The 117,752-nt window shown below is 42.1% G+C and overlaps 6 protein-coding genes across 6 annotated transcripts; 4 read left to right on the top strand and 2 right to left on the bottom strand.

Moving 5' to 3' along the window:
• The first annotated feature begins 12,548 nt into the window (after positions 1–12,548).
• On the top strand, positions 12,549–22,998 carry hltf (helicase-like transcription factor). Its single transcript, XM_079225034.1, has 25 exons — positions 12,549–12,598; positions 12,756–12,958; positions 13,048–13,214; positions 13,410–13,552; positions 13,777–13,853; positions 14,264–14,335; positions 14,758–14,949; positions 15,232–15,306; positions 15,416–15,476; positions 15,580–15,628; positions 16,048–16,106; positions 16,234–16,281; positions 16,480–16,581; positions 16,681–16,772; positions 18,167–18,310; positions 18,524–18,656; positions 18,887–19,022; positions 19,280–19,459; positions 19,672–19,787; positions 20,459–20,640; positions 20,741–20,863; positions 21,054–21,166; positions 21,552–21,732; positions 22,053–22,133; positions 22,432–22,998. The coding sequence occupies exons 2-25, from the start codon at positions 12,761–12,763 to the stop codon at positions 22,573–22,575; spliced, it is 2,868 nt and encodes a 955-aa protein (XP_079081160.1). The 5' UTR covers positions 12,549–12,598; positions 12,756–12,760; the 3' UTR covers positions 22,576–22,998.
• A 3,529-nt stretch (positions 22,999–26,527) lies between these two features.
• LOC306746981 (glycogenin-1-like) lies at positions 26,528–33,588 on the bottom strand (the record flags this gene model as incomplete). Its single annotated transcript, XM_079229971.1, has 7 exons — positions 26,528–26,695; positions 28,398–28,635; positions 29,365–29,491; positions 30,059–30,221; positions 30,413–30,587; positions 30,669–30,804; positions 33,447–33,588. The coding sequence occupies 7 exons, from the start codon at positions 33,586–33,588 to the stop codon at positions 26,528–26,530; spliced, it is 1,149 nt and encodes a 382-aa protein (XP_079086097.1).
• A 4,247-nt stretch (positions 33,589–37,835) lies between these two features.
• pls1 (plastin 1 (I isoform)) lies at positions 37,836–45,617 on the top strand (the record flags this gene model as incomplete). The annotated part of the gene is made up of 16 exons (XM_079222854.1): positions 37,836–37,961; positions 38,393–38,483; positions 40,239–40,399; positions 40,484–40,613; positions 40,901–41,033; positions 41,112–41,193; positions 41,893–42,058; positions 42,267–42,409; positions 42,500–42,595; positions 42,768–42,975; positions 43,334–43,412; positions 44,370–44,484; positions 44,569–44,702; positions 44,812–44,935; positions 45,250–45,383; positions 45,479–45,617. Exons 1-16 carry the CDS (start codon positions 37,956–37,958, stop codon positions 45,615–45,617), a joined length of 1,941 nt encoding a protein of 646 aa, XP_079078980.1. The 5' UTR covers positions 37,836–37,955.
• Positions 45,618–47,387: 1,770 nt separating this feature from the next.
• On the top strand, positions 47,388–72,210 carry atr (ATR checkpoint kinase; the record flags this gene model as incomplete). The annotated part of the gene is made up of 48 exons (XM_079218849.1): positions 47,388–47,440; positions 47,591–47,682; positions 48,757–48,909; positions 49,030–49,943; positions 50,059–50,201; positions 50,386–50,550; positions 50,746–50,909; positions 51,176–51,328; positions 51,519–51,717; positions 51,846–52,102; positions 52,263–52,459; positions 52,800–52,900; positions 53,794–53,965; positions 54,358–54,513; positions 54,653–54,847; positions 55,315–55,410; positions 55,598–55,687; positions 56,054–56,149; positions 56,314–56,444; positions 57,411–57,554; positions 58,119–58,212; positions 58,342–58,467; positions 58,691–58,897; positions 59,020–59,133; positions 59,321–59,436; positions 59,573–59,693; positions 59,865–60,002; positions 60,101–60,272; positions 63,114–63,280; positions 63,485–63,649; positions 64,100–64,191; positions 64,371–64,462; positions 64,568–64,745; positions 64,848–65,033; positions 65,144–65,303; positions 65,536–65,715; positions 66,125–66,267; positions 66,394–66,491; positions 68,097–68,326; positions 68,739–68,873; positions 69,326–69,526; positions 69,739–69,882; positions 70,408–70,558; positions 70,666–70,822; positions 71,166–71,319; positions 71,492–71,643; positions 71,784–71,889; positions 71,984–72,210. 48 exons carry the CDS (start codon positions 47,388–47,390, stop codon positions 72,155–72,157), a joined length of 7,824 nt encoding a protein of 2,607 aa, XP_079074975.1. The 3' UTR covers positions 72,158–72,210.
• A 1,892-nt stretch (positions 72,211–74,102) lies between these two features.
• LOC306740477 (endophilin-B2-like) lies at positions 74,103–86,405 on the top strand (the record flags this gene model as incomplete). Its single annotated transcript, XM_079222635.1, has 13 exons — positions 74,103–74,159; positions 74,335–74,476; positions 75,306–75,434; positions 75,525–75,658; positions 75,832–75,924; positions 76,060–76,143; positions 76,247–76,270; positions 76,523–76,612; positions 76,955–77,055; positions 79,115–79,378; positions 84,483–84,604; positions 85,405–85,982; positions 86,358–86,405. The coding sequence occupies 13 exons, from the start codon at positions 74,103–74,105 to the stop codon at positions 86,403–86,405; spliced, it is 1,866 nt and encodes a 621-aa protein (XP_079078761.1).
• A 1,895-nt stretch (positions 86,406–88,300) lies between these two features.
• Positions 88,301–89,656, bottom strand: slc35g2a (solute carrier family 35 member G2a; the record flags this gene model as incomplete). The annotated part of the gene is made up of 1 exon (XM_079223599.1): positions 88,301–89,656. One exon carries the CDS (start codon positions 89,654–89,656, stop codon positions 88,301–88,303), a length of 1,356 nt encoding a protein of 451 aa, XP_079079725.1.
• Positions 89,657–117,752: the final 28,096 nt, after the last annotated feature.

The raw sequence follows: 117,752 nt of genomic DNA, 5'->3' as shown, positions 1-117,752 counted from the left end.
GAAATACATCGTATACTGCTCAGCACCGATCACATACTGAAGATTCTAAATATTAAAATTGTAGTAATCCAGCCATTTTAGCCAGCAAAAGCTGATTAAAGATCCTAATAGAAAATCTATAACTAATACAATGTAACAGCCACTAGATATCATTGTGATGCAAAAATGTAACTGTTACATTAACAATTACAACAATTAACAACGTAAGTCCCTGCAAACATGTTTTAAAAATAACACATTTCTACTGTGAATATTCCTAACGATGATATACACCAGTTTACCAAAAAATAAATACCCCCCAAAACACCAAAATAAAAAGAGATTTAAGTGGGCCTTTTGATCACCAGTGACCTGAAAGCTCTACTTAATAAGAAGAAAGCAGCTTTCTGGTCTGGGGACAGGGATGAGCTCAGAAGAGTCCAGTGTGACCTGAAGGTGAAGCTCAGGGAGGGCAAGGACTACTACAGGAGGAAGCTGGAGGCCAAACTCCAGTAGAACAACATGAGGGAGGTGTGGACCGGGATGAAGCAAATAACTGCCTTCAAGGTTGGAGAGAGACAACCAGGGGGCTCCCTGGAGAGGGCCAACGAGCTAAACTGTTTCTTTAACAGGTTTAGTTTACAGCCCTCATCTGTCTCCTCCACACAACACACCTCCCCGTCTGCCCCCCTGGTGAGCTGCACAAACAAAGAGCCCTCAACATCAAAGGGTCCCCCCCTTCTCTCTCTCTCTCTCTCTCTCTCTCTCTCTCTCTCTCTCACTCTCTCTCTCTCTCTCTGTGACAACTGACCAGGTGAGAAGACAGCTGGAGAGACTCTACCAAGGCAAAGCTGAGGGACCTGATGACATGAGCCCCAGGATCCTAAAGACCTGCGCCATCCAGCTGTCTGATGTCCTGCAGCACCTCTACAACCTGAGCCTGAGGCAGGAGGAAGTCCCGGTGCTGTGGAAGACATCGTGCCTGGTCCCTGTCCCAAAGAAGTCGATTCCATCTGGCCTCAATGACTACTGACCGGTTGCCCTCACCTCCCATGTGATGAAGGTGCTGGAGAGGCTGGGCTTGGCCCACCTCCGACCGCAGGGGAAATCATCGCTGAACCCTCTGCTATTTGCTTACCAGTCCCATGTGGGCGTGGACGACGCCACCATCTGACGCCACCATCTACCTGCTGCAACGTGCTCAGTCGCACCTGGATGGAATCGGTGTCTCTGTGACAGTCACTTTCTTTGACTTCTCCAGTGCATTTGGCGTCATCCAGCCACTGCTGCTGGGTGGGGGGCTGCGGGTGGTACACAGGTAGACCACGGTTTGTCAGACTGGGCCGTGTGCTGTCTGAAACGGTGGTCAGTGATACTGGAGCCCCACAGGGAACTGTTCTGTCTCCCTTCCTGTTCACTCTGTACACCACTGACTTCTGTCATGGTAAAATATAGCATTGCTTATGTTACAAAGGTAAAGCAGAATTTGCATAGAGAATTGTTTGTGTCTAATGATAAGGTACCAAGCCGACGTAAGTAGAAGAGACTTGAGAGTCACAGTCCAGGCAGAGACAATGTGTCTCTGTCTGGAGACGGCCGGCGGAGCTAACATTGATAAGCACTGATTGCACTCGGTAAGAAATATGCTTACTCTGCATACGCAGGATCTGGTTTGGACTAACTGTAGTCCTACACTCTGATTCTGGTTTTCTACTTGTGTTATTCTAAGGAGGGGTGTAATTTTTGGTGTGTATAAATGTGCCTATGACTTTTTCTTAGGTGAAAGCTTTGCCACAGACTGATTTGAGCTGTTGCATACTTTTCATTCTTGCAAGAAATAAACGGACAAACACAACTTTGATTCAGAGACTTTATTACTTCTTTCCCGATTGAATGAGAACATCTTCCATCACACTTCCATGTAAATGGACCCGTAGAAGAGCTACCATGCAAGGTGCCACCTCAGGATTATCAACCGTTCATACACCGTAGGCGCAGCTACGGGATCAATTTGGGGTTTAGTGTCTTGCTCAAGGACACATCGACATGGCATCGACATGGGTCGGGTGTACAAGGGATGGATGGGAGGAGGAGTACAGAGCCACTTGTGGAGTGGGCTGGTAGAAATCACCTGCTTCTGAACGTGGCCAAGACCAGAGAGATGGTGGTGGGCTTCAGGAGGAAGGCGACGTCTCAACAACCGCTGTGTGTTCTGGGAGAGGATGTGGACATGGTGGAGGAGTACAAGTACCTGGGTGTCTCCATCGACAACCGACTGAACTGGAAGGCCAACATCAACGCTGTGTACGAGAAAGGGATGAGTCGACTATTTTTATAAATATATATTTTTTCTTAAATTTTGTAAAGAGATAGATAACTCTGGTCCACACGCCAATACAGTAGGTCGCGGTAATGCACCTTTTGTTGGATGCCATCCGCCAAGAAGAAACTCTATACCAGTTGGTGGCGGTAATGCACCAAACAGTTGTTTGCCAACCGCCAATAAACCTCGAAGAAAAAGAAAAAGGAAGAAGACCAAACATCAAACAACACACCCGCTCTCATAAATCGAGAGTGGCCGATGAGAAGAAAAATAGTACGAGATGTTATTTACAGAATAAATCACCCTTGCGTTAATAGACAAAATAAAGAAATAAAGAAATAACTCAAACCAGCAGTCGTCTCCAATTGTTAACACTACTTTCTCTTTCTTTTTGTATTGGACAAGAAACCCGTTCAAACAAAAATGCTGTGATGGAAAGCATGGCCCGCCGCGGATTCAAACTGAAGCAAATGGAGGTAATCTACTTAAATGTAGTCAATACTATAAACCGGTATATAATGACATTTTCTCAAACTTTTTTTAAGTAAACGTGTGTTTTTTTCTTCTTCTTTCCTCTCAGTTCTTGACAATATATTTTGATTCATTATCCTCTTTATCTTTTGTTTTGTTACATTAAAACTAAATGGATCTAAGTGTGTAACGTTGATGTTACACTTCAATCACTTTGGTCACTTTAATTACTTTCACTTACTTAAGCAGCCAAACATGTTCAGGAAGCTCATATGTTTTGGATAATTAATGTAAAGCAGGTAATCTGTGCTATACTGTATTTCAACATGAATAGAATAATCCTTATCTGATCACAACTTGTGGTTGAATCTAAACCTCTTAACGTATCATTATTGTTCAAATGTTGAATAATTTGAATGCTAAAGTTAGATACAATGACTATACATTTGCAGTTATTTCTAAACATTGTGAAAACAGACTTTAAGTCAGCAGTTGAAATGAATTGTTTCTTTCAGCTGAAGAATGCATTTGACAACCTTTGCATCCCTTGGGCCTGAATGTATCCCTTCTTCCTTTTTACCTTTTTCAAAAACCACAGCCGCCCTCAACACAACAGTACCCTTTGATGAGAGCAAACCAACAGGTTGAGTTTGTGTCATGGCGACATCGAAACATGAACACCCTGGCAGAAGAGTTGCCACCGCTGGAGGGAGGAGCCAGCCCATGGATCCGCCTCTTCGAAAAACTCACTGCAGAGGACAAGTTGGCACTCGGAGATGTATGAGCATTGATAATCCGAAGAGAAGGGGAGGCCAAGCTTACCACGTTGGAAGCTGAGACCAAAACAGCCAACAAAGCTGATGAAGCCCCTTTCAACCCCCACCGAGGAAACTTCTGGGCAGGAATGAAGGTCCAATGGCCCACCAAGCTCAACATGACAGTCCTCACTGGAATAAGAAAGAAGGCAGGTGAGGACATTTGTCAGTACTTGAGAAGGGCAGAAGATGATTGGCACTTTGCTACTGGAGAGAGACATGACAAAGACCCAGCCACGACCATGGTTTGGCGCCACATCGTGCAAAAAGGTCTGCCCTTGCCGGTCAAAGCCAAACTAGATGAGGTAGTGGGCCTAGACAGCATGGACAATCTATTATGGAGAGAACATCTGACTCACTACGACCAGAGACACACAGACGCCGAAGCAAGTGAGGAAGACGATCTGAATAAACTAACACGGAGATGGTTGGAAATTCAAGTAGCCAAGGCTGAAATCGAAGCTCACAAGATGAAACAACAAGCCCCAAAAACAAATGACAATGACTAAGGCCCCTCAACCACTCCAAACAGGAGGCAGAGGCCAAGGATATGGCATGGACAGGTACAACGAGGTGGACCGCTACGATCAGAGTGCAGAGACCTTCTCCCAGATGTCTGAGGAGCCGAACGCAGATAACAGCGTGCTGTTTGGCCGGCTGAAGGGCACCGTGGTCGGCCTCAGATACTACACAGGGGAGGTGAGGATGGTTGTGTTCAAAAATCTTTGGGTGAAAGCGAAGAAGAGTTCCGAGTTTGATGAGCTATAATAAAACAGATTTAATGAAAAATTCAAAGGTGATACAGTATAACATTTTCAGCTCATGGTGCCGAAGCCACAGCGTCCACAGACCGTATACAGATTAGACCGCAACAGTTAACTGTCTCCGCGTTTGACAAATGGACCCTGAACAACAAGTTACGTTTGGTTTTGTTGAGTCAGCACATTGGGCGTTTTCGGCTCTCAATGATTTAGTTTTACAGCGTGCGATTGGCTAGTAATTTCACTGAGGTGGCGTCAGCCTTCGGGTCGGTTTTAGAGATGGCACTCCGGTGCTTGACGTCCTCACTCCGTCCTCTTGTGTAGCTAACGAGGTAGTTTCCCTTAAATAAATTGTTATTCAGCTCTATAGGGTACGGCATCCATCTTGTTTACTACTGTAGCATCCATTTTGTTTAACACATTCATGCATACCTGAAATACTTCTAAGTGATCAAAAACTAACCGTGACTTTCTACTATGTTACTAATACACATGGTCATAAGGCTTTATTGATTATTATATCCTTAAGTATTGTAATTTACACATAGACATTCTTTATTTACAAGTGTAAGCCATAATAAACTGTTACAATTCTACAGGATCAAGCCCCCTTTGTATTCGTGTGGAGCACCGCAGGTACAGGTTGAGGAACCTTCACATCATCTCCGCGCTGTGATCTCTTTACAGGCGAATCAAGGCGAAAAGGTCAGTTTAGTGAGAGAGCCCCAGAATCCATACGACTTCGATGCAGTGATGGTCGACAACATTTATGGCGACCATGTGGGTCACATCAAGTGGGATCTGGCAGCAGCGATGGCCTATGTCATGGACAACGATCTGGCCGAAGTTGAGGGGTGAGTCTATTGTTATTGGCATGTCTAGATGGAGTCTCCCCTTAAATATCTGCATTCTTTATTATTCATATCATGTTTTTATTGGTCTGTGACTTTAGTAAGTACTATGATCTCTCTCTGTCTCTCTCTCTGTCTGTGTGTGTGTGTGTGTGTGTGTGTGTGTGTGTGTGTGTGTGTGTGTGTGTGTGTGTGTGTGTGTGTGTGTTGTCTTGCTGCGTCAGGGTGGTCCACTATGGGAAGAAAAACCCCTATAGCATGCCGCTGATGTTGTCCTTCTGGGGGAAGGAAGAAAACAAATTTGACGTGATCGAAAGCATGGCCGACTACGGATTCAAACTGAAGAAAATGGAGGTAATCTACTTAAATTTAGTCAATAATATAAACCGGTATATAATTACATTTTCTCAAACATGTAATTTGAAGTAAAACAAAATTACTTTGCATTTGTTTTGGGCTGCTTAGAAACATTTAGTTTCTTCATTCCTCTCAGTTTTTGACAGTAGATTTTGATTTATTATCCTCTTTATTTTTTTGTTTTGTTAAATTAAAACTAAATGGATCAAATTGTGTAACGTTGATGTTACACTGAAGCAGCCAAACATGTTCAGGAAGCTCATATGTTTTGGATAATTAATGTAAAGCAGGTAATCTGTGCTATACTGTATTTCAACACGGATAGAATAATCCTTATCTGATCACAACTTGTGGTTGAATCTAAACCTCTTAACGTATCATTATTATTTAAGTACGGCTTATGAAATTAATTATAGTTAGGACATTTTAGTGCTTAGAGAATTCATTGTTCAAATGTTGAATAATTTGAATGCTAAAGTTAAATACAATGACTATACATTTGCAGTTATTTCTAAACATTGTGAAAACAGACTTTAAGTCAGCAGTTGAAATGAATTGTTTCTTTCAGCTGAAGAATGCATTTGACAACCTTTGCATCCCTTGGGCCTGAATGTATCCCTTCTTCCTTTTTACCTTTTTCAAAAACCACAGCCGCCCTCAACACAACAGTACCCTTTGATGAGAGCAAACCAACAGGTTGAGTTTGTGTCATGGCGACATCGAAACATGAACACCCTGGCAGAAGAGTTGCCACCGCTGGAGGGAGGAGCCAGCCCATGGATCCGCCTCTTCGAAAAACTCACTGCAGAGGACAAGTTGGCACTCGGAGATGTACGAGCATTGATAATCCGAAGAGAAGGGGAGGCCAAGCTTACCACGTTGGAAGCTGAGACCAAAACAGCCAACAAAGCTGATGAAGCCCCTTTCAACCCCCACCGAGGAAACTTCTGGGCAGGAATGAAGGTCCAATGGCCCACCAAGCTCAACGTGTGTGTGTGTGTGTGTTTGTTGTTGTTTATTATTGCCTCACTGCTGTGTCAGGGTGGTCCACTATGGGAAGAAAAACCCCTATAGCATGCCGCTGATGTTGTCCTTCTGGGGGAAGGAAGAAAACAAGTATGATGTGATCAAAAGCATGGCCGACTACGGATTCAAACTGAAGGAAATGGAGGTAATCTACTTGAATTTAGTCAATAATATAAACCGGTATATAATGACATTTTCTCGAACGTGTAATTTGAAGTAAACATTTTTAACTTTGCATTTGTTTTGGGCTCCTTTTACAAACATTTTTTTCTTCATTCCTCTCAGTTTTTGACATATTTAGATTTATTATCCTCTTTATTTTTTGTTCTGTTACATTCAAACTAAATGGATCAAATTGTGTAACGTTGATGTTACACTGAAGCAGCCGAACATGTTCAGGAAGTTCATATGTTTTGGATAATTAATGTAAAGCAGGTAATCTGCGCTATACTGTATCTGATCTAAACCTCTTAACGTAGTATTGTTATTTAGGTACGGCTTTTAAAATGAATTATAGTTGGGACATTTTAGTACTTAGGGAATTCAGTTTTCAAATGTTGACTAATTTGAATGCTAAAGTTAAATGAAATGACGATACATTTGCAGTTATTTCTAAACATTGTGAAAACAGACTTTAAGGCTTAAGTCGGCAGTTGAAATGAATTGTTTCCTTCAGCTGAAGAATGCATTTGACAACCTTTGCATTCCTTGGGCCTGAATGTACCCCTTCCTCCTTTTGACCTTTTTCGAAAACCACAGCCACCCTCAACACAACAGTATGAACGAGGCAGAGGATACCAAGCGGGTGGATATGGACAACCTGGCAACCAAGAGGGAAGCAACGAATGTTACCTCTGTGGAGGGTGGGGACATTGGGCTCGAGATTGCCGAAGTCAGCATGGAGGAGGAATGCAGTTCAGAGGAGCTCCTCCACGTCACCGCTATTCCCCATCATACCCACAGAACCAATGGTGACCTGTAACGCAGACGGAGTAGACACAGAATTAATGGTCGACTCCGGAGCTGCGGCCTCATGCTTGAAAAACCTAAATGGGAAAACACCCTCACGCTTAATCGGGACAAATAGGTACAAAAATGTACCACATCATTGAAAACCACACATGGACTACAAAAACTGAAACATCAGTTTCTACCGCAAAAGATATTACATTACATTTCATTTAGCTGACTTTTTTATCCAAAGCGACATACATTTTTCCTATACACTGTAGACACAGCAACGGGGTTATTTGCTATATTATTATATATCATTTGTTATATTGCAGTCCCCAACCCATATGTGGCACTACTAAGTCCACAACACTACTATTTCACAGTACTGGATCTGGCAAACGCATTCTTCTGCCTGCCACGTGATCCCCGAGTCAAGAAATGTTTGCATTTACTTTCCAAGGCCAAAGATAAAGAGTAGTGGAATGTGGCTACAAAATCAAGAAACAAAAGACTCAAGTTGGAATAAGACCAGTGACATTCCTGGAAAGCGTGCTGTCCGTAAACAAGAAAAATATATCACCAGAGCAGATATCGGCGGCCCTGACCTATCCAAAATTGTCCAAGAAATACTTGGATTCTTGGGACTGAGTATTCTTGGGACTAAGTAGCTTCGGCTGTAGCTGAAGCTACTTAGACCACTTCGACCTCACCCAGCCACTCCGAGACATGTTGACCAAAGTTGGAAACCGAAATCTGAAAGCGGAACTGATCTGGTCAGTTGAAGGAGAAGAAGCATCCATAAAAACTAAGCAGTCTGGCCCATGCAGCCGCCTTAGCCTCCCCAGATTATGAATCAGATTATTTATATATATATATATATATATATATATATATATATATATATATATATATATATATATATATATATATATATATACATATTCAGTCATTCATTCTGCATTTCCTCCCCCTGCGCCCCACAGTTTGAGAACCACTGCCATAGAGGCAGGACAAGTAGGATGCACCAGACACTTAGCTTAGCCGCCATAGCTAGGGCAGGGAAAAAGACACCATATTTAGTCATGTGCCACCCATTAAAAATACACACAGAACATGGCGTAGTAGCTGATCTAGAAACCAAAGCCTTCTCTCTAACAGCTATGAGAGGAGCTAGACTATCAGACACTTTGACGAATAGCAGCCCCTTCTGGGCTGATGCACATGCTAATCAGTGAAGCACATGGTCCATCAGTTTGATTTCTGTGTCATAGTCTCCTGTTATGGGAACAACGCCTCCTACAATTGGATATGCTCAAAGCACTCCTTGCCTTTGCTATTATGTATTGCAATATGTGCCTTATGTTAAAGCTTAAACCAAATGAAAAACTACTGAATGTATTGTGTGATAACGGAATAAACTCAGAGCGCCTCATCATTGCCATATTAGGAACCAACGGTTTCTTAAGAAATGGGTGCAGCTGTCTAGAGGAGAGGAGCTCTATTCTCTATTGTATCCCATATAATTACATCTAACTTTGAATGTGAAACAATTTGTAACTGCTATTGCTTATGAATAAATTACTTTTATTATAACTTGAACCAACTATTCGTCTTCATTTTGTTGACAGACTGAGGCACCGAGGGGACTTTCCGAGGCAGAAGCAGTCAATATCCTGACGTTCTGATTTTGAATTTCAAAATAAAAGCTATATAAAATCACATTCCTGAGCCAATGTGTCCCCAATTTCAGATTAGATTTGAAATGGTCCATAGTTGCAAACTAATTACACTTCAGATTAATAGTATACCACCTCAAGATGTCCCTCAATGACAATCAAGATATTCTGATAAAATAAGAGCCCTTCAAAATCTCCTTCATGAGCAGGGGTCTCAAACTCAATTTGGCTTGGGGCCACCGCTGGTATTGTGATCTCATCGGAGGGCCACACAAAAAGCGCAATATTTTCTCTTTTACATTGATAACATATTTTTGTCATTAAAAAAGGCAACCAGCAGTTTCTATACATTTTTATAATAGTTTTTAACAGTGCAAATATATATATATATATATATATATATATATATATATATATATATATATATATATATATTAAATAACTTATTGAAACTGCACTGAACCAACAAATGCAATCCCTGAATACATTTGTACTTTATTCTATTGCTTGCCAGACACCTGGCAGCGCTTCTGCTCACACAGCTGAGCCACATTGACCCTGATCGAGGTCACAGTGGAAACCCTGAGTACAGCTTCACAATAGGCATCACTAAGCCTGGACCTGCACTTGTATTTATTAAAGTTCATAGTTGAGAAAGGTTTCTCACAGATATGTGCTTCCAAAAAGGTACATTACCCGACTGATCACTTTTGTCAGCTCAGGGAAGGATGTAGGCAATTCTCTCAGAAATGGCCCAGCCATGTCTGGTTTTCCTTGTGCCTCTGAATTTAGCTTTTCGATCACTGTTGCACTACAAGTCAATACGTTCCATTTGCAACATACTCGGGACTGAGAAATGACTTACTACAGATCAAGCTTCATGAGGTGTGTGCAGATGAAACATTAATATTACAACAGTTTTTCTTTTCAAACAAAATATTTACTATACGAGTCAAAATATGTTCTAAAGAAAAACGAACTGTTTACACAATGTGCATGTTTCAGTTTCGTTTTTTCAAGAACAGTTTTCAGAACAAGAACAAACAACATATGTACTCTGTATGTGTGTACTGTGTACTCTTTACCAGCGCATGGTCGTGTGTCGAGTAGCGCAGAGTAAAACTGAGCGGAGCAGAGCTGCCATCTCTCTGCGGTCAGTGTTGATTTTTTTTTAGTACACTGCAAGTTTTTTTTTCTCAGGTGGTAGTGTGTTGTCTGTCTGAATAAAAACAGTGGCCCAATCCCAATCTCCCCCCTAAACCCTCAAACCCTGAACCTTCAGGGACTTACTGACGTCAGCTGCTGAGTGTGAGAGGCGGTGAGGGCTTGAACTGGTGTGAGTATGAATGGGACAGCACTTTGCCAACATATCACGTGACTACATAAAAAAATATTCTGTACAATTGTCTATTTATTTTATACTTTTTATTCACTGATTTGAACGTCTTCCTCACAAGGTTTGTTTTTCCTTTACTCGTTTTTGTCAAACAAAATATTTGATGAATGTATAAAAAATATTATTATATATATTTTCTGCTTGCATTCCTCTGATTTCATGTGTTTTTTTTGTCCCATCTTTAATCCCTAGTGTTGTAGTGTATTTTATCGGGCTGAACGCCCACATGTCTCTTTGTTTACCTTTTCCTTTACCAGCCTCAGGCTGTGTGCTCCTATGAGAGGCACATAGGATCACACAGAGAAGTGGGCGGAACCTCCAGACTTTGGCCCATCTAGCAGCAATCTTTTTTCTACTCCGTTTTTTCACGGAGCTATTAATAGAAACGTCCAGTAAACGTTATCTTATGGGGCCTTGCGCGCGCGGATCTCAGAGGGTTAGGTGCGTGTGAGAAAAACGCGTGGGCTGCACTAACACTAAACTTTGATGTCAAGTAGGGGGCCACGTGAGTTTGAGACCCATGTTCATGAGCCAAATAATTTCATCAGTCAATTTATGTCTAATTTCAGATTAGATTTGAAAGGAAATGGCTCATGAAATGATTTGACGTTGGTTTATGAAGGAGATTGAAGAGCTTCTAATTTGTAAAATCAGAATGTCTTGATTGTCTCTAAGTGACACCTTGAGATGGTCTGAATCTGTTTGTGGAGCATGGACCATTTCCTTTCTAATCAAAAAAATAATAATCAGAATTTGGAGACGCATCTTCTCCTGAATGTGAATGTGCAGACCACTACGCCGTACCCTGACGTGCGCCTCCAAAAAATCCTAACTACGCGTCGCGTTGACGCGGACCGCAAGCGCTGTGATTGGTCCGCTCAGAACGTAATTTCCGGCTGTTGCTTTTTCCCAGCCTCGACCGGTTTAGTGGTCGTACAGACCACCTCCGCAAACGTCTTCTCTGTCGCCTGCGCTTCAACATTTGCAATTTAAACATTTGCTCTTCAATATTGATGAGCTCCAACTCCAAATGCAGCCGCTCCAACTTGGTCGCCATTGTTTACTGTGGCCGGAATTCGGCTATAACCCCTGAAACCACACAGCCACACAGGCACACCCCCCCTGGCGGCATGGCGGTTAATTGCAGAGCAACGCGGGCCCTCGACGCAGAACTTCGAATGCTCAACGACGGCGTCACGTCGACGGCGTACGGAGAACCATAAACTAGGCTTTAGGATTCACATAACAAAATGTCCTTGGAATACAGTTGGCATTCACCGGAAGTTTGCTCTTATTTTGAAGTCAGTTATTGTACCGTAATGCCTAAAATAATAATAATCCGGCTTGACTGTGTTTTTCGAAGTGGGGGCAGGCTTGACCGCAGTGGGGAACAGCAGCTTCTTTCGCCTGTGTGCCAAGTCGGACTGTGATAGTAGACGGACACAACACCGGAAACAAGAGGTCTTTGATTTCAGAATAAAATCAATCTACTCTAGCGCGCTAACATTAATTAATGATTGCCAAAGTGCATTTTATATCCATCAACTAATCAATAAAATAGACTAAAAGTTGACCGTAGCTCTATATAATTCATGTATACTGCAAACAGTCATAATTATGATATACAACAGACATATTTAGAAGGATATAGGCCACATAGATTGCATACAACATCACAGTTTATTTTGAAGATCACTAGCGGAAGTTACACGTTTAACGGTTGTTGACGTAACACATAATCAGAAAGTAGCGCAAACATCAGCAACAGAAACACCAAACAACACAATTTTATCTTTTGTAAATTTTAACATTTTTTAATAATACAAGTACTAGACATCCTGATTCACACTCCATGCCCGTTGGTGGCGGTAATGCACCTAACAGTTGTTTGCCGCCAATAAACCTCAAAGAAGAAGAAGAAAACGGAGAGGAAAACCAAACAACGAACCCACTCTCAAACGTCGAGAGTCATCGAGGAGAAGAGAAATAGTAGGAGATTTTATTTACAGAATAAATCACCCTCTGGCGTGAACAGACAAAATAGCGCGCGACCATCTCACGAAATAACTAAAACCAGCAGTCGTCTCCAACTGTTAACGCTACTTTTCTCTTTCTCTGTTTGTGGGTGTCTATGCGCGCGCTGCAGGTGTGATGTTTCCCGGCAGGTGGAGGTTCGGCATGGACCGGTTCAGCGAGGTGGACCTCTTCACGGACCGCTACGACCACAGCGCAGAGACCCTCTCCCAAGCCATCAGGGCTGCAGCATCCGAGGAGCCGGACGCAGATGGCAGCGTGCTGTTTGGTCATCTGCAGGGCACCGTGGTCGGTCTCAGATACTACACCGGGGTGGTGAGGATCAAGCCCCCTTTGTAGTCGTGTAGAGCACCGCAGGTACAGGTTGAGGAACCTCCAAATCATCTATCTTGCTCTCTTTACAGGTGAATCAAGGCGAAATGGTTGGTTTAGTGAGACAACCCCTGAATCCATACGACTGCAATGCAGTGATGGTCGCCAACATTTATGGCAACCAAGTGGGTCACATCAAGCGAGAGCTGGCCGCAGCAATGACCCATGTCATGGACAACAATCTGGCCAAGGTTGAGGGGTGAGTCTATTGTTATTGGCATGTCTAAATGTAGGCTTATATGGGTGCTACTGAAGGAGTATCCCTTAAATATCTGCATGTTGTATTATTCATATCATTTAAGTACTATGAACTCAGGTCGACAGTGGAATAAATACAGTGTGTGTGTGTGTGCGCGTGCGTGTTTTTGTTGTTGTTGTCTCGCTGCTGTGTCAGGGTGGTACACTCTGCGACGAAAAACTCATACACCATGCCACTGATGTTGTCCTTCTGGGGGAAGGAAGAAAACAAAAATGCTGTGTCGGAAAGCATGACCCGCCGTGGATTCAAGCTGAACACCGGAGGAGGAAAAACAACAGGTACAAACAAAACACACTCAGCATCTAGGCTCACTCGCCTCCTCATGGATGTCCTGCGTTGTTGCATCCCCAAAAATATTTTTCAGGTGTTGTATCCCACTTTATCGTGTGTGTGTGTGTGTGTGTGTGTGTGTGTGTGTGTGTGTGTGTGTGTGTGTGTGTATGTATGTGTGTGTGTGAGTGTATGTGTGTGTGTGTGTGTGTGTGTGTGTGTGAGATTTCAGGTGCAAATCAGAATAGTCAAGGTGCTCGTGCATTGTCATCTAAAAAAGGTGTGACCATCCCACTAACTGCAGAGGAGGTAATCTACTTAAATTTAGTCAATGTAATATAAACTGGTATAACAGAACATTTTCTCGAACATGCAATTGAAGTAAAAAAAAAAAAATCTGTTACAGTGAAACTAAATGGATCACATTGTGTAACGTTGATGTTACACTGAAGCAATTTAATTTTTTAAATAATGTAAAGCAGTTAATCTGTGTTATACTGTATTCCAATATAGAATAGAATAATCCTTATCTGATCACAACGTTTGGTCGAATCTAAACGTTTTACCGTAGCATTGTTATTTAAGTAATGCTTATAAAATGAATTACAGTTTTGACTTTTTAGTGCTTTCATTGTTCAAATGTTGCATAATTTCAATGCTAAAGTTACATAGAAGTTATTTGGCTTAAGTCAGCAGTTGAAATACATTTTTTCTTTCAGCTGAAAAATGCATTTGACAACCTTTTTGACGGCTTGATGGAGAGTGAAGACGGAGAGAAACGAGCAGCTGAGGTGCATGTTTGACCTTATTTATCTGTATTTATTTAATGTGCATACATGTATTTGTGATCAGCATTTTGTCTTGTATTGTGCATCTTATTACTCCCATAACAAAGATGTCTAACTAATGATTATTTTATCATTATTAAGAAACATATTCTAATATTGGACGCATTGTAAGTTACCTGCTAAATGTCTGATATTATGTCAGCAAGCCAGGCATCTCCTCTTTTTACCTTCTCCTTCCTGCAGTTTTTGGAGAAGCTGGTTAACTCTGAGTTGTCTCTCTCTTGCACCCTGAAGAGAGCGTGTGCGTGCGTGTGTGCATGTGTGCGTGTGTGTGTGTGTGTGTGTGTGTGTGTGTGCGTGTGCGTGTGTGTCTTCAATGTCTCAGTGCAGCTTTATCGTGAACATGCAGCTCTCTTCCCCTGCAGGCTGTTGGCACTCCTCTCCTGCCTCACCAGAAGCAGGCCCTGTCCTGGATGTGTGCGCGAGAAAACAAGAGTGCGCTGCCTCCCTTCTGGGAGAGGAGGGGCGAGCTCTACTACAACAACCTCACATGTTTCTCTGCCAAGGAAATACCAGAGAGAATTCGTGGGGGGATACTGGCAGACGACATGGGACTGGTGAGAAACATGCAGTTATTTTATTTAATTACTATCAAAAATAATTATGCTTATTGGTGAATTGCAAGTTAATTAGTACATTATATCATGAGGGGACGTTTGGTCAGTTGCCGGTTATATAGTAGAAACTTAACTTGATGTTTTCTCCAATAAAAGAAGGATAATTAAAACTTGACCCGTCAAAGCTGTTTTATTCTATATTTACCACAATAAAAGGCTTCACACTGCGGATATCTAAGCAGACGTGAATCCATACCAAACCCCTGTTTGTGTTTTTTCTAGGGAAAAACTCTGACAACCATCGCTCTGATTCTCACCAACTTTCACAAAGGAAAACCACTGCCGGTGGAGAAATGTGTACGTGTCGCCGTGTGTGTGTGTGTGTAAAACGAGTTCTTTCTGATCAGTGTGCAGTTTGACTGACTTGTGTTCAGCCATCATAAAGTGTTTGTTTACATGTGGGCAGGAGGAGCAGCCTTCACCTGTTAAGGCCAAAACAAAACCAGAGAAGTCCTCCCAACTGGAAGGTAATCTACATGTTCACTAAATTAGCTGATGTGTGTGGAAGTGTGCACATTCTTGAATGCAAAAAAGCAAACGGCGCACTAATGGTAGACGTGATTGTTTCAGGCGATGAAGCAGCAGTGAGTGATGCAGCTGTTGCTAAGCACACACACATGTAAGTGTGGTTTAACTGAATTCGGCATGCTCGGATCATATTGTATGTGTTTTTTTATTTTATTTTGTATGATCACTGCATAAGTGAATCATGTGTAAAGGTAGCTTACACACGATGTGTAAGCTACACCCGTTCTATCTGTTGAGTCCGTACTGCAGCGGCCCAGATTGGAATCCAAGCAGCAGCCCTTTGCTTTCCTGTGTAGAGCTGCACTATCTAATAAAGGCAAAAAAGCCCCCAAAAATCATTTAAAAATCTTTGTGTAAAGGTCAGAATGTAAATTACTCCATCTGGACATATTTTCGTGTATTCAGTCAGTCTATACGTCACAAGTGCACACCTAATTTGTAAAATGTCATCATATTTTGGGCTGTCATTGCTCTCTGCATATGTATCTGATGTGCTCCTGTCTGGATCAGTTCTCAGGTGGGGGTGAGCCGTGTTGATTCAGCAGATGTAGTGGACAAGTCGGATAAGAGTAAGAATTAACTCTCATCTCCACATGTACCACCTTTTAGGTTCTGTTCACGCTCCTTGCTTGTTTCTGTTGCCTTACTTTCCTCTTGTGGCTTCCATACATTTGCACCTGGCTTCTCCACTTACAGGCACCAGCAAAGGAAAGAAGAAGGCCACCAAGAGAAAGCCTGTTAAAGGTACAAGCTCAGTAGAGTCTTTGTATGTGTGCTCTATCATATGTTCATGTAACTGTGCATGATGGAGACACTAGAATCTTCTGGAAATGACCTGTGTTTGGATGTTTTTCATTTTGATTTTATTGTTATTTGGCTGGCATAACATCATAATCATTGTTCCGTATGAATTAACTCACCATGTGTATGTTTTATGTGCAGAGGCCCCCAAATGTTTTGAGGATCTGGGCTTCGCTGCAGCACTCGGGAGCTCAGCAGCCGATACAAGCTTAAAGAAGAAGAAAAGTTCCACTCTTACACCGAGTGAGTTTGAACAGTATACTTTTCTAAAGGGGTGGGGGGTAAAAAAAATGAAATTGTTGTAATATTGGAGATCTTTATATACCTTTTTTGTATGTGCAGGTGTGGACTCCTCCATCACTGAAAGTGCAGAGGACTTATCAGCAAGAACAACTCTCATCATCTGCCCCCTCTCTGTGATCAGCAACTGGCTGGTAGGAATACTCTGTTACACTTTGTGTGAAGTTGCCTGTTGGTTGAGGGGGTTCGGACAAGAGTCTGGTCCTGATCACCTCAAACGCCACATAAATAGTGAGGAGGGGGAGAGAGTCTTTATGACATAAAATTCCTCCGAATCTTGATAACAAAAGATCTAGCGTGGACCCGTCACACCTTCGAGAGGCTTAGCTTCCTGAGAAAAGATGAAATGGGTGAAAGTCCCTTCTAAATCTTGATCAACTTTTACACAGAAGCACCATAGAGAGTTCCCTCTGCGATGGCAAAATCACGGTCACTTTTACTTCTTAGCTTTGACTCTGGAACAGCCAGAAGGACCCGCATGAGGATCTAAGACTGGGAGCCGGCTCCCCAGGGGTCAACATTTCTTGTGAGTGTGTATGTATGTATGTATGTGTGTATATATAAAAAAATATGGGTAGATGAAATCAAGCATTCTGATTGTCAAAGGGTGTACTTTATTTAGCTATAATGTACTGTACGCCTGTTTACATTTGCGTTCCATATCAGTGCACACTCAAAATAACAGATTTTGCGCGACCGTCAGTTGTCATTTCAAACAAACATGTTTCGTGTAAACGTTGATATTTTGGGGGGAATGACTTTTGATGAGAATGGCAGCGGTGAATAATGGAGAGGAGAGCAGATAAAGCTCTGAGCAAAGCAACCGCCACACATACGGGACTATTTTCTCTATCGCTGAAATGCGATACACAATGTTTGTTGGCTACAACTATTTTGTGCTGAAAGGCAGCTTACTATTTACTTACTATTTACTTACTATTTATAATGTCGCAGGTAACCATATTATAAAAGCAATAAGGTACTCGAGGCAGTACTGTATCTACAATAATATACAGTTCAAGGGTTTCCCGGCCCTCTGCTCCTAACAACACCCTTGAACTGTACATTATTGACGATACAGTACTGCCTCTTGTACCAAGTCTAAAACAGCAGCTAGGCTTCTTGGGCCATCGGGTCTCTATAGGGAGGTATAAAGGTCCTTGATAGCCGTCTATTCAAGAAGGGTAGAAACGTCAGGAAGGACCCAACTCCACTGGGTCAGTCTGTTTGTCTTCTTACCATCAGGGACACACACACCAGCCCCCAGCATCCTGTAGCTTTTGAGGACGGAGGACCGTAAATATTATCAGCCACCTGTTGCTAATAAAGTTATCAAACGTAATGTATGCCAATGCCTCCATTTGCTTCGTTCAATGCTCCCATTCCGTTCCCAAAGTCAGCCATGTCATGTTGTCTTCCTCTGACCTTTTCTCTCTCTGTGTGTGTGTGTGTGTGTGTGTGTGTGTGTGTGTGTGTGTGTGTGTGTGTGTGTGTGTGTGTGTGTGTGTGTGTGTGTGTGTGCGCGCAGGACCAGTTTGAGCAGCATGTGTGCGCTGATGTGAAGCTAAACGTGTATCTGTACTACGGCGCAGAGCGCAACAGGAGCGAGGCCTTTCTGTCCTCTCAGGATGCGGTGATTACAACCTACAACGTCCTCTCTGCTGACTTTGGGGTGAGTGTAGACGGCTCACGTACACATCTGTGAGCGTTTGTGAGGGTTTTCCATGGTGCAGATACACTTAAAGTGGAGCTGTTGACTGCAAGAATGAATATTAATAAGAAAATGCTAATGTCTGACCTGGACTGTGTGTTTAATTCATGTCAATAGTCCCTTGAGAGATAATTTGCTTATCTTTTCAAATGTAATGTTTTGTTTACTTTTCAGAATAAGAGTCCCCTTCATGGGATCAATTGGCTGCGGGTTGTGCTGGACGAAGGACACGTCGTAAGAAACCCGAATGCACAGATGAGTAAGGCGGTGCTGGGCCTGAAAGCTCAGCGGCGCTGGATTCTATCAGGTACACACACACACACACACACACACACACACACACACACACACACACACACACACACACACACACACACACACACACACACATACAAACAACACACACACAGGGTGATCTTTTTTTAAAATTATTGTTCCTGTCATCTATAATAATATCACAATAGTACATTTATTCATCATTGCCACCACAAATACTAAGGCGTATGTGTGTGTGTATGTATTCTTATATCCCACCAGGTACTCCTATCCAGAACAGTGTGAAGGACCTATGGATGCTGCTGGCCTTCCTGCGTCTGAAGCCCTTTGATGCCAGAGAGTGGTGGAACCGAGTGATCCAGAGACCCGTCACTCAAGGAGACCGGGCCGGCCTGCAGTGCGTGCTCACAAGTGCTATATTACACCGCTGCAATGTAGTAATACGACTCCAGGGCGTGTGAGATCAGTGTATCAAAGCTTTAAGTCGTGACATACCAATGACAGTCAGAAGTCCCATAATAATTGATCATTATCGTATCAGTATTGCTATTTCATAAGGTAGCAAGATGTGTTTATAAGCTATGTTGGTTCTTCAGTGTAGAAACCTGATATTCGGATATTAATAAACACAGACATTTGATGCTGTGCACACAGGAACCTGCAGACCCTGGTTAAGTGCGTCACCCTGAGGCGAACCAAGGGCAGCGAGGTGAACGGGCACCCCCTAGTGGCGATGCCCGAGAAGACGGTTTGTGTGGAGCAGGTCGAGCTGAGCCAGTGGGAAAGAGAGGAGTACGAGCTGGCTCGCAACGAGGGAAGAAATACCATCGGCAGGTATGTGTCAGTGTGTGCATGCACATGTATGTGTCAGTGTATGTATGCACATGTATGTGTCAGTGTATGTGACAGAATATACAACTGTTGATTAATATCCGTTCGATGTTACAGCAACATTAAGTTTTCTTTCTGTAAACGGCTGCAAATTGGTGTGTGTGTGTGCGTGTGCGTGTGTGTGTGTGTGTGTGTGTGTGTGTGTGTGTGTGTAGATACGTAACTGAAGGGACAGTCTTGAGGAACTACGCTGATGTGTTGGCCATCCTGATGAGGCTTCGGCAGCACTGCTGCCACCCTGACCTGCTGGCAAAAACCTCCTTAGACCTGGGTAAGACCTGCAGTGTGATACGAGACCAATACAATACCTATATAATGTAGCTTCTGGAGCCCTTTAGTCACTTGCAGCTGTTCCAGACTTTACTATTGTGCAGGATTGCTTGGTTTAATGGGACACTTGACTGGAAAGGAGCCCTTGTTCGGGGTATTAATTGCACCTTCTCCAAAAGCCCTTCTCCCAATTCTTATCATAATATTTAAATGTGTCTTCTTTCTCAACCACCTCCTTTTATGTCTCGTTCTCTCTTCATTTCCTTTTTACATTTTTTTTTAAATTAAATTAAAATATTCACTGCCCCTGAAAATGTATACTAGTCATTACTTTTATTTTTTCTTTGCCTACGAGTTCACGTTTTCGCTCATGAGTTTCACTGCATGTCTGTGGCACTTCTTCACTATTTGCAGCTGGAAAAGTTTACATTGAGGCAACTTATTACCGACCCTGTTTCATGAACATATAGTTGGTGAGGTGAATAAGTCATCCCAACCCAACATGTATAAGACATGTGTAATCATAGAATATAAACTCGCCTTTTATAAAACCACACAATCACCAAAATAAAAGAGGTCATGACGTTTATGTCCTCAAAACATGTTTCAGAAAGATGTCTTCCCGCTGTGTTCATTTTCACATGTGAACGTATCAAATATTCATCTCTGCAGGCGCTGCAGCGACACCGGCAGAGATGCGAGAGCGTCTGATCGAGAAGCTGCGACTTGTGTTGGCCAGTGGCTCCGACGAGGAGTGCTCAGTCTGTCTGGATTCGGTGCACCTGCCTGTCATCACACACTGCGCCCACGTTTACTGCCGGCCCTGCATCGCCCAGGTCATCGGCACTGAGCAGGTAACGCGCTGCCTTCAGCAGACACTAATTTGTCAGTGAATTGTCATTTGACACCTGAGGAAAAAGGCGTGTGTAAGAGTTTTCGTGTGCGTATTTGTAGGAAACAGCGCGCTGTCCTCTCTGTCGAAGTGAGATAAAGACCAATGAACTGGTGGAGTTTCCACCGGAGGAAATGGAGGAAGAGAAAAATACAAATCCTGATAAGTGGAGGACAAGCTCAAAGGTAGCCGGAGCACATACTGAATTATCTGGGTGATTAAACATGTTTAAAAACCCTGTTTTCTGACTCCCTCATTATTTACTCAGAAGTCACTGTTATAGAGCAGTGATGACAATGTGCTGAAATGCTACATGAGAGTTGTGTTGTTCCTCCTCTGAAGTGATTTTTCTTTTGGGGGGGTTTCCCGCTGCAGGTGCAGGCGCTGATGGGAAACTTGCTCCGGCTGCGATGTGAAGACAGCAGCATTAAGTGTTTGGTCGTCTCTCAGTTTACACGCTTCCTCACCTTACTGGAGACTCCACTCAGGTAAAACACACATTCAGAGCAGCTTATTTTTAGAGGTCTGAGCTTGTATTTTTTTTATCATAGCTGTAAAAAGGTCTTGTATACTCAAAACTACTTTTTGTGTGTAGTTGAGCTATGGTGGAAGTTCTGTTGTTTTCCTTTTTTGTGAAAATGTAGATTTCTCCATTTACAGCATTTCACAATTATTTAAATTCGGATTTGCGGCTCTTAGGTTACCGAACTCTTGTGGTCCAGGTTTATATATGTATGCGTGTCAAGGAATGTCTGTTAGCGGTTCACCAGCAGGTCTCACGTAGATAATTTCTAGCTTTAAATAATTAAATCATCCATTGTGTTGTTTTATAACTCGTCTATTGGCGTTGTCGTCCTCATTTCTCTTCACCAGAGAGCATGGTTTCAGTTTTGTGCGCTTTGACGGCACCCTGAGCCAAAAGAAGAGGACTCAGGTCATCCAGGAGTTTCAGAGCCCTGCAGCCGACAGTCCCGTCATCATGCTCCTGTCACTCAAAGCTGGAGGGGTGGGCCTTAACCTGACTGCCGCCTCTCATGTTTACTTCATGGACCCTGTAAGTGCAGATTTGGGCCAGAAACCAACCAGACACACAGCGTATTAATAAATGTATCCGGCTTGCACGCTGAAGGGATTTTATTATATAATTACATTTTTATGTTTTTATGGCAACATGTGTTTGACACTTTTATGGAAACAAAACATACGATTGTAAATGAAGGGAAGCGGGAAACGAATGCCATTTATGTTCATCTACTACGACCTAAATTAATCACAAGAAACCCTGAAAGTGGCCAAATCGGAGAGATGGTAAAGTGTTTTCAGGAAGAAGGGAATTCTTAATTGCATGTCCGCTTACCCTTGACGGTGTTTTAGGCCTGGAATCCCGCGACGGAGGAGCAGTGCATCGACCGCTGCCACCGTCTGGGACAGACGAGGAACGTTTTCGTTACCAAGGTCGGGAATCTTTTACTAAACCGCACGTGTTGGTACTTTAGTGTTGGGGTTAAGGCATCAAGTGTTCCTTTGCTGGTTTACACTGGGGAGACTAAAACAAGACGGATGTTCAGGCCCCTGAGGATTTAAACGATTTCTTCAGATCAAAGATGTTTAATTATGCATACAATATTACATTCTCGGCCTGAAACCCATTTGCATTATCCATAGTTTAAAATACAAGAGAAATAGGTACTGGACTGGAACATTTTGCATGTATTGTTTTATATTTTGATTTTGTGTGCATCTGTTGCTGCAGTTCATTGTAAAAAATTCCGTGGAGGAGAACATGGTGAAGATCCAGAGGCAGAAGCAGGACCTGGTGGAGAAGGCCTTCGGTTCCAGAAACGCTGACAGGAAAACGTCTCGCATGGACGACATCAAAGCTCTGATGGAGCTGTAGACGTACAGTTCCCATGTTCATACATCACCTCAGGGCCCAACTGTCTGTGTTCTTGTTGGGTCCAACACTTCAAATCTTAAGGGCTGCAGATATTTTTTTTTTAACAAGTTTGTTCATATTTGGACATTTTTCATTTGTAGTTCATTGTGAATGTTAAAGTTTTGATACTGATCCATTAACAGGACAAACCATTTGTGATGCGTAGGAGCCGTTTGTATTGGTCATACATTTTTTAAAGCTGTGTTAAAACATGGAAGACTTAGTCTACAATGAATCCCCTGAGATGAAGAATAAAAGCCCACCTGTTCCAGAAGCTTGAGTTGTTAAATTGTATACATTAACAACTGTCACGATTCTGACAGCAGCTTTCAGAGCGTCAATGTCTGTGTCACCAAAAACATGAAATTAAAAAAGGGAGACATCTGTTTAATACACAATCTAATAAGTCATGCTTTTCCTTTTTTATTTTTGAGTCAGACAAACAAGATATTTAAAGATGCCATTTTTCACACCTCATTGCCCAAAATGATGAATTGAAGCCCTATAATCAATATTGCATAGAACAGTGATTTTCAACCACTGTGCCGCGGCACACCAGTGTGCCGTGAGAGATCGACAGGTGTGCCGTGGGAAAATGTCCAATTTCACTTAATTGGTCCAAAAAAATATTATTTAGTTGCCGCAAATGATCTTCCATTGTTGAGCGTCTGAGCTGCAATATAGTGGCTGGCAGAGTAATATAGAACAGGTCTACACCTTGTTCTGCTATTAAACAAACTAAACGTCCGTATGTTATTGATCTTATCTACAAGACAGCATGTCATTTCTGTCTCTACATGGTTGTGTTACAACTCTTCTCTGCTCTCTGTGTTGCGCACGGCGGAGTTCAGCCCCGATGCGCTGCACACAGGTGAGCACACATTGGCGAAAAATATGTCGCGTGCTTTTCACAATGGGATTTGCTGCTGAACCTATCACTATTTTAAGCTATGAGCTCTCTTTTAAAGCCCAACAGTTAATGTATTTGCAGGTCAAGTCAAACATCCAACAGGCTGCAGCCTGGAGCTCCATAAATGGCGTTTCTAACTTTGCATATAACGAGAGGCTCTGGAAATATTCTTTCAAAAGCCCGAAAAATACACTGCAGTGACAAAGCCTGCACACTTTGTGGTTGTCATTAAAATAAATGAACACCATGTTTCCTTTAAGTCAGTATTTATCAAACTGGGGCGGTATTTATTACAGGTGGGGCGCAAGAGGAAATGCTGATTTTAAATGTTCACCGTCTGCCGTTAATAGCTTACGCGACTCGCTGATTCTTGTCATTTCGCCGATCTTTATGAGATCTCCGTGAGGTCGTTTTTTCTGCTGTTGTGTCTCATCATTGAGCATGAATTGAGAGCCGTATCAAATCTACAACCCCGTTTTCAAAAGATGTGTAGAGGAATGCAGCTCACTGCAGCCACTAATACTGATACAATCTGATGCTCACTCATCTGCACTCATTCTGTTTTGCAAAAAAATTGCTTATTGTTTTCCACAATAAGCTATTTAGTAGTAACTCAATATTTATTTTTTGCATAACTTTATTTTCATTTTTCTAACAAAGTGATAACACTTTCTTCTTTTTTTTTGTCTGATGGAGCAACCTGGTTTACTTGAAACACTGAATACTCTTCCATGCAGTAGGTAGCACAATAATTACCTACCATATGCTGTATTATGTTCCAATGTGACATTTTGTAACCTTCTGGGTTGTTGGTGTGCCGCGGGATTTTTTTTATTGTAGAAAATGTGCCGCGGCTCAAAAGGTTGAAAAACACTGGCATAGAGAATAAAGAAAAATAAACTTGTGATGGATAAAAGGTAAGTCTTCACCAGTTCTTTATTAGCGCTTCTACAGGGATGAACAGTTAGTAGCTAGGTGACGGGACAGATCTGCAATAACTGATGTGACTACAGATACGCTCCACTTCCACACTCATGCATATTCAGGATTTAGCGGGCCGAAAAGATTGGAGAAAGTAAAAATCAGATATGGGCTTTTATTTTCTCAACCTTGCCAGCTCCTTGTCGGGAGAGTGTGTTTGATAGTGAGGAGAGGATTATTATTGTTAGGAGCTATAGATTATAGTTTAGTTTGAGGTCACACAGCTGGAGTGGTAACAGGAAATGAGGGCCGCAAACAAAGTTAGATTTGTTGTGCTACTAGCAGCAGTTTACAGGAAGGGAGGTTTTGTAAACAGTGAACGGCAATAAGGCAGCTGGTAACACGACAGAAAAGGAAGTGAAGAAACGGGTCATGGCACAAAGATGTACTGATGTAGATCTGGCTGGGGCCGTTACGCAACATGCAGGACACGCGCACAGAGGAAAGATGCCCGGGGGAGCGCACACAAACAAATACACACAGGACTATCAACATCACTTCAGGATACGGGTGGAAGGACTTCATTTCTGACCCACTTTTTTTACTCTGTGCCATGCAAATACAACATTACAGGCCTTTGTCCTAAGACAACACCAGATATCACAAAGCTGAAGTCACATAGAGCTGGTGAGTGTCAAGAGGCACAGATAGGGAGGTTTACCCAAGTACTCTGGTGAGGTGAACACTTATTTAAAGCGAGATTGTCATGACTGGCAGGGACTTTGGGAGGGAAATGAGCCAGTTGCTGCATATCTGCTTTAAAGTGGTTTAAATAGAGACTTATTGCAGGATAGGAGTGGTGGTAAAATCCAGAAACAACTTTTTAAACTTTCACTTTCTCAGTTTCTGTTGTCGCTAAAGTTTCCACAGGTTCGGAAGACTCTGGACTGTGACTCCATCAACATTTAAAAGGAATAGTCTGACATTTTGGGAAGTACACTTATTTGCCTTCCCCGAGAGTTGGATGAGAAGATTGAATCAGAAAAATCTGCTTAAGAGCCAAGGATGACATCCGAGAGCCGCTCAAGGCTGTTCAATGAAGGCTTAAAGTTAATGCTAAATTATTAGCAGTTCCTGATGTAAATAATAAAAAATGCATTGGTTTTATCTTCAATGGACGAGGCTACAACTGCATTTCGTTGTGCAACCCCGTGTTGCAGAATGACAATACAATTGTGAATTTTCACAAATGTTTACTGTTTGTGGGGAACTATAAAACAAACTTTTGACCAACATTAATGCAACCTGTTTAGCAGCCACTGCCTCAGGCTGCCATAGCGCAGCGGAGAGCATTCATTCATCAATTCATTATCTTTGACCGCTCATCCTGTTCAGGGAGGAAGAGTGGAAATATTCGATTTCAACGGGTTAAACTTCTTATCATTCAGGGCAGACAGTAACATCTGTAGGGTTGTGACATTTTCTTTGAAGATGTAAAAGGTATGCTTAAACAGAATGCTGTGTGACCAAATCAGGGAGTAGCAAACAGTGTTGCGGTCCCAAATGGGGTTAGCTGTCTTAATGCTAAGTTAGCCAGCTGCTGGCAGTAGCTTAATATTTAGTATCAATCTTATCTTATAACTCTCGGCAAAGAAAATTCAATATCAAACTTTTCCTTTGGCGGGGGAAATTTAATGGGAAGAGTGGACACGAACGGTGTCAAACTTCCACTCTTGTGCGCGCGCGTGCGCGCGCACGCACGCACGCACGCACGCACACACACAGACACACACACACACACTGACGGGATGCAGAGTGAGTTGTGCACACGCGCACACACACACACAGACGGGATGCAGAGTGAGTTGTGCGCACACACACACACACACACTGACGGGAGGCAGAGTGAGTTGTGCACACACACACAGACGGGATGCAGAGAGTGAGGCTGAATGCTGCACATTGGTGGAGGCATTGGTTCAGTCGCCTGCTAAATCGAGCCCCTGTGATTGGCTGGGCAGTGCTTAAAATCTCCGCCCACACACAGCTAACTGGTGCTCTCTCTGTTCGTCGACCTGCTTGCTACTTCAAGAAGGAGTCGAGCTTTCGTTCGATGTTGGCGAAGGAATCGTCGCCCATGTAGTCGATCTGGCCCGCCTCCCATCGCTGCTTCCTCTCCTCGGATGAAACCTTCTGGGGGGGCGGAGCAAAGGGCGCCTGGTCCTCCTTCCCCTCCTCATGAAGCGTACCCTGCGTGACAGACGGATGAATGGATCATGACACGGGACTGGAGCAGCACTTTATAAGGACTGGTTTCCCCACATTCAGTCATGCTCGGCTGGACCCTCTTTTTCTTCTTCTACAGTTTGAGACACAATCAGTTTGCAGGGGTTTCGTCAGGGTAGTCAAAGTACAAACATGTCATTTTGCAACTCGCAGCAGATAAGAGTCGAGTTTCTGGCTTCCCAGAGTAGAAGTACGCTCAATAAGTCAATACAAGTCAAGAGATGCTGACCTACGGAGCGGAGCGTGAACAGACGTAGAAGAAGAATGTTATGTAAGCGGTGTTTCTGGTAAATCTTTTCAAACAAAAAGTTATAATTTATGATTTTTGACACGAGATGTCTCACTATGTGCACTGAAGACTTTAAGCTTCCAAATCACACTTCTGTATGTTTCATACTTGTATGATTGGTTAGTACATACACATTTGCAGATAAATGTGAACATAATATTCTGGTGCAATGAAGATATTTCTTCTTCAATATTTAAAGTTGCCAGATCTCTTAAAAAAATAACAGCCAAGGCTGGTATTTAAAAATAAATAAAAATGGCCTTCCTTTGAGCTAGTTGAGTATCTGGAGCATCACATTTGTGGGTTCGATTATACGTTCAAAATGGCCAGAAAAAGAGAACTTTTATGTGAAACTCGCCAGTCTATTCTTGTTCTTAGAAATGAAGGCTATTCCATGCGAGAAATATAAATATATAAATATATATATATATATATATATTTTTTTTTCTATTTCTATTTCTCGCATGGAATAGCCTTCATGTAGTCCCACAGGGGTCAAACCACATCTTTGAGTGGGTGGGCGACTTTAAAGCTCAACTATGTACATTTTGAAAGAAGAACTAACAAAACCTTCCTCCTACACACAGGGCTGTTGGTGCTAAAGTCCAACCTGGCCAGTAACATATGGCGGCGAAGTGGTAAGTTCACTGATTTCACTCATGTTACAAAATGATGACGATGACCTTTAGAGCAGCTGCCTTTAGAGACTTTGTGGAAAATTGGGGAAATTTGAATGTGCCAATATCATGCAGCTCGCACTCTTGCCCGTCATTCAGCAAAAGTGGCATTGTGTCATTTAAAAAAGAACAAATCTTAAATTTCAAGATTCACTTGGTATACAAAGTAACTTACAAAAAAAAAAGGCTGAAAGACGGGCCAGTATAAACTTAAACTTATGACACAGCTTCAGGCAATTGGGCAAAGTAGCAGGTTGTGGGTTCGATTATACGCATACACATACACACACAGAGTATACTTTCCTTTTATGACTAAACTATTTCAACGCTGCGCTGTTACAACAGGCAGCGTGGCAACTTCCTGCTACTCTGTGAGAAGCTGATCAGTTGCTGGAGGCACGATACGCCGCAAGCTATTCAAACAGTCAACAAACACCACGTTTGCCAACAAACTTGTGTCGAGGAATGTGGAACAAATCAACCGTTTCTTGTTATTGTGGCAACTGAAACTGGTCAATGATCTTATCTGGAGCTAAAGAGGGAGCAAAGTTCATCTCGTAAAATTACAGGTTTTCGAAGCAGCCTGGACGTGACGATCATGCAATAGGCTAAACAAGACAATCGCAAATCCTCATTTACGTTTCAACACATGCAGTGGCACCACAACGGGACACAGACACCACAATAATAGCTGACATACGTCCACGCCTGCGTCAACCAAGCCGCTGTTGAACGGAGAGTCCCCGTACGTCTGCTGCAGCAGAGGCTGCACCGATGTGACGTACAGCTGCCACCACATGAGCAGGTAGTCGGGATGCAGGTGACACTGGTCAGGGGACACAGAGTGACCTTTGACCTCGCCCCTCTGAGCGTCGTAGGAGTAGTTCCACGGCTTCACCTTCCCCAGGAAATGCACCACCTTGGCGTCCTGGCCGTACCTGTGAAAAAACACCGGCGGGCAAATGTGAAAGGCAGGAAAGAATGTGAGAGAAACAGAAGAGTCTTGACACTATTCGTAATCTACATGCAAGCAGCGCTTGACAAATGCTGAAAAAAAATAACAAAGGAAAAAACTAGAATAGATTTCAGCTGGATGATCTAAACCACGACTTTTGGAGGTCAATTTGAAAATGTGCGCGCCAAAACATGTCTGTTACAGTCCCACGAGTACCGGAAGCATGGTCGACCTGAATCAGTGAGTTGATCCAGAAACAGTGATTGATGTTTATAACTGACAGCTTGGGCACTAATTTGACCAACAAAAAAACATTTGGCTAAACTGAAAATGTGTTTGAAACCATTGTGATACTTCTTCAGTTTCTTGCCCGATCGGACATATTATTTAGTGATACCAAAAATCCTCAACAGAACAGAAGAACACATGCACTGCAGATTTAGATAAAACAGCTACAAGCAGCCGCTCTGTTTTGAGGGGAGGTTGTGGTAGCAACGAGTGCTACGCCTGCAGCATCTTGTAATTCAACCCCCTCCAACAGACGCACGACCTTTGAACCGACCGTGGATAAGCTTTATGCCTCCCGACACATACACATTTCACAAGGACGGCTACAGAGTCGGGGCCAGAGGTCGACTGTACATGAACGTAGCACGAAACCCCGGAGACATCGATTGTGTGTGCGTGTGTGTGTGTGTGTGTGTGTACTGACTGTTTGAACGCTGGCAGGTAGGAGTAGATGGCGATACTGCTGAGGTTGTAGATGAAAGGGAGGTGTTTGGAAATATCTGCTGTTGCCCAGGTGTTGAAGTAACTGTTGAGGATCCCCTGATCTCCACCTGCAGACACGGATACACAAAAAGATGCTTGAGACACATCGGTCTACTAGTAGTCATGTGATGTGTTTTTAAATAAAGGGGGGAAGGGGGGACATAAAAAAAAGAATAAATGTTCTTTAATTTCAGTAATATTCACCATATCTGACTTGCAGAAATCCAACCAACACACTATTACATACCTGAACGGTCAACACACCACACACGTATTACATTCCCACAGACTGAGTCCTATCTGTCGTGTATAAATAGACACTGAAAAGACGTGTTGAGAACGTTGTGACGGTGAATGACATAATCTTTGAACAGACTTGTAGACAGATGGCAGGTGTACATGTGACACATTGGTAACTGCAGACAAACTGCGGGGCTGAGGTGGCAGTGTGAGGACAAGGTTAGATCAGAGTTGATCTTAGGACATTTTTATATATATATATATATATATATATATATATATATATATATATATATATATATATATATATATATATATATATATATATATATATATATATATATATATATATATATATATATATATATATATATATAGTAACATTGGGGTCTCACCGTCGAAGCTGCCGTTTTCACTGCAGAACGTGAGCAGCTTCTCGTGCGTCTCGTCGGACGGCCTGAAGACGAACACCCCGGAGTTGAAGCAGTCGGGCCAGCCAGGATCCGGCGCTGCAGATAGTTCCTCTCTCTCAAAGAGTTCATCTATATTTGACAGCACCTGAATGCATTGGTCAGCACAGATAGCAGTTATAACATGAAAAGACATGGATGAAGGAATAAAATATAAACGGTGTCATGTCGTGATCAAAGTACAAAGAGTTGACAGATCAAAAAAGAAATCTACTTTTTTAACTCTGAGGTGATTATCTGTGTCACTATGTTCTCTGCTACTCAGGCGCTTTGTCTCACCAGTGTGTCGGCGTCCATGAACACACACTTGCTGTACTGTGTGAGACTCCAGCAGTGCAGCTTGGTGAACGTTACTCCCAGGTCCGGACGCTTCATCAGAGAGAGATGAGCTGCATCGCCCGAGTCCATTACGTCCACCAGGAGCACCTCGTGGAAGATGGAGTTAAGGGCATCTCTACGACACAGACGATTAGTGTTAGTGTGTGTGTGTTGGTGTGTGTGTGTGTGTTGGATATTGACCCTTGACCTGTGTTACCTGCAAGGTTCAGCAACATGAGGTCCTACGAGTGCAACCAGCTTCTTGGTCGTGTTGTGTTTTAGTAACGACTGGCCGAGAACCATCGCTCCCTTGGCGTAGGCGTCGTTTGTGGCCAACGTCACAAAAGCTTGGTCTGCTTGGAGAAACACACACATACACATACACACACAGAGACACACACACTCATCAGCCATGTGACTGGCAGGTTATCTCATACATTACTTCACGTCTCTTTTGTCAGGCCGACTTCTATTCAGCCTTTTCAATTAAGTCTCTTATTGGTTAAATAATCAGTGTGTTGTGCATCATCTGGTAGGTTAACCAGAGAGGTTTGATGTGAATAGTTGCTTACAATACTTGACGGGAAAATAGTTTTTCTTCAAGAGCATTTACAATAAAACATTTATTTTATTATAATTCTGAAGGTTACAAAAATGGTGAATCGTAACCCAAATAATCAAGTGAATGTTTTGGGTGAAATTGACAGACACTTTAGTGCTTTTTTTTTTTTTTACCTCAAAAAGATACTGTCCATACTTACATCTGAGCATGTGTCTATCTAAACATGTTTACATGTTTACCTCCCCATAAATGAATGGGTAAGAAAGCTACAATTCGTGTTTCGTACAATTCGTACAATCCGACACAAACATCTGTGCCTCTGTCTCTTAATTTGACAGAAAACCACATTAAACCGATGCACCTTCATCTGCTTTTTCACGTCACACCAAACATGCTCCATCACATCCACCGTGTCGGCTCGTCAACAGCGTACGACCCGCCACACAAGTATGTCCAACTCATCTGGAGCCTCTTGTGTGAACTTCAGTGTTTGCAGAGTCCCCCCCCCCTCTGCATGCATTATTAAGAGCAGACGGGGGAGGGGACACTGTTTCTGCCTGAGTGAAAGTTGGCCCAGAGCCAGCAGATAGTATTCACCAAGATGAATGTGTGCGTTGTTTGGGGGACTTCTGTAAACCCTGATCAGAGAGGCAGTGTTGTACGGTTGCTAGGGCCGGTTTCTATAAACCGACTAACAAAAGAGGGTGAGACCAGTCTCGTCTGCGCGGCCATACGGGGAGCATGTGATGGGTTCCCACAGAGCTATCGAAGGCCTCAGGAGGACACATGACCTCCACACCTCTGGGTCCTACACATTTCTAAATCATGACTGATATCTATGAGTTATTTGAGATGTTAGCGACAATGTAATCTGTCATGAGTGCACCAATTTTCAAATATAATGGCATAAATTCATTAATAATATGTGAAAATATACATTTATATAGACAAGAGCATATATTCTATTGTCAAATGCATTGTTCTCTGCAAATAAAATGTGTAGAGATTGCATGTAAGCATTGTTTTCTGTATGTAGTTTCATGTTAATACATTACTAAAATGCAGTATTCACTAATTGTGCATCCTTTATTACTGTATGGAGTAATTTTCAAAGTTATTCTTATCCAGGAAAAACATGATTAGTAATACACTATAAAACGGTGTGACATTACAGGACTCTCTGGTATTAGAAACAAATAAAAAAACTTCGAGGCCACACATTGCATGTCCGCACGTCCGCACTGTGACAAGTTAATCAAAGACCCCACATTAATCCAGGAAGTGAATAGTAGAGTCTTTAAAAAAATAAAAGCATACATTATCTATGGAACAAAGTTGAATAAAATAACTGTTAAAAGGGTAAAATAATTATTTAATCGTGTGTTTAAGCAAATTGTTAAATTTTCCAAATTCAAACATTTTTTTTTCTCCAGCCAACAGTCTAAAAGCAGAATATTTTCACATCAAATAGAAAATGAAATAATTGTAATAATAACTTGAGGGCTCAAGATTATGTGGTAATACAGATGTCAATTTAAAAAGAAAAGCTCGACATTGTAGGAGGTATACGTTTATTTGCTTTCTTAGATGAGAAAATCATCTAACCCAGCAGCTGATTTTCAGTCTATATTCTAAAATAATATAACCAGCTACACATTGGACTAGTCAGACCTCAACTTTAGAGCTAGAGCAAAATTCACCAATACCATCTTATCAAATATATTTGCCGCAATAAAAATGTTGGCTGATAAGTTACAATAAATGATGGTCATTGACAAAAAGTGACAGCGTTGATACAACTATTTTTCAACTTTATATTGTCCCATTATCTTTGTCACATTTCTTTTAAACTTTCTTATACTGATAGGCCAATCTGTCTTGATTATGCTGCAACAACTTGTAAGGTGTCTTTGAGTAACTGTTAAAGTTAAATACAAAATAAATGCAACATTATTATTATTAACATTATTATTAAGAGTCAAACAAAGCAGTCTGAGACAAAAAGACAAATAAAAACAACAAAAATGTTATTTTCAGGACATTTTTCATTTTATTTTCTCAACACAATTTCCCTCTACATTTTAGCCTTTTGAAGCTCAACTCTAGTCGCATTCAACTTTGAAAATTGTAACCGGAAGTGCTCCTTTTGATTACAACAGCTTGACTTTGGTCCAAACCGCTGCAACGCATATAAAACCTTTAAATGACCGCAGCACACATGTAGAATCACTGCGCTCACGGTTAAAAGCTATCGCCTCATGAATGTCTGCATGCCAAAGGCGGTGAGCGCTGCAGCGGACGTTTTTCTGCTGCGTTTGAATAAAATTCGCGATATTTGACCCCCAACCCCTCCGGTTCCGGTGCTGAGTGGCCGTGTTCCGGTGTCGGTGTGGCGGCTGCAAAGTGTCAGCGGAGCCCCGCAGCGCTTCTTACCCGACATGGTGTGATGAGGAGAGTCCTGCCGGGGCGCGGGGGTCGTGATGGGGCAGACGGAGGGTTTGCACTGCGCAGCACAGAAGCTCAGCAGCTGGGAGCAGTCTAACACAGGAATTAAGTCCCACATTTTCCGGGTCATGTGACCAGTGACAGCTGACACGCCCCCTGCGTGGAGGCGATTCATGAGCATCATCAGTGACGGAATCCAAATATGTTTTTTACCTTAGTGACAGTGCAGACATATTTGCACTAAAATATACTATGATGCAAAAAGTAAAAGTACTCGTTATGCAGACAAATGCGTATTACTATATTATAATTACTGATGCACAATGTGTGCATCCCTTTAATGTTGCAGCTGGTAAAGACGGAGCTCATTTTAACTTTATATACTGCTGGTTTGCTTAATTGTATTTTAAAGTTCATCGTCATTTCAGCTGTCAACACCCTTAACTCTGCATCACAGTGACAGCCCCCATCCCATCACCACTACCAACCCCTATCCCACACTTACACCAGACACCTACCCATATGTATGTATGTGTGTGTGTGTGTGTGTGTGTGTGTGTGTGTGTGTGTGTGTGTGTGTGTGTGTGTGTGTGTGTGTATATATGTATATATATACATATATATATATATATATATATATATATATATATATATATATATATATATATATATATATATATGTATATGTTTATACTGTCTTCATTATATTATCCACCACATTGCACTGCACCTTAACTGCTTCTCTTTTGCACTCTGGACAGATGCAAACTCCATTTCGTTGTCATAGTACTTGTACTATGTGCAATGATAATAAAGTTGAATCTGAATCTAATTTATTTGTTGATTATATTTTGTATTAAAATTCTAAATCAGCCCAACTATGGCTGTGAGATGAATGTAGTGGAATAAAAAGAACATATTGTTCTTCTGAAATGTTGAGGAGGGGTATAGTAAATGTGGTATTATTACTTTTACAAGCGCAGGGTCTGAAGACTTGTTTTCCGACTGGATACAAGGTATGTGAATGTTTCCTGGTCGAAGGACAAATCACTTGTAACAGAAGATGAACTTGTTATGTTTGATTACAATCTGAATTTTGTTTTTTTTATAATGCATTAGGTTTAAGTTGTCAGCAGAAACTGTAGATACATCATGTGTGCTTAACCTTATAAGCCCCGTTAAGCCCCAAGGCATTTTTTAGGATTTAGCTCGAAATAGCAGACCCAATCTAAAAAGGGTGTATCTCTGCAACCACAAGGGCTATTTGAATAATTTTGGTGTTATAATAAAGGCAACCCCTGTGAGCCTTTGGTCAGATGTGTAAATATTAGTATATATGTTGCTGGCTAAGAGTAAATAAAGATTGAAACACAGAACAAATAAAAGTTCCAGGTCCGCCTATAAAAAAAAGCACTTTCAGGATGATTATCTCCTTGAAATGATGCTTCACTAAGCCCTGAAGCTCTCCCAAATCATAGCACAATATGTGAACAGTCTCTCTGCACTGTTTTCACTTGAAAAAGTGAAGCAGAACAAAGTCAGATTGGGTAAAGTACAGAGAGAATTCAGGCGAGAATGCAAAATTAGCATTTCGGCACATTTGCGCATATTTTCGCGCATCTGTGACATTTGAATTTTTTCATGTAGCAAACCTTATATTTCACTTGTATATGACTTATGATGTTCAATAAATTTGTATTAGTGGGGATTTACTGAGGGAAATGCATTTTTTCTTATATTTGCTATTTTCTCAATTTTTTTTCAAAATTTGCTGACTGATTTATGTTGCTGTGTTCTTTGGTTCATATCTCATTGATGCTTTGCAGCAGAGGGATTTGATGAATAGATTTGGAATCTGTGTGGAATTGTCTTCCTTTTTGCTATTTGTCTTTTTCTGATAGCACCAAGCTACGGGCTGCTAGTTCCGGAAACATGCAGAGTGGGCTGACTCGTGACAAAATTATAACTATTTTATTTTAATAATTATTTTAGTTGGTATTTTTGTTGAAATGTCTGACTAATTATTGTAGCCCAGGTTCTCTTGTTTAATTTGATGTGTAGCATCAATATATTTGTTCATGATAATTGTAGTGTTCTACACAGTTTAATTAAAATGTTAAAAAAAGGACCTATATAGGTCCATGCGGGGCTTAAAAGGTTTTAAGAAGTGGACTGTATGGCAACATGCTGCAGGATTACCTTCACTATAGGCGGCACTAACAGGGAGGTCTTCTGTACATCAGCTTGTGACAGCACTGCCTCTGAGTGGTCGCGACTTTAAATTACAGCTGAATGGAGAACCAAAGGCTCAACGAAACAAGGTAATGCAGGTGGGTTACACGCAGCTATTATTACATTCAATAGAAATATGCAAATGTGAATGACAAAGTGTGTAATTCAAAAATGTCTTTCTACTTAAAACTTAGGCTCAGTTTTTTTCCAGTCTGTCTGAATACAATACTCACATTCCCATGAGTCCTCTCCATATAGCTGTAAAGAGATCCCATTGGTGAACTAATTAAACAGAAAACATGGCAAAAGTGCCCCATTGGCCAAATGTTAAAATTAGATAAAGTATTGCTTACATTTAGACTTTGAACATCTGGATTAGCATTTTATTTTTGGAATTGTTAACGCTCAACTGAGAACTAACCTATGCAACAGAAGTATGATGATGATCCTCAAGGTAATCAAAGACCCCGCATTAATCCATGAATTAAATAGTGTCGTCTTTAAAAAATAAAAGCATACATTAGCTATGGAACAAAGTTGAATAAAATGGCTGTTAAAACAGTCAACAGTCTAAAAGCAGAACATTTTCACATTTAAATAAAATAGAAAATTAAATATGCAGATCGTAATAATATGCTTAGATACATCTCTAATTTTAGGGCTCTTTTAATGAAGGGGCCTCAAGATTATTAGACATTGTTAAGAATCAACTGAAAACCAACCTGTGCAACAGAAGTATGATGATATGATGATCCTTTCATTTAAAAGCTTTTATTCCAATAAGAATACTGATATATACATTTTATTTTTAATCGAAGCAATATATCTACGATAGCAATAACAACATTTATATGCCAGCAATATTTTAGACTATAAGCTCATAAAGACAATTCATATTTGGTATCACAACATGCCTAAGCTCAGAAGAAATGTGTGCAGCTTTATAATGTGCATGCATGCTAGTGCTGCAGGTTTGTGTGGCTTCCCCTCCATTCTCCTTCCTGCGCATGTGCACCAAGATGCCAGTGAATAACGCAGGAGGCTTATGAGAAAGTCTTTGGCCAGCAGTTACATTTTTACACCAATAACTGATCGTGGCTCAGGGTCCACAGCCCAAAACTGTGGCTGGCACATCAACAACTGGAGGTGGAGCTGCGAGAGGGTAACCGGAGAGCACCTCCGAGTCCCAGAGTGAAACTGGGCTGATCAAGTGTCTGAGGAAGAGAGGCCTGGGGGAGGATAGAAAGATGGAGTCTTTGTATATTCAGAGACAAACAATAAAATAGATTCTGTATAAGTTTGTAGTGAATAGGTGTAAACATGTCTGTAGTATGTGTGTTTGATCCAAGAGGGAAACATTTTGCACTGTCTTGCGTCTGGGTTTCAGCCTTTTTGAGCGGTGGTGGAGGTGTAAGGAGAGGCTGACAGGTAAGAACAGAGGGAAGGAAGCGAGGAAACACAAGAGGAGAGAAGTGAAAGAAAGGGCCCCGAAACTCTGCAGCAAGCTGATTTTCTACTCCGGACTCTAAGCCCATCGGCTTGCCTGGGACCGAATGTAAGCTCCTTACTTTTTAGTTTCCTTAGATTACAGCTACTTTGCTGCATGATGTACAGTTGTCAAACTATCACGACAGAATTTTCCTTGCCCGAACATAAAAAGTTGCAGTAGTGTCAGTGTTGCTGTGCAGTGGGGCAGCTTAGTCTAAGTGATACAGTTGACCGTGTGCCTCAGGTTACAGGGCTTTGTGTGGCAGTGAGGCAAACACAGGCCTCATGTTTTAAACATGTTGGACAGAAATGCAAAATGTGTGCACGGCCCGTTAAAGAACACATAGCATAGTGTATTTAGAATTATATCAATCTAAGTCTTGCATCTAAGTCTTTATCCTCTCTTCTGTCCTCTACAATATGTGTTTTAGTGTTGAACTTTCGAGGTGCATCACAGTCAGATTGAGTCTAATTGCAAATGATTTGCCCTGCAGAGCCAAACAGGTGGACATCTTAATACGATGACACAGCGCAGGTGTTAACTGTTAACTGTCTACGCCTGTCACAGGGTCCAGAAAGGCCAAAGGTCCGCTCTGCTCTGCCTCTTCTGAGTGGCTCCTCCTCAGAGAGATAACCAGCTCTCCAGCCTCTCTGGGATCCCGCTTCCGCTATGCCTGAAGCCTAGCAGAGCTCTGAAGGACTCCACTCGTGCCGCCAGTCCAGAGGGATCTTCACTGAGAGGCTCATAGCTCGAGACGGGACTTACAGGAAACTCTTATGAAGGTATACTGGTCTCTGTCTTGGGGTTGCTCTGTCTGTCAAGCAAAGAACCAAAAGGAGCCTTTATTGTACGATGCTAATACCTCTGGTGGCTTCATCATAAAACATAAGGTGTGTGAATGTGCCCTTATGTGTGTTTATGTGTGTGAAAAGTGGGTGCAGAGTAAAGAAATGGCAATAAGAAGTCACAAGGCTTCCCTGGACAAATTCCAGTAAATAACCTGACACTTCCTAATTGTTCTTCTACCTTTTATCCCGTCGCTATTGTCAAACTCACCTGTTCTGTTTCTCAGGTGGAAGGATTTCTCTGAGCAAATGTACATGTTTGCAGCATTAAAATGGAGCGTTGTTAAGTCGACTTATTGATCAAACGGGCTAAATCAGTGTGTGCCAAGTATGATCCAGAACTGCGTGTGTGTGTGTGTGTGTTTCAGGTACACAGAGCAGAAGCTACTATGGAGAGTCATGTCACACAGATTTCCAGAGATGACCTGGAAGATCTCAGGGATGCCTTCAATAGAATTGGTCAGTCTCACACTCACACTCACACACGCACACACACACACTCAAACCTACCTAACCTCACTCTACGATTGTATTGAGGACTCCTGGTGTGAGTAGCACATTTACAGCTGACAATAAAGCACGACTCTTATGCAAGATGTGTTTTTATCGCTCGGGCTGTTCAGTGTTCGTACTTTGTGTGTTTGAATTATTTCCAGATGTTGTATATGAGGCGTTGCCCGATTTTATCGGTTGATCATCTTCACAAGTGTGTAATTACAAAAAAAGATGATGATAATAGTGAGCAACATAAATAAGGCATGGTGCATTATTGTATGATACACAAATACAAGGCACAAACAATAAGAAACAAGTAAAGAGGGTGAATTTGAAAGGTTCTTGGAGACATTGTTTAATTGGCACACTTCCAATAATTCACTCCAATTAATTTCGAGAGTTGTGGTTATGTTACCGCAAGCTGAGGTAAAATGAGTTGTTGATAATTACCGGTTGTGTTAAGGTAAATATAAAAACTGGACGGTGCATATATTATAATGAAGGTATCGGCAACATTACAGTTGAATGGTTTATCATGCTGTGAGCATCACACTTTTTGATGTGTCATCTTTTATTTGTGTGAGGTTGGTTGGAGCAGAAAGGGCAACAAGTTAAGTCCATTCTTAGATTTGAAGACGTGAAGTATTTGCAGTGTTTACGTACTGCTGGTTGAAACAGCATCATCGTTTTCATTGACCTTTTGTTTCTTAGTTCAGTTTATAATATGCTAAAGTACAGTTGAGGCCGATTGGATGGCATTTGTTTCTTAGCTATTTACTCATAAACCAGAGCATGATATCAACTGAGGATATGACCTGAAGGTGCCTCAAGATGAAAAGCAACAGGCTCAACAAAGTCCACAAAGACCATAAATGTCAGTAGATTACATTGTGATATATATGACATGTTGAACCAATAACGTAACACCTCAGCTGTGTGGACCATGTCTGGACGCAATTTAAAGGGAATCTATTCAATATATTTCTTATTGTCATATGCACAGTTAACAGACAGTTACTCCGCACAATCTAAAATGTACTTTGCTAGGTCCTCCTTCCACACAGAATTACAATAACTTAAGACGTAAGGTAAAAAATTTAATTAAAATTAAGAATTAAGAATGCAAAAAAAGTACTATAAATGCTAATAGTATAAGAAAAATATATAAAATATGGCACAAAAATATGAGAATAGTATTGCAGTTTCACTGAGTGTATAACGTGCACTATGCCTTATTGCAAATATTTCAAGTATGTTGTTGAGATTTCAGATTGAAAAAAACAATCTGTGAACATTTTGTAATTGTCCTTTTTCTGCCAAATTCTCACAACTCACATTCACATTATGATGACTTTTTTTTCATTTTGGGATCACAAGATAAACATCCTGCTCAGTGCACACACAGCAGGTCAGCTGAAGGCAATGATACAATTTGACATGAATGAAGAACAAAATGCAGAAGTTTGCAATAATAAATGAATAAGGAATTAACACTTATTTGGGTTTAAATGGAGCAGTAACTAATCCGTACCAAATTACACACAAACATGTATCAAACTAAATTATTAGGAAACTACAGACGTTAATAAATCAATATCAGTCTTTTGTTTGTCTCTGCTTTTATTATCTGTGTGCAATATTTCCAAATAAGATTGAGATTAATATTTGTGGAGCAAATTTACTTATTGTATATGTGTGTGCGTGTTTATTTGCGTTCAGATATTGATAACAGCGGCTTCGTGAGCGACTTTGAGCTCCAGGAGCTGTTCCGGGAAGCGAGTTTCTCCCTGCCGGGGTACAAAGTGCGAGAGATCGCCGAGACCTTCATCGCCGGAGACACCAACAAGGACGAGAAGATCAGCTTCGAGGAATTTGTGTCTGTAAGTTCTGCTTCAGTTTGTGAGCGAAAAAATCATAGAAAAATAATTCAATGTATTCATCCAAACCTTGCGTCCAATGTTCAGATCTATCAAGAGCTGAAGAGCAAGGAGTTCAGCGAGTCCTTCAGGAAAACCATCACAAGGAGAGATGGGATCCGATCCTTTGGAGGAACGTCGGGGAACTCTAGCGAGGGAACGCAGCACTCCTACTCTGGTGAGAGAGAGTGTGCATTGTGTGTGTGCGTGTGTGTGTGTTGTGTGCATGTCATGCTTTATCAGAATCATTTATTTGCCAGGTATCTTTCACATACGAGGAATTTGTCTTGGCAGGTGGTGCATACATTAGACAAACAACAACAATCGACAGTGCAAGAAATAGAAACATGTTAAATTTACAATAGAATATAACATAAAATAAGGGGCACAAACAAACATAACAATACTATAAACAAGTGTTAAGTGTGTAACATTTATATATATATATATATTGTTTGTGTGTAGATGAGGAGACGGTGGCATTTGTTAACTGGATCAACAAAGCGCTCGCAAAAGACAAAGACTGCAAACACCTGCTGCCCATGACCCCCGACGACGGAAGCCTCTTCACCTCTGTCCGTGATGGCATCCTGTTATGGTAACACACACACAAACACTGAGATTACACACATCTGAAATGTGACATTACTCACTCACCTTCCTTGTTCTCCTTCAGCAAAATGATCAACCTGTCTCAGCCTGACACGATCGACGAAAGAGTCATCAACACTAAGAAACTTGCCACTTTCACAATGACAGTGAGTAGAAAATCTATAATTATCCTTTATAATAAACTGCAAATACTAATAAATGTGTCATGCATGCTAGTATATGCTAATTTGCTTGCTGTGAGGTTACATGGCAACCAGCTAAGCTCCAGAAATTGTAGTTTAAAAAAAGAAAATCTAATATGTGATGGACAGAACCCCTGTTTCCTGTCTTTATGCTAAGCTAAGCTAACTAGCTGCGATAGCTCCAACTTCATCCTGAGTAGACAAAGGGGACAATGGTTCCAATCCCCTCTGTGCAAAAAAGCAAATAAATGTATTTACAGAAATGTCAAGCATTCCTTTTAACACAAATGTAAGTGCTTGAAACTAAGAAAAAAACTCTTATCTTTAATTGTCTTTTTAACAGTAAACCAAACAGCTCCTATATATCTAGCACACGATTGTAGTGCTGTAAATATGGGGTCAACTAAGTACTCCAATTAGATTGGACTTTTCAATAATGTTGCAGTGTGCAATAACATCTTGTAATAGATTAACTGTAACAGTCACATGTTTGTCCTCTTACATTTTTTTATAACTTGATGTCCTTTGATGGTGATTGTTGTTTAATAAGTGAGTTATTATTTTTGACGATTCAGACCACAGACTTTCATTTTGCTGTCCTGTTTTTCTATGAAAGTTCTTACTTGAACAAGTTGATAGACAATTGCACAATTTGATTTGTAGGAGAATCTGGTCCTGGCACTGAACTCAGCGTCAGCGATCGGCTGCACAGTGGTGAGCATCGACGCCCATGATCTGATGGCTGGGAAACCCCATCTCGTCCTGGGCCTGCTCTGGCAGATCATCAAGGTTGGCCTCTTTGCTGAGATAGAAATCAGCAGGAATGAAGGTCAGTACACACACACACACACACACACACACACACACACACACACACTCACACACACACACACACACACACACACACACACAATATATATATATATGTATATATATATATATATACATATATATATACATATATATATATATATATATATTTTAAAAAACATGACTTTTAATAAAGAGTGTTAAACTAATGGCATGTGTGTCTTCAGGTCTGATTGGCCTTCTGACAGATAAGGAGGATCTGGACCAGCTGATGTCTCTCTCCCCTGAGCAGCTGCTGCTCCGCTGGGTCAACCATCATCTACGCAGCGCAGGATCCAACACCATCAGCAACTTCAGTGAAGATATTAAGGTCCTCCTCAGAATACACACACACACACATTTTCTTTTTTTTACACAAAAAACAAGTGTGTAATCCCTTTTTTGTATTGTACCACTGTAGGACTCGCGAGCCTATTTCTACCTGTTGGACCAGATCGCCCTCCAAGAGGAGCAGGACAACAAAAGGAACGTCAAAATCGACAAGAGCGGCATGAACGTAAGTCACTTAGTTTTAAAATCGCAAAGAAAAGCTGATAAATGTAAAATCTCTTTTTTCTATTATCCTACAGATAAATTAAATTACACTAAATATAGTGGCCTTCCTATTGGATTCTGGCATGATTACGTGTACATAATGTCATGCACACGTGTCTGTTTTATGTGTGAAGGAGCGCAATCTGGACCGAAGGGCCGAGCTGATGCTGCAGCAGGCGGCCCGGCTGGACTGCAGACAGTTTGTGTCTCCTCAGGACGTCACATCTGGGAATAGCAAACTCAACTTGGCTTTCGTAGCCAACCTGTACAACATGTATCCTGGCAAGCAGAGGGGCGCTCAGACCAACGGCGCCAACGGCATAGAAACTGCACTCATAGAACGTGAGACACAGATTTTCTTTTACCAATACTAGGCTGCATCACACCATGGTTATGAGGCTGCAAAATTATAATTCCCCAAATTATAATTCAGCCATGAAATGCCAGCATGCACACTCGTGCCAGAATGCGTAAACCACAATGTGAATGTGCAGAGAACTGAAAGAAAGTAAAACCCCCACAGGTCATAAACCCATTAAAAAGCCCAAGTAAGTTAATATTTCAGGGTTCGGCCGCCATAAAAGCAAACCTACCTTACATAAGCTACAGCTGAACATTCCTGCCAGGTGATAGTGACTGTGTGGGAATAAGTGTTTAACAACGTGATGTGGATGTTTATCATGTGTTCGTGTCCTTCCAGCTGAGTCCAACGAAGAGAAAACATATAGAAACTGGATGAACTCTCTGGGCGTCTCTCCGTATGTCAACCACCTGTTCTGGTATGTCATCAGTTACACATTAATGTGATTAACTTTGTTAAGGGTGAGGGATGGGAACTTCCTGTGCCTCCATTTACCTATTTATTGGCTGCCCCATATAACCAGTAATGAGGGTAGAGAGAGAGGAAATCAGAGGGAGTAACATCAGTGTCCTCTTTCGATACTAACATTTACAAATTGGCTTTTATTTAGTTTTATACTTACCCTTTCTTTATATTTATTGTATTAAAATGTGTATATCAAGTAATTTCATTCTATTATTTGCTCTTATGCACTTTCTAAACTTGTTTTTGAAGTTGCTATATAAATAAAAGTTATTATTATTATTATCACGGTGCAAAGTATTCTACTGGTGCCTTGCTCAAGGGTTATATAGATGAAATGTTATTACTTAACTTTCTGTGCACACATTTTTCCAGCTTCTCTTACCAGCCTCTCAATCATAAATTGACCATCAATGTACTTAAGATAATATTTTCTCTGTCACACTTTACCCCTTTAGACGTATACCTTTATACTTAGACCTATACTCTCCCAATTTACAGTGTGTGTAATGAACAGGGTTATAGCCATAATTTAAAAAATCATAAATGTGGTGGAGGTATATTGTATCCCACATTGATTTATTTATTTATTGGACCAGAAGTAATCAAATGTAAACAGTCTATAAGAGACAGGACTAAGCCTATAAGTGTTAAACGCCAACAAAACCCCATTTTTATTGCACAAGCCTGAAAAATGACGTGCTCAAAATAAAGTGACTCACTTTAATTACTTTGTTAATCTGATTAATGGATACTGAAGTAAATGTAGCGTTGTGTAAATCTCATATTTTTAATCTCACCTCTTAATTCAACAATTCATTTTTGCACACGTCCATGTAACAAAAGAAAAGCACCTGTTGCTGCAGTGATGCCGTATTTTCCTCACTGTCCGTGTGTGTTTTGTGTCTCGCAGTGACCTGTGTGACGGTTTGATCATCATGCAGCTTTATGAGAAGGTCAATGTGCCTGTGAACTGGAAGAAAGTCAACAACCCACCGTATCCTGTCCTGGGGACCAACATGAAGAAGGTGACCGCATTAAAGAAGTAGAAAGAAACATTTTAACGGTAAAATAAAAGGAAATTAATATTGTATTTCCTCTCGTGTCCTCAGCTGGAGAACTGTAACTACGCGGTGGAGCTGGGCAGGGATGTAGCTCACTTCTCCCTCGTCGGGATCGGAGGAGAAAACCTGAACGAGGGGAGCCGGATGCACACCCTGGCGCTGGTCTGGCAGCTAATGAGGAGGTACAGTACATGCACTGGTCAAAGCTGTGGGAACGTTACCATTTTTAGTGGTTTGGATACAACGGCTCCTGTGCAGTATGACTTGTCCATCCTGCTTGTTGTCCTACAGGTACACAGTGTTGGTTTTGTCAGATCTGGGAGAAGGTGATAAAGTTGGAGATCAGATCATCCTCAACTGGGTCAACAGTACCTTGAAACAGAAACGAAAGGACACACAGATCAGCAGCTTCAAGGTGTGTGTGTGTGTGTGTGTGTTTGTGTAAATGCATGGCGTATATGTTTTATTTTATATATAAATACATATCTATAAATATATTGATATATGTATATAAATATTTATATACAGTATATATATAAATACATATATAAACATAAATAAATATATTGATATATCTATAAAAAAATATATATATATATATATAAAATACATATATACATATATATATATATATATATATATATATATATATATATATATATATATATATATATGTATATACACAAGTAAACACATTCACACTGGACCCTGTTTTCCTGTTTTCTGTAGGACAAACTGATCAGCACCAGTCTTCCGGTGATTGACCTGATCGACGTCATCGCTCCTGGTACCGTCAAGTGGGACATGGTGAAGAGGGCAGAGAGAGGAGTGCTGAAGGATGCCGATAAACTCAACAACGCAAAGTAAAAGACAGAATCTCAACTGTTTTTTTATCCCCTTACCCTGCGTCTTTGTATTTGTCACTCGACCATCATCTCTCTTTCTGTTTCTCTCCCAGGTATGCGATCTCATTGGCTCGTAAAATCGGAGCTCGTGTCTACACCCAGCCGGACGATCTGGTGAAAGTGAACCCCAAGATGGTGCTGACGCTGTTCGCCGCCCTCATGGGCCACGGTATGAAAAGGGCCGACCGCTGAAACAGACCGGAATCAGCCACCAGCCACCTGGAAACCAACCACCAAAATGCATTTTATTTCTGTGCGCTTTTCATCCCCTTTTCCCCATGTTTTCCTCATCAATGTCATTTTTTTCTTTGACCTTTAACCTTTCTGTGATCAGAGCAAGACACTTTGTTATTCTGTTTCTCTTGTCATGCAAACAATATGCTTACCTAAAGTAGGAAATCATTTCTCATCAGCATTAGCATTTTTTTTTTTCTGTGATTTTACAGAACAAGCTCCTAATTGTTCTTCTCTGTTTCATGTTTGAAAGTGCATTACATCTGTTTACTTATTCTGCTATATGAACAGAAGGAAGAGCAGAATCCTGCACACACCTATCCTTTGTGTCTGTAAATGTTGTGCAATGAATATTGCTATTTAATTAATAAAGAGAATCTATTAAATGTGATGAGTAACATTGTATGTGTTTTGTCTGGTTAAATAAATAAGAATATCAATACACTCATGTGCATTTAGGGACACTGAGCTACTTCTATAGGACAATATAAAGGGACGCATTGAATGTGATCCGATGTGTGTTTTGGAAAGGGAAATATGCCATAAGTGCACAAATATCTTCTCTCCTCTTTAGTCACTGGGTCAGTATATCTGCAACACACTCAAAAGTGATTTTGAAATAAACAATGCATGCCTATATGGTGATGGTAAGTGTACAATTTTGAGGTACTTGTACTTTCCTTGATTTATTCCATTTTCTTCTATATATGTTTTACTCCTGAGTCCACTCTCAGGCATTCTGGATACTTTATAGATCCAGATTACTAAAAAATTAAAAAAAATTATTTACAAGCGGCAACATAACAAGTATGCTTCCACATTATTAAATTACTGAATGAATAGAACATTACCTGAATGAATAGAATATTACCTGAATAGGACCATTCTGCATAGTGAATAGTTTTTTTAAATTGTACTTTTCTCGAAGTAAATTGTCTGTATGTCTTCCACCTCAGTGTATATATATATATATATATATATATATATATATATATATATATATATATATATATATATATAAATAATATATAGTATATACTGTATTTACTTTATATGTAATATAATATAATATATATGACCTAAAACAGTAAATAAGTACTGAAATTACTAATTACTTTATATAAAGATACAGATATACAGATACTTTATACAAATATATATATATATATATATATATATATATATATATATATACATATATATGTGTGTGTGTAAAGTATACTTTATATACAGATACTTTACACATAAATAATAATTATAATACATGTAGTGTATTTGTGAAAAACAATTATATTATAAAATAGCTATAACTTTTAATTATAAAATAAAATAAAAATATATATAAAAAAATAAAATTTAAACTTTGTGATTCTGTTTAGGCCAGCAGAGAAGGCTTAGCAGGCCCTGACGGTCCGCCACTGCTATGTATATATAAAGCAATTACAGTACTTTATTTACTGTTTTAGGTCAGTATTAATACAAATGACTTCGCCAGGGGGAGCAGTTTGCATTTCGAGTTTAAACGTAGGCGTGTTGACCCTCGATGGCCGCCGTACCAAAACAAAAACGTCATTTTGGAGCGGAAGTTTTCGAAACTCTTGACAGGATGGTCGGGACATGACCCGCCAGAAAGCGTGATAGTTTTAAAAGTACGTTACCTCAGAGCATTATTATCATATTTTGAAGAAGCCGTTTGTTGAAGCAGCGACACGCCGAGAGACCGTAAACATGGAGGGACTGGAGATGTCTGCCATGATCCCGGCTCTCCAGGAGCTGGCGAGGTGAGTAACCGGCTAAAGTTGGCTAGGCTACGCTATTAATGGCGTGTCGCTAACCGAGTCCTCTATTTAAATACCGGCCACTTAACTTAAAGTTAATGACAACCTTCACTGTGTAATGTCTGCCTGTAATGTCGCCCTCGGTGTCTGCAGCGCCGGCGCGGCTGTGTACGACCAGGCGGTGCAGAAGCCTCGACAGATCCTGTGTCAGTTCATCGACCGGATTCTGACGGATGTGGACGCAGGTGAGTGGAGGAGCGCGTGCAGGAGGTGGACACAATAACAGAAACACCTGGCAGTGCCCTGCACGTAGTGTTAGAGCTATGAGAGCGGTAGTGGTCAGATTTAGGTGGAAACTGGGCGATGGTTATGTATTTTGTATTTAAATCTTGCTTGATCTCTTATCTTTTATATATTTAAGGTTAGCCTACTGTAGCCCTAATGTGTTTTTTTAATGTCATTTTCCTCTTGCCACAATTTTGCTATACACTTTGTTTCTGATGCACATCAAGTATTTGTATTGTATTGTACTACTTCTACTATTAGTTTAGTCCTGACTATATTTATGTCAGGGCGTTTCTGTCAAAATTCGTTTATAGCTCAGTTGTATGAAATGTAATAACAGTAGTATCTATGCTGTTACATTTATTTACCTGGTGGTCTTTTTTTTGTCATAATAGCTGTTTTGTATCATAATCCTGATAAACTAGGGCTGTTTGTTGTTGTTGTTGTTGTTGTTGTTTTTGGCCTGTGCTCTCCCAGAAGCTCCATATTTGCCAATGATAGATGAAAAAAAATGTAATATTTGGACTCCTTCTATTATTCTTGCCAAGTTTGGGGTTGTACCAACAGCTATCTGGCCACTTTGCACATCAGTTTTAGGTCCCCCAAACTACTTGACGAGTTTTTAAAATCAAGTTATGTGAGTTTTGAAAATCCACACTTGCACATTATGTGTTTTTATTGAACGACCTGACAGAAGCTCTATGCAGTTAATGTTGTTCATGGTTTACAACCTTTTTGGCATGTGAAGCAATGTCCATTTCAGACCTCTTGCTGCAGGTTGTCACTGACTTTGTGCAGTCCAATTAAGGTGAATCTGGCTTGATTATTAGTTTAGCCCTGAAGGTTAAAACTATGCAGCATTTCACACAAAAATACAATAAAAGGTAATATTATGTAGCATAAATATGTGCTTCAGGCTCTTCTAACCCTTTCATCGTACTGTGACGTTTTAGATTGATCTTGTAACCAATCAGGGGAGGTGCTTGATCCCCAGGTTGTGAACCAGTTGCTTAATCAAATATGTGTTCCTCCAGTTGCTCTCGGTCTGAATAAGAAGTCCAGTTCAGAGCCGGCCTGTGTGATGCTGCTGGACTTTGTGCAGCATATAATCAAATCCTCGTCTCTGATGTTCGCCAACCCTGCCTGCCAGCCGGCACAGTACCCGGACACCACACAGAGCTGCACTGGTACAAGATGCTCTTCAAACAGCTGCATTACATACCCCAAAACGTTCAGTCGTTATCTGTATTATTATGTTGTGCTTTTCTTTTCACCTCTGACGTCTCCTCATTCCTCCCTCGATTCAGACTTCAGTAAGTGGGTGGCTGTTCGTTTGCTCCGTGTGGCAGCAGCTCCAGACTGTGACGTCATCCACCAGCGGGTCTCCGCTGTGCTGTGCTCTCTACTTCACACTCTGAGAGCCAGGGCGCCGTTCATCTTCAGCCGCCTCACTCAGGAGCTCATTCTTTTGGCCCAGGACCTCAGCGACGTCCTGCACACTCATATTTCCACACTGGCGGGAAGCGGACACACTTTGGACACTCACAAGCCGAGCCGATGGCCCGTAATTCTCGAGCGCTTCGGCATCTCCCCCGGTTGCGCCTCCTCGTACCTCACCCCCTCTCCTCTAGTCCTCTCCTGCCCGGCCGCCCTGGAGTCGCTGAGCGCCGTGGCGATCGGTGTTGTGACGGACGCGCTGCGGGGGGTCGTCTCCCGCCGCGATGTGGGCGTGGCCTGGGAGACGGCCTGCTCCTTCCTGGCCAACGGTAACGGCCGTTTGAGGAAGAGCTCCATGGTGATGCTGAGTCGCCTGGTGGAGCTGGGAGGGTTTCCCGAAGTGCAGGGACACGAGTTCTTCACAGCCTACCTGCAGCTGTTGGAAACGCATGCCTACGCTAACACAACAAACGCCAACCTAGATGAGAATCAACCGTATGAAGGAGAGCTGCTGCACTTGACTCACTGTGTGTTTCAGTCATCTGGCGTCTACCACTCACACTTTGAGCCCATCTATCTCTCGCAGATGTTCGAGTGCGTTTGTGTTCTCGGAGGCTCCGACGTCAAATTGGGATCAGAGGTCACCGAATCCCTCTGCTTGCTATTCAGCTTCTTGCTGTCTGTTGCCGTAGTTTATGAAAGCGCTGCATTGTTAAGACGGCAGCGAGTCACAGAGGTCTGCAGGACGCTGACGCGCACCGTTGGAACGGAAGCTCAGGCTGAAGTGAGATTCTATTCATCATCTTCTTTAAAAAAAATCTGTCTCTCTTGCTGTTATAATCTGTCACATCTTTTCTCTCTCGCTCTCCTTACATATCTTTGCTGCTTGTGTTTCACAGTGTGCGAAGGGGTTTCTCCAAGCCGCGCTGAAGGCTGAGGCTGCAACAGTGATGCAGAAGTCAGGAGATGGAGAGACTGCCGCCAAGAAACCCTGCAAATCTGCCACCAAGTCAGTCAGCAAAACAACAAAAACATCAGTAGCGTAAGTTTCATAAACATTCACAGCTGTCTATGTAGTAAGTATATGTACAATTATTCTGTTGAAAATCACTCTACTGTAACTGTTATCTCTTGTTTTTTTCTTTCATTTAATTTAAATTCCAGACATTTCTTTGATCGTGACAGTAGAGACTTTAAATGTAAATGATGTGTATCTGTGTCTTCAGCGAGGTGGACATGCGCGTTGGCAGCGAGGTCTGGGCCGTGGTAAACACTCGTCTGGAGGAGCTGCTGACCTTTTTGAACTCTGATGGCCCCAAAACCAAACAGACTGCTCTGGAGGGTGTGGCCCTTATCCTCCACCTGGTGGCCCTATGCTCCTCTCCAAACAGGTAGTGCACAGAGGTTCACAACTCTCGCTCTCCTACTGTATTACTTAAATACTAACTGTCCAGTGTTTCTTAGGTTTGTTTTGTCTAAATATATAACTATAAGAATACGTTATGCTGCAGTTTTGTGACATTTCTTCTTCCACTGTCTTCTGCTTATTGTATCCCTCTTTGTTCCTCGGCCTTCGGCGTCGACAGTCCTTCTCCTCTTCTCTGGGTGCCCGCTGAGACTCTGGGCCGGGCACTGCAGAGCTGTCAGACGGTGTTAGACGGAGGTCCTCTACCCGACTTAAACCAAAGCTACTTTCAGTCTGCAGTCCGGACTACTTTAAGGGTCCTGGACTCTATCCTCTACCTGACAAGTAAGGACACACACACACACACACACACACACACACACACATATACACACACACACACAAAAGTACATCCTGTTCCTATGCTTTTTATTTCTTTGCTGTGTTATTTATCTAGTTTTTACACCTCTAAAGTATATTGTCAGTTATTTTTTGTCATTATTTTCCACCAATGAATGTAAAAAGGAAAAGCTATATGGCAGAAATCAACACGTACAGTTCATTGATCGCCATCTGTTTTCATCTCTGTGTTTGTATGTGTGTATGTGTAGTGAACAGCAACGGCGAGGACGGGTTTCAGCGGCGAGTATGTGCTCTGCTGTCTCTTCCCTGGGTGTGTGAGAACAAGTCCCTCTCGGCCTACAAGAGTTCAGGGTTCCCCTCCTGGATGCCTGTCTTGGCTAATAGACTCAGCTTCTGTTACTGTGAGTGTTTATTCTGCCTCACAACTCACACAAAAGTCACTATTCACCTGTCGCTGCATCTGAAGTCAGGAGCAAAATATTTGTAAAACTATTTCACGAATAATTTAAAATGATTTTACCGGGCCGTTTCCATCGTGACCATTCCACCACCACCCCCCGAGTGATCTCAAACTTGATGTGTCTTTTTCAGCCTTTGAGATCCAGGCAGACTGTGTGTCCCTGCTGGCCCTTCTGCGCCGCGGTGTGTGTGAGACGTGGCGGCTGTGCGTGTTTTCCAAGACGCTGCTGAGTCCCGACGAGGTGGTAAGAGCGGCGGCAGTCAAGGCCTTCCCTCTTCTTCTTCACCACCTCGGAAACTCACACCAAAACCTCATCAGCACTACTCTGCTGTACGCACGGATATATTCTATGCACACAATCACATAAATATGAGCCTTGCAACTTGCTTGAGTGTCATTCTTTAGTGATTTTGAGCTTATTTTAAGTGTTGAAAATATTTTTTGGGGACCATTTGCAGTCCCAGGATGGAGGACAGCTCGGAGCAGGTGAAGAAGGAGCTCGCCAGGATAATCGGTCAGCTGAGCTGTATCCAATCAGAGCTCTCCCAGCTCAGGGACACCCGCACAGAGTCCACTCGCATTCCTGAGATCCTCTGCTACCGACTCGGCCTTGCAGCAGAGCATTCTGGGAATACTTGTCCATCCCTCAGGTCGACTTTTGTCAGACCCTTCCTGCCGCTGCTCAAACAGCAAGCTCCAAGTAGTGTTAAACAAGGTATTGATACTTTAATAATAAGCTTTTAAAACATACAGAAAGCCTAAAAGATTCTACATTAATTATATATACAATACATTGATGTGATCTGCCGTAGGATTGTTTTCAAATGCAGTATTATCTCATCCAGTTTGTTTACTTGTTTATTTCCCTTTCTTAGCTTTTCTAGAAGCTCTGCCTCACCTCTGCCAGCATGTTAACCTGCTCGGTGGAGACAGCGACTCTCAGGCAGTCCTTTGTGCTCTCATTGGTCTAATGGAGGACTCTGATCCGGCGGTCAGAACATGCTTCAGCCAATCAGTGCGCTTCCTGCTAACAGAGACCTCCAGAAACGCTGAGCAGGGCTCTCTGAGTGAGGTGAGCGACTCCAGTGGAAAGACTAAAATGTCGAAACATAAAAATACACCCATGATTTTCAGAATCATTTTCATTATGAATGCATTTTTGCAAGACAAAAGAGCATAAAATATTGAGTTAATTTGATATATTACAGATTAATATATGATATATTAATGTTTAATATTCTACCTTAAAATCATGATTCCCGTAGCTAAGTGAAAAAGTAAATATTTTTTCTTGCCACATACAGTTTAGAACCGACCTTTTTGGGGATTATGATTTGTGTAAATACTTGCTTTTTCATTTCTGAACTCGATGGTGAAGTTGATGACGTGTGTGTTTCTTCTCGCTGCCTCAGCTCCTGGTCACTCGTCTTAAAGAGGCGTTCAACATCGCTAAACTCAACAGAGACGACGACCTTCGCAACACTCTGATTCTCACCACCGGAGAGATTGGCAGGTACGGTTTCTCATCTTTAAGTATGTGTTTATTTCTTCTGCAGCATGTTTACTGTCTCGTTGCTATTGTACAGTACATTTTTCATTGTTTGTATTGATTTACAGTCTGCTTTTAACATGTCTTACATGTCTTTTACTTATTACAAATTACATAAATGTATATCAAATATAAATAAAAAAAAATATTTATTTATATAGAAAGAAAGCTTTTAAAATATAAAATGTGTCTCATTTTATATTGTTACGCCCGGCCTAGGGGAGCCTGAGCGCAACATACGGACGGGTCTCCCCACCTCCCAAATTAGGACCAATGCTGCAGAGGAGTAGTTCAATGATGCTTTTATTTTCCACCAGGTGTCATAAATTCTTCAGGGTGAGCCTGGCCCAAAATAACAAACAAAACAATCTGTGCACGTAATCTAACTTCCCTACCACAAAAGGAACAAAAGAAAATACAGGTGTCTTACCTATCTCCCTACCAGAAAACAGGAGAAAACACGGCTAAACAAAAAGAGCTTCTCACCCCTACCGACACTGTTCCTAACCCCACTACCCCAAGGATCCCTCTTGTGCAACATGGTTCGGTTGGAAGCTGGAGAGAGACGGCCTCCCGAGGTTCCCCCTTATATACCACCGTCCAATCACCTGCAGGAACAAAGCACGGCCAAACATATCACAGCTCCCCCCTCAGGCAGGGAGGGGAACAGCTTTCAGTGATTTTTTTTTTTCCCCTACATTCATAACAATATATATATATATACATATATATATAATATTAAATATAGATCAAATATTATAATAAAAAAAAAAAAAATATATATATATATATATATATATATATAAAACATTAGTTTGGGTTAAAGTTGCTCACCTGTGTCCTCTCCTGTTCTTCAGAGCGTCTCAGGGAAGTTTGGTGTCGTTCTCTCTGCTGCGGCTGCTCCACTGTCTGCTGTCCAAGTCGTCCCCAGTGTCCGTCGCCGCGTACGCTCAGATCAGAGCCCTGGCCGCCGCCAAAGGTCTCAAGCTCCAGACCCTCTTCAGTCAGTACAAGAACCCGATTTGCCAGGTAAAAAAAACTTTGAACGCTGCTCTCATAAATCTGCGATGGAGAAATCTATACATTCTCAGTGCATAATTCTATGAATAATAATAATGCGATATATAAACAATACTATAATCATTTTGTTTAAAAATGTGCAGCAGGGCTTTCGATTTAATGTTAATGTTTAATTAGTATGATGATGATCGTTGTTGCGTAACAAGGTTTCCAAACGACTGTGTGCATCTGTAGATGGAGGATTATTTGAGAAGTACATTTCCTTCCTGATTGTCGAGCTGAACTGCATTGAGAGAAATTCTTTTTTACGTCAAAAGAATTTAATCTGTGTGCAGCATTTAAAAGACGGAAGGACGTGCCGGCTTTAATTAGTTCTTTCTTCTTCTTTTTGTGTGTTTTAGTTCCTGGTGGAGTCGCTGCATTCTCGCCATGCGTCGGCCTTGCGAAGCACACCCGACCAGGGCAGCGAATCGGCCAATCAGAGAGAGCTCGCTCTGGACATCCTGGCTCAGATCGCACACGCTTTTGATTTCCCGGACCTCCACCGCTTCCTCACTGTATGTCATAGATGCAAAAGTCAACAGTTTATACAGTGTGTTGTGATCGTACATTGAGACTGTATTGTGTAGTACAGTACTGTATAGTGTATGTACATGTGTGTTTCTGAGCATATATCTTATGCCTAATGTTAAACAGAGGACACTACAGGTGCTCCTGCCCTACCTGGCAGCCAAAGCGAGCTCGACTGGCTCCGCCCTCATCCGTACCCTGGCCAATGAGCTGAAGGCAAACAGGAGAGAGATCCTGATCAACAATTTCAAGTACATCTTCAGCCATCTGGTCTGTTCCTGCACTAAAGAAGAGCTGGAGAGGGCTTTCCACTACCTGCAGGTATTACAAATGTTGTCCTACCTTACTGCAAGCTACAGTAAAGGCAACAGAGCAATTAGTCTTGCATTGTGGCCATCTCGTTGTTGTAGTGGTTAGTCATGAATTTAGCTGTCATTGGCATTGTAAATATAATAAATGAATAATTAAAAAAGGCGGTGACCTTTAATGATGAAACCTGACACCCATGTTAATGTAAATGTAGGATTCAAAGCACTAGGGTCCACCCACTGGGACAGAAGTTACCTTTGGCAGCAATTCATATTAAAGGGACTTTTTTTTTTGTGGCTTCAGTTCCTCGTCATAAAGGGCTATCTGACGGCCAAGTAAATCGCTAAAATTATTTTTAATAAAGCTTACATTTGAATTGATATTGATTGTTTTCGGTGGCTAAATTCATCAATGGTTGTTTTCTATTGTAAACAACTAGATTACCAGACTGACTATTTGTTTTCCTGATATTCTCTCAGAGTGAGACAGAGATTGAGCTGGGCTCTCTGCTCAGGCAAGACTTCCAGGGTCTTCACAACGAGCTGCTGCTGCGCCTGGGAGAGCACTACCAGCAGGTCCACACACACACACACACACACACACACACACACACACACACACACACACACACACACACACACAAGCATGCCTTGTGTGCACACACACATGCACACAAGGCTTTTTCAGCAGATAGTCAGTAATGGATTCACATCCATAGTTTAAAACTATTGTTTACACATGTGTTTTTACATTTCCGTGTAGGTATTTAATGGTCTGGCTATCTTGGCTTCCTTTGCCTCCAATGATGACCCGTACCAGGGTCCCCGAGACATCACCGCCCCAGAGTGCATGGTTAGTGTCTCAGTTTGACGTGTTATTACAGCTTTATCTTGGACTTTTTACTAAATAGATAGTCATAGACATGCTAATTAATTACTGGTGTGACAGTGTTACTCAGTTCCAATGGCTTTTGAGACGAACTACAGTACATTTATTATACTTCATATCAAACACACTAAGCATCTTTTTCGGACTCTGGTAAACAACTTTCGTGCACGTGACACTTCACACACACGATTTCCCCACTGCGGGACTAATAAAGATTATTTTATGACATAAAAAAAAGTACATATATCAAATGATTATTATGAGAATTTGTTATAAATAATCACCTGAATATTTTTCCTCACTTGTCTTTCTTCGGTCATTGTGTGACAGGCGGACTACCTGCAGCCGAAGCTGCTGGGAATTCTTGCCTTCTTCAACATGCAGCTGCTCAGCTCCAGTGCAGGAGAGAAGGACCGCAAGAAGTTGGTGCGTGGTCCTCGCCCGACAACTAATTTTATATTTATGAATGTATTGTTTCAGGAAGAGAGTCCACAGAGCTACAGCTGAAGTCAATATTCGATCTGATTTGGTAGATGCTGTTGTTTGTCCCCTGTGATTCTGCTCAGCTCGCATTGTGTTTTTTTGTGTAGGCATTGACGAGCGTGATGGCTCTAATGCGACTGATGGGATCCAAACACATCAGCTCCGTCAGGGTGAAGATGATGACGACACTCCGCACGGGTCTCCGATACAGAGACGACTTCCCTCTGCTCTGCTGCCAGTCAGTACACCAGTGGCGGGCCATGCGTTTTCGACCTAGGCCTTCAGTGCCGTATAGTCCACATCGTGGCGGGGGGGGGTGAAGTGTCCCGGGAGTTACTGACGCACTCAATACGCGGCGCGTTCATACAGACCACCATGTGTGGACACAGCAGACACTCACTCCGCCACACGGCACCACCACGAGCATGGAGGGAGGTCACACGGGGCGTGGGAGCCAACCCGCCAACCGACCCGCGGAGCTCAGCCGACACTCCCGTTGAGCAATGTGCGTTTACGGAGCGCAATTCTGGGCTCGGGGAGAGGTCACACGGGGCGCGTGGACCGACCCACAAAGTCACTTCAACCACCAGCGCTCAAATAATACACCCTACGTCAAACTAAAGATCTGATTTGTTGAAGTCCATGACAATCAACCACGACGTCTACTCCCTGTGTACTTTAATCTGCAAAAACCTGCTTAAACGGCTTTGCTGAGATAGAGACACCGGAGAAAAAAAATCCGATTGGATGAAAAACTGCTGCAGTGAAAGTAGTGCTGCTGGCTGAAGGCAGAGCAACAGAGAAAGACAGGAGCTGTGCAATGAGAAAATAAGATGAAAGGGAAAAATAGTAGTGTATTTGTGAAAAACAATGAAATTATAAAATATCTAAACTTTGTGATTCTGTTTAGGCCAGCAGTGAAGGTTTTAGCAGGCCCTGACGGCCACACCACTGCAGTACACAAACTCAAAATTCCCAAGGAAAATGCATATCTGTAGTTTTTTGCTTCTGTTATTCAGTTTCCTTGCCCAACACCCACAGTTAAGGCACAAGAGAAGGTAGTGGAACCACTGACAAAAAAAAGGGACATTTCTAACAGTTTGATTGCATAACGTTAAACAATTCAGCGCTCTTTGTCGACTCATTATTGCCACAAACGTTGCTCCTGATTCTGTGCGTTAATTTCCTCCTCCTGCGTGGACAGGACGTGGGAGTGCTTCGTGAGGAGCGTGGAGCCGGCACACCTGGGCCCTCTGCTGAGTCATGTGATTGTTGCACTCCTGCCCCTGATCCCACTGCTGCCCAAAGAAACCGCTGCCATCATCCGCTTCCTGATCCTGGACAACAGGTAACACACACACACATGAACACGTTTTACAAGAAAAGCTACACATCTAAAACAAATGAAGCGGAAAAACTGACAAAATGTCATCTCTTTCCTGCTTTAATTAAAATATATACATTTTCAAGTTAAAACAACATTTTAAATAGAGTTTATATATATATATATATATATATATATATAATATAAAATCAATGATACAATAATAATATTATTTTTTTATATCTCTCCGTTGGGTCGCGTTTATGGTTGACGCGATCGACTGACTATGTTGACGTGATGCATGGTTGTTTTGCTGAATTTAAATTTAATTTTAAATGTTTACTTATTTACTTCTTTTTGGTCTTTTTTTTTGTCAGATGCAAGGTTAATTACTTTTATTTCCTATTTTCAAGGGATTTATTTCTCGTTAGTTGTAAGTATAAAACAATAAAACAACATTTTACAAACTCCGAAATAGTGCTTGGGTGGGGTTGCACTAGCTGTCAAATAAATGCCCAAAAATGTTAATGAAGAAATTATTACTTAATTCCAGACTTGGTGATCTAATTCAGTCAATTTTCCCGGCAGGGAAGAGGTCAACGACTACCTCCATGAAATTTACTTTCTACCAGACCACCGTGAGCTGAAAGACATTCACACTGTGCTGCAGAACTACAAGAAGGTCAGTATGGACAAGAGGAGGATGATGATGAAGTGAATGCAGATGGCCACGAGGATTATTGATTGATATCCGTGGCTAAACATAAGAATATCCTTTCAACTGTGGTCCGCTCTGTCTGATTTCATCCAGCTGACAGCCAGCAGCAGCGACCTGGCCGCCGCACTGCAGCTCTCCATGAGGGCCGTGCAGCATGAAAACGTCGACGTCAGGATTCACGCACTGACCAGCCTCCGGGACATGATGCACAGCAAGCAGGTACCCGGACGCACACGCGGGTCGCTAGACGACCACCTCTGAAAGGACCAGAGTCCAAGTTTTTTCTTTTATAAGGTTATAATATTCTTTTCTACGATTCTATTACTGAGTTACTGGTTAGTTGTCAAGTGCCTTTCGGCGCTGCAGTTCACCGACATGTCTGAAACGTACCATAACTTCCCGTAGCGTACCATAAATATGTCTTTTATGTTGTGGACTGCAGGAGTGGCTGCTGCGGCAGGTCTGTGCGAGTGAAGCGGTGGAGCCCGTCATCTCCAGCCTGGTGTCGGTGCTGCTGAAGGGCTGCCAGGACTCGTCCCCAGAGGCCCGGCTCCTCTGTGGGGAGTGTCTGGGAGAGATGGGGGCCGTGGATCCCGGACGTCTGGATCTGTCACACACTCAAACCCACGGCGACCGCAACACCTTCGTGGTAAGCAAGAACGAACCCAAAGCTGTGAAAGTATGACATCAATATCTACGGTGCCTTGCTTGTAACTAAGGCAATATATTTCCAGCATACTGAAGTAAAAGTTTATATTCTTCTGTGAACAGAGTGGAGTCGATGATCCCAACTTCGCCTACGACCTGCTGACCGAACTGACCAGAACTTTTCTGGCTTACGCCGATGATGTGAGAGCACAGGACTCGTCTGCCTACGCAATTCAGGTACTCACACTTGTGCAAAACTCACTCTGCACTTTAATGTGCGCGTGTGCTTTTCTGTCCGCACGGATAATAATAAATCGTCCCGGAAAATCTCAAAGGCTTGCACTCGACACTGTACAAAGTTGAACGGATGAAGAGATGCCGATGTCTTTGTCTTTGTCTGTGATATGTGTTTGTGTCGGTGTAGGAGCTGCTGTCCATCTTTGAGTGTCGCGAGGGGCGAAGCGACTCACCGGGGCGCCGACTGTGGAGGAGATTCCCGGAGCAGATTCAAGAAATACTGGAACCACACCTCAACAGCAGGTATCATTCAAGTGTATGCACACAAAGGCTTGCAGCACATACACAGATATCTACTCGGATATCAAATCCCTGACGTGGAAGTTATTTATTCTTTGTCCACGTTCTGACACTAGCTCTCCTCCCTCTCTATCTTCAGGTATAAGAGCAGTCAAAAGGAGGTGAACTGGTCCAAACTGAAGAAGCCAGTGTACTTAAGCAAGAGAGGCAGCAAGTTCTCTGATTGGTCGGCCACCTGGGCCGGGTACCTCATCAGCAAGGTCAACTGCTTTATTTTTCATTTCTGCAGAGCCAAACAGATACACTTCTACTTGATCATGTATCCCTCTCTTCTAATCTGTCAGACGCGCACACATTTTAGAGGACTGATTCTGTCTTTCTGAAGATCTAATAACATTTGTATATTTATATATACATTTTTTATGTTTTAGGTGAGACATGAGCTGGCCAGCAGAGTGTTCACCTGCTGCAGTTTCATCATCAAACACGACTACAAGGTCACGATCTACCTGCTGCCTCACATTCTGCTCTACATGCTGCTTGGCTGCACACCTGCAGAGCAACAGGGGGTGAGGACTGTGCTTCTTAACGCGAGTTGTCGATCCAGGTTCTTTTTTGGCGGGAGGGGGTTGTTTTGTTTTGGCATTAATACCACGCCTCCTTCAAGGTAACGGAGGAGATGCTGGCCGTGCTGACGGCAGAGGATGGACGGGGCGGGGGGCCCGGCCAGGGGACGGCCTCCAGCCTATCACAGCTCAGCACTCAGACCGTGTTCAGCATGTTGTCTCACCTCACACAGTGCAGCCGCCACATCCTGTACTCCAAACCCAAACATAACGGTGAGTGACACCCAATGCACGAAATCTCTGGTGTCTAGGTTTCCATCCGCAGTGTTGAAACACAGCAGTTACAGTAAAATAACTTTCAAGTTATTGACGCCTTTTGTTTGCAGGTTTGTTTTTCGAAAATGTAAATCAGTGCCTTAAACTAAGGCAGGGGTCAGCAAACTTTTCTATCCAAAGAGCCATTTTGCCCTTTTTTCTGGAGCCGCAAAAGCTATTTGATATCAAAAGCTTATGAAGTTGTGTATATATAGTTATATTATATGTACAAAAAACTATAGTTTGTTGTATTTATGAAATTATAGAACAAGAGTAAAGACAATTGTTGACATTGTATTGCTATTTTACCTGTTTATAACTATCAAACTCTTATGAAGAAAAAAAAAAAAATAGTCATGTGTTGGCTAATTACGGTCCATTAAAAGCACAACTAAGCAGACCTTGAGTCCTATTTATATATGTGGCTCATGTGGTAGAGTGTTCATCCTGTAGCCACAAGGTAGCAGGTTTGATACCTGTCATCTTCACGTGAGGTTTACATTTTAAAACGCATATATTTTGCTACGTTTACACTGAGCCTCCACACTACGGACTTTTAGAGCACCGCAAACGGAGGAGGACGGATCCGTTTTTACGAGCGGACGCCTCACTGTCTCATGAGCTGACGCCGAACCAGCAGCAGGAGTGGAGTTTGGAGACTTGATCCACTTCCTGAAAGTATATTACTTTGCTCAGTTTGCTGCAGCAGTTGATAAATCGCTCTTCTGCAGCTTGATACTGTTCATCAGATGCTGTGTGCTTGTTCTGGAAGAGTCTTTCAACATTAAATGTTTTGTTGTTCGCTAACTCCTCGCCACATATCAAGCATACAGGTCAGCAGCATCGTTGGCAGTGAAAGCTAATTAGTACGTCCATGCAGAATTAAACTACCTTTCTCTGTTGATAGTTTAGCGAGGGCGGAGCTCTGTGAATCGAGTAGCACCTGCAGGGGAAGCTGCTTGACAGCGACGTGACAGGATGTGATGCACATTTTAGTTAAAGAAAAAATTAAACATTTATTTTTATTTTCAGTGGCCCAATATCACCTCAAACGCCAAGATAAGAGGAATTCCCTTTGAAAGATTTTCCACTGGGCAAAAAAATAAAATAAAACTAAGGCATGAATATTTAAATGTTAATATCAGATTATGGTATCTATTTCCTCTGCTTTTTGCATTTTTGGCATGGGACTGGTCGCTGAGAAGAATGTTACAAATGTATGTTAACGACTCATAGATTTACAATTTTTAAAGCAATCATAAAACGTGTTCTGATCAGGAATCTGAAATCCATTATCCCAAGTTACCGTAGTCTGATAGATACACAATATCTGGTAAGGTGTCACCTGGGGGTATTCTTCGTACCTGGTTCAACAAAGTCGATCAAACGTCCTATTATCCATCTTAAATTAGCGAGATGATTGACATCAGGCTTTCCCGGTTCTTCAAAGCTTGACCCGCCCTCAAACGGTCTCGTTAATTCGAACCAGACGTCAGTCATCTGGATAAATGCGTGTGCACGCTCCTCTTCAGAAGAGGGAGGAGTCAAACACAGATTTGATGATCTTCAAACGCTACAATGGCAAATAAGATCAGGGAAAGAGCGTCTTTTCTCTCCGTGGAGGAGCAGGAGATGATCACAAGTCTAATGCTGCGTTCACATCCAAAGCGTAGCGAATATTCTCAACACTTCCTGTTGTGAACGCAGCATAACGCCGCCTCCGCTGGTCGGGCTAGAGTCACATAAGCATCGCGAAATATCAAGTTAAAGTGTTGGGAAAATATATCGGCTAATTTGCCTCATCACCCAAATCAATCAGATTATATTTATGTAAATATGCCTGCTGGCAGTAGTATATGAATTAATATATACTTATGAGGATATATGTATGCGCGTATGTATCATATATGTGTATATACATGTATGTGTAGATTACCATATAACTAGTAGTTTGAATCTGTGTTTGGGCGGATCAGTACCTTAATCATTTTCTACAATAAAGATATGTATGGTGTACTAATAACACCGTCATATAATTATGAGTGCTTTTAACACATCCATAAGTTTCTTAAGCGCTAAATAAACGTTACGAACAACACGCCATGCAACGGCTTTCCCGATATTCTCCACATCGCAGACACTGTACAAACATCTACCAGTCGCAAAAAAGCTCAAGGCTGTGATCTAGTCTGTGAGACACTGTGATCCAGTCTGCATGCAGTATGTGATCCACAGGTGATGTTCTGGTGCGCCTGTGGTGTTTAATGTACGTTCCGGCAGAATCGATAGCACTCGTACAGGAAGTCATCATGATGTGAGAATGGATCTTTGAGATCTGGAAGAACTCTCTCCCTATATAACTAATATCGCTCCTTCATCAATGTGGTCAACTTATTCAGGGAATTTCACTAAACCTGCTCTGGAGCAGGCTAAGGGATTTCGATGTGTTGTTATGATGAATTTTCTAAACTTGCTTCGAAGAACCGAAAAGCCTGACCTACGTCATCTTATCCAGAAAATTATCCGGCTAGCTGAGTAAACCAGGTACGAAGAATAGGGCCCAGATATTATCGTCATTTGATAAATACACAAATTTGCTCATTTTGTTCAATGCACGAAATCTCTGGTGTCTAGGTTTTCATATTTTTTTACAGGAAAAGGTAGTTAATGATTAGTTCAGAAATATTTACTCCTCAGTTTCGATGAACTGAATGTAGTTGCGTGCATCCTTGTCAATCACTGCCCTGCATGATTTAATCACTCTTGAATTACGAAGCTAAATCATTTTTTTTATTGCAGAGAGGGGGGAATACCAGCGTGTGGTGGCCTTCCTCAAGGACATCCCTCAGGACGTCCTGGCCAAGGCGTCTCTGCGATCCAAAGCATACACGCGCGCCCTGATGCACTTTGAAGCGTACATCTTAGAAAGCAAAGAGGACATCCAGGACCATCTAACCTTCCTGCAGGTCAGTCAAATGCATTTCTTCGTTAAAGTGCATTGCTCATTTCCTGTGCTTTTTACATTTTTGGCAAGGGACTGTTTGCTGATAGATAGATAGATAGATAGATAGATAGATAGATAGATAGATACTTTATTCCTCGCCACGGGGAAATTAGTTTTTACATATATATATATATATATATAACACACATATGTCTGGCTGTTGCAGACTCTGTACGCCGCCATGCACGAGCCCGATGGTGTGAGGGGGGTCAACGCCCTGAGGAGGGAGGAGCCGTCGCTCCGTGAACAGATTCTGGAGCACGAGAGCATCGGCCTGCTCCGAGACGCAACCGCCTGCTACGACCGGGCCATACAGCTGGAGTCGGACCAGGTACACACACACACACACACACACGCACACACACACACACACACACACACACACACACACACACACACACACACACACACACACACACACACACACACACACACACACAGTACCATGTTTAATTGCCTTGCTACTTGCTATTTCTGCCTTTCCTTCTTATTTTTTGGGGTGTAACGACAGACCATTAAAATATCTTGTGATGCGTGTGTATATTGTAGAATGTAAAGCTGCAGTATGCAAACAGTTTATATTATAACCAGCAAATGATCTATACTGTATATATATGTTGGCACTTTGAACTCAAATTAGTTGATCATATATATATATATATATATATATATATATATATATATATAAATATAAAGAAAGAAAATACTGCAAAGATAGAAGTGACCACTATCTATATTATTGCTTCTATTAGTATTTCATCATCGTTTCCTCTGTGTGTAGATCGGTCACTACCACGGGGTGATGACCTCTATGCTCGGCCTGGGACAGCTGTCCACAGTCATCACTCAGGTCAATGGAGTCCTGGCCAGCAAGTGAGACAGACACACACACACACACACACACACACACACACACACACACACTCACACACACACACACATTGTACATAATAGCTCATCGTATACTCACTGATGTTTCTTTTTAATTCAAGTTAAATCCACTTTAACTGTATTTAACTCCACTGAATATTGCCATGTATGCACATATTAAGGCACCAGTGGAAGTCGGAGCTGAACACCTACAGAGTGGAGGCGGCCTGGAAGCTCGGGAAATGGGACCTGCTGGAAGATTATTTGAGTTCAGGTTAGTAAATCCATTAAAAGCGGCAACATAATGAACTACAGTGATATATCCAGTTAAACATAAAAGGCTAAATGACTAAGTTTTGCACGACCATTGTGTCTCCAGACCGCCAGTCCAATACCTGGGGTGTGCGGCTCGGCCAGTTACTGCTGTCAGCGAAGAAGCAGGATGCCGAGACTTTCTACGAGAAGCTGAAGTTGGTGAGGAAGGAACAGGTCGTCCCTCTGTCTGCAGCCAGTTACGAGTGCGGCACCTACCAGAGAGGATACGAGTACATTGTAAGGTGTGTCAATGTATTCTTGGAATCAGCTACGTTTTGCATGTAATTATTATTTTAGTATCAATAACTTGTGAATCCCAAAACTATGTGTGTGTGTCTGGTTAGGCTCCACATGCTCAGCGAGTTGGAGCACAGTTTTACTGACCTGCAGAACCAGAGGGAATGCTCTGCCCCCGGCCTCAGTCATCTGCCGCCTCATTGGTCGGATCGGCTGGAGATGACCCAGAATTCCTTTAGGGCCAAGGAGCCGGTCCTGGCTCTCCGCCGTGCCCTGCTCAGCCTGGAACCGCAGTAAGGACGTAGAAGCATTTGTGTCATCAGTGCAGCTTCAAATGATTTATTTCGTAGTTATTTGTTATTTAACCTGAAAAACGTATGAGCACATTGTGTTCTCTCTGCAGGCCAGTGAGCAACGAGCTGGTCGGGGAGTGCTGGCTGCAAAGTGCCCGCGTTGCCAGGAAGGCTGGACACCACCAGACAGCCTTTAATGCGCTCCTGAACGCAGAGAACACTCACCTGGCCGAGCTGGTCACCGAGAAGGCCAAGTGGCTTTGGTCCAAGGTATTACCCACCCCTTTAACACAGTTTTGCATCTCTTTGTCTAAAATACACAATCAGTATTTCCTGTGTAAAGCTTACCCTGTTTACAACTAAAACTCATGAATCATTAACCAGCTTCTAGCATAATGTACTTCCCCATTCACAATTCACTTTTTTATACACAATGTACACACACACACACACACACACACACACACAAAAGAACACCAATTGAGTCTCGCCGTGTCGGCAGGGCGACGTGCACGAGGCCCTGATCGTCCTGCAGAAGGGCGTGGCCCAGTGTTTCCCAGAGGATCAGCCCCTGACGGACCCTCGCAGCCTCCAGACCAAAAGCAGAGCCATGCTGCTGGTGGGCCGCTTCATGGAGGAGACGGCCAACTTTGAGTCCAACGCCATCATGAAGGCATACAAGGTAACGGCCGTGATACCTGGAGAATAAAGTCAAAGGCTTTGATTCAACACAGTTGAATAGTTTGCACATTCAACGCATTTACAAATGGGACATAATTTGTACAAGTTTCAAGATGCATTTGACACATTTTTGGACAGTGCAAAGGCAATAATGCAAATAGTACGCACAAACATATCGTCTTCCAGCTATTACATTGCAAGAAGTTGTTGCTTTTCTGTGTCTTGTGTGATAGTAAACAGGATTTTCTCAGGTATCTTTACAAAATCGTGACAGCCTTTTTCACAACTTTATTATTATTATTTTTTAGACCAACCAACCAATTAATTGATTAAATAATAAAATAAGCAAATTTATCACAAAAATGTTGGTTGCAGCCCTGCTTTAAAATGGGTTTTGCTGCGTTTCTCAGGATGTGACCAACCTTCTGCCTGAGTGGGAGGATGGAAACTTCTACCTCGCCAAGTATTACGACAAAGTGATGCCAATGGTGACTGACAACAAGCTGGAGAAACAAGGGAACCTCATCCGATACATCGTCACATATTTTGGAAAGTAAGTTGCCGTTTCCTACTGCTGATACACGTCCCTCCACTCTGTGATCAAAGTGTCTTTACTCCACCACATAGACCCATTAGTTTCTTTTATCGTGCGTTTTATTTTGGTTTGTCTCCCTGCCAGAGCCTTGCAGTTTGGAAACCAGTACATCTACCAGGCCATGCCTCGCATGTTGTCTCTCTGGCTGGACTTTGGAGCCAAAGTGTGTGAGTGTGAGAAAGGTGGGTGTAAGCGTTTAAAAAAAAAACACATTTAACCCTAGAACACTAACGTTGGGTGATTTTCACCAGAGCGATTGTGGTTACGTTATTTTCATTGGGTTGCTTTTGTCTGAGTTGTGTGGGTCCTTGTGTAGCTTCATGTTGCTCACTGACAGTGGGTGTGTCTCTCTGCTCCAAATCCTGTTTTTTCAACAGGCACGCGTTCGGGTGATTTTCACCTGCCGTTAGAAAAAATGGCGGATGGGTTTTTACCATTGCAGGGAGACTTTTCCTTCACATAACAAGACTTGCATGTCCCAGGAACGGGTGGACCAAAGAACAAGTTCATAATAATAATAATAATAATACTTTTAATTTTTATAGCTCTTTTCAAATGCTTAAAGACGCTTGACAGAGACAAACAGAACAAAAACAAAACAAAAATATAGAAAGACAATGGAGCAAACAAAACCAACAATAAAAAAAAAAAGAAAACTGGAGAAGCTGCAACTGAATTAGTCCTGTAGTGGAGGGTAGGGAGCAGGGGTTAGCAGGTGAAGGCGAAGAGGTGTGTTTTGAGGGCTTGCTTAAATGACGATAGGGTGGGAGCCTGACGGATGTGGATGGGGAGGGCGTTCCAGCGGGGGGTGCAGCAGCAGAAGGCCCTGTCACCCCAGGTCCGACGATTGGTCTTGATGGTCTTCAGAGTGTTCGTATCGGTGGACCTGAGGCAACGGGTTGGGGCGTGAAGGGGGAGGAGGTCTTAAAGGTAGGGAGGTGCCAGGTTGTTTAGGGCTTTGTAAGTGGTGAGTAACATTTTAAAGTCAATCCTGTATTTGACCGGGAGCCAGTGGAGTAACCGGGGTGATGTGGTCATAGTGGCAGGTGGAGGTGAGCAGTCGAGCGGCAGAGTTCTGAGGATACTGTTTCAATAATCAAGTCTAGATGTTATGAGTGCATGGATGAGAATTTCGGTGGTGGCAGAGGACAAAGAGGGCCGGAGGCGGGCAATGTTCCTGAGGTGAAAGAAGGCAGTTTTGGTGATGTGGTTGGCGTGGGGTAGGAAAGAGAGAGTGGGGTCGAGAATGATGCCGAGGTTGTGGATCTAGGTGGAGGGGGTGACGATGTTCAGAGAGAGGGTCTTGGCTGAGCGGGTGAGGAAGTTAGGGCCGATGATGAGCATTTCAGATTTATTGCAGTTGAGTTTAAGAAAATTCTGCTGCATCCAGGATTTTATATCAGTGAGACAGGAGGTGAGAGTGGAGTGGGTGACTGAGGTGATGGTCTTGGAGGAGAAATAGATTTGGGATACATATATATATATCATAGCTCCATTATTTATATTTGTAATCATGTTTTATGGATGATTCCCTAATTTTTCATCAGATTTTGAGCCTTTTTTTAGGGTCTCCCCATTATACCTGTTTTATTTTATGAGAAGTTTTATCGGGTAAAATAAAAGAAGAGTACTTAAATTTGCCTTGTTTTGTTGTATTTTAATATATTTTGATGAGAAGTATTTTTTATCAGGTACATTATACCGGGTGAAATATACCCGACGTTAGTGATGGTGTTACTATTTATAACGTTAGTGTTCTACACTCTCCACGCATCCCTCCGAAACAGCGGGGCGAGCAGACAGACAGATGCGACAGGAGCTGGGGAAGATCAATGCGGTGGTGAGCGAGCACTGTGCCAACTTGGCGCCGTACCAGTTCCTGACCGCCTTCTCCCAGCTCATCTCCAGGGTGTGCCACTCCAGCGACGAGGTCTTCACCGTCCTCATGACCATCGTGGCCAAAGTCTTCCTGGCGTACCCCCAACAGGCTATGTGGCTGATGGCTGCTGTCTCCAAGGTGTGTGTGTATGTCCTTGATAACAATCAGGAACTTGATTAAACACTGGATAGTTGTGTGTGTGTGGCACAATGTGTGAACTCTGACTTTTGTGCTTTTTATTTATATATATATTTTTTTTTTTTTTTGTATTATTATTATTATTTATATATACAATATGTATATATTAATTATTATTATGAATTATAATAATTAATTCATAACAATTTTAGGATTATAATTGTAAAAAAATATATAATTTATCAGATCAGTTTCTTTTGCAATCATTACAAATCCCTTATTGTGTGATTGATTGACCAGATGTTTTAATACCTGAATTAACTCACAAATCTACTAATTGCTTATCTAAAAAACGATTTCCTCACATTCACTCCTGACTGTGTCTTTTTATTTATGTTTTTTTAATTTTCAGTCTTCCTACCCGATGCGCATGAACCGCTGTAATCAGATCCTTAAGAAGGCAATTAGTCTCAAACAGTCTCTGGAGAAGTTCATTGGAGATGCAAACAGGTTGACTGACAAGCTGCTGGAGCTCTGCAACAAGCCGGTACGCACGCACACACACTATATAAAATAGAAGGTTCTCTTCCAAACTCCTTATGAAAGTTATGTAAACTATAGTTTGTCAAGTCTTAATCTTAAAATGATTTTTCTTTTTAACCTCAAAATGACAAATGTGTAATTATTATGTATCTTAATTTCATCATATATACCCCCATGGTTTTCTGTATTGCATGGCCTGTAAAGTACGATTAATTTGATAAATGCATTGTTTCATAATGATTTTCAATGGAATGTGGAGCCACAGCATAAAAATACAGTTGTTCATACGCTATAAAATACTCCCAACACATTTTATTGGTTGATAAGATTAGATTAGATCAAATAAACATTTATTGATCCCTTCAGGAACAAGGGTGCCAGTAAAAGAGGAACACGTGAAAAAGAAACCATGTAAAAGAAGCAATGAATACATATTTATGTGGATGTTTCTTCCAGGTGGACGGTAACAGCACCACCCTCAGCATGAGCGTTCACTTCAAGCAGCTGAAGCGTCTGGTGGAGGAGCCGACCTTCAGCCAGATCCTGATCCCGCTGCAGTCGGTCCTCATCCCCACGCTGCCCTCTACTGGCGGGGCAAACACACAGCACGACGCCTTCCCCGGACACTGGGCTTACCTGGATAGCTTTGAAGACAATGTCAGTAAAAAAGGGGAAAGAGAATGTTGATTGTTGGCATAAATGTTTTAGTATTAAGGTGCCTGATGGCGGTTACAAAGATAATTTTTGGGCAAAGAGTCATAAAGCAGCATTATCGGAAAAATTCAGATTTTATGATCACAGAAATCATCTTGAACTGTCGATTGTGTGTGTGTGTGTGTGTGTGTGTGTGTGTGTGTGTGTGTGTTTAGGTGGAGATTTTGGCCTCCTTACAGAAGCCTAAGAAGATAAGTCTGAAGGGTTCAGATGGGCGGAGCTACACCATGATGTGTAAACCTAAGGATGACCTGAGGAAGGACTGCCGACTCATGGAGTTCAACTGCCTCATAAACAAGGTGTTTGTGTGATATTAGTTTACTAACTGATATTTTTAATTATATTGTACAATATTTGTAGTTGTATTGATATTATGGATAAGTAGTGGTCATCTGTCCCCAGTTGGAAGTAACACCTACCAATATTATGCAGTCCAGTACATTGTAATGCCATATTCCATAACTCAGAACAGTCTGAACGGTGACTAAAAATTATTTTTAAAAGTTCATCAAATAAATGCCTAGTATGTCTCTATGATCAACTAATAAAAGAAAATGTCATCTCCTGAATTGTCCTTCTCCAGTTAATGAAGTTCAGGATGTGATGATATTGTTTGTTTTTAATTTGTGGTTTTCAGTTCAATCAGCACTTCCTCCTTCACAATGAAGGAGGAGGAAATTAAAATTATGAAATTATAAAATGTGGTTTGGATCCTGTTAGATTGTGCCTAATAAATCAGTATCTCTGTGTTAAGTTTACTGCATGCATGTAAGAGTGACCACACTCTAAAGTCCGCAGTATTTATAGCTTGTGTTTGTGTTTAGTGCCTCCGTAAAGATGCTGAGTCGAGGCGCAGGGAGCTCCATATCCGTACCTACGCTGTGATTCCTCTCAACGAGGAGTGCGGCATCATCGAATGGGTCAACAACACCGCTGGACTTCGACACATTCTCACCAAGCTGTATAAAGAGAGAGGTACACGCCCACTGAGAACCTAAAAAAGTAGAGATAATCAAACTGACGGCTTTATAATAAATGTTGTGAAAACATTTAATTTGGTCACGTTTGTATATGTGTTCTAGGGATCTACTTATCAGGTAAAGAGCTCAGGAAGCTGATCCTCCCGAAGACGGCCCCCTTTGAGGAGAAGCTACGGATCCACAAGGAGGTGCTTTGTGTTCGGCACCTTCCTGTGTTCCACGAGTGGTTCCTCCGGACCTTCCCCGATCCCACGTCATGGTACGACCCGACCTGCAACTTTACGAGGACTATTTTTGTGTGTGTCTGTGTGTGTTATCAGCTCTGAAAGGAGCTGGCTTTTAAAATGTAGATCTTTTTTGGATGGTATTAAATTTTAAAAGAGTCCAGTTGGGTTTAAAGTAACTTAGCAGCGGAGAATGTTGGTATTTTTAAAAGCATCTCAAGACCTTCCTTTTTTCTCTGGCTCTTCAATTGAGCTTTATTTATGTATATTTTTAAGTATTTATTGTGTTTTAGTCTGGCCTTTCAATTGAACTTCATTAATTTAAGGACGGGGGTTACATTTTAGGGATAAGATTTTTCTCATTCTCTATGTTCACAGGTACAGCAGTCGCTCTGCGTACTGCCGCTCCACCGCCGTGATGTCCATGGTGGGCTACATCCTGGGTCTGGGAGACCGGCACGGAGAAAACATCCTCTTTGACTCTTTCACTGGGGAGTGTGTTCACGTGGACTTCAACTGCCTCTTCAACAAGGTTTGTTTTTGTCTAAAATTTTCTTTTAAATTATAAATTAATTAGTTGCGTAAAAATGTATCGATTTTAATTGACGGATTAATAAATCCGTCAATTGAAATTATCATTTAAAATGCATAGATATTGTTTTCACTAAACCTTTTTCTGTTGCCCTTCTTTCCCGCTCCACTAGGGGGAGACGTTTGACGTGCCCGAGGTGGTTCCCTTCCGGCTGACCCAGAACATGGTCCACGCCATGGGGCCCATGGGCACCGAGGGCCTCTTCAGACAGGCCTGTGAGGTCACCCTGAGACTAATGCGAGACCAGAGGGAACCGCTCATGAGGCACACAAACAAATACTTTGTGATCATCAGATATACCTTAAAAACATGTCTCAATGGAGGACAGAAATAATGTTTTTAAAAGATATGTTTACCGAGCAGATCCAAATTTATATTTTTGTTTTAAATTTTTTCCTCTAAAGTGTACTTAAGACCTTCCTTCATGACCCGCTGGTGGAGTGGAGCAAACAAGCCAAAGGACTTTCGAAAGCTCAGGCCAACGAGACGGGAGAGATAGTTAATGAAAAGGTGTGTGCGTTTTGGACATGGATTTTGCTTTTCGAGGAGCGCGCATGCATATTGAATAACAAACCTATGAATGTCTCCGTTCTTTCTCTTCCAGGCGAAAACCCACGTGTGCGACATCAACCAGCGTCTGCAGGGAGTAATAAAGAGCAGGAACAAAGTGCTGGGTCTACCTCTGTCCATAGAAGGACACGTCCACTACCTCATACAGGAAGCCACGGACGACAAACTGCTTTGTCAGATGTATCTGGGCTGGGGGCCCTACCTGTAACACACACACACACACACACACACACACACACATACAGTTTGTAATAACGACATAAAGACTTTCGTGATTGTTTGCTAAAGAGCTCTTTTTTTTGTTTTGTTCTAGCACTATCATTAAGTTTCCTGTTTTCTGGAAACAAAAGATTGTTGTTGCATTGCTGTACATTCTCTTGTAATAAAAAGACGTGTTTGCAGATGTGACTTTGTAGGCGAGTGTGTGTGTGTGTGTGTGTGTGTGTGTGTGTGTGTGTGTGTGTGTGTGTGTGTGTGTGTGTGTGTGTGTGTGTGTGTGTGTGTGTGTGTGTGTGTGTGTGTGTGTAAGTAGTGTGTCTTCTAATCTCTTAACCCTCCTGAGACTCTTTAGCAGTGAGATTGTTGTAATCCGCTCTGTCTATGTGTGTTTCTTTCCTCTTGCACATGCCCAATGGTCTAGTCAGCTGAGAGGATCACCAATTAGAGCAAATGGTTTGCTCTTGAAAGCCCAAAGGAGCTGAAGAAGACTGGTTGAGGATATCATCGGCAATGTAAAATATGTGGAATTTCTTTAAGTGAGCAAGCTTTTTGTTGTCCAGTCATGAGTTCAGACATTCAACATGTCACTGTATTTTTGGTCATTATTTTCCTAATTTTTGTCAATGCCTGGCTGTACTTTCAGACTTCTTTTGGATAGAAGTCTTTAACATTGATTCACATGAAGATGAGCTTTCCAAACCAGCACTGGATATGGACCGTTTTTAATGATGTCAACGAGTGACTTTTTGTCTTTTTACATTATGGCAAGATCATATTTGGAGCTGCTCCTGGGGGAAAACAAGTTGCATTTCGCAAATAAATTGCTTGTTTCTTTTTCTGTACATTTAATCGTTGAGTGGCGTCGGCGTGTAGAGATTATGCTTTTATTCTGAAACTCCAAACCGGATGTCTGGGGTGTTCGACCATAAAGATATCGGAGAGGTTTTCTATCAGATTATCATTATTTTCCACCCAGTTTTAAGACTGCACGCAAAAGTCCACACGTTCCACTTTTAAACAGCTAGTTTGCTGTTAAACGCACGTTTATTTGACAATAATCAAGACGTGGTTGAGCGAGCGTTTACGACCGCAAATTCAAAGTCCCAACAAGGTAGACGGAGATGACGGTAACGGTGCACGTACATTCCGCTACACCAGTGGTTCTTAACCTAGGTTCGATCGAACCCCAGGGGTTCGGTGAGTCACACTCAAGGGTTCGGCAGGGGTCAAGACACACAGTATAGCCCGGTTCACACTAGCAATGTCGGGCCGCAACGCACAATTTTTCTTCTTTTCGTCACATTGATTTGCAGCAAACATTAATTGAGTTATGTTTTTGTGTGAAATTTTGTTTTGTTGATTTTGTTCTTTGAACACAGTGATTTTGTGTGCAGCTGATGCATAGTTCATTTTGTGCACTAACAAAATATATACCTATGTTTTGAAGAAATCATATTTTATTTTTCCAATTACGAAGGGTTCGGTGAATGCACTGCTGAAGCTTGCAGGGTTCAGTACCTCCAATAAGGTTAAGAACCACTGCGCTACTCGATCAAAATAAATTGAAAAAGGGACCACTCTCGTTGGCGAAACGTTAATGAAGGGTCCCGAACCGAGGCTGTGAAGCAGTCGACCCGTTGAGAGCAAAGCCCTCAGTATGTCTGGACAGGAGGATAAACTGCCAACAAACGCGGGCAGGTGCTGCGCGCACTTGCGTCGTCTTCTTTCGCCTTCATGTGCTCGTGCTGGGCGGCGTTAAACGGACCGTAAATCAGGCTCGAGGTTAACCGTTGAGGTTTGAGTCCATGAGTTGGCTGGCTGGCAGCTGTTGGTCTCCGGGCTTTTTTTTATAGCCGACGGTAGCTTTCGGACCGCGAACGTTCTGGCGCGCGACCACCGAGGGCAGGGCGCGCGACCTTGGGAGGCTGCCTGACATGGATTTAACGCGGTTGGCGGTGGACGCTGGTCAGTTCATCAACCGGGCTGTTCAGGTAAACAAAACGAACAAAAAAAACGTGAGAATTTACATGAGCTAAACGTAAATAAATAACCTGCTTATATCAACTGTTCGGAGGCGATAATGTCCGCCTAAAGGACATTATTGGGACCGTCTTTAAAAGGTGTGAGGCGCGTAGTGAGTTGTGTTAATCTGTGGTTCCGGTCCAGTACACGGAGGAGAGTCTCGGTCATGCGGAGAAGACGGACCTGGAACCCGGGCTGGAGGAGCTCTTCGTCCGGGCAGACGCCACCAAGACCTGGTCCGACCAGATGATCTCCCAGACGGAGGTTTTACTGCAACCCAATTCCGGTGAGAGAATTTATTTTTGTTTTATATTATTGTATTACGTAGTTACGTCTTTGTTATTAAATCCATTGCATTGACCTCTTGCAAATCCATTGCATTGACCTCTTGCAAATATATATATGTATATATATATATATATATATATATGTATATATATATATATATATATATATATATACATATATATATATATATATATATATACATATATATATATATATATATTGTCAGAAAGCCTGTTTTTTCTGGAAATAAATGATATCCCAGTATTTATGTATGCTAATTAAATGTGTGACAGGTGATAGGAACTTCTTAATAACCTCTTTACCTCTATGAACCAGTATCTGATCTGTATTTGCCCTCCCACAATATATACTGTACATCGATGCTCTTCTGGTTGCTTTCACTGCAATTAGCCTGTTCAGATGAATAGGCATGTGTATTATTTTGTTTCCAATTACCTCGGCTAATGGAATTGGTTGTGGTTTGTCAGGTAAGGGTGTACCATGCAGCTGCCAGAAATAATACTCTCGTATGTTTATTCAGCATCAAGGATGTATTTGCACATCATCTATCGATCGAGGGCTTTTAGTCTCGCCGCAGAATAATTTCTTGTTTACCTTTTAGGTACGGGCTAATAAAGAAAAAAAAGCAGCAGTTTGTAAGCAGCTGCCTTCTGTTTTTGTTTCACATTGTTTTATAAGATATCAGTTTTCAATGCTTGTCCGAGTGGAATACAGTATCAATTACACACAGGAGGTTAGGCAGCCTATTTAGTGGCAGGTTAATGGCCTTGGAGCTTTAATATAGTGTTCTGATCCCTGCTGAACAGGAGCGCGAATGGAGGACCGTCTGTATGAGCATCTGGAATGGAGCGTCCCCCCTCGGCCTCGTGCACACGAGGTACTGGGAGACCAAATGGTCCAGGCTGGGCTGGAGATGGGGTCCAACACACCCTATGGTGAGTACACATAAACGTGGACAATGTCGATCTGAATAATCAGTAAATACTTCTCAGTGTGTACTGATGAAAGTGTGTTTTTCTGTTCAGGAACGGCACTGCTCTGCTGTGGAGAGGCTCAGAAGCAGCTCGGCAAGGCGGAGAGGAAGTTCGTCCAAAGCACTAACATCCACTTTCTCACCCCTCTGAGGAGCTTCACCGAGGGGGAATACGGAGCCATGCAGGTAACACACACACAAACACAGACACACACACCCGTCACTGTGGCACAGCGTGTCACATTCTCACTAATTGCCTCTTGAATGTCTTTCTTTGTTCTTTTGTTCATGCTCAGTTTATACATAGTCTGTATACTTAACATAGCTTTCACAAAGTGTGTGTGTTTGTTTGTTCATAGGATGAATGCAAGATGTTGGTAAATAAGCGTTTGGACTTGGACATAGCTAAAACCAGACTGAGAAAAGCACATGAAGCCGAGCGAGAGGGCAGAGTGAGTCACAATGTCTGGCCTTCACTCATCACTTTTAAAACGTCGCTTTTAAAATAAATATCAGTTTTCTTCAATACATTCATCACAAGGGGATCAATAACACATATTTAGTTCTTCCTGCTTTCTCTTTGTCAGAGCCTGAATGCAAACCCGCTGGAAGACGACTACTTGTCTCACGTCTCTTACATGTTCAGCTTCCTGCGGGTTAAATGGCTGAAGGTCAGTGACGTTAAAGGGACGTGAACATGACAGATGCAACTGAAGTTGCTGTTTGGTCACTGAGTAAGTCACTTTTCCTCTTCTGTCCCTCTCATCCAATCAGATGTGGGCTCAGGAAATCTCTCAGGTAAGTGCATGTTTATCGTTGAATTCACACAGAATCTGATATCAACATTTTAAATGTTTCATGCTGTAATAGAGGGAGACAATTTTAACAATGCTGCCAGTGTTATAATTGCTTTCGGGCGCTGTTAGTTGCAGGAGCAATTTCCTTTCTATTGTTAAACTCATCCAGACTTCTGGGATTAGTTTTTTTGTGATAAAGCTTGACATAATTAGGTGTGTGCGTGTGCGTGTGCGTGCGTGTGTGCGTGTGTAGGCAGAGATGGAGCAGAGGATCTGTCAGAGTCTGTTCGATCGACAGTCAGAAATTACAAGACGAGTTGTTGAAGGAATCGGCAACACTCACGTATGTGTACACAAACACGCACAGAAAGAGTATAAGATTCAGTCCTATCTCTCATGCTTGGTATAGTATGTGGATTTAGTTATCATTAGGACGAACTGTAAACACACACACAATGAAATATCCCATGCCCAGCAAAACTCGATTGTTTACTGTATAAAAAACGTTAATGTAATACATATTTTTCTATAGTTTGTCATTCAATATCTCCTCAAAATTACAGTTTATCAATTGTTTTTATTTGACTATTTTGAGTTTTTTATATTTTTACTTTTGAATGAAAGCTGTTTATATTGTTCCATCTGTCTTGTGTTTTATGTGTCTTGTATGTTGTTGTTTTTTCAGACCAACCACATGCGGAGCCTGACTGACTTTGTGGAAGGTCAGGCCTGTTACTTCGACCAGTGTCACCAACACGCTCAGGAGCTTCAGAAGCAGCTGGCCAGGTCTGTATGCCAGCTTTACATAATAGATTATATAGACTAAATCTAAATGGAAATCAAATAACGCATGGAAGTCCCAAAAACCAAAGCAGCTCTGGGAACAAAACGCAGCCAAATCAGCACACAGCCACACAACTTAACACCACGCACCTGCTGCTACATACAACGCCATTCAAACATTTTTAACAAAATAATCTTATTGGACGAACCCCCGTTTGGTTTGACTTGGCTCACAGAAAAGAGGAGACTCATCATGTCAAAGTTTAACAAAAGAAACTTTGCTTTAACCTAAAAGACCAAATTAGAATGAAACGTTAACCCTGTGGAGTCTGGAAATCAGTGCAATCTGTGATGTGCGTGCGGATGTTGTAAAGATGCAGGAAAGAAAACATGAAGATTAAGCGACATACTCAACCAAACGAAATGGTAGAAAATGTGAGAACCTCAGCAGCAGCTTGACCGACAGAGAGGGAGACGGCTGGCAGCAGCCCGGCTCTGATTGTAACTGGTTGGACTCGATGACGTGGCCTGTCAAGAGTTGGGAAAATAAAGACTTTGACCGCATGTTACAATGCCTGCAGTTTGCCTCAGTGATTCATACTCGTCATCAAACTATATTATTAGCTGGCATACACATATGACAGTGATTCCGCCAGAGAGGCTGTACAATTTGCTATTACTCACCAGCACTGCAGCCCCCGTCTGTTTCTTTTACATTACATTTAGCTGACGCTTTTATCCAAAGCAACTTACAATAAGTGCGTTCAACCATGAGTACAAACTCAGAACAACAAGAATCAAAGTACAATTTATTCAAGAAAGCCAAACTACAAAGTGCTATAACTAAGTGCCATTTAAGTGCTGCTGAAGTGCTACTTTCTTTATTAAATTATAGTCGGAAAAGATGTGTTTTTTTTGTGGCGGAAGATGTAGAGACTTTCTGCTGTCCTGATGTCAATGCGGAGCTCATTCCACAATTGAGGAACCAGGACAGCAAAATGTTGTGACTTTTACACCTTCACAAGGATTATTTCTTACTAATGTGTAACAGTTTTAGCTCCAAATTAATGTCAGACATCTCAACAGAGAAGTTGCTGGCTCACGATGGCGAAACAAAGTGAAAATGCTTACTTTAATTTAAGTACCAGCAGTGTTTCCCCCACCGTTATAATAGGGGGGCGGGGCGCCCCCTTGTAATTTTATCGATAGCGCCAGAGCACAAGTCGTCATTTAAGATTCTCTTTCCTATAGAACAGGTCTACACCTTGTTCTGTTATAAACAAACTAAACGGCCGTATTTTATTTATATTATCCACACGACAGCTTGTCATTTCTGTCTCTACCTACATGGTCGCGTTAACACTTCTCTGATCTCTGTATCGCGCATGCTGGAGTTCTGCCCCGATGGGCACAGACACGTGGGTTACGTAGGTTACGCATGCGCGACTCACCGATTTTTGGCTCTTTGCCAGAAGTCTCTGTGACGTCGTCCTTTCTGCTGCTGCGTGTCTCAAAACAGAATACAGATCTCAGCTCAATGTTGAGCATGAATTGTATCAAATCTACAACCCCGTTTTAAAAGATGTGTAGAGGAAAGCAGCTCACTGCAGCCAATAATACTGATTCAACTTGATGGCTGACACATATCTGCACTCGTTCTGTTTGGTTTGGCAAAAAAAATAATCGTTTATTGATTTTCACAACGAGCTATTTAGTAGTAACTAAACATTAGTGATTTTTTGCACAGATAGAACTCGTCGTCGTCATCCCCTGAAGCTGTAAACCTAGGGGAAACACTGACCAGTATTGCTTATACTGCAACAGGAAATAATCTGGGATAGATTTGGAATTTTAATTAAAAGTTTTCACACAGCAATAAGCTGCAATTGCTGTCTGCTAAAAACATGCACCTCCAACAATGTGGATTTGTATCAAGTGTTCTATGACCCAGTTTACCAACAATCCCAGTGTCTGGTCTCACAAAAAAAACGCCAGACTTTAGAAAACACATTTCATGCAAATATTATTTCTGACTCTGTTATCATTGTTCTTCTCCTCGCAGCATTCCAGCAGTCCTCTGCTCCAACAACTGGCAATCGGCAATTAGTACCGACGTTAATCGGCCGTCCACAAGCAACTGTGTTGCCAATCCGGTCCCCATCGTTGTCCACCAAATTCCAGACTTCGACCAGGACTCATGGACTTCTTCAAATCCACTCGCCGCAACTGAAAAAAAAACAGATTCCTCTGTGACCACACAGCCAAATAGCAACAACAACAACAACAACAACACATGCTTCTCTGATGAGCAATTAACCAGCCACTGGTCAGTGGCCAATCAAGGACTTGGTCGTGTTTGGACATCAAATTCGGGTCAGATATCCGTACTCGGCAGAACAGCAAGCACACAAATCAACGGAGCGACTGCTGCAATATCCAATCAGACAACAGCAACAGCAACAACAACTTCCCCACCTTCTGAACTCAGTGGAGGCGAGTCTCAGACAGCAAATTCAGTAGCTAGTGGCACCATAACGAGCGATACCATGGCTATTGAGATTTTGAAAACCGATGGGATGGCCGCTGAGCCCCAAACAACCAATGACATCATAAGTGAGTCATCGTCAGCAGCCAATCAGGACGGGGTTCAGTAGATGTAAATGTGGGATGTATGACACCTGGCGGAAATCATGTCAGCTGACTTAGACATGTGGTGGTTGGCATTGTCGATACAAGGATTGTAAAAGAACAGTTACACAATCATTATAACATTCGGTACGGTGTTTAAATAAAAACACTTTTTAATTAATCCTATAGGGAAGATGATGTGAAGTGGTTGTAAAAGTGCTTATTGATTTAGTGCCACAATCATTTTAGCCTTCAACAATATTCATTTATTCTTCATGTTGTATGGAAATGATGGCTGTTGTGTATCAGTCCCCTCTTGTGGCAATGGGTGTAATATTTCCTGACACACTGTTATAGATTTGCAATTGATTGTGAAAAGTATTTTTTCCCAGTCTGTAAAACTAAATCCTCCTTCTGCTAAATGAGAGAACTAATGAAGCTTTGTGCCAAGTGTGTGTTTAAGTGTCGCTGTGAAAACACCAGTTCATGTGTGCGTGTCCCTGTGTGTTTGTGTCCGTCAGTGACCCATGTGCACACTGTCGGCATGTGTGTGTGTGTGTGTGTGTGTGTGTGTGTGTGTGTGTGTGTGTGTGTGTGTGTGTGTGTGTGTGTGTGTGTGTGTGTGTGTGTGTGTGTGTGTGTGTGTGTGAGTGAGAGTGAGAGTGAGACTCTGCCACCTCTAGACTTGCATTAATGCAAATTTAGGTAATTTTCCATTTGAAACGTGTTTTTTGCTACATGTGTTTGGGAGTCCAGCGAGGTGCCAAAACACCATGCTCAACTGGACCTTTATGCCGTATAGCATGGTATGAAATATGTATGTCTCCTCATATACGCACTGGGTGTTTCCCCCTGCACGGTCACTTCTACCCTATTAAAGCCCCCACTAGGTGAAATGGGTAGAAAGTCTCTTACGTCCAGATGTTGTTAATTTTCTTCGCGAGGGCAGCCCTGTTCTACTGTGGTGTGGGTCCACTCAGGGGACCCTGGATGGAAACACGCACATTAGCACTGACCCTTTTGATGAAATAACCAACTCTTTGCTCCACGCTTTTGTGTGTGTGTGTGTGGGGGGGGGGGGGGATAGCTACAGTATTCACAATTATTAAAGTGCGCATCCACGCAGTCGTAAGTCAGTCGCATGTTCTCCAGTGAGCTGATGTCAGCGTGAGGTTTGATTTGTGTGTCGAAGAGGTGGAAATAAAATATGCATAGAGTGATGTCATGTCTATCCAAATCAAGTGTGGATCTTTGTTCTCCTGTCGAGGTGTTTCTGTTGTTTTCCTCGTTAAACCAACGTACTTTCTCACATCATTCACACACACAAACACTTCCAGGTTGAGGTCTTGATCAGACCTCCCAGACCTAGTCTGGTAATATTTAAAAACCACGCTGACGCACCGTGACGCTTGGCTTGCTTCACTGATTGCTGTATTGTTAATTGTACTGAGAGGATAATTAGGTCAGGTGGTGCAACCTCAGGACACTAACCAAAGTGCATGCGTCTCAATTTGCTTCCCATATCTTCACCGCTTTTCCTGTCTGGGGCTGTGCAAACAGATTAGATCGATCAAGCGCAGGTTATGTGATATTGACCGGAGTGCAGTCCGGAGGCCCGTGGCTCAATAACGCCATAAACACTTCTATTGCACCACTATTTCAGCTCCCCTATTTCAGCTCCACGTTTTCGAGGCGCCTCACAGGAAGCGCAGCCGGAGCTCAGAAGACAGATTAGATAGTGTTTCGTTCCTGTTTTACTCTGACTCAAGCAAACAGGAATAGATTCTCCTCAATCTGTCCCCAGCTCCTTGTGAGTGCGTTTCCACCACACTGATACACAGCAAGTCCCTGCTATGTTTCCTAATTATTGTTATAATTTCCGGAGACAGCAGCTCTCTCTCTGGTCTTTTCTGGATGTCGTGCTCTTGTGTGATACAGGAAAGAAACTGTGCTGTAGATCTGGTTGACTTGAGTGTGTTATGAAAGCAGATAAAGGGAATTGGGATGTTTGTAATTATGTTTGTGCCTCTCAGGTAGCAGAAAAAACTGAGCCAGACACAGATTATGTTTCTATGTATAGGTGCTATATTATTTTGTATTTCATTTAACCAGGTAAATTCCAGTGAGGTTAGATACCTCCTTTGAACAACAGGGTAGCACAACATAAGCACAAACCCAGGCAACAGATTAAACAATTCTGCCAGAAATATGTCAACAAATAGAATACAAATTACCTTGATATTTGTAACCAATTTTCCTCCTGAGCTTTAACAACGACCACAATGTCTCCAGGCGTCCTTTTAGGATGAGAAAACAACATAAGATTGTATTTAACTGCATGTTACACATGTTTGACTTGAATAATAAGGGGAACTAAAAGTGGGCCAAGCACAGAGTCTTGAGGTACTCCATTTAGTTAATCAGTTTAAACTGTGCTTATTGACTTTGACACATTCAGTCCTACCTGAGGGGTAATTACTGAACCAGCAGTACGTGGTTCACAGTATCGAAGGCTTTTCTTAGCCCAGGTATCTTGTGTTTTGAATCTTGACTGTGTCTCGCTGCACGGTTTTTAGTACAGCAGTAAGCTATAACGTAACCATCACTTAATTATAAGTCTTCTCTATCCTTACAAGGGCTCTATTGTTTTACTGTTTTCCAATCACATCTCCATGGTTTCCTCCCCTCCCCCATCTACATATTGGGTATAAAAAGGAGAATCCACCCATGTTCTCATAAAACTGGCTTGTGTTGGCCAACTTTACTGTGTTAGTGTTAAAATGCGGTTCATTCATAAGTAAAGTCCTGTTGCTGTTTTATATTTTAGACTACGAAGCTCTGCTGACAACACCCACTGTCTCAGTTTCCCGAACATCTCTGGTTTCACTAAAACAAACCAGACCACCGGATCTGTTCTCCTCTAATTCTTTCCGATCTGAGGCACGAGGAACACTCCTCAAATCCAACTTTTGTCGCGTGTCTCTCTGTCTTTTCCCTTTTCCATCTTCCACTCTGCTCTGTTTTCAGCCAATCCTTCATCAATCATCACTCTTTCTCACTGCCAGCTGGGAGTGCTTTGTGTGACAGCTAAACTGTGTGGTGTTGCAGGTGGGGGGTGGTATACGTCTAGTGGCTGCTGATGAATGCAACTCTTTTTTTTGGAGTCATATGAAATATGACCTTTAGAGAGAGAAAAAGATAACACCAACTGTTTCTGACATGCAGAAACTGACTTGTAAAAACCTGCGAGTTCTATTATATACAGGTATTGCTTTCCTGAGGGGCTCATAGTTGTTTCATTTAATGGAAGTGGGCCAAGGAAATGCACACACTCATGCCCACAGTGAGGCATTTTTGATGCAACGAGGAAAGGAAAAAGTATACAAATTTCCTCTGTCCCTCTCCACCTTTCCTCGCCAACTCTCCTTTTCTCTCTCTGTCCATGTCTTCCTCTGCAGATTCTCTCTTTTCCTGAGATAAACCTGCCAGCTTCCACCCCAAATGAGTCTCTCTGCTCCTATTACAAGCTGCCAAACAGAGCAAATCATACTGGCAGACTTGCTGGTGGAGCTCTGTCTGGAAGTCTGCGGAGAGTCGAGAGGTCAAGGTTTTTCCTCTGACTTTGACTTGTCACACTTCTGCTGCTTAACCCTAACACCTGTTCACTACCGCCCTCTGTCTGTAAGAATAAGGTCATTCGGCCTTCACGGATACTTCTAATTTGTCCTTTTGGGATGTTTAAGACAGGGTAACCAGGCAACAAAATACAATTGTAGACGGAGAGAGGCAAATTTTGCAGCGTTGCTTAGCAACAAGATGTCATTTTGAAGCGGTAAAAAACAGTCATTGCGATCTTAAAATATAATCCAGATTCTGCAATGCTGCAATTTATTTTGGTTAAAGGATTTGGTGTTGTTTCACCGAGCAGGGAGGGACTCTGACTCATCAGAGAGAGAGAGAGAGAGAGAGAGAGAGAGAGAGAGAGACTATGTCCTACAGAAAACTTTGCTATTGTATACAACTACTTACATTTTCACTCTATTCAAATTTGATTTTTTAAATCTCATTTTATACAATTTGTGTCGCTATATCTGTATGTCGTGCAATCCTCTATTGTTAATGACAATAAAGCTGAAACATGACAGATTGTAAAGTTCAAATTCAATGATGTAGAGACAAAGACATTCAGACATTTAAGAAGAATATTTATAAAATATAGGTTGAGAATCAAAATACATAAGTGAGTCTTCATAACTGCAGCTGAACAGCAGCCACATGGGACAGTTACGGTATAATGCTCAAACTTACTGTAACAGTACAAGTTTAAAAGAGTCATTAAGTAAAAAAACTGCCCCAGTTATAGTTATACATCAATATAAATCTTACAATATCTGAACAATGTCTATCTTGCAGCAATATATAACGCAAGCCGTAGTTCTTTTAAGCAACTGAAACTGTTTTCCCGTCTTTTTACCATAGTTTTCCCCGCGCCCTCTCTTTCCTCATCATGCCCCCTATTTCCCACTCAGTTTGACTTTTGACATATTACCTCCACTGAAGCATTACTCACCCAAGCTCCACCGCACCCCCCACCTCTGTCCCACCCTCCTCAGCCTCCCTCCTTCTTCCCTTGTGCTGGGTTTATAAGCCAGCGCCTGCAACAGTTGGCTCAGTGTGAAGAACTTTAAATATAGTGAAGGGGCAGCAGCTGAAAAACTGGGTCAACAACACAAAACTTTCATGATATATATATATATTTTTTAAAGGCGACACATTCAGAGCTTCATCATGCATGTGTTCAGGATCTGGCGTGTGCTGTGTGTGCTTGGCTTCGTGGGTGCATCCTCGTGTGTGAATGAGCTTGAGTATGAAGGGAACTTCGCGGACAACTACGAAAACGAGGTCTCTCAAGACCAGCAGGAGGGTGAGTTATGTTTATTGCTCCTTTTGTCTCTTTTATTCCCTGCTTGTTTGAACAGAAGGCTCTTTGTGAAGGATTTTCTCTCAGCTGCCAATAAAATAAATCTTATTTGCTTTAATTAAGAGTTCATCGTCACACTTTGATTTATTAGTTTTAGAGGGTGAGCAAAAGTGTCCCACAGGGGTCTATTCTTGGTCCACTTCTATTAACAATACACATAAAACATCTCTGCAAGTCAATGTAATTATATCTTCATGCAGATAACAGCATCTTAAACAGTCATCGAAGGGACTTTGCATCGTACATTATTTATGTAAAACCCTCTACTGGAAATCTCTGCTCTCTCTCATCACATTACAATAGATTAAATACAGTCAGGTCACAGGTCATTTTAACTGTAGCTGTAACATATGTTCAAGCTATGGGTTTTAAATATGTGAGATGAATAACAAAACGTACATTGAAGGCTGCATGTAGCTGTTTTCTTAACGTGGAACCATTGTATTGCAAAGTAAACTTTAGGTATTAACTTACAGTTTTTGCCTGCTGGACACCAGCTTTTCTGAGAGGGAAATTACTCTAACTGCGCATAATAACTGCCATAAGCAAAGGGCAAACATGATGTTTTTTGTTCTTTTTTTATTGCACTATTGTAACTGAGAAGTGCATTACACCATAGTTACTTCATAGGTGCTGGAGAAAATAAGTGTTGTTTATACCTTTTATTTTTTTCCCTTTCCTTTATCCTTCGGTACCCAGTATTTTACATAATTGCACGACTATATAACTGTTGTTGTCAACAGGGGAAACTCCAACCACACCATGCCGGGCTGCAGATTTCTCCCGCTGGGACAAGCTTTTCATCACTCTGGAGGACTCCCACATGAGGCAGAACTTACTGCTGGAGTCTCTGGAGCAATGCTGCAGAGGAATGGTCTCTCTCAGGACCCGGGTGGACGAGCTGGCTAAGGGGTCATGCCAGCAGTGTCTCCCCAGCCTGGAGGCGGCTTGCGGGGCGCGAGCCGAGCAGGCGGATGACAGGCTGCAACGAGGCTTGCTGGAGCTCCGGAAGGAGGAAGCAGAGCGGGAGAGAAGGTTGAACTCTACGTTGCAGCAGCTTCTGCACGGTGGCCATGAGGTGAATGCCCGGCTGAAGCGGCTGGAGGAAGGGGGAGGCCACAGGGCGGCAGGCGGTGGGATGGGGCGCTGGCCGACACCGAGACCCGGAGGTTTAGGGGCGGCACTTGGCCTGGGAACGAAGCCATTCACATCTGGCCCGGAGGAGCAGGAAGTGACTTCGACGCTGGACATGACTGCAATGGAAAATGCCCTGGTTGCCATAGAAACAGAACTGCAGCAGGTTCACCTGCAGCTGAGCAGAGTGATGGAACAGGCGGGAAGGACAGAGGAGACACACAATATGCCAAGAGGCAAAAAATAATATTAGATTGACTGGGGACTTTCCAGTGATTATGATTTTGCATACTCTGTTTTTAATGGGGTTTTTTTTGTGAGCATGTTTTTGTCTAGTGACAATGAATTTAAATGTACCATACATGTTGTGGGTTTACTGTAATGAATAAAAACTAATTAATCAACCTCAACAGCCTCATGGAATGGTTTCCTCCCTCCTCCCACACGGCGGTCAACTCATTTTCAGAGCCGCATACACGTTCATGCACAAGCCCACACTTTCCTTTGTATGTGCAGCGTTTATACCGCTATATCTCAATGTTTGTGTAGTTGGTGTCTGCAGATACCGACAACCACAAGGTCTCTGGGCAGGTCCCTCCCGCTGCTTTAAGAGAGTCTGAACGCAGGGAGGCCACAACTTACGATCGCTCAGATTGTTTATGATTAATGAAACCCTGCCATAGCTATTACACTGCCGCCAGCCGTCCCTCCTGCAACCACACACACACGCACACACACACACACACACACACACACACACACACACACACACACACACACACATACACACACACACATACACACACACACACACACACACACACACACACACACACACATTGTTATGAACCACACAATGGCTGGTGTTGACTTGAGGTACTCTGTCTATCTTACAGTTTCTGTGTGATGGTCTTTGGTCCCCGAACACCTCTTCATTTATTTTTAAAGTATTTTTTTGTCTGTTTTAATAAATATAGAGAGGAAAATTCAGCGAAGGAGATAGCGGGAAGAGGGAGAGAGAGAGAAAGGTGAAAATTAAGGAATATTTAGATCCTTAACTTAAGTAAAAGCAGAAATACCGCAATGTAAAAAAAGTACTCATGCAGCCGAAAGACCCAAGTCAGGGGCATATTATGATATATTATATTATTTAATAATGATTAAGTTAAATCTGTCAAAAACTGTATATCAAATCTTAACTGGCCGAGTAACTAGTAACTATAGCTGCAGGTCAAGTAAATAAAAACAACACTCTGAAATGTAGTACAGTAAAATATAAGTACCTACTGATTGTGCTTCACTAAATGTACAAAGTTACATTCCACCACGAGGAAATAAAATAGCAACAAATAACATCTGAACCCAATGTGATTTTAATTGAGCCTTTTCTCGAATGAAAAGCCTATAAACATGGCATGAAAGGATACTTGTACCCATGTGTGTGTGTGTGTGTGTGTGTGTGTGTGTGTGTGTGTGTGTGTGTGTGTGTGTGTGTCTGTGTGTGTGTGTGTGTGTGTGTGTGTGTGTGTGTGTGCACGCCTCTTTCTTAAATATACAGCTGGGTGGAGGATTGCAGGCAAGACTTCCTCCTACATCAGTCTCATTATGGTATCCAGCATGCAAACGAACACAAACGCAAACACACACGTACACACACACGGTTGTGTTACGTCTCCATCTGTGCAGTGTGTGTGTATTTTAGTGAATGGAAGATTTGTCATGTCATTTCATGTTGCCGCATCATTAATTTTTAACAGACGAAAAAAGAGACAAAGAAGAGAAAAGGAAAGCAGGAGGAGGGTTATTGATGAGGGAAAGTAGAGGAGGAGAGGCCCAGAAAAGATGAGTGTCTGACATTTAGGTATAAGACTCGTCATAGAATAAGCCAGCTGGCCAGACACAACGCACAATACCCAGCGACCAACAGCCTCGCTTTCTTTCCCATGGCTTCCTTCTCTTTCACCTCCGTTTCATCACCTGCCATCACTCCCCCTTTCTCTCTTGCGTCTTATTTGTATGCCGATCCCATCATTTTCTCTCTCTCTTTCTCTCTCTCTCTCTCTACCAGCATTTATCTTCCCCTCATTGTTTTCCGCTCCTCTCTCGTGCCTCCCGTCTCCTGTGTTCTCGCTCGTTCGCCAGCAGGCAAATGGATGGCATCAATCCTTGGCAAACCCTCAGCGGGCTGGTAAAAGTGACTGACATTACACTCCTGTGAAATGTAGCCAATGCATTCTCTCTCTCTCTCTCTCTCTCACACACACACACACACACACACACACACACTGAAGGAGATGAGATACCGATTAGAAGATTTTAATGTCACATCACAGAGTCACTAGAACAGACAACACAATATTGGCACTTTCTCAAAAGCAAAGAGGACAATACAAAATCGATAAAGCTCTAATAAACATTTAGCTGTCTCTTATGTACACCAATCTCATGAAGGAGGGAGTCAAGGGAAGACAAGGTGTATAGGTGTGAAAAGGAGAGAAGATTTGCCTATTTGATAGGTGAGTCCAGAATCTCCTCGTACTCTTCCCGTTGGCGCCGCCCTCCCCCGCGGGCTGGTAGCAGCTTTATTGCCACCAGCCAGCCGACGCTCAGCAGGACCATCACGTTCCCGACGACCTCCGGCGCGGTGGGAGCCAGCGGCAGCACCGCCAGGTGCAGCAGCATGGCCACAGGTACCTCCAGGCTCTGAGAGGCAGAGACCAGAGCGGGGTGGAGTCGGGTGAGGGCGTGCGTCATCCCCAGGAATGCCGCTACCGAGCACGCGATCAGGCCCAGGACCAGACCCCAGGCCGGGCCGCTCGAAGGCCAGGACCAGCCCTCCTGGAGCAGAGCCAGCGAGGCCGGGGCGAGCAGGCAGCCCGTCCAGCTGACCGTGAACAAAGCTGTGCCCACTCCCACCCTCTCCTTCAGGGAACGATACCCAACTAGCGCCAACGCCATCCACAGTCCTGCAAGAGCTGAGAGAGACCAACCGAACGCACCCCTCCAGAACGCAACCGGGTCAGTCTGTGAATCCGAATTGCTCTCATCTGCTGTGGGAAGCAACACGAGCCCCAAACCGCACAGCCCTGCGGCTACGGTGATCCCGTCGGCCAATCCCAGTCTCTCCTCCAGGAGCAGGAAGGCCAGGGTCGCCGACAGCGCCGTGGTGGCCAGGCGCCAGGTGGTCGTGCCGTTTCCGGGAGAGACGAAGGTCAAGGAGGCGTAGGCGCAGCAGAGGGAGAGAGAGTAGGCCACGCCGTAACAGAGCAGACGCAGGCGGTAGCCCGGCGGTCCAAAAGGGTTCTCGCCCCTGTGCAGCGGTACAGCCACAGCGAGGAGCTGCACGATGGACCGTACTAAGAGCAGAAACAGCGGGCCCAGGCTGAAGCGTTCGGAGGCCAGGCGGGTCAAAACAATCAAACAGCCGTGCGCCAGTGCCGCGCCGAGCAGCCCCACCCAGGTGAGGCGGGACGCAGACACGGACGCCTCCCCAAAGCTGGCCAGCTGTTCCCCTACTCCTTTCCCAGACCCCTTTGGCACTCTGGCTCCCACCTCGCTCCCTTCTCCTCCCCCAGCCGTCTGAGGTCTGTTAGTCGCGTCTTTGTCTTTGGGCCCGAACAGAGTCAGGGGCCACTTCCTGTTCTCCGTCAGCTGCTTCTTGTCCGACGTCTCATCCAGGAAGGAGCCGAAGTCCTCAAAAGACGGGGCGTCGTCGTAGCCCTCATCCCCCGGTTGGGGGAAGTGTGTGTGTACTCCAGGTTGAGGGGAGTAGGGGGTGTGCGTGGCGTACTTGGCTGTGACGGTGTGAGGGTGGATCTTTACCCTCTTCTTAGAGCTGTTCAGGAGGTGAGTGGACTCCATTTTTAAACTTCAATGACGACAGACACCTGCGAAAGGGGAAAGGACACTTTAGAACCACAAACTAGATTTGTTTAACACACACTCACTCTCTCGGCTTGCTCCCTCACGGCGTCCCTCGCTAGGATACCGCTTGATATCTCATTTATCTTTAATATCCAAGATAATAATAGCAGCGACTCAAATCTTCCCATGTGCCCCTCGTGTTTGTCAGGTGAGTGAACATAAGCTCTGAACAATCAGCACTTTAATTGTTTTTTTGTTTTTTTCATGAAAGTTCACATTGAGTTCATATTAGCACCATAACGGCAGATTAACAACTCTATTATCGCGCTGTTTAGACTTCTCGGGTAACATGACCTTCAAGGGGTGTTAGGAGTCAACGTTGGCAATGGCAATTACGTAAGCAAGCGCTCATTTCTCTTTTTATCTCTCTCGGTCTCGAACAGTTTCTTTTTTCCTCTTCACTTGCCTCTCGTTACACATTCAAGCACGGACAAGAAGAAGCAGAAGTATTGTTCAGTCTGTCAAAACATTAGATCTAAAAAAAACAGGTATATGAATCCCACATCCATTTTATGTCTGGTTTAATACCTCCCCTTCGTAATCCCTTCCTCCATCTCTTTAACTTTTCCCTTTGAAGTCTGGCTCCCCGGATGAAGAACCTATAGAACCGCTGTGGCTCTCGCTCTCTGCAGCACAACAATACGACCATGCAGATGCTGCACGGCGCATTACCCGCATGCTGCATTCAGGCTGGAAAACACTCAGCAGTCCAGCGGATTCTCTGGGACTGGGGAAGACTTTTTCGACACCATAATGTTTATTATTTTAAGACAGTGCTCAGTTATTTCCCTGGAGTCACACATTGGTACTCAACGGTCATTTGGGGCGAAACACAGCAAGTGAATCACACCTTCACTTGACTTGAATTGAATTTTTATTAAATAAAGTATGTACACACTTTACTTACAAAATGTGTAGTTTGAAAATCTACAGTCAAGCAAAAACTTAAGAGACAAATATTAATAAGGCCACAAGGATTTGATCACAATATAAACTTGTATCATCATTTTCTGGAAGATCAACCAGCCATTTTGGCAGCTCTGCTATTTCCCACGTTGCTGCAGTCCTTCTGATTTGGTTGGAGCAGAGGGAGGCTGTGAGTGTGTGTCTGTGAGTGTGTGTCTAGCTACGTGGCTTTTACGCTCCCTGGAGATGTAACGTATTCCCACGAATCAACCTGAACTGCCCTGGTACAAATCACAACCGCTGGAAGGGCCCCGCTGAGTGCCACGCTGTGAGTACAAAATTGTACTTCATTCCTTCTCAAATCATCAACATGACCTGCGCTAAAATGATGAAAACATTTGTCACATTTTCACAACCTCACAGCTCGCTGAGCGAAGACAAAAAGAACCCACAGGAGGTTACACCGATGACATTTGAGAAGATCTGGACATTTACTACCGGAAGATGAACCTGATCTTCCGCTCTGTAAAATCACAGAGAGCATAAAGAGATCAGGATGTTCCAGTCTGACTGTTCTCTTCTCTGCAATGCTGCTGCTGCTGCTTCCACCGCTGCTGCTCTCAATCGCTTGTTTTTACACAACCCTAAAATGACATCTAATATATATCTATAACATCTAAACCTGCACAATGTGAGGCCAGCAGCAGGTAAAGCTCGGATCCCCAGAGGATGCTCTTACACTGTCCTCCTGGTGGATTTACATGCATGTTATTTAGTTTCATAAGCCAAAACATCTTTGATATGAGTAAGCCAATGTGTATGTGCGTGCGTGTGTGTGTGTGTGTGTGTGTGTGTGTGTGTGTGTGTGTGTCTGTATATGAAGAGAAGATGTTATCAAGGTTTCAAGGTTATCAAGGTTCCTCGGCGATGCGCCCCTGTGACGCCAGAGGGTTGACACAAACACACACACACACACACACACACACACACACACACACACACACACACACACACACACACGAGAACGCGTGAAAACGGAAGGGTTTCTGCTGTCTCCGTTTAAATCCAATTAAAACAGTCGTTTTACATCATAAAGCATCATTTCTCTTCGTAGTCGCACCTGCAGGGATGACGTTTCGATTCCCGCCCCTGGCACAGGGTGAGGGTGTGTTTGGCGTCCGCCATACAGCATGTGTGTATGTATGAATGTATGAATGAATGCATGTATGATATTGTAGCCTATGACAGCCGGAACCGTGACCCATGAAGAATTCTTGAATGAAGAAAAGTGCACGCACACATGTGCACCCGCAAATTGCCACACATAAAGCTCAATTCAATGAACCCAATTAGTGACCTGCTGTAATTCCGTGGCGTATTGTATTATTATAGTCCAACCCATAAACCAATGGATGGGTTATTTATAGTTTTCATCAACTCACCTGCTTTCCCGCAAACAGCGGATCTCGCCGGGGTTGAACTTCTCTCTCGGTCCGCCTCAGTCATTTACCGAAGCATCTCCAAAGATCCATCACCTCTTCTTGGTCATTTGTTCTTCCCCGTTCCTCTGTAGGTGGACCCTCTCCTGAGCGTCTCTCCTGCGGCAGCCAACGGTCTCCTCAAGGGCAAACGCGACGCGCCTCCAGCCAGCAAACCCTGCGGTCTGCTCACTTCACTCTGCGGGAGGACAGTGCCTGTTTTATGGCGACCTGCTGCCCGTCCATCACTCACTGGGCACTGATACATATGCTCCTCCTCAGCCTGCCCATGGAGAGAGAGAGAGAGAGAGAGAGAGAGAGAGAGAGAGAGAGAGAGAGAGAGAGAGAGAGAAGAGGGGGACTAATCATGACGTCTGAGCATGCGTGACATCCACTGAAAACCAGCACCGTATCACTCTCTCCATTGTATGTCGCCCCGCTGTGTGTGTGTGTGTGTGTGTGTGTGTGTGTGTGTGTGTGTGTGTGTGTGTGTGTGTGTGTGAGAGAGAGAGAGAGAGATAAAGAAAGAGAGAGAGAGAGTATCATGACCACACATACAAAACCCTTACTTGAAACGTATGTGTCGCTCTCTCCTATTCTTTTTTTTATATATATTTTGGCATCCTGCCCTGGTGCTCTTAGACTCAAGGCCACTAACTGGGACCAACTGGGGCCAACAAAGGACCCAGTTTTAAAATATATTTTGTGGTCGTTGGATTCATTGAAACTTAGTAATATGCACCATGAAGTTACACTATCAGAATCAGAATAATTGATATATATGTATATATATATATATATGTATATATATATATATATATATATATATATATATATATACATATATATCAATTATTCTGAATATATATATATATATATATATAGATATATATATCTATATATATATATATATATATATACATCAATTATTCTGAATATATATATATCTATATATATATAGATATATATATATATCAATTATTCTGAATATATATATATAGATATATATAGATATATATATATATATATATATATATATATATATATATATATATATATATATATATATATCAATTATTCTGATTCTGATAGTGTAACTTCATGGTGCATATTACTAAGTTTCAATTAATCCAACGACCACAAAATATATTTTAAAACTGGGTACTCACCTAAAGGATTATTAGGAACACCTGTTCAATTTCTCATTAATGCAATTATCTAATCAACCAATCACATGGCAGTTGCTTCAATGCATTTAGGGGTGTGGTCCTGGTCAAGACAATCTCCTGAACTCCAAACTGAATGTCAGAATGGGAAAGAAAGGTGATTTAAGCAATTTTGAGCGTGGCATGGTTGTTGGTGCCAGACGGGCCGGTCTGAGTATTTCACAATCTGCTCAGTTACTGGGATTTTCACGCACAACCATTTCTAGGGTTTACAAAGAATGGTGTGAAAAGGGAAAAACATCCAGTATGCGGCAGTCCTGTGGGCGAAAATGCCTTGTTGATGCTAGAGGTCAGAGGAGAATGGGCCGACTGATTCAAGCTGATAGAAGAGCAACTTTGACTGAAATAACCACTCGTTACAACCGAGGTATGCAGCAAAGCATTTGTGAAGCCACAACACGCACAACCTTGAGGCGGATGGGCTACAGCAGCAGAAGACCCCACCGGGTACCACTCATCTCCACTACAAATAGGAAAAAGAGGCTACAATTTGCAAAAGCTCACCAAAATTGGACAGTTAAAACTGGAAAAATGTTGCCTGGTTTGATGAGTCTCGATTTCTGTTGAGACATTCAGATGGTAGAGTCAGAATTTGGCGTGAACAGAATGAGAACATGGATCCATCATGCCTTGTTACCACTGTGCAGGCTGGTGGTGATCTCAACCCAATAGAGCATCTTTGGGATGTGGTGGAACGGGAGCTTCGTGCCCTGGATGTGCATCCCACAAATCTCCATAAATTGCAAGATGCAATCCTATCAATATGGTCCAACATTTCTAAAGAATGCTTTCAGCACCTTGTTGAATCAATGCCACGTAGAATTAAGGCAGTTCTGATGGCGAAAGGGGGTCAAACACAGTATTAGTATGGTGTTCCTAATAATCCTTTAGATGAGTGTATATATATACAGTATATATATATGTATATATATACTGTATATATATATATATATATATATATATATATATATATATATATATATATATATATATATATATATATACTGTACATATGTAAAGCAATTTGAGGTGCATACAAATAAAAAGCTTCACTTCATCATTTGGGGCCAACACAATTTTCAATACCTCCATTATTAAGAGGGCGAAACTTTGCAGACCTTCAACTGGCTTTGTATCGTTGCAATGACGGTGGCTAATGAACGGTGTCTGGCTTCCCTCCAAGGTGACGCTTCATGGTCAAATAAGGGAGCCGAGCCTTGTTTATCTGCATATATCACCCACATTGCAAGGATTCTAAGATGGTTGTAAATCGGCAAAGTTTCCTTTAAGATTGGGACCTGTACGCTGTGCTCTTATGGTGCATGTCTTTTTTGTATATGTATGTACATCTTTGATTTATTTGAAGATAACATGATACACACACAATGCATAGGGAGGTAGTGGGTGAAGGTTAGTCAGTAAAGGCTCATGTGAGTTTATCCGGCCCTGATTGCCAAAGCAGGTTGTACAAGGTTCACAATATGTAATAATCAAGAAATCAGAATTTTAAAAGAAGATAAATCAACATTTGTTTTTCATGGTTTGGAGCCAGGTTCCTTATTTCCCCATTACGATACATGTTAATGCCACACCATGCCATTATATTTAAGACAATAGTGTGATTCGACAGTTTCGAGAAGGCTCTTTCCTGAATAGAATGTTAAAACCTGTGCAAAGCACAGCCTATATGGACGTCTCTCCAGTTTGGTGTGGGGCCACTTGACCGGTCTAAACAGAGCGATGACTTCAACTCCACCCAACACCTTTGGGACGACGCCATCAGCATCGATGACTGACCTCACTGGCGCTCTTGTGGCTTAATGGGAGACAAAATCTGCTGCCAGGTTCCAAGGTCTTGTGGAAAAGCCTTCATGTTGTTGATCCAGAGGCATTTGAGTCATAATGATAACGATTTGGTGCTGAGCAGAGATTAAATAGAGAGGAGACCGGTCGGTGCATCCTCTCCTCTGTTTGACTCATAAACGCTTGTGGAGGGAAAATGTTTTATAATAATGCGTAATATTAAGTATTGTGTTTAGATTGCTTGATGAGTAAAGTACCACTGTAAAAGTAATTTAACATCATCTGCCCAACGAGAGATTAGAAAGGAACATCGAGTCTAGAACTGTTTGCAGTGGCCTTGTTCTGCTCAGGAGTCAGCGAGAAAGCCCAAACCTGCTTCTATGGGTGTTGCGATTACTGAGGTCCTGAGTGAGTCCCTGTGGCGTCTCATGAGCAGTCAGGCTGGAGACAGATTCAAGTTCATACAGCATCAGGTTTAGAAAGATTAAATCATCATCGAAGAAGGAAATCAGCCACAACACACTGCAACAATCTCACACACTTTCATCTTTTTTGCAAAAGCTGACCGTAATTGCTTTGACATTTTTGCTGACATAACACTGGTGTGCTCTGCTCCATCGGAGCCGTATTAACCTTTGTCGAATGCAGCAAGGGTCCACTGTTGTTCGCCGTACTGTTTAAAGCCAACTCTTCCAGCAAGCACACAAGAAGACGTCTCTTCGTGTTCACTAGATATTTTGATTATGGAAATGAGAAACGGCCAATACATGTATATCTCAGCTCCCACCCCTGTCTCTCATCTCCGTAGTGCATGTTTTTCTTTTTCTATATCTGGTGTTCAAATGAGAGAGTGGGCCGGTTTCCTTGCCAACCAATTACACTTGGTGGTTTCTAATTAGCCCTTTAGTGTGTGGCGAGGCCGCGTATCAAGCAATCCCCGTCAACAGTGTGATTTTATACTCGCAAACAATTGTTGATAATCTGTAGACTATTATTGACAGCTGCTGTAATTAGGCAACTAGCAGCAAGCAAACACTTTGTCTAATTACACATTAGGCACACACGGAGCAATATTAGCACTCATTGGGAGTCATGTTTTTGGCCTCACAACACATGTATGAATTCTGGTTCTTTAGCTGCTAAAGGAGAACATTGCAGGAGAACATTTCTGCCCACTGCTATAAGACTTCATAATAAGTCACCTCTGGCCAGATCCTCCGTCAATTGAATCAACATCAACATCAACAGCCCTGACACTGCTTTTCTTGTTTAGTAGTCACTGTACATACTTACATACCTCTATTTCACTTAATATACTTATATACACTTCATATACACTGCATATATGTTGCATTTTTGCACTTTCTTTATTGTTTAATTTTCTTAAATGTAATACGCTCTGCTGTTTTGTTGTATATATTGAATATTTTTCATACAGCTTGCTGCTGTCACAAACAAATTTCCCCTTGGATGAATAAAGAATCTATCTATCTATCTATCTATCTATCTATCTATCTATCTATCTATCTATCTATCTATCTATCTATCTATCTATCTATCTATCTATCTATCTATCTATCTATCTATATATCTATCTAAACTCTCCACTGTGTTCACCAGCTGCTAACGTAGTGCGTCTGTAATTTCGTGCTGAGCGGATAATGTAAAGTCTTTTTTAATTATTTAAAGTTTTGCCCCAAAAAACAGTTAAAAACACACGAGACTGGTTTGACTGAACCAAAAAAGTCAAGCTAATATAATAATAAGGGCAGCTTATACTTGCTGAAGCAGAAACAAATGTTCGAGAAACACAAGTCTGCACTGCAGCTTTAAAACTTGGATTTGCTCCTCAATGGAAGAGATTTACTACAACAGCAAAACACAAATGTTAATTAAAATGAAGCCACCCCATTTAGAGCCCATTACCAAAGAGCAATGTATTGCCACATGCAACAGTGAATTCTGGTTGGAGCAAGCTGGAACACAACAGGGATTTATGGATGTTCATTTTCCCCCATATTTCTCAGACACAGCTCACCCTGCTGCTGCATCTTACTCTCAGGAGCCCTGCTCTCCTTAAAATTCATGAGCAGCACTATGTATATCTGGGATGTCAGACGTGTTTACACAACCAGGGGAATATTTTTTCTCCAGATAATTAGCCTGGAGATGCCGCCCAAAAATTGGATATTAAAAATGAGTTCAATATGGACAAATGCATGGGAGCACTGATAGAAAAAAATCTGAATTTCCTCTGGGGCAATTAATAGTGGCATGTTCCTCAGAAAGATGCACAATGGTCGAGGATTCAACTGACTACATTTCTTCCTCTATCTCTCTCACTTTCGGCTATTTTTCTGAGGATGAGGAAGAATATCTAGTGTTTCCATGGTTACGTCGAAGAGGAGTGCATCGGACCCGGCTATTTAGGGCGACTGTTTCAAAATCCCATTGTCGGCCTCGTATAGATTTCATCGCATCCAGACAGAAGGTGAAGCCTCCAGGGAGGAGTCGGTGACTTGCTGTGATAAGAATATGCTTAAAGGGAGGAAGAGATGAGCTGACAGCGGGGAGGAAGGGGGGGAGGAGTGGGGAAGGAAGGGGGGGAGGAGGCAAATGGGTGTGATGAGAGCGGTGGAGTGGGGAGAAGAGGGCGTCGATGGATGGATGGAGAGTACGGGAGACGCAGAGAAGCTTTTTAAATGAATTCAAGCACATGTGAGAACCAGAGTCAAGAAGCTTTCTGTGCCTCCCTCGCTTCATTTCTGGATGAGATGAATTATAGAGGACGGTAAAAGACAGAGTGGTATAGCTGAACTTCAGTTTTTACACTCTCTTTCTTCCTCAATCTGCCTCTCAAACACACACAATCTATTTCTGTTTCACACTCCTGCTCACACACATTAGCACGTGTAGGCCGGGTGGGTTTTCTCTGGCAATTTCACACTTATTTAACACAGGAAGGCATCATGATTCTCCGTCTGTCACCATTCATGGAAACTGACTTCACATTTAAATAGTTTAAAAATAAAATAAACAGTATGGCATTGACGTGTATATTAACTATTCAGCATCAACATTCCTCACACTGTCGCAGGGTTATTAAAGAGGGCTGTCTGGGGCGGTCAGTGTTTATGAACCATAAACAGGAGGTCATTATTCAAAGCTCGGGTCCTTGGATGTCTGAGCGTGTGTTCTCATTACGGCGGGAGCTGATGAGAGCAGAAATAAGTGAAGCGCAACAACAGGCACGGACGCATACATCACCGGGGCCTCCGCCGTAGACGGGAGGAACGAGGGAGTCAAAACAAATAAAAGTGAAAAACAAATATAAAAATTAAACAACACTGATAGGGGTGAAGATGAAATACTTCCACTGAAAAACCTAGAAGGCTGAGCTGATGATGTATGACACACGCACTGCAGCAAAATAAAACCTTGGCCATGTCCACTACCATCTGTGTGTGTATGTGTGTGTGTGTGTGTGTGTGTGTGTGTGTGTGTGTGTATGTGTGTGTATTACAGTGAGGGAGGCGGATGTGACTGCCTCGTTCACAAGTATAGGGTTGTGATAGACTGTGATTTATTTTTTCCCCACCAGCTTATATAGCTCGGTACCTCTCATACATTTTGCATTACCACAATGGTGGAAAGGAGGAGAGGGAGGAGGGGGAGTGAAGGAGGGAGGGCAAGAGCAGGAAGTGACATGGGAGGGGAGGGTGAGGGGAGGGGGGTGTGGGGGGGAGGCATGTGGAGAGAGTCAGAAACGGGGTGTCAGAGAGGTTGTGAACAAAAAAGAGAAGGAAAAAAGCCTCGGGCTTGAAAAAGCTGCGAGGAAGGTCAGAGAGAACTAAAAATAGAACAGACGTAGAACACCTACGTAAATGCCTCTCCGTTAGTCAACAGCCCCAGACATGAGACGAAGAATACAACAGACCTTCATTGCACAACTCTCAATACCTCAAATGGGTGCGTTTCAGCCACACAGATTGAAATGAGCCCCCCCGGGCCCTCTATTACTATTTGAGTGATAACCTGTGATTACCTTCGACAGAGTAAAAGGGGTTTGCTCCACAGATGCAGCCTCTGTTGCTGTGCTATATGTGTGTATTGGCCTTGTCTGTGTGCGTCTGTCTGTGTGCCACAGTTTCTCAAAAAACCTGCATCAACATTTCCAAAACTGGGGCGAACGTGGATCCAGACATTTTTGTATGGTTATGTAACTCAACACTGCTCCACACAGACTTAAAACAAGTAATGCGTAGTCTCAGTGAGGTGCCTTTGGGATCTTAAACACTGGGGGGGCTTTAAGGCCGGATTAACCTGGGCAAGTGTGTGCGAAATGTGTTGGTGAAGGTTGAGACCGTTTATGTGAGATTTTCACACGAGGGGAACGTGAAAAGCTTAAAATCCACAGCAAAACACTGCAATATGATGCAACGCCCGCACAGACACACCCATGTTGTCTGAGTGTGTCTGAAGATTGTTGGAAAAAAAGTGTAGATGACAGGAGGATAAACCGCCTGACAGAATCTTATAAGTGGCTGTTTGCGTTATCACACCGATCTCAATGAAGAGAGAACGTATATATACACAACTATATTATACATCACTGCTGTGTCAATATGTGTTTGTGAGATCATTGACGGACGTGAGAGCCTACATTTAGAAAATACAGCGTGAGGGATATTTGCATAAAATGTATTTCACAGCCAGAAGGTACAATAATGAAAGCTGGGCTCAAAAGTAATATATTCTCATAGAGGTACATGTTTTTAGATTCACAACGTAATTATCTGTTGGATGAACAAATATTGCAAATGCAAATGCAGCTGTTCAGCAGCGTTGTAAATAGAATATTGTAAACAACATGTGTACGTAATTGTGTGCAAAAGATTGCTGCAGAACAACAGGTGATACGAAAATGAAGAGATGTGTTTCCATCCCATCAGTGAGGCACCAGATCGTCCTCCTGCTTGGCAAAATCATCCATTTTTGGCACTGATGTAGTTAAATTTTATGTGTTAATGTTGGACAAAACATAATGCCAATCTACATATGTGAAATGCTGGTAATTGAAGAACTGAGAATAAACAGCATTTTTGCGCTTGCACACACTCATTTGTTTTCCGGAGAAGGATATTTTTTTAACAGGACCGAGAAGAAACCTTTTTTTTCTTTTTCTCTTGCTTTAATAAATCATATAACCTGAGAGATAAACTAAAAACGCCAGAAGATAGAACAAGCTGCTTGTAAACAGATCACCCACCATGTTGTTCAGCCTCTCACCTGCTGAATTGATCTGAAGATAAACACTGAAATCCAGCTTATTGCAGTGTTGCTTTTCTGAAGCTGACCTTTGACCTCTCAAAGAAATAAGAGGAACGAGACTAAATATTTTTATTGTTTTTTGGGGAACCTCAAGACAATATAAATGTGAATTATTCCACCTGTTTGGATCTCCAGAGCAGATTTTCATGTGTAATTATGACGTCTTTTATTTGTATTTGTTTTTTTTCTAAACATATTTTGTTTGCCACCTGTGGAAGGCCTCAAGTCTGAATGTGTGTGTGTGTGTGTGTGTGTGTGTGTGTGTATGTGTGCGTGTGTGTGCGTGCGTGTGTGTGCATTAACCCTGAGGGGAGGATCTGGCTGCAGCTTTTATGGCGACGACGTGCTGTTGCTATGGCGAACGACAGTGTGTCTGTCAGATGAAGCACGACGCGGTACGTTTATGTGTGTGTGCGTCCATGCCTTATCTAATGCATACGTCTTTTTAAGGCACAAACAAAAGAAAGCACGCACTCACACACACACACACACACACACACACACACACACACACACACACACACACACACACACACACACACATACACACACACACACACACACACACACACACACACACACAATGATGTTCTCTCTCTGGCTCAGGTAAAGAGGCAGATAAGAAAACAACAGGAAGAAAGAGTGTGAGAAAGCATCAAAAGAACGAAGGTCAAAGGTCATGAATGCATTGATGCATGCTTTCAAAGCTGAGTGATCTTTTATTGTTTTGTTCAGCCAGTGAATTTATTAAAGCTGCTATATTGATGTTGCTTAATCAATTAGTTAAAAAATAAAATAATCAACCACTATATTCATAATCAGTTCATCGTTTCAGTTCCAGCTTCTTCAATGTGAGGTTTTGTTGCTTTTCTTTGTCATATATGAAAGGAAATCAAATTGATTTGTTTTTTTTTGGAAAAAATGCAATATGCACTACTTTTTAACATTTCATGAATGATTAATTGAGGAAAACAATCCACAGAATAATAGATATTAAAAATGATTGCTGGTCATAAACACATAGGCTACACACATCAGACTCCACGTTCAAGGAATTTAAGTTGCTCTTAATGTACACAGTTCTGAGAACAATTGACAGGAAGATAGAAGTAAAGGATAATAAAACTGAACAAAATAGGTAAAACCTTTATGTGTACATCAGTGAAAAAATATATGTATATATATATAAAAAGTAACAACAAATACAATGTTGTGTGTTTCTGTAAATTGTACACAAACAGTGCAAACTAATACATATTTAAATATATCATATCAGTGTACATTTTATGGCATTTGGGGATTTTGTTGCATTAGATTTGAATGTCCTGCTATAACGTGTGTAATAACAATATTCAGGAAACTAATCGGTCAAGTACGTCATGTATTGTTTTTGAGAATCTATGTAATAATAATGCATTTAATTTATATAGCGCTTTTCATAGTACTCAATTTATAGTACTGATTTATATTGGACATTCCTGTCAAATCAATAATTGAACTGAGAGATGGATATGGAGGGGGGGGCGTGTCTGTGCTGCTGTGCGCGTCCCCGTGAATGTTGTGCTGGCGGGGCAGCGCGGTCCTTCCCCTCCCATGCTCGCCCCCTACCCCCCCCGGAGGCGCGCGCCCGCCCCGGCCCAGAGTGTCCGCCAGGGGGCAGCTGTGTCTCGGTCTGAGGCTGCGCCGCTCCCGCTGCATCACAGAGAGGAAAATACCACCAGATGGCGGTTTAGGATTGCTGCTCTTCTCTCAAGGCGCGGTACCGCTCGCACGGGCCAATTTTACAATATTAAAATACGCACGGTATCAAAACGATAATCGATATAATATTTTGGAAGGCGATAATCGATTCGGCGATGTTCGTTAAAGGTGAGTGCCCTGTGTTTTTGTCCTGTTTTTGTGCGGTGGGGAAGGGAGACGGAGCACAGATTAAAGATGGTGGACACAGACGGTGAAGGCTGGCTGGTTGGGGGATGGGCGTTAGCGGCTAACGGAGGTGGATGTGCTTTCTCTCTCTCTCTCTCTTCCCCTCACTTACATTATAGCCTAGCGGAGCCATTAGCTCGCGAGCTAGCGCCCCAAAAATTCGTCTTGCCGGAGGGGCAAAGAGCTTGTCGCAGCGGCGGCCTGTTCACCCCCCTCCACCCTTCTCCCCACACACCCCCACCACCCAAATGTCCACCCGGCTCTTGAGTTTGGCTTGTCAACAAATAAAGAGCCATGCGGTGTGACGTGTTTTCTCGCTTCTTCTCTGCGAGGGATCGGAGCATCACCTTCCTCCGTTTGCACACAGCCGCGTTGTGCCCGCGCGCCGCTCAGATTTGTCATCACGTTGTTGATTTTGTCATCAAACCCCTGATAGTTTTGCTCTTTTTTTTGTTTTAGTTTTTGCACACTCAAAAGATATGCACGTATTCATTTTCTTCTGGTCTTGTGTCAACATCAGCACCCTTCAGCTGCTTCTTTCGCCTCCAAGTTTTCACAGTAGTGGGGACTTTTTTTTCTTTTCTCCACACACACTAATAATGAACGTGTCGCTTTTTAACGACTTGACTTTTTTTATTTACATTTTTTATTTAAATAAATGTGTTTGCAAGTATGGACATGGGCATGTTGAACACCGTTATTATGGCGCTTCTTTCCCCTTCCCGCCCCCTTCCGCGCAGGAAGCAGGCGCCACTGAGTGGGGAAACACGAGTCACATTAAGGGGGGTGGTGGTGGGCTCCACCAGCCAGCTGTGCACGTCCTCAACGGCTCCAATCCTGGCCGTCCCTCCCCTCTCATCCTGACCTATGTACAGCGTGCCCTGTGGAGGCTGGTTGGGAATAGTTGATAGTGGGTCAGAGGGCCTGCTGGCAGTGTGCAACATCTCACGGTGTTGCATAACTGATTTGTTTACAGTCAGCCATGTGATTTTTCTTACATCTTTCATGCATGCTGTCATAGAATGCTATCTGCAGCCTGCTTGCCTGTCAACTTATTTCCATTATCATGCAGCGTTTCTTCCCCTAACTGCACAAGCCATATAACTTCTTTTTTTCCCCTGCAGAAGTTACATACATTTTAAACATTTTGAGAATAGCATGTGTTGATGCATATGTATGATGACTCTTTAGACATGGGTTTATTCATGTTGAGCTGTTGACAAATAGCCAAAGTGTTATCTGTAAATTAAAACATTTTAATTAATTATTTTTTAACTGGAAAACATATTCTGAAGGCACTTGTAAAATGATGCATCTTTGTAATTGCTGAGCGACTACAGAGTTGTATAATACAGTGGTGTATTTCGTGGTATGTTGTATTTTACAGTGGCGGGCCGTGCATTTTCTACCTAGACCTTCTCTGCTGTCTGATATCGTTTACATAAATACGCGCATGACGGGATGCTGCGTCATTAACGGACATGTTGTCCACATCAAGAAGAACAAATTCACTAGAACCAGTCACATTTAGTTATAAAAAAACATGACAAAACAATCCAACAAAACTGCGGCACTAAAACATCGCACACACAAGCCATCAGAAGGAACGATATTAATTATTTAATAAAAACAACACTGTGTTGGCTCAGCTGCAGAGGGAAATTAAACTCTATCATAAATTCAGACAGGAGATCACCGTCATAAGAGTCATAGGCCCAATCTCAATCTCCCCCCTAAACCCTGAACCCTCAGGGATTTACGGACGTCAGCTGCTAAGTGACTGAGTGTGAGGGCTTGGACTGGTGTGAATATGAATGGGACAGCACTTTGCTGCAACATATCACGTGACTACATACAAAAATATTGTGTACAATTGTGTATTTATTTAATACTTTTTATTCACTGATTTGAACGTCTTCCTCACGAGATGAGAAGTAATTTGAAATGATCTATTTACTATTTTTTTGTCAAAACGAAATGTTGGAATGTAAAAATATATATTTATATGTATATATATTCTGCTTGCATTCTTCTGATTTCATGTGTTTTTATGTTCCATCTTTAATCCATAGTGTAAATGTATTTTATCGGGCTGAAGTGGAATTCTCCTCGCCGGGATATTCCTCGAGTGTTCAAGAATTGACAGAACAGGTTATATTACAGTCATTTTATTTATTTAGCAATTACACACATACATGAAATGCATACCTAATACAAGGCCTCGGACTCCGCTCCTCTGCTAGTCTGCCCTTCACACGGTCAGCACACCTCAGGATGAGTGAGCCCCGAACTCCGAGAGCAAGGGGTATTTATCCTCTTTCTATCTGACTCCAATACTTTACAAATACATTAAAGGGGGAGCGGTCCATAAGTACATTGGCCATTGAAATGTCACAAGGATGAGTTATTCTGTCTGTAACCAGGGCAACCGTCATAACAGGAAACTGTGACCCCCCGAACATAGCATATTCTTACAAGTAAAAAGAGGTACCCCGTCCATCAGGCAGGAACCAGATAAGAGACCACGTATAAGGCCGTTAAGGCTAAATGCAAGCTTATAGGTTTAAACCTATAAACCTACCCAACATGTACATATAAGGCTGCATCGGCCTCTGTCTGACCGGGTCAGAAAAGGTCAAGTGCCAATGCTATGTCTGGTCTGCGGAACCAAAAACAGAGAGTGGGAAGTTAAAGTTGTGCGGTTTCTCAGCCCTGAGACACACACTCTTCAGCATGAAGCAAGCTTTATCTTATAAACAGATTATTCAGTCAATACTATATAAATCATTAAATTCTCTTCAATGCCCATGTGTCTCTTTGTTTACCTTTTTTTTTTTTTTTTTTTTTACGTCTTCATGCTTCCATTGGGAACTGCGTGTTTACCGTCACATTGCTATGAACTGTGGGTAATTCCCCTAGGCAAAGTCAGCATCTAATGCTGACTTTCGAAAAGGGATCATAAAGGGCTCAAAATGTCTGCCAGAGAGCCCTCAAGCACTCTACGATGTGATAGTGGGACAGTCCTAAACCCTCAAGGACTTCGCGAGAGCGCACCTCAAAGTCCGTGAGTCCGTAATGCCTTGTTCACACTGGACGAATTTGCGATTTATTCGCGGGGCGGCGAGATAGATGCGTTTGAGGCGGCGCGAACCGAGCGATTGACCTGGAGCGAACAAAGCGAAGGACGCGAGTAAACTGACCGGATGCGGCGCAAATTATCGCGCCGCGTCCGTTGTGAACACGGCATAAGGGTGGAGATTGAGATTGGGCCATAGGGTGCATCCCAAGTCCCTAAATTGTTGTTTCCTCGATCCTCAATTGAACCGGAAGTGGTTCTGCATCGCCAACTTGACGGCCGTCCCAAAGCTCTTATTCTGCTCTGAGGAGCGAGGAGCCCCGAGAGCAGGCTTCCAGGAAGTGTTTTAACGCTGGACACGCCCCCTCACTGTTCATCTGTTATTTGACACTGCAGCTGAGGGGACTGATCGCTGCAGTTTCATACCAGAGACGATCACAGATTAAACTCAAGCTATATATTATGTTTGCTTTCTGATTTACCATCTGGTTAAAACACTTTTTACAGAATGTATCGCCCTTTCCATTCAGTCACGTGAGGCTGATCGTTCCTGAGTGTCGGGTTTGATGAGTTATGTAATTTAAGTTTAACCTGAAACATTGAGCCTAAAAAAATAATTCCAGTGTAGAAGTGAAAACATAATCACATTGTGGGTTATTTTATAATGATGTCACAATCAGAATTAAAAAAAAACTGACGTAAATAATTAATAAATAAGATGCATTCCGCCGGTAGAAAATACCACACACCGTGTATAAATACTAAATGCAGTTTGTTTTACGGGTAACAGACTAGAGAGAACACATCTCCACTCTGACAGTGATGATAACTGTCTTTATTATTATTAGTAGTTTAACACTATCCAGCTGTGATCAATTGTCAGTCGGCCGCAGTCATCAGAAACTGACGTTGCTTCACGTGACGCTCCAGAGGAAAGGACATCTTATGTCTCTTAAAACATATTTCCTTGTGTCCTCTCTCCTCGCATGGTTTCCTTTCGTCTCTGGTGGGAGGGACTAAGATGCAAGGAAAGGAAGCAAGTGAGGGAAACGGGGATGCAATTTAGAGACTTGGGATGCACCCATAGACTCTATCAGATGTTTAACAGCTGGTAGAGTCCCCCACACCTCCACTAGCCAGCCTCTACTGCGCTAGCCGCTCCAACAGAGAACTAAGCTGGGTGACACTTTGGTGGGGGTGAGACTTGCCGCGGCACGCGTAGCAGCTGCTGCTGCCGGCTGCACTATTTGAGCTCAAGTAAACAGTAAAAATTCAGCACAAAAATAAAAAGTGTTGTCAGCGTTAGCTGCAGCAGCTAACTCCCAGATAGCGGGACCAGCCCTGTCTCAACGCCTGACGCAGGCAGCAGCAACAGCAACAAAACAGTAACACAAACAGTAGTTCACTCACCATGCTGTTCACTTGAAGACAAACTTAAAGTCCATCCTCCTCTCTTTGTTAAACAGTTCAATGACGCAGTTGTACAGTTTATCGGTGCCCTTCAGTTCCAGTAACAGCTCCTTTATGGGCGGAAAATGTCTGCTAGACAGTGGCAGTCAATATTAGAATCGTCACCGCCAAACATGTCCGTAACCCTCCGTGCGAAAGGCGTCATCAGTAAATCCACCAGCAAGTCCGTTTCTCCTCCTCCTTCAGCCATTGAGTGTTAAAAAAAACCAACTAACAATGTCTTCTTAACTTCTCTGACTACTACCGAGTTCTGCTAGCAGCTAGCTAGCTTTCCGTTGACAACGTCCACTCTCCGTGTACTTTAATCTGCAAAAACTAGCTAGAAGGCGCTCTGCTTCCATAGAGACATAGAGGTGAAATCTGATTGGATGAAAGCTCTCCTTAAAAAAAGCTTCAGGCGCTGCAGGCTGGAAGCAGAGCAACAGAGGAAGACAGGAGCTGTGCAATCAGAAAATAAGCTAATAGGGAAAAATTATTATAATCCATGTAGTGTATTTGTGAAAAACAATTCAATTATAAAATAGCTATAACTTTATGATTCTGTTTAGGCCAGCAGAGAAGGTTTAGCAGGCCCTGATGGCCCTCCACTGGTATTTTATATAACCGTATATCGGGATACGGAATGTCCATTTTTGGCTAAACCAGAAATGTAATACCTAATGGAACAGTCGTATACAAATGTAATATTTCCATAAACCGTCATGCTCATTCATGAGCAATATTGGCCAAAATAGTTGATACACGCAGAGATATTGGCGGCGAAGGGATAGCGACTATGATATAAACAGTATGGCAAACTCTTTGATAATTGGAAAATGTATATTGTCTTTCGTTCCCTCTCCTAAGATTATTATTGAGTTGAAATGCGTGCTTATTTTTTTTTATTACAAACAAAACGTCTGTGTGGGAAAATTTTAGTCTAACAAGTGGCTTCCATCCATGTGACATGCAATTTCATTTATTTATTTTTAAACTCTTACAGTCCATCGTGTGCAGAAGGGAAACTACTGTTTCCATGAATAATACAACCGGTCCTGTTTTAATGCTACTTGGTCTCTCGTACAGTATTCATAACCAGTCTTCCCATACATAACATTTATTGGTGTGGCCAACCCAACCCGATCTGTCCCCACCCTCAAATATAACATTTTAGTTTTTATTATGTCTGACTTTTAAAATGTGGTGTGGAAACACAACTGACAGTGTTGATTTATTGAAAACTCTGCATTAGTGGTAGCGTTTTTCTTGATCAGACCTTAGATTTAAATGCTAGTTCTTTTTGGGACATTTTTAGAATAGACCTCAAGCCCAAGTAAAACACTGGTTAACTGAAAACATATCTTAGGGTGCTCTTTTATTGCGTAATCAAGATCCATTGGTGTGCATCATATCATTTGAGATCTCTCGCACACACTTTGTGACTTTTGCCCCACTTTATGTTTATAATATAAACATCCACCATTAAGGAACACACACAGTTTATTTGGCTCTCAAATTGTTGTTGTAGATTATTTCACGTTGGTAAGAATTTATAGAGTTGGTCTGAGGCAGAACCAAAATGCTTGTATTGAAGAAATAAGTAATATTTGGACAAGATACTCACTCACAAATGGCTTCATCCCTGAAGAAGAACACCACAGCGTTTCTAACAATCCACAGTTTTCATTTGATAAATATGCAGCCTTGCACCAGGCTGTCCTTGCCTTGGAAGTCAAACTGTTTGAAACTGCCATATGCTGGCATTTCCTTTCAAAGGTGGCGGATGTGAGGAACATGTCATTGCATAAACCTTTTTAGATAACATTGAGGGTTAACAGAAATGGGGAATAATCCCTCTTCCTTCCTCTATCCCTTGAATTTCTTTGCTCTTTGCCCTGGCTCTTCCCTTAATACGCCTATAAAGGACTGAGAATCACATTATGGTTCATATTAGTAGTACACACACTGAAGTCTGTCACTTTAAAGGTAATAATGGGCAGTAAACTATCTAATGGGTATTTGTTTTGAGTGTAATTGTATTCAGCAATCTTCTGTTATGAAAAGCAAAATGGGTGTCCACAAAATGTACTTTACAAATCCTAAAGATTTATTATTTGAAACATGCAGGTATAAAGAAGCCAATGAATGAAATTGGAAAGAGCAGAAGTGGATTCATTATCATGAATTGTGCCACGAAGCTGGAGGCATTCACTGCTCAAGTGCAGTGTGCTTTTTGTCAGAGTCGTATGCTCATAATGATGCAGCTCAGGAGATTATGTCAAGGGCTTGAAATTTGTCAGAGCCTATTACCCAGAGACCTTAATTCAAGATGTGGGCTTAAGAAAGAACTACATTTCTTATTGTTTTGTCTTCCAGCACAGAGGAATGTCGAAGACAAAAACAAACATGGCTACCATCTGCCCTCATTAGTCTGTTTTTATATCTCTGTTTATATTAAGCATATAAAGCAGCACAGTGATTTAGAAATACGTCCACTTCTTCATAGTTATGTTTGTTAATAATGGGTGCATTTTGTAGTCCCAGCAGTCTCTCTGTAATGTATTGGTACGATGGTATAGACTAACATGCTAAAACTACACAAGCATATGCATTTAACACCTTATTTTCTTCGTGAAAGGAGTAGTGTCATTTACTCTGGGCTCTTTTTCTCAGGAAAGCCCAGAAGCCTGCTCGTGTCAATATGCAAACAGACCCGCGTAGCGCTTTCTAAAATAATTTTGTCACCCTCGGCTGAAGCCTTATCCTGACTGTTCCTTGTGATGTAGTTTCCTGTTGTATAATTAGTTGCGTTGCTGCTGTCAGACTCGTTGTCTGTTACTGTTTTTGTGCAGGGCAACCCGGGTCAAATCGGAAATACGATTGCTGTAAAGCCAAGCTGGAATTTGTTTACTTAAAAGTTGACCGTTGAGATGAGGTCCAGCAATAGTTCTGAGCATTTTATCCTTCTTTTTTTTTAAACAAATGTAAGCCTTTGGGTCTGTACCAATAAATAAGAAGCATTGGCGGCAACACACACAACACAAATATTGTATTAGACACATCATATGCAATAAAAGTATTGAAAATTGCACGTTCTGAAAGCTGGATTAATTCAATTTGTTGACACAGTTTCATAGTGTTACTTGCAGATTAATTGGCAACACGCCCGCCATATTATTTTATCTCAGCCTCATTACACAGGCATTAGACCAATGTCACTCAGGGATTATGGCCTTTTTAAAATCCATTACTCTGACACAGAAAACCTGGGCGCCATTAAGTTAGATATTGATCGCTTAGAAGCCTTGCCAAATCGTGAAGAGCTGCTGGTAGTGGATAACTTTCATTAACTATAAGAAGTGCCCATATGGGGGTATGATTTGTTGTGGTATTGTTACAAACTATGGTAACAATCATAGTTTTCCTGCCTTTAAGCACAATCCCCACGCCCTCCGTAACAAAAAAAAAAGAGGACACCACGGTTACAGAACCAGCCGGTGTCGACCGCGTGTGCACGGGCCGGGATGCAGGCGTTTTAAAAGCACATTTTAAAGCGATCGCAGGGATTTCCTGCCAATCCACAAGAGCTTGTATCTAAGTGCTAATGCATGTGAGCTCTGCTTTTACATATGGGCGGGGCTCATCGCTTACCACACGGCTTAAACCACGAGTGGTGTTAACTTATCATGCAAAAACATCACTCAGTTGAGTAAGTTGGAAATTGCAAGGCTGTCTGATCAAATCAAAAAAGTCAAATTGTTGTCAGATAACACAGTAAAAAAAACAGTTGTAAGGGTTGCTCGTTGAAGTAATGAGCTGTCAGGTTGAGCCGTATTGAGACGAGGTCCGTGTGTCATGTCGTTGGTGTTTGTTATAGAGGTTTGTGATCTCTCCTGTATTCCTACATGGCTCACTGGTTTCTAGGCTGAGCCAGCTGCTTTTACCTGTTTGCTGATGCAGCCAAGTTGGCAACTGGCAGAGGCTCACTAGTTTTTCTCTTTAAGAGTCAAGACTGGGAAAACAATACCATGGCTTTTTTTTTTTTAACTTTTTGACATAAAGGCACTTGTTTTTCAGCCCACTGCTTACATTTAATAAAAACATACTGTTACTTGTGCAATTATGAGTCTTATGTTCAGCTTTACTACGTTTATAATACTGCAAACTTGCATACTAATTAAGTCTGTAGTATATATATATATATTTTTAAAGCAAATCCCCCACTGTGGCTTACCTGACTCCTCTGGCCTTTAAAACTGTGTGTTTAGCAAGTTTACCCTGATCTTGCTAAACAGATGTTGAAAGTAACACGGAAAGCCCAACTTAAATTTAATTACTTTTTGTCTGCTGCAGCTTATCTGCTCTGCAAACCCCTTGTCGTGTGTTCTTCTTTGAGGACCAGTAAAGACATTTATATTGAATATCTTTTTCCTTTTTAGTTTGCATTACTTCAGTGGAATACTGTTCTGGTTTCTACAGATGTAAATGGAGACACAAACAATTACATCTTGCATAAAGTAGCAATGTCGGCGTTCTATCAGTGGTAGAGCAGGCGGTCCCACTGAGCCAGAGTTCTGTTGTGTTACACTACACAAGAGCCACGGAGCAACAACACACACCTTCTTATCTAGCTTACAAGCGTGAACACTCATCTGGTCCAAACAAACATTTATCAGGCACAAAGTGCACGGCTAACGGCAGGTTGGCAGGCTGGATCGCTAACTAGTTGCTCAGCTGCAGCATATTTAACAGCATATATTATGTTTTAGCCTGTGTCCTCTTGGATGCTCGTGTGGTTCTTTCATCTTCAATGCCACTTAAGACACGCTGTCTGTCAATAAGATGTAGGCTACGGTGCACGTTTGTTTACGTTGTTGTGTTTTTAGTGTAATAGCCTTTACACACCAAGGGCAGTTATTTTTCTTGTGCGTGATTATTACGCTGCGAAAAAGCGACATTACTTCTTCTGGACCAACCTCACATTTTTCTCAGGTTTTTCACACTGCGAATAAAGCCATAAACCAATCTTGTTGTGCGAAACGGGACATTTAAAAAATGTCCGACAACACGGTGGCTCCTTTGTCCAAACCAAGAAGGCAAACTTTGATTTCTCCTTTTTACCTTTTACATGGACAGCGCAGATCAGATCTGCTCCTTCTATTCTTACCTTTCACTATAAAAGCCACACAAAAGAGACACTTTGTAACTGTTCACCATAGGGAACTCAAATTCACTGAGCATTTTGCTAAAAAAAGAACACTCAATAAAATGGCTTACAGTAGCTGCGGCTATACAGCAATAAACCGCAGACAGACGGCCAGATGCTCCTCTGGGTCCATAGAATCTATTCAAACCTTTTATTGCTGCGGTTAATAGTTTTGATGCAAAACATTTGCTGATTGCGTATATCACATTTTTGTGTAATTTTTTGGTCAAGCCCCCACATGTGTAAAGGCTGCATTCAAGCCAATTGGGGTGTCACTTAAATCACGGGTTCTTAACCTTTTTGACCTCAGGGCCCAACTTTTCAAGTACAAAGTGCCCCGGGGCCCATTCAAATATTAACACTGTATTGGTTTATTAACTAATTGATCACACTCTTGGTTTGATTTGTATTCAATAACTAAATCAAATCTACCTACAGTTCAACAAGCAAAAACCTTGTCAAATAAATGCCATGATGCAATGTGATCATCACAAAGACATTTATTGATCATGTAAACCTGCACAGACAACAAGTCATGGAACAAATCAAGCTAATACAGTAACTAATTTAAAGTCAGGCGTATTAATACACAAATAGCTAATTATTTGATTTTCTACAAAAACAAGGGGGACTCTAAAAAAAAACTGAGAAAAAAATTGAAATTTAATAAATACATAATGTGGTATTAAAAGAAATACACTGCACAATTATTAGGAAAGCAGTTTTTTTTTTAGGATTAGTTGTATTATTGAACTACTATAGTTCTCTCGGTTAATCCACAATGTTAATAAACCTCAAACCTGAATATTTAAAAGTGAGTTTTTTACTGAGAATATCTGTGTGTTCACAGTTATTGGGCAACTATTAGTGTGCAGACAAGTGTGCACACAATTCAAAATAATACTTTTTAAATTAAATAAACTGTAAATAACATTTAAATAAAGTGCAAATTAAAATATAGCCTTATGATGTGAATGATATTAGGGCTGCAACAACGAATCGATAAAATTGATAAAAATCGATTATCAAAAGTGTTGGCAACGAATTTCATTATCGATTCGTTGTGTCGCGCGATTATTACGCCGGGCAATAAGTCGCGGAGAAGAAAAAAAAGAGCGGAGCAGAGCAACTGGCCGGCCAGCGTTTCTGAGATTGGAGTGAGACACGAGAAAAGCTGAGGTTGTAATGTTCTCAAAAATAGAAGATCTTTGACAAGTCGAGTCTTGGCCAATCAGCGTCTTCATGTTCCTCAAACTTGTTGTTAATGGAAGCTAGTCAGCTTGCTATCACGTTAGCTAACGTGTTTGGTTGTGTATTGTCGTTAAAGTTACGTTATGTTCCGTTACAGTTCAGTCTTGCTTGTAAAAAAACGTAACGTGATGAAACATGCCGTCACTCCCCGGTCTGGTTCAGTTCACGTTGTCACTCGTTAACGTTAAACCGGCACACCGGCGGATCTGGCTGCAGGTTTTTTTTAATTTTTTTTACTCAAAGTAGAATGAAGCAAATCACGTCGTTGGGCTTAGCCAACAACGTGACGTCGTGGTCAAAAGAGACCCAGAATGAAAGAGTTTAAGGAAGAGGACGCTCTATATGTAGCAGTACAGCTTCCCTCTGTCCCAGTATTTCATACATATTGATAAAGCAGGGTATGTAAATGCAGCCTCTGGAGGGATCAATTACAGTAAAAAGGGCTCACATTTGGCAGATGTAAAGCATATATGTGTTTGTTTTTAGTGTTAGTCCATTTTGTTGTTTTAATTAACAGCTCAGGGATGTTCAAGGAGCAACCTGTTTGTGCACTTTCTGAAGATGTTTTGCACTGTCACTTCTGTTTTTGAATAAAGGGTTGGAAATGAACGCTTTTTTGATAAAAACATTTTTTTATCCGATTCATCGATTAATCGAAAAAATAATCAACCGATTAATCGATTATTAAAATAATCGTTAGTTGCAGCCCTAAATGATATGCTTCAGCAGTCTTCATGTTTGCAGAACCAGAAGTTGCTCTTCATATCTGTGACAGCTGGCTTTCACAGCACATTTGGAGTTGCTTGTCAGTGACAGACAGACCTTTTCTGCATCTGTAGTACACTGTCCTTTGACCGGAAAAATCCCACCGGCTTTCCCACGAGCGTTGGATGTTTGGTCTCTAGATACCGCTTTAGCTGTGAAGCCTTCAGTGCTGCGTTAGCTAGCGAGGCTAGCGTTAGCCCTCACTCCACGCTCAGAGCTCCGCCTCGTTACCTCCGTTCACAAAGCCCTACTTCGTGAAGTCAGGATTATACTTTCACAAACATTTAGATGTTTGGGGGGATGTTCGGCAGCACTTTCGTCTTCATGTTTTCGTTTTAAATACTTCTCTATAACCTTTGCTACAGGCTAGCTAGCTGCTGGCTGAGTGTCTTCTTCAGCATATTGGCGCTTGTTAAATAACTGACTGACGCATTGCCGCCACCAAGTGGTGGGAAGCTGTTTTGTAACTGAGCGTCTCGTGGATAACAGTGATATCTCTGCTGTCTTCAATTCATTACCTATGCGTTCCCGCGGCCCACAGGTGAAAAATAAACAAATCACAGAGAAGGATTTTCGTTTTTTTTTACCAGCGTCAGATGACACACTGCTGCCCTTTTGCTTGCTTGATGATGTTAAAATTATGCTGGGCTCTGCCTGGGCAGGCACCCGGAAGCAGGAAGTCTCCTCTTTCCGCCAGACGTAAAATTATATTTCTGCAATGTATAATCGCGGTGCTGTGAATATTTTAGAAACTTAGAGAAACGTTTCGAGTGTCACCACGCGAAAGCCCAGTGGCCAGACGTTTAACCCTCTGGAGTCAGGTGTCATTTTCTCGATTTTACATAATTTCTTAAATTCACCTTTTAAAGGCACCTGCATATGATACATACCCATGTGTTTTACATCTAACATTGCAAAACAATCTCAGCTCTCTATATAATGAGGCACCATTATCCTAAGGCAAAAGTGTAAAGAGAAAATATGACTAATGCTGAAAAATGTAATTTTTTTGATTTTGGAAATTCTTCCTATCTCTTGTGGAAACATACATTTAATGTGGAAGAAATGTTTTGGTGCTTGACATTGGTTTACCAAAGGTCTTAGGTTCACAAAAGCAGTGAAATATATGAATAAAATGGTAGATACATGTAAATAAATGTCTAAAACCAAATGTATTATTATATGGTGGGGATGATCTGTTGGCAGGCAGAGTTGGACTGGAGGCTGCGGTGATCCTCTGGACCCTGGCAGCTGTGAATCCTCTGTAAAATAAATTAATACTCGTCGGTATAAGTTCACTGAAAGAAAGTAATGATTACACAACGACACCTAAGGGAGATCCAACATTGACTATGCTCAAGACACTGCATGATCTACATTAGCTCGCTCCCGCTAGCTCCGTGTTAGCAGCAGCTAACGTAGACACTACGGTAGTAATGATTAACGGAGATCCAACACTACTAGGCGAACTAAGTTCACTGAAAGAAAGTTAATGGGGATAGTGACCATATTTGATTACCCACCGTGCAGTCTTATAGACACTCCGTAGCCATCTATCTCCCCGTTAGCTCGCTACCGCTAGCTACGTGTTAGCAGCAGCAGCTCTAGCTGGTCTACAGGTCTCGTTACTAATGTAAATATGCTATTGCAAAGGTCAGAAAATACACTAACTCATCTTCAAATGGATCCCTTTTATTGGCGTTGTCCTTTTCATCACCGGAGAAGTTTAACCATATTTCTGTGCAGAATAATCGCGAAGAAATGGATATTTACAAAAAGCTATCGTATACCGCGGATCCGCAGTCGCAGAGTCAGAAGGGTTAAGGCCAAATTAAGTGAGTAACAAAACGCAACGTTACAGTCTTGTCGTACAATCGCAGGTTTTTGCCACAACGGCAGATTTTGCGTGAGTGCAGTCTAACACGTTTTCTGTACCATTGCCTAAATTATTCATAGATCTCAAAAGGTCAATGGGATGTAAATCCATGATAACACAATGGAGAAAAAAAAGTGAATTACTGTAATGCAAAAATGATGTGGAAGTGATTTGTGATGATGTGTTAATTTGTTGTGTATGCACCTGGTTGACTGCAACCACAAACACCTTCCTCTCACTGGCAGCATAGCAAGCGAGACATTAAAAAAAAAAATCTAATCACGAACGTCCAATGAAAATGCCAAAGAAGTTGTACTTTTCACTTTACAATTCAGGGTCAAGGAATAAAAACGCTGCTTTAATTTGCCCACAAATGTGACATGAAAACCGTTGAACTTGATGCAAGTAATTTACAAAATCTACGGTGAAAATGATTGAAAATTGTGTATTCTGTGTATTAGATGAAGAAGAAGAAAAAAGTCTCGATCCCGACTATCACAGAATGTTTTTGTTTGTCTCGTCTGCCTTCAGCTGTTAGGACATTGAGGAAGTGTCGGGATGGTCCGCTCTGTTCATGCTGACAGCAGCTCATTCTTCTTTTGCATTAGCACTGTAAAGTGGAGCTTTGTAGACTGGAACACCTTATTAAATACTGAGCCTCAGACAGACGGCTCATAGAAAGACCACTGGGGCTGCAAGGTTTTAGGTGGCATGAGCAGGAAGCCTTTGTGTGAAGTACAGACTCTGTGCATGCAACATTTTAGTAAAGAAAATGTTTATGAAATGCATTATAAGAGCCTTTATTTTCAGTGTTTAATAATGTCTTTGTTTTTAACTAACTCCTGTGAGGCATCCGTAAGTGGATGCCGGTGTATTAACACACAATTAATGGCAATTAAACAGTTGTAAAGAAAATGTCATCATGGGAGAAGTTCTAATTGCTGATAAATACTGTACTTAAATCTATGTGTTTAAACACGTCCTATCTGAGTACAACTAGATTAAAGTGTGTTGTAAACCCTGTATGAACTGTTCCTGGAGCTTATAAATCACAGTAGACTTGTCAAATGATTTGAGAGTAAAGAAATTATACAATTAAATAATAAAATAGACAAAAGAACAATAAATTAGACAAAAGACAATAGCAAATCAAATAAATGCCGGGGAATAAAAACATCTATAAATAAAATTAAAATATAATAATATCTTCAAAACATTCTAATCAAAAGATGGGTTAAAAGGTGGCTTTTAATTTCCCCATTTAAAGATATCGACACTTTCCGCTGCTTTCGCGGCGCGTGGCTCAGAGAATAAAAACTCAAAACTAGCTCACCGAATACTGAACTCATGTTTTCAGTTTCCTGATTTCCGCATGGAAAGAGTTTCGTTTGACCAACAGTCAGGGAGTGGAGGGAAAATCCTGGATTTGCATAGACATCGATTGAGATGTGAACTGCATATTTGTCTCAAGGAGCACAGTCCAGTTTTTTTTTTATGAATGGAAAAGAGAGGTTACGACACATAGTGATCTCTTTTGGAGGCATTAAGCGGTTGCCTCAACTCCAGTTGATATCCTGCTTATAGTGTCTCCGAGAGTCGACGTCTTGGGGATAAGAAAAATCCTCGCTTTGGCTTCAGAGGAGGTTTCGCTCGTTATTTTATGATTTGCGTACATTCAGAGCAGCCAGATCTAAATTTGGCACCGGACCTGGCCTGCAACTCCTGTGTCATTTACACAGA

Source organism: Taurulus bubalis, assembly GCF_910589615.1.
Source record: "Taurulus bubalis genome assembly, chromosome: 1".
Lineage (NCBI taxonomy): Eukaryota > Metazoa > Chordata > Actinopteri > Perciformes > Cottidae > Taurulus > Taurulus bubalis.
The sequence above is the reverse complement of the archived record's forward strand: the minus strand, read 5'-3'. Positions and strand labels throughout refer to the sequence as shown.

Bases quoted from the DNA above. Each gene is read 5' to 3' on its own strand.
- hltf (XM_079225034.1), top strand. From the start codon at position 12,761: ATGTTTCCCGGCAGGTGGAGGTTCGGCATGGACCGGTTCAGCGAGGTG. The intron at 16,582-16,680 runs GTGAGTTTGAAC...TTGTATGTGCAG, and splicing joins AAGTTCCACTCTTACACCGA to GTGTGGACTCCTCCATCACT. The intron at 19,788-20,458 runs GTAAGACCTGCA...TCATCTCTGCAG, and splicing joins AAAAACCTCCTTAGACCTGG to GCGCTGCAGCGACACCGGCA.